General features: G+C 38.7%; 1 protein-coding gene across 2 annotated transcripts; it reads left to right on the top strand.

Annotated features, from left to right (window-relative positions):
* The first annotated feature begins 46,028 nt into the window (after positions 1-46,028).
* On the top strand, positions 46,029-137,180 carry Emcn (endomucin). 2 transcript variants are annotated; one of them, XM_048456944.3, is made up of 12 exons: positions 46,029-46,265; positions 72,903-73,019; positions 79,105-79,179; positions 96,029-96,136; positions 110,422-110,460; positions 116,814-116,903; positions 117,140-117,184; positions 118,695-118,790; positions 122,688-122,712; positions 128,281-128,342; positions 132,622-132,695; positions 136,651-137,180. In XM_048456944.3, exons 1-11 carry the CDS (start codon positions 46,193-46,195, stop codon positions 132,654-132,656), a joined length of 765 nt encoding a protein of 254 aa, XP_048312901.2. In that variant the 5' UTR covers positions 46,029-46,192; the 3' UTR covers positions 132,657-132,695; positions 136,651-137,180. The 2 variants fall into 2 exon arrangements, with proteins under 2 accessions (XP_048312901.2, XP_087753669.1); XM_087897543.1 differs by lacking the exon at positions 46,029-46,265 and adding an exon at positions 56,083-56,270.
* Positions 137,181-144,179: the final 6,999 nt, after the last annotated feature.

Below are 144,179 nucleotides of genomic sequence, written 5' to 3'. Positions count from 1 at the left end.
TTTTGTTGCTGTTGTTGTTGTTGTTGTTGTTTTTGCTTTTTTATATGAAGTTGAATGTTGTTCTTTCAAGGTCTGTGAAGAATTGTGCTGGGATTTTGTATTGAATCTACAGATTGCTTCTGGTATGATTGCCAATTTTACTATGTTTATTCTACCTACCCAAGGGCATGGAAGATCTTTCCATTTTCTGATATCATCTTTAATTTCTTTCTTCAAAGCCTTAAAGTTCTTGTCGAATAGGTCTTTCACTTGTTTGGTTAGAGTTACTCCCAGATATTTTATGTCATTTGTGGCTATTGAGAAGGGTCGTGTTCCTCTGATTTTTTTCTCAGCCCATTTATCATCTGCATAGAGTAAGGATACTAATTTTTTGAGCTAATCTTGCATTCTGCCACATTACTGAAGGTGTTTATTAGTTGCAGGAGTTCCCTGGTAGAATTTTTGGGGTCATTTATATAAACTAGTATATCATCTGAAAATAGTGAAGGTTTGACTTCTTTTCCAATTTGTATCCCCTTGATCTCCTTTTGTTGTCTTGTTGTTCTAGCTAGAACTTGGAGTACTATATTAAATAGATATGGAGAGAGTGGACAGCCTTGTCTTGTTCCTGATTTTAATGTAATCACTTCGAGTTTCTCTCCATTTAGTTTGAGGTTGGTTTTTAACTTGCTGTATATTACCTTTATTATGTTTGGGTATGTTCCTTGTATCTCTAATCTCTCCAAGACATTTATCATGACGAGGCTGGATTTTGTCAAAGGATATTTTTCTGCATCTAATGAGTTGATTACATTGACAGATTTTCATATGTTGAACCATACCTGCATCTATGGCACATAGCCTACTTGATCATAGTGGATGATTTTTCTGATGTGTTTTTTTCTGATATTTTCTGATGTGTTTTTGGATTCAGTTTGCCAGTATTTTATTGAGTATTTTTGCATCAATGTTCATGAGGAAGATCGGTCTGTAATTCTCTTTCTTAGTTGCACCCTTGTGTATTTTGGGTACAAGAGAAACTGTCACCTCATAAAAAGAGTTTGGCAATGTTCCTTCTGTTTCTATTATGTGGAACAATTTGAGGAGTATTGATAATAGCAATTCTTTGAAATTCTGGTAGAATTCTGCACTGAAACCATCTGGCCCTGGGCTTTTGTTGTTGTTAGTAAACTTTGAATGATTATTTCTATTTCCTTAGGGGTTAGAGGCCTATTTAATATGTTTATCTGTTCTTGATTTAATTTTGGTATGTGGTACCTATCCAGAAAATTGTCCATTTTTTTTTACATTTTTCAATTTTTGAGTACAATTTTTTGAAGTATGACCTGATAATTCTCTGGTTTTCCCTCTATGTCTGTTGCTATGTACCTCTTTTCATTTCTGATTTTGTAAATTTTGATGTTATCTGCCTGATTTTTGGTTAGTTTGGATAAAGGTCTGTCTATTTTGTTGATTTTCTCAAAGAATCAGCTCTTCGTCTGATTGATTGATTGCATTGCTTTCTTTGTTTCTGCTTCATTGATGTTAGTACTCAATTTGAATATTTTCTGGTGTACATCCCTCCTGGATAAATTTGATTCTTTTTGTTCTAGAACTTTCAGATGCACTGTTAAGTCACTAGTGTGAGATTTCTCCAGGTTCAGTATGTAAGTACTTAGTGCTATGAACTTTCCTCTTAGCATTGCTTTCAAAGTGTCCCATAAGTTTGAGGATGTTGTATATTCATTTATATTTGAATTCTAGGAAGTCTTAAATTTCTTTCTTTATTTCTTCCTTGACCCAGTGGTGATTCAGTTGAGTATTGTTCAATTTCCATGAGTTTGTGGACTTTCTGCAATTAGTGTTGTTGCTGAATTCTAACTTTGAGCCATGGTGACCTGATAAGATACGGGGGGGGGGGGGCTTCCAATTTTTTTTGTATCTTGTGAGGTTTGTTCTGTTACCAAGTATGTGGTCAATTTTAGAGAAGGTTCCATGAGGTGCTAAGAAGATGGTACATTCTTTTGTGTTTGAGTGGAATGTTCTGTGGATGTCTGTTAAACTCATTGAATTATGACTTCTGTAGTTCCTTTATTCCTTTGTTAAGTTTCTGTCTGGCAATCCTTTCCAGTGGTGACAGTGGGCTGTTGAAGTCTCCCACTATTAGTCTGTGGAATCCGAAGTGTGATTTAAGACTTAGTAATATTTCCTTTACAAATGTGGGTGCCCTTGTATTTGGGGCATAGATGTTCAGAATTGAGAATTCATCTTGATTGATTTTTTTCCTGTGATGAATATGAAATGTACTTCTTCATCTCTTTTGGTTAATTTTTGCATGAAGTTTATTTTGTTAGATATTAGGATAGCTATACCAACTTGTTTCTTAGACCCATGAGATTGGAAAATCTCAACCCTTTGCTCTGAGGTAAAGTCACTCTTTGAAGTTGAGATGTTTTTCTTGTATGCATCAGAAGGATGGATCCTGTTTTTGTATTCATCCTGTTAGCCTGTGTCTTTTTATAGGGAAATTGAGACCATTAATATTTAGAGTTATTAATGACCAGTGATTGTTAGTACCTGCTAGTTTTGGTTTTGTTAGTTTTGGTGGTATTGTATGTGTGTGTTTTCCTTTGTTTTCTTTTTTCTTGTGGGGAATTGATTATCTATGTTTTTGTAGGTATAGCTAGCTTTCTTAGGTTGGAGTTTTCCTCCTAGTACTTTCTGAAAGACTGGATTTGTGGATAGATATTGTTTAAATTTGGTATTGTCATGAAATATCTTGTTTTCTCCATCTATGGTGATTGAAAGCTTTGCTGGGTATAGCAGTCTGAACTTCATGGCCTCTTAATGTCTGCAGAATGTTTATCCAGGATCTTCTGGCTTTCAGAGTTTCCACTGGGAAGTCAGGTGTAATTCTGATAGGTCTGCCTTTATACATTACTTGGCCTTTTTCCTGTGCAGTATTTAATATTCTTTTTTATTCTGTATGTTTAGCATGTTGATTACCATATGGTGAGGTGACTTTTTGGGAGATGCAGTCTATTTGGTGTTCTGTATGCTTCATATACTTTCATAAGCATGTCCTTCTTTATGTTGGAAAAGTTTTCTTCTATGTTTTTGTTGGATGTATTTTCTGTGCCCTTGAACTGGACTTCTCCTTCAATCCCTATTATTATTAGGTTTGTTCTTTTCATGGTATTTCAGATTTCCTGGACATTTTGTGTTAAGACTTTGTGGGGTTTAACATTTTCTTTGACCAATGAATCTATTTCCTCTATCATATCTACGGCACCTGAGATTCTCTATTCCATCTTTTCTCTTCTGTTGGTTATGCTTGTATCTGTAGTTGTTGATCATTTGCCCAGATTTTCCATTTCCAGAATTCCCTTGATTTGTGTTTTCTTTATTGCCTCTATTTCAGCTTTCAGATCTTGAACCATTCCCTTCACCTCTTTGATTGTTTTATCTTGGCTTTCTTTACTTTCTTTAAGGAATTTATTGATTTCTTTCATTTCTTTGTCTGTCCTCCACTTCTTTAAGGGAATTTTTCATATCCTCTTTAAGGGCCTCTATCATCTTCATAAAGTTATTCTTAAGGTCATTTTCTTCTGCTTCATTTGTGTTGGGATGTTCAGGTCTTGCTGATTTAGAACCACTAGTTTCTGTGTTGAATGTGTTCTTACACTGCCGTCTGCCCATCTCTTTCTCCAGTGGATGCAGGTGGGGCCTGTGGTTTAGGTGATCTCGTTTCCTTCAAGTAAATAGGCGGGTCTATGTCTCTGGTGGATGCTGATAAGGCTCTGAAGCTCCTCCAGGTGTAGGAAGGGCCAAAGCTCCATTGGTCACATACACTGTGAAGGATGGTTGGGTGTTTGAGGAGTCTGCTCCTAGGTCTCTGGGGCTTTGCTGGGTAGAGTAGGGGCATGGAATGTTCCTCCAGGGGCTAGGGCCTAGAGTAGGACCCTCAGGCTGGGGACCCAGACACTCATCTCTCCAGGTGTGGGCATGGCCAAGATTCTGGTGTTTGCAGATGCTATGGGGGATACTGGTGATGTGTGGATGCTGTTTCCAGGTCTCTGGGGTTCTTGTCTCTGGGGCTCTGGTGGGTGGGGCTGGGACATGGGGACAATTGTCTAGAGAGTCTCTCTACCTTTTTTTTAATGACATAGAGACTTGTCAGTAATTATGAAAACTTGGCCTTAGCTTAGGCTTTTGCTGTTGTCTCTTATAACTTAAATTAATCCATATCTTTTAATCTACGTTGTTTTACTTGGCTCAGTTACCTTTACTCTTTACTGTCCATCCTGCTGCCTCAGCTTCCCCTTTCTTCCTCCCAGTGTTCTCTCTGCCTGACAGTCCAACCTGTACCTCCTGCCACCTATTGGCCATTTAGATTTTTATTAAACCAATCACAGTGACATATTTTCACACAGTATAAAGGAGTATTTCACCTCCTCCTCAGAACAACTTTAGTGAGAAACTTGCCTCCCTTCCCCGGGGTGGAGATCCTGCCCCCACAGCTCTGCAATCAGGTGTTGTTCTCCCAAATCTCTGCAGGGTGGCCTCCTTGGCACTGACAAAGGCCCCCTGCTGGAAACAAGAAAATGCTTCTCTCCTGTGAAAATAAGAAGGTGGGCAGTGCTTTACATCTCTGAAAGGCCTTAGGAGCCGTTCTCCCTTTGCCACAAATGACAGATTATTCTATGCTATACTGAGTCCTCGTCTATGAAACCCAAAGTGTCAGGCATCCTTCTTACCTCTTCTCCCTGGATTGCCAGTCATTTTCTGCTATGTTGGCTAAGTCATTTCCAGTTTTATTTTATACTGAGAGGGTTACTGGATGAAACATATCAGAGGCTGATGGGCTTGCATACAGCAACAACAAAATATTTCTCATAGTTTAGGAAGCTAAGAAGCCCTAGATAAAGGTGTTAACAGATTTGGTGCCCAATAAGGACTCCTTTCCTGGTCCATAGATACTCATCTTTACATCATGTACCCATGTAGCAGAAGTGGCCAGGAAGTGACTTGGGGGCTCAACAATAAGGAAACTTATTACATCCACGAGAATACACGCTGTTGGAAATTTAGCTTTCAACATGTTGAATTTGGGGGCATAAACATTCATTTGAAAGCATACCTAGTTAAGTTACTAATACTTTGATTTTCCAATTTTATTTTAAAGACTGAAGATTCATGCTCCACAAAAAGCCAACTTCCCTTGCCCGTGAGGCTATGCTGTGCTGATACAATAGGGTTCACTTAGCGACTGTCTTTTTTCCTGCCCTTTGATTCTAGGCGGGAGTACAGAGTGAGTTATAGAGAACTCATGCCCATGAGTGATAGAGAACATTCTGAAAGCTAGGGACTATATGCTCAATGATCTTCTGCCTCTGCACAACAGGAAGTTTAAAACTCCCCTGCACAGGTAGACTGAGAGCAGCCTCAGGCAGGTCTCAGGGAAGCTCTCTATGAATTGTGGTTTCTATTCCATTAATTATCATCTAGGCCACTTGTCACCTATAGATATTTTCCCATATATACATACATATACATATATGTGTGAGTATGTATATATGGAAAAATTCAATACACACATATAATTATATATAAATGTATATTCTATAAATATATAATATAACACACACACACACACACACATATATATATATATATATATATATATTAGGTCTTCCTGCTAATTTAAGAAAGTGGAGGCATTGATTAGGGCAGGGAATTCTGGAACATTTATATTCTGATATATTGGGAACTGACCATAGTACTTATATTGATTTCTGAAATTTTGTTAAACATGTTAAGTTGAATCAAGGTGCCCCTCTTAGCTTCCAAATATTTAAAAGGTAAATATAGACCATAATAGTTTCCAAGTACCATAAAACCTTTTTTATATCAACTTTTTGGCTTAATTTTTTCCTTTGTTCTTTTTATTCTCATTGTGTCTCTCTGTCTTCAGGTTCCTTTTATTTCCCTTCTGGGACAGAGAGCCATTACCCTGCAGTAAGAAGTTCAACCACCGCCTTCCTTTCTTGCCCACAACATAAACACCTATGTCAGTGTCTTCTCATTTCACAGCTTCTGTGAAACTGCTGGATGAGTCTGGCCATGCGGTCCTGTAGCATGAATTCTAATTAGTGTTAATGATAAAAAACTGGAGTCAGATATTAGGGGCGAAAGCTGAAAGATTAGAGAAACAGAGTAGCCAACCATGAGTTACTTACCTCTACAAAATCCTCAGACTGAATGGGGTATCCTGCCTCTACAAATCCCTAGACAGAATCCTGAACTCCTGTCTCTTCCTGATTTATAATCCTCTCTCCAACGGTCTCCACCTCCCTAGTCCTGTGATTAAAGGTGTCAGATGCCACCGCTTGGCTCTGTTTCTCTTTTATACTCGCACGTGTCAGGGTTGCCTTGAACTTACAGAGATCCATCTGCCTCTGTCTCCCAAGTACTGAGATTAAAGGTGTGTACCACCACTACCTGGCCTCTATGGCTAACTAGGGTGGTTAGCTCTGCACTCTGATCTTCAGGCAAGTTTTATTTGTTAGATTACAAACAAAATATCACCACACGGTCCTTTTAGGGAAAGAAAATTAATTAAAAGAAAACAAAATAACAAACAGTTATGGAATCTGAGTTCACTTACCACTCCCTAGTGGCGTGTTGCCTCTGGAGACAATAATCCTTGCAAGACTTCAGACTGCTGATTAACTGAAAGAGAATTTTAAAATGATCTTCCCACCTTTGACCTTTAAAGAGGAAATGCTTTCAAGTAATTGAAATTTTAACAAAGTAAATCTTTGCTAAGCTGTTATTATTGACTCTTTGAAAGGTATGGAAAAAATAAAATGGAATAAAAATTTCGCTTTGAGTACTTCAAGAATTTGAAGGGCAATTTGGAGGAAGGATTATTTTCACTAAGCTTTTTCCCTTAACACCGACTATTACTTCAGAGTTTAGGAACTGGTATTTCCCAACAGGTGAGACTATTTGGGGCAAAAACAGATCCCTCCCTGCCAGCTCAGGTGTGTATCACATGGAGCCAACTCCTGCTTGAAAGTCCCCAGCTACTAGAAAGGAAGCCAGTTTCAGAAGTAAATTCCCCACGAGATGAAGACAAAGATTTCTGATGTTTCCCATGGTACCTGAGGCTGTGACATAGCCACCGGAGATGACTTCGGTTGTTAGTATTCAGGCATCTGCACTGGCCTGACCTTGGGGTATGCATCCTCAGCTGTAGTCACTGAGAAAACCTCCTGTGTGCACTCACTACGTTCCCCTTTTAAAAAGTCCTGCCCACCTCCCATCTCTCTCTGTCTCTCTGTATCTATCTCTGTCCCTCTCTTTATCCCTCTCTTTCTCTCCTCTCTTCTCTTCTGCCACTCCCTGTCCCCAGAGGCCAGCTACCCCCCCTCCTTTCCTATTTCCCCATTCACTTTCTCCTCCCCCCTCAAAAAACCCTCCACCTGAGCTCTGTCATGTGAGGTCTTTCTCTTGCTCGCCGCCTTTTCTACATTACAACACTGGTGAGGGGAGAGGCTGTGACATGGCCAGAGGAGAAGGTATCAGTGAACAGAAAAACGGGAAAAATGTCCCAAGAATTTCCAAATAATGTCTCCAAATAATCTTATGTCATTATTAATATATATATTAGTATTGTGCTTATATATTAGTTATCAGTATTAGTTCTTTGTGAACTTCAAAGAAACAGAACCACCAATAAGCTTTAACTGGTTCCTTTTAATTAATCATAGGCTTATAAAACAAAAACAAAACTATTTTTGTGTTTCTCAAAGTGATTTTTTCCCCCTTCACCACTGAAGAAAATATAGCATCTTCCTCCAGCAAACACACAAAGCACCCTTACAGGCAGCTTTCCATGAACTTCTAACAGAGAGAAAGAGAGAGAGGGAGAGAGAGAGAGGAAGTGAGGAAGAGAGAGAGAGAAACAAATGTCTTTCCCACACGTGCCCTCTGTCTCTCCAGGAAGACTCTGGACATGCCTATCCAGTGCTATGACCCACTGCATTATCATCCCAACAAAAAAAAATTTTCTCCTCTAACCATACATTTCTAAGGTTTCGCTTTAACCGTTATTTCTAGCAGACGTAGAAATGCATGATGGGACTTGACCAGCATAGGCTATTGATCTTTAGATTCTGAATACATCCGCTGTTCCCTCACACTTGCCCTGTTCCTCCTTGTTCCTCAGCACACAGCCCAGAGTGCAGCTGACCAAGTCTCAATAGCAGGATGAATGTGAGGTGCAGATCTGGGCCTGGAACCCCCAGTAACTGGGAAAGCCAGGTATTCTGGGCAGCCTCAGTAAGGTCATAGGATTTTTACTAAAACCACCAGGACACAGAGAACTGCTCTCCACCTGAATTTGGTGAAGATGAAATGTAGGTGGAGGTGCCCAACAAGTCTGGTGCAGAAGCGAAGTGATCCAACCTTTCATTGAACATAAACTCATGTGTATTGGTCGGGGACTATATGGGAACAGAACCAAGAGACTGAACATATAATCACTGGAGATGTTTTAGCTTGGCTTAGGTGATATGGTTGGTCTGTCAATAGCCGCCATCTCATTAGTCAGTGAGACTGGTCGCCTCAGAAGTCTCAGTCTCAAACTGGAGATCTGGAGAATTCCAGGGATGCCTGGCCTTCAGTTTGAGGCGAAAAGCCAGTGAAGATGAATTCAGTCCCAGTGGAGGATGTCTGCATCTGTAGCAGCCACAACAGCAAGGTGGATGTATTCACCGGTGCGCAGTGAAGGAAGCAACAGCTTTCTCTCAGGCATCTTTATATCTAGGCCATCTCTCAAGTTTAACGCCAACACTAATGCTTGTGGTGGGTGTCAGACTTTAAATATTAGAGTCCATCAATAAATCCTATTTCAATTTGGAGTCTGTTTAGAAGGCCAAAAGTGTCCTGGAAAGGAAACTGAAATCTTGCAAGTGAAAATCACACTGGCAGAAAAGGGTTTGGCATTCACTGGAATTCTAGTCAAAATTTCTCCTCTTCTCCGGCAAGCACATTTTTAATTATTGTTGTTGCTCTTTTAATCTCTGCTCAGGCCGTCAATATGACAGCAGCTTACCTTGAAAACACCATTACTTTTTGGTGTAAAGAACGTGTCTGCCATGGCCATCAATTCTGAATACCATCAGTATGATAAAAAAGAAACCAGTCTGTTCATCTCCCTCGTTGGGTTTTCTTTTTTCTTTTTTTTTTTTCTTTCTTTTTTTTCTTTTAGAAAGAAAGAAAGAGTTTTCAGGAAGGGTTTCTGATTAGAACTAACAGAAACCGCTTCCAATTTGAACAATGTCCCCATGAGCTCACAGGAGATGAGGAGAAGGGTAGGGAAGACAAAGAGCTATTCTGCTGCATTGAATTAAAGTGCTTATATAAATCTCTGTCACATTTAGATAGTACGTTCATGCATAAAATCCTTGAACTCAAAGTAATTTTACAGAAAAAAAAATGCATGCACAGAATACTCTTCGCAGTGTGTTCAACAATTCCAGAGACTGTCTTCCTTGCAAGAGTGAAAAATCACTTGGTACAAAATATTGTGTCAGTTATTGCTGAGGACATAGGTCAATCTGTTCTCTCTCTCTCTCTCTCTCTCTCTCTCTCTCTCGCTCTCTCTTTCTCTCTCTCAACAGGGTTTTACTACATCGTCCTGGGTGTCCTATTACTCAAACATAAAACAATTCTCATTACTCCACTTTCCAAGCTCTAGGTCTGTGCCCAACTCTTATTTCTTTAGCATTTGCCTTGATGTCTACTTGAGAAACACCTCAAGTGAGTCAATTCCACAGACTGTTATTGTATAGTCAGTATTTACACATTTGTGATGCTTATTGTTACCAACGCATCCTAAAAGGTGTTTGCTATTCTGCCCCATTAGATTCCTGCAGTGTCTGTCAGCAACAGTTGCTTGAATCAGTGGTTCCATGTCATTCTAGTATAGCAGCTGGTAAATACTTTATTGAATACAATGTTGCTTGGTTCTCTTGGTCCTGTTAGGGACACTGGGCTTAGACTCTGTCTCTGCTCCCCAGGGCTCACAGTTTTGGAAGAGAGGACTCGTGAAATAGTGATAAATGCAGCACTGATGAATCAGAGGACTCTGACTTAGAATATGGGGGATGTGGGAGTTGCTCTGGGAACATTCCTCTAATCTACATGTTCGGGAAGTTGTGACTTCTTTAAAGACAGGGTTTCTCTGTGTAACAGCCATAGCTCTCCTGAAACTAGCTCTTGTAGACCAGGCTGGCCTCGAACTCACGGAGATATGCCTGCCTCTGTGTCCCGAGTACTGGGATTAAAGGCGTGTGCCACCACTGTCCAGCAGTTTTCATTGCTTTTAACTGCCACTTTACAACAACTAATCTGACTCTTTTAGTTGAATTTGAGGGCATTTTTTTTTAAATGAAATTCTTTTTGGTTTCAACGATCAACTGAAAACATAGCCTTTTCTGAACTTAAGATGGTTTAACCAACAAAGCCACTTTTCTTTAGATAAACATTCTAGAGCTACCACTGACATGCTTGTAAGACTTGTGAACTGAGAAAATAATGAGCTTCATACCATAGTAAATAAAGACAACTCAACACTCTCTCATGTAAGATCCAAAGACTGCCCATTGGAAGTGGTTGCAGTAGTCATCTGCCTGCATCTGCCTTCGGTCTGATGACCCCTGTACCGCGCTGAACCACATAGCAGGGCTATCCTGCAGGAAATGTCCCCATTCCACTTTGAGATCATTGTAACCACAGTAAAGATGTCATCCAGATACAAAAGAAGAAATATTATTTCACTTCCTCAGAAATTTCTGGAAAAGAATCTCACTCATTTTCTACCTGTACCCATTTCTTTCATTGACGGCCACTGCTGTTGTCTTGCAAAGCCTTTAACTAGAACTCCCACAGTCTGTTTCTCATTAGTTTAAAGAATATTTGGTCAATGCCAACTTTGTTTCAGACTCACAGATGGGCTGTGAAGATGTGGAAAGGATGAAAATACTGCTGCATCCTTTGAGACATTGCCTTTCCGCATTTTACAACAATGTCACCAATGTCTTATTTCAAATATATTTCCATGTGGTCATCTCATCTCAGCAGAAGGAAATCAGGCAGAGATTACATTCTCTTTGAGAAAAAAAAATCATTTCACACTATACTTTGTAAAATACTTCAAGTAGATTTACAATAGCAAAAATGGAATATTGTTACTGTTACTCTTTCTGCGGTGTGTGTGAGGGGTATATGTGTCCATGTGTGGAGGCACATATGTATGTGTGGATGCACATGGGTGTGTGAGTGTATGTGGAAGCCAGAGATGGAAGCCTGGGGCCTTCTTTGATTGTCCTCTACTTGTTTACTGTAACTGGCTCTCTTGCTGAATCTAGCACTCTCTCACTCAGCGGGTCAAACAAACCAGCTTGTCTCAGGGACCCCGTCTTCACCTTCCTAGAACTAGAATTAGAGGTGTTTCCATGCCCGCCTGGCTTTCATATGGGCACCAGAAAGCTGAGCGCTGATCCTCATACTTAACCAACAATCTCTCACCAACTATGCCATCCTCCTAGGCCTTAGATTATTTTTCTACTTGAAATGTTGAACCACAAGTTCTCCCTTCTCAGCTACCACTCAACTTTTAACACTCTGGACATTTATGTTCATCCTGTTAGATTCCTTTTGTCTATTATCTCTGTCAGATGATGTTTCATTTCTATTTATGAATACAATATATTAAAGTTTCAGCATCTGATATTTTTTCTAAATGGGACTGTATAAACTTATTAAAGACAGAGCTTTAAATAGATGAACCATCAATAGAACTTTATGAAATGCCACTAATTACTTTCTTACAGGGGTCCTGCTAGATAATTTTCAACCATCAGCAACACATACACCTACTGTATGAAGAGACCTTGACAGAAATACTTGACGGAAAATGTTCGCACTTTGTGGTCAAACACTATCTGAGTTATAATCACGTTCATGGATTTCTGAGAATTAGAAGGTTTGCTAGTGATTATCACTCAATTGAAATGTTCTTATTAATAAAAAGCTGTTCTTATTAATAAAATCTATAGACTAGATTTTTCTTATTTGTATAATAGTTTCTGGAACATGTGTATATAAATATTCTCTCTTGAATAGTTTTTGATATTTGGTCTAAAACTTTAAATAGTTCTTAATTTTAAAATGTTAAAAGATACTTCTGAATAGCTACAAATATTTTCATGTCTTAGGTTGCAATCCAAATGAACTTTCTATTTTTAAGAGAACAACAAACTAGAAAAGAGAGAGATGATTGCTTACGAGGTAAAGTCAACTTAGGCTGCAATCACCTAGTGTGGCCTTAACATCCGTTTTTGAGCCTCAATTTCACTTTTTGGAAAAGCAACAGTATGTTGACATTTTTTGGAAGGCCTGAGACTTGTGTATCAAACCTCACTAGTGATGGAAGTTTCCTGAACTCAGCGACTCCTTTAATTTCTTCATGGATATCTCCCCAGAGCCTGGAAGAGTGCAGGCAGTGTGTTTCCGAACAGTTGCTGCTGAGTGGATGCTAGCACATGGTGGATGTGGGTAAGTGGGGTTCTGATGTGTTTCTCATGGCCACCTTGAACCTAATTTCTTTTTGGCAATTTTAATCCTGGACACTTTGAAGATCTGTCTTTCATATGTAAAACGAGAGTTAAGTAAATAGTGACTTACTTCCTTTCTCCCCTTCAGCTCTGAGACATCTGTTCCAAGACTAACCCTTCCTTATGGGCTCTTGGTGTAAAGAGTAGAGAAACAGAAGCATTTTTGTTGCCCTCAGCATATTTTAAACTTCTACAGAGTTTGAGTTTTAGCATTGTGCTATGAATTTTATCATTGGAAGACTTCATATTTTTCTTATTCAGGATGCCTCTTCCTCCATCAACGTTATCTTCTCAGAGTTTCTGGATAGCCACACGGCAGTTCTCTTTTTTTTAAGTATTTATTTATTATTTATTTATTATGTATACAATGTTCTGCCTGTATGTATGCCTTCAGGCACCAGACCTCATTACAAATGGTTGTGAGCCACCATGTGGTTGCTGGGAATTGAACTCAGGATCTTTGGAAGAATAGGTAATGCTCTTAACCGCTAAGCCACCTCTCCAGCCCACTGCAGTTCTTTATATAGTCTATTAGCCCTCTCTCTTGCGATGGCTGCATCGTTCCCTCACCCAGTAGACTGTTTTCTCAGTGGAATGAATGTTTTTTTGTTGTTGTTGTGCAGAAGCTTTTGAATTTCACCTAAACCTATTGCTCAGTTCTTAGCTATTTCCTGTGCTATCGTAGTGCTAACCAAAAAGTTTTTACCTATGCCTGTAGCTTCAAATAGATTCTCTGTTTTCCTTTAATAGTTTCAGCATTTCAGGTTTTATATTAAAGTCTTTGATCCACTTTCGATTGATTTTGTGTGTGTGTGTGTGTGTGTGTGTGTGTGTGTGCAGGGTAAGAGATATGAATTTAATTGCATTTTTCTCCACACAGGAATTCAATTTTTTGCAGCACTGTTTGTTGAAGAGGCTGTTTTATTTTTCAATGAATAATTTGGACATCTATATAAAAACTTAGCTAGCTGGGGCTGCGGCGATGACTCAGTAGGTAAAGGTATTTGGGACCAATACCACTGAGGCTTTGAGGAAGCTTGCAAAGGTTCTTTCCTGAGCCCTGGCAGCTCTTCCGCAAGTGTTCCCAGTCCATGCCTGAGAATATATTCATATCCACTGACTGTGTTCAGGGCAGCTCTTGTCAGTGTTCCAGTGATTGGTGGGGTCTTTAATTGTTTAATCAGACGGGATTTGGGTGTTTGGTAACGCAATTCTACTGAGCTTCGTTCTTTCCGCTAGAATAGTTTGGTGGTAGACTTCTCTCATCAGGATTGTTCCCCCATTATCAGTGTCACCGGTACCAGCACTGGGCATCTTCTAGCTTCTGCTCCCTGCAGCCCCACTACCTGAATTATGTTTTTACTACCTCTGCTTCTGGAAATTAGCCTTTGCTTGTGTTTGTGGACCCTGTCACATGGTTCTGCACTCTAATTTGGGATCTGCTGTGTCTTTTGTAATTCGACTTCTTAATATATTTCTCACTGCTGTTGACTGAATATTTTCCACACATATCTCTGTAATTCTGGATTTGATCATTACTTTCAGGTTCATGGAATGCAAAAGAGAGAGATAATGGGTTTTTAGTCATTTTAAAAAACCTATCATGAGTCGGGTTTGAAGCTTGGTGGTACTTCATATATAAGGTTTGATCCCCAACATCACAAAGATAAAAATAAGAAATAAATTAAAAAGAAAAACCTTTCTCTATTTTCATTAGTATTTATATATCAACTTTTAACTCTTAGTTGCTCTAAAATATATACAACAAATAATTTTAGATTTATAAATATCAATTTGAAATGTGAGAGTTTAATCATTAAAATACCATAACTTCAACATTATATCAATAGCATTTTACACTAACATTTACTTCTCCATTTTCTTTTCAAATGAAAGGTCTATGTTAATTTTGGTTTCCAATGAATATTTTCTTGTATTTGAAGTCACTGTCTTTACTTACAAACCTTAGTTAATATTTTATTATTTTGAACCACTATGACTTATGAAGGAAAAATGCCAGAAAATTTCCATTGTCTCTATGTTTAAGAAGCTCAGAAGAAAGAAAGACTCCAGAGTAATGGGTGCCGTACTTAGGAAAGCATCTTCCCACACTGCCTGGTGCTGTCAGTCAGGCCCAGAAGAGCCGACTACTGTTGAACAACAAGAAAAGAGATGAGAGTTGTGTCTGGGTAGGTTGAGATTTCATTTGTCAGTCTCCTGGAAAATTAAAGCCTGCCTGATCCAAACACACACACACACACACTTCTATTTGTTTCCTTTGCAAGCACAGAATGTGGGATCATAATAATCCCAAGCATACGAGCACCAGAAGCTACAAGACAAACGCATTTTGTGGGCTGAGGACAAGACGCTCAGATGCACGTTTAGGGGGCTTTATGGGAGGCAGAATTCTTTACACAGCAATATGTATCTCCACTTTTAATTCCATTCCAAATTAATTTTATGACTTCTTGGAGAGCCTGCTCAAGTCTCTAAACACATCATGAAATTTTGATTACACACTTAATGAGGTTCTTTGCATGGATCTGCCTTATTTCCCAAGCCCCTACATGCTACTATGTCTATTCAACTCAGCAGGCCATGTCTTAAATAAATCATTGAGGGAAACTCATTCTCCTTTAATAATGATTTATAATAGATTCAGTTTATTTTTTACTTATGTATATGACTATGTGTCTGGGTATGTGTTACTATTGTGTATATGGCCAGGGAGGTCATAAACACCTGATAGTCTTAGAAATGAAATAACAGACATTGGAAAATGCCCAACATGGGTGCTAGGAGCTTAATTCAGGTCCTCTGCAAGAGCAGTAATTGCTCTTAACTGCTGAGACATCTTTACAGTCCTCCCTTTAATAACCTTATAATACTCAGTTTTCTTCTTCATAATAATAAAATTTTAAAATATTCATTTATTAAATTACTTCTGAGAGCCTACTTTATGCTAGTCCCAGTCTCAGATGGATGATGAATAGAAATTCCTCTCAATTTATATTATATTTGGAAATATTAGAATTTATAGTATTAAATAAAATGAAAACAAATAGCCATAAGCAACTGGTGCAATGGTATTTTCTGGTGTGTGATGGAGTTAGAATAATGTGTTTAGAGATTTAGGTTTTTAAAAAGGTCTACATTTGGAAACAATAAAATCAGTCTACATGTGACTTGATACACTGAACCCCTCTGCTGGCAAATACAAAGCCTATCTAATAAATTCACTTTCCCCTCAGTATCTGAGGGCAACTGATTATAGAAGACAGTCCTACTTTTCACAGATACCAAACTGGGATACTCGAGTCTCTTGTTTCTTATAACCTATATGCATCCTCGCCTATGGCTTAACTTTCCTCGGGATTGCTTGTGAAACCTGACACCCTATGAATGCTCTGTAGATGGCTACTACACCACATTACACAGGGGATAACAACAAGGAAAGATGCAGGTACATGTTTGGTATACATAAAATGTTCTTCTGTATTATAGCCTGCTGCGGGAGTACCTTCCGCTCCTTCAGCCAATAGTCGCTGAAATACGAGCCCACAATGCTGTGGGAGCACCTTCCGCTCCTTCAGCCAATAGCTGCTGAAATACCAGCCCACTGGGGCACGGTATATTTCTCTTTTGAAAAGAGCTGCAAGTCTCGACTCAGCCTCTCTTGGTTCCGGCGCTTGTTTCAGGCTCCTGCTCCAGCGACTAGGCTCCTTTCCTGATGGTTTGTGTGTATGTAAGTTTTACCCCCCAAAATAAATACCCCTTTAAAACCTAACTGGTGTGGGATTGATTCGCCATTATCTCGTCCCAGGTTTGTGTGTATGTAAGTTTTACCCCCCAAAATAAATACCCCTTTAAAACCTAACTGGTGTGGGATTGATTCGCCATTATCTGGCTCCCGAACGTGTGGGTTTTCCCCCCTTGTGGCATGGGCCAAACAACCAGAGCTACACACCGCTACTGGCTTCCGACTGGCCCCGACCTTGGGCAGATCGGGGAGGGAACTTTTTGGCTTCTGCTACCCCTATCGGGCACTGTCTTCCCCGCCGTCCGGCTGAGTCCAGCGCTCGACCTGCGCTGGAGCACACGATCGGTGAATTTAACCTCTGGATTTGAGTGTATATATTCTAGAGTTTACTTTCTGGATTGACACCATTGCCACGTGGATTCAGGTGTGCCCCCACCACCTACTGGCAGGCAATGGTTATTACAGGTAAGATTTTTCTTTTCGGTTGAAAATACATACAAACATACATACATACATACATACATACATACAAGTACAATTTCTTTTGATTGAAAATGTCAGAAAAGATTACTATCCAAAAGTTCAATGGTTTTTTTAATTGCGCTATGGAGGATATTCTGAAGGATGTCTCTGATATTCCTCTTACTTGCTTATTTCTGGGATCTGTTGCTTTTCTGGTGTTTGGCTATTTTATAAGGATGATACAGTCCTTACAGATTGAATCCACAATGCTGAGGGCAGAGATTGAAACCTTAAGGACAATTCAGACTGATACCAACCTCCTCAAAAAAGAGTTTGGAGTTCTCAAGGAGGAGACTAGATCAGAGTTTGGAGTTCTCAAGGAGGAGACTAGATCTTTGTCTGATGTGACTCGGTCGACTGACCAAAATATCAAGAAAGTACAATGTGATATTGCTTCTTTAGAAGGGAGCTTCACTGCTCTGGAGGAGGGGACAACCGAAATGACTCGTAACCTCCAGTCCATGACTGTAAGTGCTGAAACATTAGCTGAGAGGATTATAACCATTGAATGTGAAAATCGGACTTTATCAAAAGGGTATGACAGATTAATTGACAGGATTTCCATACAAGAAGGCACAGTACATGCCATGAGGATTATGTTCAAGGAGGATATGGTATCTCTAACGGACAAACTCCACGCCTTAGAATTATCAATGAAGGCGATTGTGTCCAAGGAGGAAATGGTGTCTCTGACGGACAAGCTCCATGCCTTAGAATCGTTAATGAAGGCTTTGGAGCATAATACTGGACAGGAGATTCAGGACTTACAGAAGGCAATGGTGAACAGATTTAATAAGATTGAGGAAATCATAGTCGCTGATGAACAGGAGCAAAAGGTAGAAAGGCAACATTCACATCAAAAGACTCTCAGTCTACATAGAGTTATACCTGCCTTTCCAGTAATAACATCAGAAAAGATAACCCGCTCCAAAAACCCTAAGGCCATTAAAGAACATACATGGGAACCTATACGTATGAGTGATCTGAAAAAATTTAAACAAGCAATTGTGAATTATGGACTACATTCATCCTTTGTTAGGGAAATGTTAAAATCCTGGGCTCTGAGCAGCAGGGCCACCTCTCAAGATTGGAATCAATTAACGTCAGCTGTCCTCGAGAACGGACCTTTATGGCATTTCAAATGCCTATTCAAACAAGAGGCCAGACTTTCACAACAACAAGAATCAGCGAAAGGAATTGAGGTTTCTCTAGATCAAATTCTAGGGGAAGGACTTTACTCTGATCCTCAGGAACAAGCTCTTTATGATGAAAACATTTTATCCATATGTGCTACAGCAGCTCTAAGGACCTGGGAGAGGGTTCAAGACTCAGGTCAGAGAGTAGAATCTTATATCAGGGTCAAACAGGGTCAGAGAGAACCCTTTAGTGACTTTTTACAAAGACTAACTAGGGCTGTACAAATAGGGATACCTGATCCAGAAGCAAGAAATATAGTAATTGAGTCTTTGGCTTATGAGAATGCCAATGTAGAATGCAAAAGGATCCTGGGGCCTTTAAAGATCAGATCAGTGCCTTTGGATGAATGTGTATTACATACAATGAATGTTGATACATTTGATTATGGCAATGAAACATGGGTACAAAAAGCATTTTCCAAAGGTAAAAAAAGACATCAGATTACAAAATGCTTTCATTGTGGCAAAATGGGACACATGAAAAGGGACTGCAGACGATGGAATTCCAGAAATAATGCCTCTTCTAGGAATAACAGGAATAGGAGGAATCAGCCTTCAGGTTTATATAGGAGATGTGGAAAGGGCAGGCATTGGACGAATGAGTGTAGGTCAACAAGAGATAAACAAGGCAACTCGTTGCCATCAGGAAACAAAATGAGGGGCCTCTTGCAGGCACCCATGGTGAATGTCGTCCAGTCATTTCCGGTCACTGCAGAGAACATGCCTCTTCAGGGAAATTAGAATGCCCCACGCCTGCTATTAAAAGCAATAACGGCCTGAAGGATGAGTTAAATATGGTGAATGAATCAAGAAATCTAAGAGAACAAAGTAAACGCATATTCTGGCAGACTTCTATAAATGAACAAAGACCACAGCTAAGAGTGTGTATAATTGGCAAATTTATTACTGGCTTACTGGACACAGGTGTGGATGTAAGTATCATTACTCCAGAATCTTGGCATCTGCATTGGCCTCTTCAGGAGGTAGATATTCAGTTCCTAGGAATTGGAACCCTATCTCGAGTAAGACAAAGCATGAGATGGGTCAATTGTATAGGTCCAGATGGACAAATGGGAAAACTAAGGCCATATGAAGCCAATATTGCAGTGAATTTATGGGGCCGTGACCTATTGCAGCAATGGAATACCCAAATTAACATTCCTGCTGCTTTCAGAGCCTTTATTTCTGAGGACAATATTACAAGATATTACAGATGGCAGAAACCAGCCATTAGAGCTATACAAGAACACAACACAATTGATGGCCCTTCAAAGGTACCAACAGCCATGCCTCTACAATGGTTGACTGAGAAACCAATATGGACTAAACAGTGGCCTTTAGCTGAGGAAAAATTACAGGCTTTAGAACAGCTGGTACAAGAGCAATTAGATGCTGGACATATAGAAGAATCTACCAGCCCTTGGAACTCTCCTGTATTTGTTGTTAAGAAAAAAATCTGGTAAATGGAGAATAGTGACAGATCTTAGAGCTATCAACAAGGTTATTCAACCTATGGGCCCTCTGCAATCTGGAATTCCTCTGCCCTCCCTGTTACCAAAGGGATGGCCTCTTATAGTTATTGATCTGAAAGATTGTTTCTTCATTATACCATTACAAGAAAAAGATAAAGAAAAGTTTGCCTTCACAGTGCCTACCTATAATAATTCTCAGCCTGCAAGGAGGTACCAGTGGACCGTCCTCCCACAGGGAATGTTAAACTCTCCCACCCTGTGCCAATATTTTGTAAGCCAACCATTGAAAATTATACGCAAACAATTTCCTAAGTTCATAATATACCACGATATGGATGATATCCTGATATCTGATCAAAACAAAGATACCTTAGAAAGGCTGTTTGAAGAAGTAAAAATAGTATTACCTAAAAGGGGATTGCAAATTGCTCCTGAAAAAATTCAGAGAGGAGATTCTGTTAATTATTTAGGTTATAAAATAGGTTTACAAAGAATTAAGACTCAAAAGGCACGAATCAGGAGAGACTGGTTGCGAACTCTTAATGACTTTCAAAGATTATTAGGAGACATCTCCAGCCTACAACCGGCTGTTGAGATAACACCTGATCTAATAATTCATTTAAACAAGACCTTGGATGGTGATAAAGACTTAAACAGTCCCAGAGAATTAACAGCCGAAGCAGAAAAAGAACTGACAATGGTTGAGGAAAAATTACAGAAGGCTCATGTGGACAGGGTAAATCCAAAGCTTAGTTATATTCTTGTCATATTGCCTTCCAGAATTTCTCCTACAGGAATCTTGATATAAAGAGATGATATTATCTTGGAATGGATCTTTTTACCACACAAACCAAGTAAAAAAGTCTCTGAATTGATTATAAAGGGAATATTCAGACTTCGTCAATTAGCAGGTATAGACCCAGCAGAAATTATAGTGCCTTTCACTGCTGATGAGATAAAAAAAAGTTGTGGGAAGACAATGAACCATGGCAAAGAGCTTGTGCTAATTTTTTGGGAGAAATCAATAACAATTACCCAAAAAGCAAGAAACTTAACTTTATAAAGAGAACTTCTTGGATCCTTCCTCAAATCGTCCGTGATGCTCCAATAACCAGAGCCCGTACATTTTATACTGATGCTAATAAATCAGGGAAAGCGGGTTACAAATCAGAACAATTGAGTAAAGTGGAACAAAGTCCTAATGATTCTGTCCAGAAGGCAGAATTATATGCCGTCCTTATGGTGCTTAGGGATTTTAAAGAACCTCTTAATATAATTACTGACTCACAATATGCAGAAAGAGTTATTTTGCATATTGAAACTGCTGAATTCATACCTGATGATACAGAACTGACCTCATTGTTTATCCAGGTACAAGACATGATCAGGAACAGGCTCTGCCCTATGTATATAACACATATCCGATCCCATACAGGTCTGCCAGGTCCTCTAGCACAAGGTAAAGCAGATATTGATCAATTATTGATTGGTAGTGTGCTGCAGGCATCTGAATTTCATAAAAAACATCATGTCAATAACAAAGGCTTGAAAAAAGAGTTTTCTATTACATGGCAACAAGCTAAGGAGATTGTAAAGAAATGCCCTACTTGCTCTTTTTATAACCAAACACCATAGCCTGCAGGGACTAATCCAAAGGGTATTAAAAGGAATGAAATTTGGCAGATGGATGTGTTCCACTTTGCAGAATTTGGAAAATTAAAATATGTACATCACACCATTGACACTTATTCAGGCTTTCAGTGGGCAACTGCTTTAAGCTCAGAAAAAGCTGACTCAGTAATCACACATTTATTAGAAGTTATGGCCATTATGGGTATACCTGCACAAATAAAAACAGATAATGGTCCAGCTTATGTATCTAGGAAAATGAAACGGTTTTTTGTTTATTATAATATTAAGCATGTTACAGGTATACCATACAATCCTACAGGTCAAGCAGTCATAGAAAGATCAAATCAAGCTATAAAGGATATGTTAAATAAACAGAAAGGGGTGGAAAATGCCCCCAGAAATAGATTACATAATGCCCTATTAAACTTAAATTTTCTTAACGCTAATGAGAAGGCAACAACAGTGGCAGAAAGACATTGGATAATGGAAAAGTCTGCTGAACTAAATCAACCGGTTTATATCAAGGATGTGCTGACCTCTCAATGGAAGCCAGGAGATGTGCTACGTTGAGGAAGGGGTTTTGCTCTTGTTTCCACAGGAGAAGAAAAATTGTGGATACCATCAAAATTAATAAAGGTTAGATTTGAAGAGAAGAAACCTCTTGAAAAGGAGAAATGACAGCATCTACGATGATGATGACCATACAGGTGGTAAGAAAAACATAGAATGGGGGCAGGGTTCTGTTCTTGTCTCCACAGGAAAGCACTCGTCTTTGAAAAATTCAAGGGACCCTGGATGTTTGAATACTGACAGATGAAAAGATAAAAATACAGGACTCTTTCGAGGCCCTGTAATTGGAATGAGTCCACTTTAAATTCTTCCGCGAGGATCCATTGGAGGGCAAGTCTGGTGCCAGCAGCCACGGTAATTCCAGCTCCAACAGCGTATCTTAAAGTTGCTGCAGTTAAAAAGCTCGCTTTTGGATCTTGGGGGTGGCGACGACCCATTCGAACGTCTACCCAATATGGATTATCAATAAAACTGAATAGGTTCTGTGAGTATGAAGCTCTGGGATATACTAAATCATATTTCTGAATTTATAGAGCTGGTTTTGGAGTTGGACTCTTGGCTCAGTCCCTCTCTAATTCCAAGCCTGTTGTTAGGAGAAAAACACAGAGTTTCTGGAGTTTCTGTCTTATGTCAAGAGCCATGATATGAGACAGAAAGAAATATGAGTTTAGAAAACATCTTTGCCTTTCTTCATATCTATCATACTTTTCATTGAATATGTCTATCATACCTTTCATTGAATATATGTTTGTATATGTCTATATAATTAATGTTTAAGTTTTCCACAATGAAAAATGAGGTTTTCGTGCACTGACTTTTGAAGTTTCCAGGAAGAAGATGGGACCCCCATAACAACAACTCCACTCGGTTGATATGACATCATGATACTGATAGTGCTACTACAAGTCCTGTTTCGGGTATCAGCTGCACAGATGATTCCAACTTCGTTAGCTGAAATGGTGCACATCTTGTACAACATTCTGGCCAGACCTCCACAAAATACTCAGAGACTGTTTGCAATTTTAAAAGACTTTGACCTTGAAATTTAACCATCATTTTACTTTCACAGGATCCTCCAGGAAGAACCTTACCCCCATGACAGCTGAAAGTAATTCTAGAGGACGATGTCCCCTCTCTCAGCAAAGTTTGTCCTCAGGTTTAGGAACAATATTTAGGGATTGATTATAATTAGTATACGGTTGAGAGCTAAGAAAGGAATTTTATAAGCTCAGGGATCTTTTGAAAAAAAAAAGGATAATTGGATAGATAATAATGGTATTTGTGAGTTATTGTTTATAGATAATTACATCGGCATATATTGAATATTGTATGTATGCATGCTTCTACCTGTTTAAAACATTTTTTATGTATTGATATATATTGTATTAATATATGTATACCATATTGCAGTGTACATTTCTACCTCTGATTAAGATACTTATATATTGTTTATGTATTGATATTTATTGTTGACATTTGGAGGTCATTGTCCTCATTTATTTCGCAGTTGTTTATTCTCTTAGTCGTTAAGTTAGATATGTCTTAAGAATTGTAGATCAATAGTCATCTATGTCTGTCATATTTATGGTTAGACTAATCAGGTTCTTTAGATACGTAGAGATTATATTCTGTATAAATAGTCTTCAACCTCTTCGAAGAGCTGTAGAAAATGGCATTTAATTTTATCTTAGAGTTCTGTGTAGTGAGACACAATCATTCCTGGCAACATCAACCTATTCCCAAGAGATTGTTGAGCACCAAAGACACTCCACTTGGAGCTTGTTTTCTTGACAAAACTGGCCTCTGGGCAAGAAAATGCCCATACCTCAACTACTGACAAATACACGGTATCCGGAAATGGATAAGCAGAACTGTCCAATCTTACCAAGACAGGGTAAGATGGTTTTGAAAAATCTCTTGCCTGTTAAAATCCGGAAATGGATAGACAGAACTGTTAAATCTTGCCAAGACAGGGTGAGATGGTTTTGAAAAATCTCTTGCCTATTAAAAATAATCTGTCAGTTATTCTAGGCCTTAGTCAAAGTTGGTTGCTCCAACGCTGCAGACAGGTCTTTGGTGATTGCCCAGGTAGCCAGTTTTTTGGAAGTTCTTTGATTGCACTTCCTAATTACTCAGGTAACATTATTTTCCTTCTCGGATCTTCTATGGGGTTGAAGACTAGATAAATGTAGCTACTTTCCTCTCATGACTTAGCCAAGTTATTTATTATACAAGACTTAAGCTAGTTAGAATAGGATATTTGTACTTATTGTATATAATTTTGTAGGTTTGTACTTACTGTATATAATTTCTTAGTAGGCTTAGAACTCTCTTACTTAAACAAAAAGGGGAATAGGCTAAACCAGCTGGTTCTGCATAAATGCAAATTAACCTAAAGGGCTGACTTTTAAGCTATTTTTATTTTGGTGATATGCTGATTTAAAAAAAAACATTTAAAAGTGTATGACCTGGGCACGGGATAAAAATTCTTAATTTCACCCGCAAATTCAATTCATTGTCAACCAATAATCAAATAATCTTACTCAATTTATTTATTTTGAGAATTTCATCCATGAGTGTATACTTGCATTACTCTCGCCCCTCACTCTCACCCCTTTTCTTCTGCTGTGTCCACCTTACTCACTCTCAAATTTGTGTGTTCTTCCTCCTTAATTATTACCATTACACACACACACACACACACACACACACACACACACACTTAGAGATTTAGAGTATAGACATTGTACTAATGGCTTTTCCAATGATGAGGTTGGTTTTCTTTTAAACTTGTCTTATTCAAATTCATTTCAACTAAATTTAAATTTAAAATTTGAAATTGTAAAAATGTTTGAAAAAACCAAAGGAAAACATGTAAATACAGTTCTCCCTTAATATTATGTCAATGGCCTTTGACATGAACATTTGCTTCTCCAGTTTTTTTAAATAAAAATGTTATAGTAATTGTAGTTTCCAGGGTATGCTTTCTTCTATATGGAGTTGCTGTGTACAGAGCTTAGTTAATATTTCATTACTTAGATCCACTGTTAATAAGGAATGAAAAACACTGAAGAAGTTCATCTCTATCAGTATGGAAAGAGTCAGAAGAGAGAGTGACTGTGGAGCAAATTCTGAGATCCTAGGGACAGCATCTTCCCACACTTCCTGGTGCTGTCAGTCTGGCCTGGAAGAGCAGGATTCTTCTGAACAAAGAGAAAGAAGACATCCATTTAGGACAGACCAAGTGCTCCAAAGTCTGTCACTTTCTGAACATTGTCCAGCTGTGGATCTCTGTTTAAACATCACCTTAATACAAGAAGCTTCTGTGATCAGGGTTAAACAGTGTTCTGTTCTATGGGTACAGCAATATGCTATTAAGAGATATTTTACTGCTATGCTCCTTTAACAAAATTATAGTAGATTTTTCCCTAAGCCCATGACCTGTTAAATCTCATGTTCTTAACCACTTTGGGAGTGCCAGTTATGAATTCCATCTCATGAGGGTAAACTTTAGATCTATTTTTAAAAGGTTGTTGATTGCTTCCATGACATTTGTGCCACTATTATATCAATGTATACTGCAGGCATGTCTCTGTTATGATTCACAAGGCTTGTAGCTGGGTGAAACTGATGGTAGACTGTAAAGACCCTTCTAGCACCATGAACACCAGACAACATGGGTGAAGTTTCTAACTAGGCATCAGCTCAGCTTCTTTGATAGCATAAGTAAATTGTATCTTTAGCAATAGTGCCTTACCATCAGGTAACAGAGAGCGAAATGTAGCCTTGACAATAGCCTGTGATTTTTTTCAGGAGCAGGGATGGTTATGGAATATTGGCCAACAACTCAACAAGATGCAAAACGTTCCTGACATTGAAGATTTTACTTGGGGGTGTAAGATATCTAGTTGGACCATTCTGTCCCCTATTATAAGAGGAGTCAATTTAAATTTCTTAAGGGATGAAGGAATTTTGGATCACTGATTCAGTTTGAAAAATAACCACATTGGAAGCACTTACATGCTGTTCTTTAAGGTTCTGCACAAGCTCATGTTAATCATGTTAATAAAGAACCCACCCATCCCCTCCCACCCCAAAGATCAATGGACAGTGGGATAGAATTACTTGGTTTGAAACAAAGACATCAGGACATTGGAGTTCACAAGCCTTGCTCAGAATGATACAGAGGAAACTATTAAAGAAAAGCATACTACATGAAGTTAGAATTTTCTATTAGGCAACATTACTTGCTAAGAAAAAGAAAATATTAGTCATTGACTGGGAAAATAATTCTCGGCACACGTATGTGACAAGGTCTTCATCTTGAGTTTACTAAAGAACACCTTCAAACCAATTAAAAAGAAAAACAACCGAGCTCATTTTAAATAGCAAAACTCTTCTCTTCAATTGCGTGTCGTTGAGGAATGAAACATCCAAAACTTACTGACAACATAAAAATCATCATTTCTTTTACTAAAATTATACAAAAATGGGAAAGCCTCAAAGGTGACAGTATTCATCTGCCTTAAGTGGCAGCAGCATGGCAGACGTAAAGGTGAAGGCGGGTTTAGTCCCTGGGGGGTGATGTCATCTGAAGGTCTGCTCATTTACATATCTCCCCATCATTTATGGACAGAGTTCCAAACCTCATCAGTCATCATTGTCTATAATAACACAAATGAACCATTCACAGGGTGGCCTGGCCTTGGCAGAGGAGAAGAGTTGAGCTGCAAAAGCAAACATTTCAGGAGAAATTAAATATTAAGGTCTAGTCTCAGAAGCTAGCTTGATTTTTTTTCCTGCCATATTGAATTTAAAGGTTTAAAAAAAATCACAGAGCCAAAATTCAGTGGAAGGGGCTATGTAAAATGTTGTTGAGTGAAAAAACAAAGTATGAAAGGGGCTTTTGGGTGAAAGAATGGACTAGAAGCAGAAGTTGATTCATGTAAGTAAGCCAGTGAGACGGAAGCATCAGAGTAAGAGAAAGGAAAGACTTTACTCCAGAAAGAGATATGAAGAGCTGCAGACATTTCGATGGGTAGTGACGGGATGCCTGAGAACCGATGATGCACCTAAAGAACTAAGTCAAGCCAGTAGCTCTAGCCACATTGCAGCCTGAATTTGGGGAGGAAGCAGAAGTCTCATGCTGACGATAAGTCAAGTGGCCCTGATGAAGAGCCTGGTAGGCCAATCCCAGGACCAGCACAAAGTCCACAAAAGCCTCTAAATGGCTTTCTCTTCCATTTGCTTCCTAATCTGCTAATATTCACTCTAACCCATATTTGGCATTAGTTCAATACCTCTTTGTGAGGTGCCATGTACTTCCTATGAGTCCTCAACACAGAATCCTGAGAACGAGCAAATCTTTCAATAACAGTGGACAGTATGAGGCCGCACTGTGGTGCTGCCCACTGCAGTTCACTGGGATCTGTTTGCTGTGCCCACTGCTGCTCCAGGGATCTGTTCTCTGTGCCCATTGGAACTCCTGGATCTGTTCGCTGTGCCCACTGCAGCTCCTGGGGTCTGTTCTCTGTGCCCATTGGAACTCCTGGATCTGTTCGCTGTGCCCACTGCAGCTCCTGAGACCTCTTTACTGCCCTCTGAAGGGGGTTGGCCTACAGTCAGTCACCCTGTGTCTTTGGAAAGACTTCATGTTTTCCTAATTCCTGACAAACTCGGCTGTTAAATTCCCGCTACTCACCTTTCGCTTGCCTAACTCAGGAGGCTTTACCCTCTCTGCTAACTGCTGTTACAATTTAAATGTAAACACTTAAAATAAACACAATCATTTGTATTATGAGCTGACTTAAAATAAAGGTAAAAAGACTGGGCAATCCACAAACCTTTTGGGAATGTATAAGGGCTTTACTATCTTTCACCATCTTGATAACCTCAAGGCCAATGTCACGGAGAAATTTTCTGAGACACATGGCCCACTTGTCTATGTTTGCTGTGCCAACAATGAACAACAGAATTGGTTGTCAGGCTGATTAAAAACGTAGGATTCTCAGGACTGAGCCTCTGAGACCCTTATACGTTAGCCCCAGGATTAGGCACCGCAGGGCCTTCCCTCGCCAGGCACATCTGAAGAAATAAGAACTCTGGCTGTTCTGCTGCTTAGCTCCTTACCAGCTGACAAGGCAGTGCCTTAATTTAAATTCTCATTAAGATGCAGCCGCTATAATCTGGCTTCACTACTGTGGTGAGGCCTCACGTCCCATGCTAAGGAGACTTATTTGTCTCAATTGGGAGGCCTCTAATCACGATGACTCAAACGCTCCTATTTCTTGGAACTGGAAAATCAGGATGGAAATGTACTCATTCCCATACCAGGATTCCAAGCATGATAACCGCTGGCTGGAGAGGGCCTTGGGGGCTGCCAACCGTTTCACCTGTCTGCCAACAAACACAAACTCTTCCCAAATGAAAAGTAAAGTATAACTTAAAGTCTAAACTTCAACTCACCTTGCTAATGTGAAAATCATGCATCTTTTATTCACACTGTGTAGCGCATATCTAACAATCTGTGCATCCTAGCTGAAGCTTGCGGTCCCCTGAAGCTGGCTTGTCACTCATTCTTGTTGTTCTAACCATTCTTAGAGCGTGAAAGGATGTCCAAGATTTCCTCCATGGTAAAACACAATAAAGAGAAGTGACCTCTGGGACAAACTGTGGTGTAAGAAAGCACCCTACACCCATACCTCTACGATAGGGAACCAGGGAAGAAAAACACGTTTGCGGCCGACACCCTGGATTCTGTGTCTTCTATTGTCTACACCACTCAGGGCATTTTTTTTAAGCACTAGAGCTTGCTAACCCCACGGGGTGTTCTGAAAAATCTCATTTCACTTAACCTTGCAGCAGCGGGTGGGAGTGGGAGGTCATTTCGTTCCTTTCCTTGTTCTCTGTCAAGAAAGTCAATCTCTCTGGAAGTTCATTATGTCTTTGTGAAGTTCTTATCCTTCACTGAACAATTAAATGCTGGGATGACCTCAGGCCCCTTCTCTGTGCACAGTTCCATCCATTGCTGCTAATTAGATAGCAGTGCGCACGGCATAGACCACATTCATCACCCCATCTCGTGGTTTTTCTCACTTGTGGATGGAAAGACGCATGTGCCCACTCGAGTCTCCTCAAAACTCAACATCGGCAAAACCAAGTTTAGAAACGTCCTCCTGAAAACTGTGTTTTTTATTGTTAGCACTGAGGCTGAAACCCTAATTCTTTAAGCTGGGGGAGTTAGGAACTTTCAATAGTTCACCCTCCCTCAACTTCTAATCCAATCCTTCAAGTGCTCCCCAAACCACCTCCTAGACCTTTCAATTACGTACCTTTCTCTTTGTAACTATCATCTCCTCTCTAGTTTCTTTCCTTTTATTTCATGGTTGAGCATCAGTGACCTTCCTATGAGCATATCCACATTGCTACTGGCTTTGATGAGACCTCTGACAAGACCACATTTACTGTGGCATCTACCAGATCCATCGCAATAAAGAGATATGCAAGCTTGTCAAAGTATACATCTGTATGAACACTCTTGGGATAAATGAGCCCATTAACCCCCCCACATCTTTATGTCAATAACCTTTGCAACATTCATGTGTTTGTCATTTTGGTCCTGGTCAGACATGGTAGCCTCCCTCTGTTCTTCTGTGCGTCCTCTTCATGAAAAGTCTTCGAGAGATTTTGTCTAGAGTGATTGATTGTTTCTCCTTTTGACTATTTTACTTTTCCTACTGTTGTAATTTCTTCCAGGAAGTCCTCCCTGTATACATTCTCAAATCACACTGTATAAAGTAGATGTTGAAAGTAACATGTTCTGCATATTTATGAGGTATACTGCTGTAGTACAAGTTCTAATAGATCTTGAGAATAAAAGACCAGAGTCAGATATAGAAGAAAATGCTGAGAGAACAGAGAAACGAAGGAGCCAAATAGCTACCACCTTACCTCTCAACTTCCCAGCCGAAAAAAGAGTGAGTTCCTGTTTCTTCCTGCCTTATCACATCCTCCCTCTGGCCAACCATATCACTTCTGGTCTGTCTGTACAGACCTCCAGACCTCTATGGTTAGGTAGTGGCTAGCTTTGCCCTCTGATCGTCAGGTACACTTTATTTGTATAAACAAGATATCACCACATACTGCTTGATTAGACATTTGCTTCTCATGACAACAACATCCACTAAGTTGTGAGTCTGAGGACTCTGCTAGTGATGACTAGTTTGTCCATAGAGCGTAGAATAATATTGTGCAGACAGACATTCGATGTGTGTTGGGAACTAAGGGACACATATGTCATAGTGCTTAGAGCATCTCTCCTTCCAAATATTTAAATATGACTGAAAACTTGACAATATGAACCACACTGATGGCCTCTTTATCATGGCAATTAAAAGCTGAACTCCATGGCAGTGCTCCTGATATTCAAACTCTGTTTGTCAAAGATTTACTCATTCTTTGAATATAGATTTAATGTAACTTCCTCAGACAATGCTACTGTTAGAATTAAGTTCCTTTACTTCACATTTTCATTCTTCAATGTATTTCTCTTACAAATTCCTTCACATCTGAATAAAACAGTAATTGTTAACATTTAATATTTGATGACATTTCTATATTTTAAAGAAATAAATATCATTAAGTAAATTTTAAATTGAGCCTGGTTTCTCAAATCATGCAGACTGTTAAGTCGGGTATTATATATATCAAGTTCATTCTTTTGTTTTTAGGGTCTAGAACAAGTAGAGGTTTATAATTTGTATTCAGCAGACATCTCCTAAATGAGTGATTTAATCTGCATAGAATCCTGAAGCATTGCTGTGAGTCAATGTTTTCCTTGGGTGTATTCCCCACATACCCAGAAAGTTCAGACTCAGACTTAACTCTGTGACGCTGAAGCTGAATGTACTGGTACAACAGTCCTGCTATTTGTCACACAGGTTGGGGACAGAGGCCGAGGCATTAACCTCAAAGACATACACTCAGGGTTGGGTTCCCAAGAAAGAGCCTGTTAGAGACTTAGCCTTGCTCTTGGGACTTAAATGCGCATGTTGGATTAAATGCGCGTCTTTGTTTCTTTTAATGAAAAGGTGTCCAGCTGAATGACTTCTTTTTGCTTTAATTTGTTGTAAAAACTTGAGTCATTCGTCGTTTTAAAGTTCACTATGTGATCTATTCATCTGACTACGTTGTCTGTTTATTTTGGAGTTTCCCAAGGGGAATTAGATATTTTTTTTCCTCTGTGGTTTTGGGTTGTTTTCCTAGTTAGCATCTGCAGCATAATCAAGGACAAATGCCCAGGGCTCTAGGCAGAGGCTAGGGATGGCTCTCAGCACAGAATGAACTCTCATCAGAGATACAAGCTTCAGACGAATGAGCTTTGCAAGATGATTTGGAGTAAACAGAGGGGAAGTGTTATCTGAGCTTTTGTTCACTATACATTTTTCAGGCTGAGGGTGACTGAGCTCTTAGGCAAATTGCTACATTGAATGTGGAGAAGGTCTGTTTTACTCTCTAAGTATGGAAAATTTAAACAGCCTGTGAGTTATGTGTATGTTGTTTGTGTGTTGTGTTGTGGATGTGTGCATGCATGTGGTGTCTGTGTTGTATGTGTGTTGTTTGTGAGTAGTGTGTGTGTATGTGTATGATGTCTCTCCATGTTCTGTGTGTGGTGTGTGTGTGTGTGTGTGTATGTATGTGTGAGGTGTGTATGTGTCTCTGTGTGTGTGTGTCTGTGTCTGCGTGTGTGTGTGTGTGCAGAGAGAGAAGCAAAGGAGATGAGATACAAACACAGAGAAACAGAGATGGAGAAATGGCGACCAGGTATAATTTCAGGCTTACTACACTGTTCTAGAGTGTTTTCAGAGTCACATTATTTAGTGACATGGTAGACAGTTTAATATAAACCATTTATCTCCTCCAGAAAGGATATAAACAATTCTGAAGCTTATAAAATTTCATGGTCACTTTCAGAAAAAAAAATGTACTAGAGTAATTATTCATTTATAAATGGGAGAAAAATCACAACAAACTATAAATGTCAAAAGAACTAGAAACACTACAATAAATATTCTTCTATAATAATAATAACTTCTATGTAATTGACTTTGTAATATTTGGTCACCATTTTATACGATTAAAAAAAATTATGAAAACCATTTTCTCCAGAAAGAAAAGGAAGTCAACATGAATTGATGAAACTTCTGTTAAGTTACATTCAGTTGTGATATCTAACCATGTCAGTACACACACCCCCCCCACACACACACACACTTTCAGACAGCATGGTAAACTCTATTTGTTACAATTTTTATCAAAACAAAACCCTTACATTGCACGATGGATTGAGAGTATGGAATTTATCAAGCATCCCTCACAGAAGAGAACCCAAGACGACACGCTCTGCTTCTAACCTGGTATGTCTGATAATTATAAGAATTATCCCCAAACTAGCCTGCCACTCCATACATTTCTGACATTGCTTTGCTTCCACAACCCACAAAATTCCAGTACGGAGAGCTATAAAATGCATTCATATAATCATGCTGAGCCGAAAGACAATCAGCGCAGTGAACACCAGGACACAGAAACCTAACTTGATCCCTACACTTGACCACGAGCCCTGGAAATATACCATTAAATCCTACCCAGGCTCTCCACCCCTCTTGCCCTTACCTACATCCCCACGATACCAATTTCCAGTACTATTCGGCAGAGAAAGGGGAAAAAGGAGCAAGCTTGGTCAGGACTGATTTCATCTAAAGAACCAACACTACAGCAGAAACATGGCTGAATGGATTCACCCCTGAGTTCCACTCAGAAGAACTTGGAAGGAACATCTGTAAATAAAAGACTCTAAAAGCTAAATGCCATTAGCTTTGTGGTGATGCTGCCCTGTCCTCAGTTTTGTCCCTGGTGAGGTCTCATCCATCAGCTTGTTGTTTTATTGTGGAATCAGACTGGGAAAGGCCACCAAGTTAGACAGGAAATCTGGCCTCGGGCAGACTGGAGACTTGGTCTAGCCTCTTAAGGCACTGAGATCTGAGCCTTACGTCTTGTCCTTTTTGTCTCTTAGAATGTCAAGGAGAAAATAAATTTATCCTTGGCATAGCAAGTGCTTCGATTTTTCATTATGTTCACAGGCAAAGAATCAACCAAAGGGACAGCCTGCAATGTTCCTATTGGGAGGTTGTGTTTTCTATCTACAAAATGTAGCTGCCACAATGAGAACATATCTGAAATAAGAAATTTACTCATTTGAGTGGGCTGTGAGTTCTTACATCCCAATGGGGGCACCTTGATAGCCTTGTGTTTCTTCTTTGCACATCACCCTTAGCTTCAAAAGTCCCTGATCATTGCGAACACCAGCTGAATAACATTGTCCTGGGACACAACTAGCCATCTAGTGGCAGGATAGCAATGAGCAAATCCCCCAAATCTGTGTTTTACTGCACTATGGCTGTTAGCATAGCCAAGTAGTTAGTGCGGACTTGTAAAACTGAAGAGTCCTCCCTGACTTTCCCACACTTAGCCATGGGCTAGAAAGCACGTAGGAGGGGACAATGCTGACATCTGGGGTACTGGCAGAGCTCCCCGTTTTGAAGCAGATCTACAATGACCTATGTACAGAGATGTTAAAAGACCTTCAGAAAAAATATGTTGCTTTGATCCAGGTGAAAAGGCTTGGTTTTCTTAGTTGCTGATTGACAAGCCTCAAGTTCCACCCAGAGTTCACCTGCAGGAAAACCTTAGGGGAGACAACCACAACAACCTGATGCAGGTGAAACAAACAAAACCACACACACACAAAAAACCTGAGGGGCGCTTCTGAAACTTTCATATGCATAAGATTACATGTGTGAACCTCTCAAGATTATTGCTCAGAATCATAGAGATTTTGCCTTAGAACTCATTTTCCCCCTCCCTCTTCTTCTACTTCTTCTTCATAGACCAAACACGTACAAATCATAGGACAACCTTCTTCTTCTTCTTCTTCTTCTTCTTCTTCTTCTTCTTCTTCTTCTTCTTCTTCTTCTTCTTCTTCTTCTTCATCCCTCCTTCTCTTCCTCCTTTTTCTCCTTTTCTTCCTCTTCCTCCCAACCTCCTCCTTCTTGTTCCAAACAAACACTCCTAGTGATTTTATGGTCATGATTCCTTGCAATACTCAAGAAGTACGACTATAGATTTCCAAGCTCAAGTTAACAAAACTGAACTCTTTTGAGGGCTACATAAAAATCAGGTCAGTCTCCAGCAGAATTTGAGTCAACAGCTAGTCCTAATGTGCTAGCTTATTCCCTTATTCCCTTTTTTGTCTTCCACACCTAAAAACTCTTCCTCCATTTTGTTTCTTTGGACTGGTAATCCACTTAAGTTTCTAAGTGCTGAATTAAGATGCTTTTCAGACAGACACTTTAACTAACTTTGCATCATCATAAACTAATACCTGAGAAGAGCAACTAAATGATGAAAGGTTCAACACAAGAAATCCACCTGGTTTTCTGTCCCTTGGCCACGTTGCATCCCAGTTGGAGCTCAATACAATTTAATTAAATGAATGAATTGTGAGGTCTCCCAAAAGCAAGGAGAAGATCAGTGTACATAATGCACACTACCTATTGTTTTGGTTATTAATTATTAATTACCTTAAGTGAATATTTCAGTATCTCTAGAGATCAATGCAGATTCCTTGCTATTGGCAAAACTGGGGGTTGCTGAAGTTCTCTGTGCAAAACAGTGTCGTATCATCATACACCCTGTCCACATACTTCTAATCACTCCAAGTTACTTACATTATGCAAATGATGCATAAGTAGTTGCTGGTGCTTGTATCGTAGCAAATTTACTTAGAGAGAGAAAGAGAGAGAAAGAAAAGAGAGAGAGAGAGAGAGAGAGAGAGAGAGAGAGAGAGAGAGAGAGAGGTTCACTGCCTGGTCGGATGACCTGCACACTTGCAAAGCTGCAAAGTGGGAAGAACATCCAGGTCACAGGGGCATGTGCCAAGGAGAGCGTCTCTACATTAGCCTGATCAGGAAACAGAAGCAAAGGGTAATTCTCTTTTTCTTCTTTTATTTTCCTGTAACCGCCAGCTCGTAGCCAGTGCCCGTCATATTCTGGAAGGATCTTCTGTCTCACACTCCTCTCTTAAAATGCACTCCCAGATACACCCAGAGATGTGCCTTTCTGGTCTCCTGGGCCATTCTGGATTTAGTCAAATTGACAGTGACAATCATTCATCCCAATCTGACGCTGTGAGCATCACACAACAAAGCACCGTTTTAAACCTTGAGATTTACATTGATGTTGGGGTAAGAAATTAGCGTGGATAAGTCTCTCTGTTTTCACATGTTGTTTTTATAAATCACTCCATTTCTATTATCTTTTTTCCTTGCCCAATACAATAAGAATTTTTCCAGATAAATCATAGTCAGAAGAAAGCAAGAAATCTGGTGAAACAAATTAGCCACTAGGATCAACAAGTTTTTTTCAGTTTCCAAGTGAAATTGGTACAAATTGTAAGAAATCATATGAATTCTTTAAATGCAGAGATACTTATTTCAGGATCAGTATCAGAAATTGAGTTTCTGGACCCTGATCCTAAAGGTTTCAGAAAGGGAGAGCTGGGCAAAGTGGTTTGATTATGAAGTAACCAATGAAGTTCTGCTGCACAGGGCCACAACCACTGTCAGCATATCGGCTTGTTCTTTCTCTTTCTACCAACATGTAACACACTTCCGCTAAACATGTTTTCATATATATATATATATATATATATATATATATATATATATATATGTATACATATATATATATATATATACATAAAGTGAGATTGTTACCAGTGGTTAGGGTCTGGGTCTGGTGCTGCCACGTTTTTGGCATCTTATTCAGAACTGAAATGAGTACACAGATTTAAAAGCTGACAAGAAAACTGTATTCACAGCAACGAAATAATACAGGATGAAAGGAATATACTGTATACTGTCAAGAGTCCCAGTAAACCACATGAGTGAGGATATTAAAGGCCCCTCATAAATGTTTGGGGTTTCCTCTTATGCAGTTCAAGAGAGAAGATGTTTTGTGGCTAAGGATTGTTGTTTGGGGGGGGGCTTCTTTGTTTTGATTGGCAGTCTTGCTGCATCTGATTTTAGGAGTATGCCTACCAAATTATACATAGACTTAAGATAGTAATCAGTGTATTCTCCCTAAGAGTTCATTTGGAAAACATCGTTTTATTTCATATGTACCCAAAACTGAGTCAGGTGGGTACAGCCTCTGCCCTAGTTCACTGGTTGTGTCCCAGTATGTGTTTGAATAGAAACAGGACATGGTCAAGGGGTTGCTAAGGAAAATAACTATTTCCATTGTTTGAAACAGCCCTACAAGTAGCACAATACAGGTAGAGGCCCAAGGTTGTCAGTAGGCTGCTAGGTGCATTGTTGGGAGAAGGCTGTGTGTGTGCACATAGTACAAGTAGATACAGCTTCCAGGATGCCAAGCAGTGAGAAGGATGTGTGTACAACCCGAACGAAGTGTGGTCCAGGTTCCTGAGCTATTTCCTATGCGTGCATGCCTCAAAAACTTTCTGTACTTAGAAATAAAAAGATGTAGCAAATCAGACAATTAATAGATTGGCACTTTAAAAACCCCAAATAAACCTAAAAAATTCATCACTGGGGGATTGTTACTGTTCATAAAAGCAGGAAGACAATTTTCAGAAGATATCCAAACTTTGTCTTTACATTAGGATCCCAGGCTTAGAGTCTCTTGTAGCATAAAGAGTTAGTTTGGTAAAATAAGAAAAGCAGTATAATCACCGCTGTGAAGCAGAGCCGTGTGCTCCATAGCTCAGCACAGCTCAGGCCCGAGAGGAGAATTCTATTGGTATAACCCGAGAAGGCTACTTTGGAGGTATGAAGTAAGACATGGGGTGATTAAAAAATTAGAGCTAGCAGTACTCCAGTGGGATCATACCTCAATCAGCAAGTCTCAAACTTGAGGGACTACAAAGACACATTGGTCAAATAGGAAGAAAAGTCTTCTGAGACCTCCTCTCTACAACTGTTTCTATAAAGCCTAAAGGTTTTGCTTTGTTTTATTCTGTTTTGCTTTGTGTCTTTCCTGTTCTGTAAACAAGCATCCCAATACAGTGTGACCCAGTGGGTGATTCAAGAATGAACAGTGAAGGCGACAGGGAACAATTGGAGCATACCATCTCCAAGTCCTACAGCAGTAACTGTGCCTACCTGGGGGCTCACATCCTTGCTGCTAGAAGAGGGCAAACCAACATCAATCAACTATACCTTTTGCCATATAAAGGGAATTTATACTCTAAGGTGATAAAAACATTACAAAAGTGGATTTTTTAAAAAAAATATTGCTATTGTGGCCTTTAAAATTTGAGTGTTCATGTAAAGAAGTCTTGAGAGGAGCCAATTAAGAGCATTTATTGAATCTAAAAGAGAGGGCTTTCTTGTTGAGTGTGACAACGAGGACCAGGAAATGCAGATGTTTCCTTTCAGTAGCAAGCAAACATTAAAAAAAAAATTCCTAATGACCCATGCCAGTAATTATTAACTCGGAGTTGCAATCAAAATTACCAAGGGACGCTTCCCCCGCATAGATGCTGGATCCTACCTTGTGCTTCCTAAGCTCTGTAGCAAACCCTAAATATAAATGTTCCTGAAAATCTCCGCAGGGTGAATCTAATGCTAAGACTGCAGACAGACGTGGACAAAATTAAACCCAGACAGCAAGTCTGTGCTGTGGCATCAGGCTCCTCCGAGCTATCAACACCGCAGACCTTAGAGGACAGGAAGTTTGTGTTTTATGTTTGGAAACATGCTCAGGTGTGGCTCTGGTCCACTGATGAAAGCAATTGCTGTGTCATTTCCTCGGAGCAGAGGCTACATTTGGAAGGATGGGTCACGGAGTGTCCAGCTTTGTTGTCTGTCCAAGATACTTTAATGTTTAGTTAGATATATGCAGTGCATGTTTAACGAAGTTGAAAGCACCTGTAAATAATTCTAGTTGGGGCTGAAATGGAAATGGTTTATTTTGAGAAGCTCGTTGGGAAAGAAACGGATTTGCATTTTGTTAAAATGTTCCATTCTGATAAGTGTGGGGATTTTACATTGGCCGTGCCCATAATTATTAACACCTGTTGCTAAAACTATTTGTATTAACTTTTAAAAAAAAGACTCAAGTAATTTTGAGAAAATACACAAAGCACTGTCTGGTTTTTACTTAGAAATGAAGAGTGAAATATTTCCGTTCAGATGTTTTAAATAATGGTATTGCTTCTTGGGTTCAGAACCAAGGGCTGTTATTGTGCTGGCAAATCAACCAAGACACGGAGGAAGCATTTTGCTATCTGCTCTTATGTCGTGTGATGGAACAGGGATTTAAAAAGTTGCCCGAAGTAAATGATATGTCTCTCTCATGTTCCTTTCCGACAGTGTTACTACAGTTCATGTGCGTGCTAAGTTTCCATTACACTGCTGTCTTGGTCAGTGTTCTATTGCTGTGAAGACGTCTTCACCAGGGCTACTCTTATAAAGGAAAGTGTTTAATTGGGGCTGGCTTCAGTTCTAACGTTCAGTCCATTATCATCATGGTGGGAAGCACGGCAGTGTGCAGAAAGACATGGTGCCGGAGAGTTCTACATCTGGATCTACAGAGAAAGACAGGGTATGGTTTGAACTTTTGTCTTTCTTTCTTTCTTTCTTCCTTTCTTTCTTTCTTTCTTTCGTTTTTTTTTTTTTTTTTTTTTTGGTTGTTCGAGACAGGGTTTGTTGTCTGTGTAACAGCCTGTCCTGGAACTAACTCTTGTAGACCAGGCTGGAACTCACAGAGATCTCCCTGTATCTGCCTCCCGAGTGCTGGGATTAAAAGGCATGCACCCAGCCCAAATAAGGAAGTATAAGGAAGTACGTCTATCATAGACTAAGCTTTTTGTTTGTTTGTTTGTTTGTTTTTTGTTTTATCAAGATAGTTTCTCTGTGGTAATAGCCCTAGTTGTCCTGGAACTAGCTCTTGTAAACCAGGCTGGATTCCAACTCGCAGAGACCCTCTTGCTTCTGTCTCCTGAGTGTTGGGATTAAAGGTGTGTGCCCCCACCACCAGGAGGCTTAAAACATTTTGAAATCTCAAAACCCACCTCCTGTGGCACATTTCCTTCAACAAGGCCACACCCCCTCTCACAAGGTCACACCTCCTAGTGGCTCTTCCTAAGCATTCAAATATACAAGCATATGTCCATTCCTATTCAAACCACCACAGGTGCCTTGTGACTGGAGGCTTGGGCTGTAGTGTGGTGGTATTTGAAAGTGTTACATACTCTTAAGGGTGAGCCTAGTAGGATTTCTTAGGTCTCTGAGAGCATGAACTAGAAACCATCACAGTTCCTACTTCCTGTAATTCTCAGGAGGTTGTAAGAAAGAGTTAGCTAGCCCCTGCCCCTCTCCCACCCCAGCAGCCCCTCCAGCCCCTGTTGCTCCTCCCTTCGCTCTTTCTCTCTGTCCCTGCCATTGCCATCCACCAGTATATGACACACCAGACACAACTGACTTCAGCACTGTCCCCTTGACTCTTCCAAGCTGTGAACCAAACAGCACGAGCCTGTGCCAGGTATTTCCTTAGAATGGCACTAAACATAAAAGAGAAAAACCGATAAACAAGAATTAGGGCTTTGCCTCCTTCCTGGCTTGATTCCCTTTGAGACTGCGTTCAATGTATCACTATTTCCTGTCAATAAAGCAGATATCCTCTTGACTCATGAAGACCTCTCTGTACTTGACCCTCCCACTTACCTCATGCTGTATGGTAGAACTCAGCATATCTCCTGAAATTCTAAAGAATGTTGCAACAGGAGCAGAACTGGTAGAAACTAAACCGATGGGCAACTTGAGAATCGAGTCCTAGACTGAAACAGAATCAAGGGCCGAAGAACGACAGTGACTCCTCACTTGGGTTCTTGAAATGTCAATAGTATTTTATTGCTGGAGGTAAATAACAAATTGAAGACACCCTCTGAAGGATCAGAGATGAGGAAATAGCCTAATTAACATGAGAAAGTTAGACTACTTTGTAATCAAAACTGCTGAGCCACAGGGACAGGCAAGAGACCCAAAAGTTCTGCCATTGATGAGTTTACCATCTACTGTAGGAGGCGAGTACTATATGAATGGTATAACTGGTTTAGTGTCAACTTCATCAAATTAAGACTTATCTAGAGAAGATAACAGAGTTCTCCACCAGTCAGAGGTTAGCGCAAAAAAAAAAAATCAATTTGAAATACCAGGGGTTGAATAGAACCCAAATGTTTCCATATTGTTCATGCAGATATAAAGTTCTGCTGAGAAAGGAGAATTCTGCTTCACAGAGTCACTAAGGAACCCAGTCTACATGATCAGAGATAGATGACTTCTAAGACCATCAAGACTGAGGGCTGGATAGCGTGAAGAACCCATACCTGTACATCTTTGCACTATATGTAGCTGAAGCATGCTTTTTGATCAGTAACAGGCCAGGAAGTGTAGAACATTATCATCTGGGAAATCTTTTCATAGAACACCGATCTAAGATGTATCACCCCCCCCAAAAAAAATAAAGACCAATCTAAACCATTAGTAGGCATGAACTGATTTAACAGGTCACTATTCTGAGAAAGCAGCTGCATCTTGAATCTTCTCTGAGCATCATCTGAAAAACACATTCTTCATGACTGACCTCTGAGGGTTATAAATGAACAGCACAGTACACTTTACTTCCAACTTTAAATTCATGTTTCTATGAGTACCAAAAATTACGCTTGCAGTTTGCCTTCTTTATTGGGAACAGAAAAAAGGAAAAACTGACACATCTTTGTAGAGCTAACTTCAACCTCAATTGATCTGGAACTTGAAAGAGGAAAAACAAATAAATCACCTCATCATGACTTGAAATAGGCTGAGCTGAACTTTTCCTTCGATTATTACAAAATGGCTAAACAGAAAAAAAAAAATCCAAAGGGGATATTTCAGAATCTGAGAACAGCTAAGATAGGCAGACAAAGGGATGTGTGGAAACAGCCAGAGGTAAACTAGCAAAGCTAGGTGGAAACGGGAATGCCAAGTGTGAAGAGGGATCAGACAAAACTAATTCACGTAAGCCTCACGCTTGAAAAAAGCTTGCTTACATTCATTTTGTGTGTAAGAGTGAGTCTGTGCACCACAGGAACGCGATGCCTCTGGTGACCAGAAGAGGACATCATGTCCCTCTATCCATCCCCCATCCTGGAAACTGGAGGTAGAACTGATTTGAGTGCTGGGGACTGCCCAGCAAAGCAACCAGTGCACTTAATCCCAGAGTCACATTTTCAGTCCTAAATCTCACAGGCACATATGGACACCTTCAACAAGTTTAGTAGATGTTACTTGACATAAAAGAATCTTTCCCCAAAATGCTATTTCTTGCACACCAAAAAACAAGACATATGGGCAGAAATTTAAGACACAGGGTACCATGTTAGTAACAGCTGACCTAAATAGGAAATTAATAAGGTTGTTTTAGAACTTACCCTGTTTGTGATAGCCAGGCTGACTGGAATGAAATAACACATTAATGCGATGTCACTTTTGGGCATTGAGGTAAAGGACTCAGAATCAATTTTGAAAATAGGCGTATACACCAGAAAGTATTATTTATTATGAAAAATATTACGTACTCTATTAGTGTGCTATATATAATCAGTGGGAAATACCGCTGTGGCTCAGTGTTGTGTGGGGAGATTCACCATGTGGCAGTTTTCCTAAGGTCGTAAGAACAGGTAAAGATGCAGGGATGGCTGCTGAACCTTTTGACGTGGGAGATGGGCTTGTCTCACAGAGAAGAGTGTTTCCATCTGTTGACAGATGTCTGGGTGCTTATGTCATAGGATTTATATATTTGCACTGAAATAAGTATATGCCTCAATCCTGAACTATTGTTTTTATGACTCCCCTGTCATATTGATGCCTCTCTGCACCAGGGTAAGCTTGGGGAATTAGTGTGAGCTGAAAGATGATCCCTACGTGTTGCGTATACAACGATGGATGGGTGGTTGGAGAATAGGGCAGAGAACAGTTTGGAAACCCAATGCAGCTTCCCACAATGCCCTGAGTGATAATGAACTTGAGTACTGAGGAACCAGCCTGGTCCACCTGAACCCAATTAACAGAAAATAAATCAGGAGAATGCTTCCGTTGGTGGCAGAGGTTTGGCCAAATGACAGAGAACTTTCACCAACGATGGTTATTTTGGTTCTGAAGAAGGGAGAATTGGTGTCTTTTCTACCATGACTTCTAAATTTTCCTTGTCTTTGTTCTGTTCCCAGGGGCTACAGAATTCTCATCTCCAATAACAAGTGGCAATGACAAGCAGTGAGGTCCCATCTCCCCTGAGAGCACCTAACATTTGAGCATGGATCGAACCTCTGAGAATAAGGGTTGTGGTTCTCTTTATTGTCTCTCCTCAGATCTTCGTGACATGCATTACCTATTTCTTCAGAAATCAGATTATCACTCTGAAATAATGTCTCCCATAGAATCCTACAGCATGAAGACATACCACTGCCCTAAAACAAGTTGCTTTAGCCTAAAGATACTAGAATCCAACATCAGGTTTCTCTTCTTGTTTCATTTTCCATAAGCACTGTTAAATGACATCCTGGAATTTCACATTTTCCTCTATACACTATTGGAGAAGGGCATAACGCTCACCCTCAGTGTTCCATGGGGGAATCTAGACAGTTAGAGGACAAATATTTCAGCCAGTGAGCACAGCACTGAAGGATGGGGTGGGGAGCTGAAATCTGCCAGCTTGTGAGATCATCCCATGGCTTCCCAACCATTTTAGATGATTATTTTATTCAGCAAGACTACCCAGCAGAGAGGAAGGAGACAGGTATGGAGAAGGCTTTAGTTTGTGGCCTTAACAATGGTGCTGCCTAAATAAATCTTCTCAGTGACACACAGGTTGAGAGAAGTCACCATTGTTACAGTCTTGGCTTCCAAATTTCCAGTGTCGATGATGTCACAGGCAGCCCTTGGCGAGTGCCTGGGAAGAACTCTGAGACGGGTCTCGCACAACCTTACTTAAGTAACATCCTTTGATTTGCATTTCTCTGATGGTTAAGGATGTTGAACATTTCCTTAAGTGTCTTTCAGCCATTTTAGTTTCCTCTGTTGAGAGTTCTCTATTTAGGTCTATACACCATTTTTTTAAAAATTGGATTATGTGTTCTTTCAATGACCAATATCTTGGGTTCTTTGTATATTTTAGAGATCAGCCCTCTGTCCGATGTGGGGTTGGTGAAGATCTTTTCCAATTCTGTAGACTGTCATTTTGTCTTGTTGACCGTGTCCTTTGCTTTACGGAAGCTTTTCATTTAGGAGGTCCCATTTATTAATTGTTTCTCTCAGCATATGTGCTACTGGGGTTATATTTAGGAAGTAGTCTCCTGTGATAATGCATAGATTAATAGAAATGAGTGAATTTAAGACATAAGAGCTAGCTAAGAATATGCTTGAGTTATTGGCCAAACAGTGTTGTAATTAAAATAGTTTCTATGTGATTATTTGGGTCTCGGCAGCTGGGAACGAAAAGGCAGTTTCCGTTTACATATGCGACATTTGTTTTGTGTAGACAAGAAGTTATTTAATTTTAGGATATATATGTTTTTCTCAGTTTTCCAGTTTTTCTATTTGGGTTTTTATCCTGTGGATATTAGGCCAAAATGTTTTAATTTTCATGTGCCCTGTCATTGACATCATTTATAAAATATTCTCTTGGCTCAGATCAGTAACATCACCCTTTTTTTTTCTAAAATTTTCTAATTTTGTTTTCCCCATTTAAATCTTTAACATATTTAAAAATATTTGTTGTTTTTGAGGTAAGGTATGTGTTTAAATTGAACTATTTTAAGTGGTCAACAACAGGTTTAAAAAACACTGATTAAATACATACCCTACTCAGATTATTTACTATCTAAGTTCACCTATCTCTAATCCACCTCTGTGCACACACCCATACATCAACTCACACATCTGTGCAAATATTCTCCTTTACTGCTTAGGCAGTTTCCTTTTATGTTAGCTTGCTTTTCCTCTTTTTTTCCAACAAATGGTCCTGTCTTTTAAATAATTGGTGTATAGGGCTAGACTAATATTAGAGGGTAAAGTGTTCGTTTCAAAAGCATGAGGATCCAAGTTTTGATCAGAGACAGATGTAGAAGGGTGACAGTGCAACAATCTGACAGTGTGACAGTGTGACAGTGTGACAGTGTGGCAGTGTGACTGTGTGGCAGTGTAACAGTGTGACAGTGTGACTGTGTGGCAGTGTGACAGTGTAACAGTGTGGCAGTGGGACTGTGTGGCAGTGTGGCAGTGTGGCAGTGTGACAGTGTGACTGTGTGGCAGTGTGACAGTGTGGCAGTGAGAGAGTGTGGCAGTGTGGCAATGTGGCATCTGACTGAAGCAATATGTTCCATGTTTAGTGACAGATGTCAAAAAAAGGTAGAAAACACCAGCCTGTCATCTCACCTTACATTTACACATTCATCTGAATGAACACACCTGCCCAAATGGGTGTACACACACATATATATTCCAGATGCATGTGTGTGCATGTGCGCACACACACACAAACACAAGTAACAAAGTAAATAAAAGTACCTTGAAAATCTCTGAGGAGTATCTCCTTCTGGAATGGAGGTCTCATGCCCTCCATGAAAATTCACAGCAAACACACTGAAAGTTCCAAACACCAAGGACTCATGGGAATTCGGGGGAGTTGCATTGGTGATTATGCCTCAGCCTCGAGAAATCTCCCAAAAAGGACGACTTCCCAAGAAGAGCAACGGCAAGCAGGACGTGAGGTAGTGTGTCTCACCCTGCTCTCACAGGGCCATGTTCCAGTTTATTCCTGGGAAATGCGTGTGTCGTGAGCCTCATGCTCTGCGTCTTTGTACCCTCTAGGCTATGCCTAATAAAGGAGACGCCCAAAGGCATTCTGTTTTGGAAAAGTCAATCAAGAGGCTAAAATTACTCTTACTTATGTACAAAATTAAAAATTAAAAGCCAGCTCTTCTGAGACTGGACCGTGGTCAGGATGAAATAAGCCATCTTTTCAAGGGGTCTGAGCCAGTGATCTGCTTTTATATGGAGACCTTTCTTCCCTGGATGGTGTAACAAGGAATGGATGGAGTAAAGTATCATTGTGTAGCTTAGTCTGTAAGAATCCATCAGCACTCTTCTCTAGGAAGCTTGCACCTCATGGTGTATTAAAGAGCCAGCAGCTGAGCCGCGATGTGAAGTCTGTGGCTAGAGCCTCTTATTCTCCTGTTCACGCTGGTGCTTTGTGCAGGGGTCTATGTGACTACCATGTATCAATTGGTCATCACTGAGAGCAAAGGGACTGCTGGTTGGTATTTGGGTCTTTCAGAACACGTAATTCACAGCATCCCTGACTTGCCGCAATGCCTCATTCCGCCCAAGCCGACTGAGGCAGATTCCTTACACCTGCAATGTCGTAATTTTTTCTTGTTGTTCATAAAAGAACTCACTAATAAAATCCAGAAATCTAGGCTAGGGATGTAGCTTAGTGGTGGTGCACTAGCCTCGTGTGTGTTCAATCTGGTGCAAAGTAAGGGGGAAAATATCAAATCCCAAATGAGCAGGGGGTTAGACCTTTGCTTAATTCTGTTAGACATGTCTTGAAAACAATTTTTTTTCTGGATGTTCACAAAAGGCCAGCTTACTTTCTCAAGAGTGGAGTACAATCTAATCAATAATTGCCTTTGCCTCTAGAAGGTGGTATTATTCACTGATTTGGCTTTCGAGTAGAAAAGCGAGATGAAAAGCTTTTCCCTGTGGGTTTTGTACTCAAATCCAGCCCTTGGGAAGGTACAGCCTTCCTAGGCAGGCTGAGTAGCTGCTTGACGAAGCGTCCTCACAGCTATTCCAAAACGTGCTTTCAAAACAAAAGTTAGAAAGCTCCCTGGCCCTTTCTTGAGAAGGGTCCCTTCCTGTTCCAATCCCATCCTGACCTTTTTGTTGAAGAAGAGCAAAATAGTGCAGTAACAAAAACACAAGTGGCTGCCAAAGGAAGAGAGAGGGGGGGAAAAAGAGTTCCTGTAAGGGACTGAAACAATAAATCTCCGCTCTGCTGACCTCCCAAAGGGAGTGTGTGTGTTTCCTCTAGTTCTTTATCAGAGTCCCCAAAATAAGTAGGAATGGGCAGCGTCTGGCCACATGCGGCACACCTTTTCCATTTGCTAACTCGGCCCGGACAGGCTGGGAGGAATCCTTCGCGCCTTTTACCCAGGGAGAGAAGCCACTGAGACCCTCCTAAGGCACCATGCAGCTGCTTCAGGTGACGGCACTTCTTCTCCTCCTGTGCAACCGTGTCTGCCGCAGTGAGACCAGCGAAGGTACCGTTTCTTTGATCCTTCTGATGGTGTGGATGAGAAATCGGAGCTGGCGAGCTTCTAGTCTCGGTTGACCTTCAGGAGGCTTCCTCCTGCTGTTCTCCTGTGTCGATTGATTTGCTCGATGGAGTACAGGGAGCCAGGAGGGGAAGAGGCCGAGAAGGCATGCCACAGATGAGAGCTTGTTTCTGCTAAAAGGAAATGCTTGCTGGCCTGCTGGCCTGAAAGGGTGTTTAATGGATTCATAAAACAACTGGGGAAATGTGTTACCTTTTTGGAGACTAAGATAGAATTTTGGCTAAAAAATATGTTAATTCAAAAAGACATATTTTTTTTCTATCATCGGCCCAGAATGATAAGAGAATTCTGTATGAGGGAAAGGTTGTCATTGGAAACTGTGTTGCCAAGGGCGCCTATGGCAATCCCAGCTCTCTTTCAGCTTTGGTTGGGTAAAGTTAGCTGGAAAAGTGCATGGTGATTCACTATTAGGAGGATATTAGCATCTTAGGTGACTGGGCAAGCAGGGAATTAAATGTATAGACATTTGTTACAGAAGTTTATGCAGATGTGAACACAGTCTGGCAATACTTTGTGTGCCTTTCAAGAATTTTAAAGATAGACGTGTATAAACCCACCACCGACTGCCCTGAAAGACCCGCAGGTGCGTGCTGCACTGCCCTAGTGAGCAGCCACAAGCACCACAGGTTTTGTTTCGAACCACTCTTAAGTAACACAAAATAAACAGTTAAGATAAAGCACTAATTTATCAGGCTTTTGTCCTGTGCTTGGCGGTGCAAGGAACAGCAAAATGAGCAAGTTACTTCCCTCTCCCACAGCGGTAGATGTGCTATTGAGAGAAATATGCCAGCGATTCTAGCATTAGGCAGCTTTAATAAGCATGGAAGCTAAAATGTAAGAGAAGATATAACTGGGAGAGACTGGTTCTGACTCTGAGGTTGTGTGTGAAGGGTATGTGTGTAGTTGGGGGGGTGTAATCCAGAAAACACTCAATTCTAAGTTTGCTTGTACCTGTTCCCAAAGTTTACTGCCTACAAAATTTTAATTTATAAAAGCAATGTAAAGTTAAAAAAAAAAGAATGAAAACACAACCAACGGTCCAACTTGAGCTACATCTTGTCAGTAATTTTTTTAAAAAAGAAATCTTTTTTATAAGTTTAGAATAAATCTGGAACTCTTTCCTCATCACACACTTGCTTATCTTGCATCTGGCTAGAAAGTTAGAAGGAGCTCCTGAAAATCTGGCTTTTGTACGAAAGTGTTCATGGAGTATCTGAGTTCAATGGCTTGCTCCTGAGTGTCTCTTCAGGATGTGTTAGAACAGCTGATGAGAATGTCTACCCTACAACACTCTGCTCAACACCCGTGTGCCTGGCTGATAAAAGTTCTGCAAGCTTGGGCTAGGCTCTCCACCCCTTCAAGTCTGCAGGTCTTCGAGTGTGCAGCACACCGCCAGTATGTTTTAATGCTGAATGGACTGTGCTTCTTGGGAACAAAGAGGAAGGGAGTCAGAGGAACTGGCCTCCACGCTGACTGTAAGAGAGGGAACCAGCATGGAGAGAACACAGAAGGGCCCACAGACTTTTCCATTGTGGCCATTTAGGGAAAACAGCAGCCTCCTTCAGCTCACTGGTCAGGCGTCCAGCCTTGCTTTAGCAGGGTCAACATTCTAACAAGTTATTAGCCCACACTAAATAGTTCCTCACTGTGGCAGGGAAAATATTTAGACAGTATTTCCTTCACATATGCCAACAAACCTACTTGATAACTTAAGACCTGTATCTGGAATGAGGAAAACAGAGAGGGGCGGGAAGGGAGAGAGGGGAGGGGGAGAGGAGCAGAAGGAAGAAGGGGAGGAGGAGGAGGAGGGATAGGAGGAGGAGGCAGAGAAAAAGAAGGAAGAGGAGAGAGAGAGAGAGAGAGAGAGAGAGAGAGAGAGAGAGAGAGAAAGACTGATCTTTTAAAAACAAAATCTGTATCTTGGCACCACAGACTGACCCTTGACAGTGGCCTGGGTAGGGCTGACCGAGTTTTTCCAGGCTACACAGATGACTTGGATGCACCTGGCTCTGCCAGTTTATGTTTCCTTAGCAGAATGGACACAGGAAATGAAGCATTTCCTACGTTCATCTCATCAGTTCTTTCCTAACTCCGTGTACCCAGAGTACATTGAGTTCCGAGCTTCATTGGCTCCTCACACTTAGAATGATCAACAAATTCATCAGCAGAATCAATTATTGGAGTCTGGGAGGGAGCCATTTCAGCTCTAACGCTCAGATTGTCAAGCAAATGCATGCTTTTTGGCTCTGAAATTGACTGCTAAATATGATTTCTTTTCTGAGAAACTGAGTACTTTTCTTTCTGGTGTTTTTTGTCAATCTCCGATTTAAATAAATACAATCTGGTGGTGGAACTTTTGTCGAGACCCAGAGAATTATCTGGATGGCAGCAAGAAGCTGTTGTTGATAGGATGCTGGCCTAAAAATTTCTAGTGTCCAACTTGGAAGGCTGCTCTTTAGAAATATGTCCCAAAAGTTCCTAAAGGAGATGGTCAGTCTTTCCTGAAGTCTTCTGTGTTGTACTTAAAACTGAACAGACACGTCAGTGACTCTGAGGTCTAGAAGGGTGAGCTTTGGACTGCTGAGACTCAGCGATGTTAAAAGACAGTTCCAGGAAAATGGAAGCCTGGAAGCTGTATGCATTTACTCTCTCTACCATTTTATTTTTAAACATTGCATCAGTCTAGGAGAGATTAAAATATTTGGGGTAGGCATAAAAAGACCCCAGGATATGGATAGCAGATGGGTTTAGTTGCTTGGAGGAATTCATTTGTTAGTGATCGAGCATCTAATTTTATAAAGCAAAAAATTGATTGAATATACTATTAGAAGATGCTATGCTAAATCCTGTAGCTTTACCAAAGCCAATAGGAGACATTTCTTGTATTAGATATAATGGGAAGAGGAAGAGCCAAGTAACACAAATTTTATCAAGGGTCTTGAGGAATAAGGAAATAATGTCATAGAGAAATCACAAGTTTCTAGTTTGGTGTGTTGGGAAATCTCACAACTTCTCATAAAAAAAAAATGTGCCGAACTTTGCAATTTGAAAATCGGGAGGCTCAAGGTAGATGTAAAATTTCCTGAACAGGGACACTGTTGAAACAGCAGTGTTTCACGCTAGTGTGTATTCTAGTCTATAAATATAGATAAGCTGTAGTTTGAGTCTGGGTACATACTAAGAAACACTGGGCAAAGTGTGGTATCAGGAGATGTTGAGTAGAGGATGGGAAATACAGATTAGTATCCATCCTGGGAGCTCTAGCTCAGGGTAAAGCAGATTCTTAATTTATTGGAGGCGCTGGGTTAGAGTCCCACACCTCCAAACAAATACAAAAGCAGTATTGACATACATTTAACAATTGGTAACTGTAAAAGTGCTTGAGCATGGGGCTTACCATTGCAGCTATCAACTAAGAGGATCTGTCTGTCAGCAGAATATAGATTAGACTGCCGGGGACAGGAGAGAGAATGGACAAAGAAACCATTGCACTAGACACTGTCAATCAGAAAGTCTACCACTGAAGTGTAAAGAAGGGTCTGTGAGAAGCATCAAGGAAATAGAGCATGTGTTGCTTGTCCCTATCATTTTTACTGCCGATGAGAGACAAGCCAAGACAAGGCTGTGTGGACACAGAATTGGGCAAATGGTTTAGCGCAGACGAGGAAACATGTGAAGAGACAGTTTTGGAGAAACACTGATGCTAAAATGATGAGGTTTTAATCCTGGTGAGACATGTAAGCTGAGCTGTGCAATGGGAATCAAATGTTCTGGGAGCTGGAGGTGATGTGTTTCTCTGTAGCTTTGGAGCCTGGCCTGGAACGAGGTATTGTAGACCAGGCTGGCCTCAAACTCACAGAGATCTGCCTGCCTCTGCCTCCGAAGTGCTGGGATTAAAGGTGGTGTGCCACCACCACCCAGCATCTAGTTCTTTCTTTTTCACAGATTGTCCGTAGTTTGTTTATTTTTCCTTTTTTTATTGATTTTATTGAGCAATACATGACAAGATGTCATTATTTTTTTCTGCTGTGTAGTACTCCATTGTGTAAATGTACCACATTTTCCTTATCTATTCTTTAGTCAAAGAGCATTTAGGTTGTTTCCAGGTTCTGGCTATGATAAACAATGCTGCTATAACCATAGTTGAGCACATTTCCTTGTGGTACAATTGAGCATCCTTTGGCTATATACCCAAAAGTGGTATTGCTGGGTATGGAGGAAGGTTGTTTCCTAAGTTTCTGAGTAACCCCAGTAGCACGGACACTGAGAGACACAATTAATAAATGGGACTTCCTGAGACCGAGAAGCTTCTGTAGACGTCTAGTTCCTGATTCAAAGCCTAACCCTCCTCACTGTGACAGCAACATGAATACTCAGTTTTCTTGTCTTCCAGGCGTCTATGTGTTACACGCTGTATCAAGCTTAATTTCCTGATAGCCATTCCCTGCAACGTCTTAGCTCTTCCTCCACGCTGCAAGTGCCTTACAGCTTGTCAGTAATTATGGCAACTAAATAATATAATAAATAATATAAACAAATACAGTATATAATAATTACAATATCGTAAAAAAATATAAAAATAAAAACTAAAAGTGATCCTATGTTATCAAAATATGGAGTATTTTTTGGACATCCAGAAGATCTTCCTGAACAAACTCTCCTTCAATTTCATTTCGTAGGTCAGAATCATTCAGAAAATTGAAAAAGTGTTCATACTTGATGGTTTCAGAAATTAATTTGTTAGGTAGTGGTCATTTCCTTTCCTAGCTTAAGCTTCAGGTAACTATTGAACTTATGGATCGTTGCATGATTCCAGTTACTAAGGTTCTTTTTCAGTAGCAATCAATTTCCAATGGTCTCTGCAACTCTAGGAATAATTTGAGACGCCACATTGCTAAGCCATTAATTTCAAGGTGAGAATTTATTGTGACATCTGATTCCTGTGTCCTACCGCCTTTTCTGCTTCTGAACTCCTCGGGTCACTGGGCTTTTTTTGAATCAGGCAGTAATATCTCCATGGTGTGACAAGGTCTCTCGGAAGAGACCCTTAGAGTTCAGCTGGCAGGCGGGAGCCCTTATGTAGCCCAGCATGTGACCGAGGACTAGACACGGGAAGCATTAGTGGAGCCAGTGACCCTCACAAAGGCCAATGGGAAGCTGACATTCTGAAGTTGAGCAGGGGTTTTGTTTCCTACGCACAGATACATCAGGAGCGATGACAGCTGCTCCCCAAATTAGAAGCGCCACCGTGGGAGAATTAGACTCCCACTTTGCTACTCTGTGTAGCCTTCCTGACCACAAGAACTCCAGCCATTACTGTGTACATCTGTACACAGGTGTATCCAGACAGGGTTTTAGCTTCATTTTGGTGGCGATATTTTGCTTTCTGTCTGATGCTATTCTGATACTAACCTTCGTTTCAGAATCCTACTTGATTTTTTTTTTTAAATTCTTTGTGATTTAGCACAGTAGCATTAGCATTCCACAAGATAGCATTTGATGAAAAGGAAGGAAGTCGGGGAGAATACTTTCCATTTTCCCGTTGTTTTATTTACATGTGTGAGAGTGTGAGAGAGTATGTGTGCATGTCATATATGGCAGGATATTGGTGTCTCTGTGCTTGTGCAGGAGAAAGGTCAATGTCAGTTATCTTCCTTAATGCCTTTTCACCGAATTTTTGGAGACGAGGTTTCACTAAACCTAATGCTCAGTGACTCTGTCAGTGAGTTCCAGAGATGCTTTTGTCTCAGCATCCCTCATGCTGGTGTAACAGGTGCACGTGCCTCATTTGTTTGGGGGTAGAGGGTGGATCTGAACTCAGGTCCTCAAGCCCTTCATCTACTGAGTCATCTCCTCAGCCCAGGACTTTCCTTTTCTTCCTGAAGTTCAGATCTGCTGCTCTGGCCCCGCCCCCTTTCCCTTGCCACTCAGCCCTTCCTAAACCAAGGCATGCTCACTCTGATTTCGCACTCTACTTCCCAGGGAACCCACTTTTCTTAGTGGAAACGTTTGGATGTGGGTGTTGGTGTAGGCCATGATGTGGATTAGTTACAGCTTCTCCTTACTTAAATAGCTATAAAGTGTTGATCCATCTCTTGTTGGTAAGCTAAGCAATACCCTAAAGAGGACCAGCTCTAAGGAAAGCAGTTGGGTGCGTGCAGACTCAGTAATGAGTTCTATGTCTAAAAACATCAATATCGTTGATTTTACTGAAATGTGCACCGCTTAGTAATCTCTTCAATCCGTCACTTTCTGCCTGAAACCTTTCCGAAGTGTGCAGTATCTGCGCAGCCTCTGCAGCCTCTGCTTTGGTGCTGCTGAGAATCTCTCTCATTTCTCCCATTTCAAGGCTATCGGTATTGCATCTGTTTTACTGTCCCAGAAGTTGAGGCTTCGAAACCATGTGAGGGTATAGTAGGGTCATGTGTCATGAAATCACACAAGAAGTGACACTCTTTGGGACTTTCTTGTGTAGCTTGCTACCTTCTAGTGTGGTGATACTTCTGTAAGTTGAGTTTTCTGATTAAAAAAAAAGAGAACATAGTTAGAGACATCCCCACCCCCTCATCAGTTGAGAAACCATTGCCACCTCTCATGACATCAGAACTTCTGCTTGAACATAGCGATTTTTAGTATCTTGATTCAAATGATCCTCATGAATCTCAAAGAAGAAGCTGTAGTGCCTTTTGCCACCCTGGCTAGAATAAAAGGGACTTGCCTCTAAACATCAGTGGAACAGATATACGGTTTATAGGAGATGGAAGTTACATAATTAGTCACTTAATGTCAAATTGTAATAGTTCTAGACTTAGACTATGTGATTCAGATTCTGTCTTTTGGATGCATTGCTTAACTTCTGGCATTCCAAGTTATTAGATGGAGTAAGTGCCATTCTCACCTCATGGGGACATTGATGGTGAGGTGATGCACACAGAATGTATAGAGTGGGCAGTACGTACCATACAACTTTGGAACTTAATGCTCCACCATTTATCAAATTCCACCATTTAGATGAAATGCTTTTATTCCAAGTTGATTCCAGTCAGAATCAACTAATAAGTATATTGTTAGCTCTCCCCTGATAAAATATAAATTCCTGAAATAATTTCACAAGATATAGTATTCTAGAGAATGGATGCTGAGCTACGTTATGGTCACAATATATGCAAGCAAAAAGTATGTGTGCGAATTTGCATAATTTCTGGAGTGTTTTTCAAAGTTATAGCACTTGTTTCACTAATCCATCCCTCGGGTCAATAGACACAAATGGAGAGGGAGATTTATTGAATGGTGTGACTCCATTAATGATAGGCTGACCTATCCCCAAGACTATTCATGAAACACAAATTGAACTCTACGAAGAAAGAGAACATGAAGCTGAATGGGCAGGAAAGTGGGGGGGGTGGAGATCTTGGAGGTAGAGGAGGTGGGAGTGAATGGTATCAAAAGAAAGATTAATATAAGAACATTTTGAAAGTTTATATTTGATGAAACATCTTTTTGTTTGAAAATAGTCAATATCTACTTTTTAATTCTTTTGAAGGCATGGTCTAACTAGGTAGTGTTGATTAGCCTGAAACTTGCTTTGTAGACCAGGTTGAGACTTGTTATGTGTACCAGGCAAGAATCATAAACCTAAAGAAATCTGCCTCTGCCTACTGAGTGCTGAGGTAAAACACGTGCCATTGTGTGCAGCAGACCCACAAACAGTTTTAATCTTTCATAAAAATTAACTATTAGTAGGTTTGAAAGTTCAGACATTTTAGTGATGGAGATTCAGCCATGGCATGTGGCAATGAAGTTTAGTCTTGCTTCTGTGTGTGACAGAACTGGTCACCACACTGAACCTATGCCAGCATCAGTTTCTCTATTAGACAATAATAGAAAGTCTGTGTATTGACAAGCAGTCATTCTACATGGCAATAAGAGATCTATTTTAAATGTAATACAAACTACAAATTCCCATTGGGTTGTCTCTGATTGTGGCAACTAATATTGAAATTATAGAGTCAATAAGTAGATTTTTGGACTTCAGAATTCTGTTAGACTTCTTTCTTAATAACTAGGACTCTGTTGTTCCATTACTTCTTCTTTATACATATCTCTTTATATTATTCTTTGTGGCTGTTCACATTGCAATGGCCATGTTTCAAAATAAGGCTTGAGTTATAAAAAAAATCACATACACACACAACAGAGAAAACCATTTGTATAACACATTGACTTTATTTTTAACTGAAGTGGGAAAAGAAATTTGTTTTTGTGGTAAGAAGTGTGAAATTGCCCTCCTAGAGTGTTGAGCTAGTGTGGGGACACAGACAAGTAGCGCCTGGATCCTCTCCCCAGGGCGGAGAGGCCGCTGCTGCATGCCTGGACTCCCAACTCCTCTGTCCGACTCAGGCATAGCTCCTGATTATGCTCTGTGCAAATCTGACTCTAAAAGATGTGAGTTGCCTTTTAAATCCATAGAATTAGCTTATTAGAATTTATTTATAGCAATTGCAGGATCGAGGTTGCACTAATGATTAAATCACGTGACTCGTTGAGCTTTTTGTGATTCTCTGTTTCTTTTAGTTTTGACAGCTTTGTTTATGTGACCTAATTTTATGTAGTATTCTAAAACTTGGAAGAATTAAAAAAATTAAAAAATAAACAGAATTAAAAGACAATGCTTTCAGTCACTTGTTACCCAGGTAACATCAGGTTACCAGAACTGGTAGAATCATTCCACCATCTAATGGTGCATGAATCTTCAGGCATTGAGGATAATGTCTCGATGCTTTTTCCTCTTCCCGTGATCTGTCTTTGGGTTAATTTGTGGCCGTGCTTTAATGTGGAAAACTGTATTTCATTGCAAGTCATCAGAGTAAAAAAGATACAGGGCATCCAAGTTGTGTTCTGCTGCTCGAGGCATATCTACTTTTATCCTTGGCGTTCTAGTTGGTTTTTGGTGCTGTATTTGGCTTACAGGTCACAGTCCATCACTGGGAGAAACTGAGACAGGAACTGGAGCAGGGGACTGGTGAGTTACATTTGCTTGCCAAGCCCCATGAAGCTGGTCGGCCATCTTAGTTTGTGTAATGGAAATTGCGCCGACCGTTGGATCATAGCATCTGCCCAAATCACATTAAAGTGACCAGCAACTGTTGACTCAGATTTCCTTACATAGCAACCCCCTCCCCCCAAAAAGGTCCCATAATCCTCTACACCATCTATCAGGTCATTCTGAACTATTATTCTTCAAATAAAAGTAAATTTATTACATTGTTGACATCCACAATTTCTCAAGTTAGCTTCAGTCTAATCCTGAAAAAGTAGGAACATCAGATCATTTAGTCATTCTGAAGTTTTACAATTTTCATATGTCAGTAGTCATTCCAAATGGCATATATGTGGTTGACGCGAGTGTTAACAGACCCAATCCATCCCTCACAACACATTTATCTGAGTATAGTTCTAGAAAGAAATTTTATCTAAAAATGATTGAACGTATTTGGTAATGGAACAGAGGTCTTATATTTTTCCCGGTTGAGCCCTGGGTGGTATCACAGCCAGGACCGAACCATGTAGAGAAGACACTGCTCTCTGAGCCAAGAGCGTTTAGTCTCCGTTGCCAGTGGCATCCATTTCTCTTGTGACTGAGGCAAGCAGGTTCCATGTTCTCCAGGCAGGGTCTTCCACATCTATGAAGGGCTGGATGGCGATGCGGCTCCTTCCAGAGCTCCAGCATTGATGCGGGAGAATTGTCTGTATTCTGTCAGTCATATTTTAATAAAATGCTGATTGGCCAGGCAGGCAGTATAGGCGGGAAAGCCAGACAGGAAGTAGGAGTGGAGCAAAGAGACTGGGAGTATTCTGGAAGCAGAGCTCCCTCAGCACTCCTGCGCAGATCACTGAAGAGGCAGCATGTAACTTGCCCAGCTGAGAAAGGTACGGAGCCATTATGGCTAACATAGATGAGAATAATGGGTTAATATAAGTTATAAGAGTTAACAAGAAGCCTGACCTAATGGGCCAATCAGTTTATAACCTTATGGAGTCCTGTGTGTAATTTCTCTTTGGGATTTGCTGGCTGTTGGGGTACCGGGCGGGACGGAAACCCCAACAAGCCGGCCCTCACACTACACAGCATTATGTTCTTACTCTAACAACTTCTGTATGTTTTGCCCCAAATTGCCTTGCCTCTCCCTCATCCTGACACCTCCAGGAGCAGAGCAGGGCTCAGCTCCGGGGATTCTCACTTGTGCTGCTTGGCCGAGGGGCTTGGCACATGAAAGGCGTGTTCTGTTTGGCCTGAGATCACATCAGCAGGACGCCCTCCCAGTTTCTTCTTTTATTGGCACTATTCATGTGGCACTCATTAGCGACCAGGAAGAGTTGCCCAGAGGAAAAACGGGCCTATAAAAGACCTGAGGAACTGCTGAGGCTCAGGGAGGGAGAGGCCCTGTGTGAGAGAGCTTGGATGGGGCATATGGAGGCAATGGGAGGAGACGCCCTAACAGTTCAACTGATTGGAAAGAGAGTGCACGCCGGCCTCTGGCCGTTCCTCTGGCAGCCAGTGCGTTTCTCTGCCATGGCCCATCCAACTGTCTTGATCCTTACAGGGATCCATTCACCAAGCCACTTCACAGCAGGCCTTAGGAAGTTTACTTTTCAAGGAAAATGGCATACTCTCCTGCTTTCAGGGAAATTTTTGCTGTGAATTCATTGTCTTTTTTTTTTTTCTTGTACTAGTTTAGGATAAGAGGAAAGCAGATACGGCCAAGAAAAATATTATTTGAACTCCTGAATTCCCCTAGGCACTGCAGCTTAAATTCCTACTTTGTCTGGCCCTCCCCTTCAGCACTTACTCATGGGATGTTGTCATTCACTCTCAATTTTGCTCTTTCTTTCCACCCTATTAACCTGGGAACACCCTGTAGGCTACTCAGGAAAATTATCCACTTTTATTAATAAGTTAATTAAGGAAGAAAATGCTACATTCTCTTCAGAGTCTCATGTGGAGTGGGCATGTGGCTGATAATCCAGACACAAAGCCAGTTCCCAGTAAATTGTTAAGATACAAAAAAAAAAATAAATAAAAAATGTTTGAGGATGCATGGAGTATTAAATGACTGGATTAACATAGAGACTGTGACTGCAGAGAGGAGCTGAGATTCTGTGTTATAACAATCCGGGCTAGATGTGCACAAAAATGTCTAATATTGGAAGATGGCACACAGTGACGCTGGTCAGCTGGATCGTTACCCTGATGGCACTCAATTAAGACCAGTCACCGAAACGACTTAGGAACTGTCGCCCAGAGGTCCTAAACTAGACATCTTTGACATGATATGAGAAGGTGTGTTGCTTGTCCACACAGTATTTTATAATTGCAGGAGTATTTCTTCAAAGAAAAATTGATAAAACACCATAGCCACAAAGAAAAAAAAAAAAAGAAAAGAAAAAACGGAAAGAGGGGAGGCTTTTCCCACATTTTCTTAGTAACCCTGGGGCTTGTATTTACTCGACATTTATACTGAGTTACACGTGCCCTGTGGACAGGCTCTCTTTCTTAAATGTGTGTGCACATCTACCCTGCTCACTGCACACACGATCTGACTTCCTGTGTCCTCCCGGTTTAATCCCATCAGCTATGGTGTAATGCCTGTGTTGCAGCCAGCAGATGATGCGGGAGAATTGTCTGTATTCTGTCAATCATATTTTAATGAAACGCTGATTGGCCCAGTAGGTCAGGCTTCTTGTTAACTCTTATAACTTATGTTACCCCATTATTCTTATCTACGTTAGCCACATGGGCTCACCTGACCTAATGGGCCAATCAGCTTCATAACGTATAGAGATCTCTGTGTGATTGGTTTTCTTTGGGGTTTGCCGACTTGTTGGGGTGCCGGGCGGGATAGATACCCCAACAAGCTGGCCCTCATGTTACAAGCAGATAGTATGCAAAACATCATTCATGTTTTTGATGTTTTGGTACAGAATGAAGGACAATTGTAATGGTATTATTTTGTACAACTAGCTAGGCTTCCTGGTCAATCTTTTTCTGTTTATCAAGATGAAGAATATTTGTCTTAAAATATTGCTGTAAATTATTAGTATCATCAGTTCATGGCATTATTTCATAGCCTTAAGAAATTGGAGACCCGAGAGAACGATTTAAATTATGGCGAACACACATCACAGCATGAAAGTAAAGCTGGTCTGTTTCCTCTCATCTCCTCTTACTGACTGCTGACCATAAACTTCCTGACCTTGATGGAACTCTTGGAGGCCAATCCTTTCCCACTCAGTCTTGTAAATGGACAGTTGTATGGAAATTTGAAGAACATATGAATCTAAAGTTAGAACGTAATTGAAAAGAACAATTGAAATTTCAATTCTATAGGTCATGGCAGCCTGTGCTAAGTGTCTACAGCATAACTTCTTCTGCAATTTCTGTTTTACGTTTCATATTCTGCAAGTGTGGAAATGTGAGTGCATCCCCACAATGGTATTCATTTAGAGGTTAGAGGACAACCCAAGTTGTTTTTCTTCTTCCTCGATTTGGGTTCAGGGGATTGAACTCAAAGACTATCAAGCTTGAAGGCTTATATCTTTACCCAGTAAGCCACCTTGCCAGCCTCAACACACATCTTTGTTTGTTTGGTTGGTTTGTTTTGTTTGTTTGTTTTTTGAGACAGGGTTTCTCTGTAGCTTTTTTGGAGCCTGTCCTGGAACTAGCTCTTGTAGACCAGGCTGGCCTCGAACTGATTGAGTTCCGCCTGCTTCTGCCTCCCGAGTGCTAGGATTAAAGGCGTGTGCCACCACCGCCCGGCCCAACACACATCTTTATAGGGACTCTGTTTCTGCTGCCCTGTCCCTGTTAAGGTTCCTTACTGCCCATTCCATGTCAAGAGCAGAGTTAGGCAGGAGTCACAAAGATAAAAGAAAAGCATTACTTGATGTGGTCATTTCAGTGAGAAATGTCCTCCTCCCTAGTGCCATGTATTCGAACACCTTGTCCCAGTCAGTGGCATTGTTTGAGAAAAGTTATGGAACTTTTAGAAGTTGGAGTCCTGATAGAGGACTCACAACCCTGGAGATAAAACCTGATGGTGTGTAGCCTTGACTGTGTGTGTGGATAAAATGTGATTGGCCAGCTTCAAGTTCCTACCTTCTGCTGCCACACCGCCTCTGTCCTAGACTCAGACTCTGGAGCCAAACACCAGATCAATCCTTTCTCTTTAAGTTGTTGCTGTTCACCATGTTTTTTATCACAGTAACAGACACAAAAGAAGTGAGATACTATTCACCCATTTGCTAGATTGCTTGCAGAGATACAATAAATGTGCGTTAGCCATCACTCCCAAGATGAAAAATCTTACACCAATCAAAGCACAGAAACACAGATGCATGATTCCAATTTCATGAACTGAAAAGTGTGAAGTTTAAACCCTGTTACACTTAAGTGAATATAGAGTCTGCAAAATTATTGCAGGGTCAGATAAAGGTTATTTGTGCATAGGTGGGAGGTATGCCATTCATAAAAGCACACTCCCAAAGAGCTTCCAGATCACTGTTAGCCCGGGTTTGAGTCAAGATTTTATTTGATATATTCGCATTCACCTTTTTACACTTCTATCTCTTACCTTTTATAATACAAATAAACAGTTTGAAAACATTAGAAATTCCTGAAAATGTAGCTAATACACTCCCACTACATAGCTGGCACTTAGCAACTGGCCGAGTGAAAAAGAGGGGGTGATCACTTGTGAGGCTTAAGCTTTGTAATATAGGAAAGCTGAGGACTCTGGATGGGATTAACAAATGAGGCTTCATGCAGGTAGGACAACCTGAGTTCATTCTGCAAGATGCAACTGCCTCCAATTATTTTAGGAAAGGCATTCATTGTCCTTAATAAGCTGATGAATCTGGTGATGATAGCAGCTTAGGTGTGTCATCTCACTCAGCTGAAGACGGATGCTGCAGAGTGAAGGCCAGCTGAACCACTTAAGTTTCCTAGTCTCCCAGAAGTGCTGAGAAAGAGGCATATTCAGGTTTATTTGCTGTGTTTCTTTTTATTTTATTTTTATTTGTTTGCTGTGTTTCTTGGTGCAGAAGACAAGAAATCATTATCTGGAACAACATTTTCAACCATCTCACAGACTTTTAATTCTCTTTAAATTTTAACTTTCCTAGAATCTCCATCTAAATCAAGATAGAAATACTTTAAAAAGTATTTGCAAAGTGATGAAACATTTATCAAAAGCATGCTTCAGCAAATCAGTGTGCCTTGTTTCCCAGTGGAGTTCTTCAGTACCAAAGCATTTCTTGCTTGGATCTGAGTAACAATAGTGCAGCACTTGAGTATCCATTGGGAAATGCAAAAAAATTATGTACGTTATCTCTACGAATCCCTAAAAGCCAGCCAATGAAGTACATGTTGTTTTAAACTTGTAATAAACTTGTAAATTCTCTTTTTTAAATTTGTTTTTAATCTATGCATATATGCGCGTCCCTATGAGCGTAGGTGGCAAGGGGTTCAGAAGAGGGCGTCAGATCTCCTGGAGGTTATAGGTGGCTGTGAGCCAATCAGCGTAGGTGCCTGGGACTGAACTCGGGTCATCTGCAAGGTCAGTATGTGCTTTTAGCCATTGTGTTGTCTCTGCAGCACAGAATGTAAGACAACGTGAATGAGACTACAAGTACCTTAAAAGTGATGCTAAATGTTGTATATTGATAAAGAGAAAAATAGCACAGGTAAATTAAATTTAGAAGCTTTAGCCAGGAAGTAGTTGTATTTTTCTGTGACTTAAAAAAGTTGAATATTGACATGTGAAAACTAACTAACCTATGAAAATAATTCATGCACACATGATGTGTACTCAAAGACATTCTTAAAAATCTTGAGCAGTTCACCTACAAAATGCACAAAATGTGAGCATTGTGATTATAAGAGACAAACATAAATCATCTTAGTTGATAAGTAACTACGTAAATGGAGACTGTGCTTTTATTTCCCAGCTTCCCAGTCCCAAATAATCACCCAGAACTATATTAATTATAGCACTGTAATTATAGTGTTATATAATATAGTAACTATATAACTATACTATAGTTACTATTATATTTTTATATAATATAGTAACTATATTAATTACAACACTGTTTGGCCAGTGGCTCAGGCAATTTCTAGCTAGCTCTTACAACTTAAATTAACCCATTTTTATTCATCTGTGTATTGCTACGAGCCTGTGGCTTACTGGTAATGTTCTGACTTCTTTCTCCTTCAGCAGCTACACGGCATTTCTTTGACTCTGCCTACTCTCTCTATATCTTTGTTTGGATTTCCCACCTGGCTTTAATCTGCTAAGTCATTGGCCTAAACAGCTTTATTTATCAATCAATAAAAAGCAACACATATACAGAAGGACATTCCACATCATAACTATCATTTCTATCATTACATAACACAGTCCCCAAACATAGTGGACACTGAGAAACTATGATGGGTGAAAACGACTATTAAGTGTCCCACTGTGGGCTCTAGGAAATGTCTGTACAAGAGTGCTGGGAAAAAGACTACAGAGAGTGCAACTGGACTTTAGTGGAAGAAAAACCATTTGCATTCTAGAGGGGCTTTATTAAATAAAAAGAGGGAGATAAAACACCTGTACAACTTACAAGTAGAAATAAAAATGCCTTAATTAAGAGATAGCCTGGAATTCAGCTTTTCCAGTGGAAAGCCATAGGAATCAGGGTAAGTAGGTCCTAAAAAATAAATAAATAAATAGATAACTAACTAACTAACTAAATAGATAGATAGATAGATAGATAGATAGATAGATAGATAAATAAAAATGAGAAAAACAAAAACTGCACAGATTCCTCTAGGATGCAGAAATTCATGTTTTAAAATCTGATCATCTTTGTCCTTGACAGTGATTTGTTGGAGCCAATCTCAGCACGCACACTGGTCTATGTCTGGTGGTATTCTTGAATATGAGTAAGTCATTTCTACAGTGTATTGGAACTGAGTTGTACAACTAGCAAAGTGCAATGAAGGTCCATAGTAACAAGCTGTTTTCTACCTTGGTTTCTTGGATTGCTTTATCTGGGAGAAGAATCAAGGAACTTCATGGTGATCACCAATAGAGAAAGATCAGCATCTACTTAATCAGCCATTGTCTTCTGTGTGGACTCTTCTAGTTCTCCCTACCTTTGGTCTTGCCAATCCTGGTCAACACCTGGCAGGGGTCAGAGAGTGATGCAAACAAAACCACAATAGTTCAAACCGTTTGTCAAACTGCCACTGCACAGAGGAACACTAGGTGGCTGCTTAGGGATCAATTACAATGCAATATGAGTGGCTTAATACAGCTGCTGCCAATGAAAACTTGCTCTATATTTAAATTTTTGAGACAAATTTATTTCAATGTTATGAAATATCATTTCACCTCCTCCCTTGGTCTCCTCCCAGAATTCAATTTACACTTTTACCAACGTTAGTTTTTCTTTGATGACTTTACTCTTGCTTAAAATTAAAAAAGTAAAAATGAAATTCACACTTTTGTAAGAATCAAATCATTGTTGAAGACATATCAGTGGTAACGTCCTAGTTTTTATATAGTATATTTTTATTGCAGTTTGAACATAAAATGTCACCTGTATTCCCAAACTTAGGTTTTCTTTTGTATTTTGATCATTTACTGCTTTCTTTTTTTTTTTTATTTCTTGTACCATTCTGCCTTTTTCTAATTTTACCTTTATATTTTGGGTTTTCCTTCACATTTATTCCTTCTAAACTTCATCCTACAAATATACAGTAATTTCTTTAATTCTCTTTTTGCCTATTGTCTCTTTCACTATTATTCCAGATATTTTAATATGTTTAATTTACTGCTCTTTGGAAGCTTAATTCCAATTACTCTTTTTAAGGTAAAGATCAGATTTCTTTGAAGACTGGTTGATAGCTGTTGCCCTAGATAAAGTATTTAGTGGTTTATGGGTTAATCTGTTCTGTTGCTAGATAGCTATGTCGTGTGAAATGAGAAATCAAGTCTTGCTCGAGTCTGTCAAGATTGTTGTAGGTCTTTTGACTCCTTTTTAGTGTAAAATATTTCCTCTGTATTGGTATATGAGACATTAGTGACTGTCAATTAACTGCTCAGCCCTTATTTTCTACTTCTTATCAGGGTTTAAAATCACACTGATCTTTGGGACCATGTGCCTTTAGATCTCAAAGGAAGTAGATACAATCCATGCTAGAATTCGAGAAAGAGAAACTCATTTTTCCCTCAGACAGAGAAGCTATCTGATTTGGTGATTTGTTGCGTTACAACATCCATGCCTGCCTGGCAGTGGGAAGATTTTCTCAGGAGTACCATTTCCAGTTTAAAATGGTGCAATTAATGTCACTAGATGGTCTAAATGAGCATAGAATTAGAATAATAATGATCAAATATCTATATGATTCTGGTTTCTAAGGTACATCATGTGTGATTGGTATTCTCATGTTTTTACTATGTTCTAACATTCACTGATTTCTCTTTTAAGGTTGAGAGAGCATGAAACAAATTGAAGACATCATAACTAAATTTTATATCAAAAATTCAATGATCCCAATTTAGTGAGGTATACCTATAATCCCAGAAGTCAGGAGACAAAGACAGGAAGAAAGTGAGTTTGAAGTTGATATGCTTACAGAGCAAATTGAAGCCTAGCCCAAATTACATAATGAGAATATATCTCAAAATAATAATTAGCAATAATAATAATGCCTGCTCTGTAATGATGACTGGAGAAATAGTTAAGTGGTAAAACATTTGCCTCCAGGCACACACACTCACTCACTCACACACACACACACACACACACACACACACACACACACACCTCCAGTGACTCTTACAGCATTTATTTTTGTGATTACTTCTATCAAGATATGTAATGTCATTTTACATTGTATGTCATAGTATTACATATTATAAAGTGAACTGATTTTTATTTAAAGATGAACTGACATTAAGAAAAAAGAGTAAGGAAGTAGGACATAAAGAAAAAGCTATGAAAAGCCATGCGGTAGCAAGAATCCAAGTGGGACATGGGTAGCTGGAATTTGTCACCCAAATTCCTAAGAACTCAAACCTTAGTAGGCTGCTGCAGGCAGACTTGCCATTTCTTTCTGCCAGCCCTGTTCCTCTCACTGGGGCCTGTGGCAGTAGATGAGGGTTTGCTAATGCATTGATGTAAACAACTCCTCTGAATGTACAAAGTGCATTTCACTTCAGCCTTTATCGCAGAAGGAGAAGAAGAATGATACCGTCTAACATTGCAGTCTCACTAGAGACAGGAAAATGCAGCCAACACACGAAATGCTCCATAAGTTATCCCCAGATTTTAAAATGGCTCTCTCCTCAAAGAACCATAAATCCAAACTTATAATGTATTCCATACTATTCAGGTCACAAAGAGCTGAGGTCTCCTTACAAATAGTAACAAATAATGAAATAATGCTTTAAAAATAAGCATAAATCCAGAGTTTCTTTTAGTAGTTCACGTGTTCATTGTAAATTCAATGCAGTTCTTTATTCTTCCGATTTTATCGATGCAAATTCTACCTTAAAGGTTAGAATAATTATTGCAGCATCATACATAATCAATCCAATTCAAACAAAGCTTAATTATGTCTATCATTTTATAAACATTAAGGACCTAGTGACAAACACCTCACTGGTAGCTGAAGACTCACAGATACCTGCAAATGCCATTAAGATTGTCTGAAAATTAATAATTCTCACATTTTTTCATAACTCTAAATTTTTAAAATATTTAATTATATCAAACTTATTCCAGAGGGCTAAATTCATGGTATATTGATAAGATGATATTACACATATTTTGATTTTCTCTTATGTATGTCTCTGTTACTATATCAGGAAAATAAATTTAATAGCTATGTAAAGTGAGTTTGTCTTCAAAATTAACAAAATCAACTCATAAATGTTTCCTATAATGCACTTCTGGCTTCAGACATAGCAAACCTTATAAAACACATCCCTCAGTGCTGGTGCTGCCCAGATTGGGTAGCCAATCCCACAGCTCCAGAGTCCGTTTCTTTGGATGATCCTCTCTTAGATGTAAAGCATCATTTACAGCGTGCAGGACAGCTACAGAGGCAATTTACAATTGTCCTCTGCCTCCCAAATACAAAGCTATGACACAGAAGGCATGTGCTTCTGAATTTGGTAGATGATACTTAATTGAATAAGAAAAGGATTTTAGATACCGTCAATGGTGCCTATGCTTCTTCATTATTTGAAACACTACCATGAGGCAGAAAATGTACACTGAGCCCTTGGGAAATGTCAGAATGTGTGACACGCGATGGGAAGTGTTCTCACACTTGCCTTTCTTGCCAGCTTTCTGCATCCATCAAGCTGTGTGTGTCTCTTTGTTCTCTAGGGCAAGTCCTTTAGCTTTGCTTTAGCAGGAACTAAAATGTGCTTTCCCTTCCCTCCATGCATATCAGATTAAAAAAAAAAAAAAGACTTAACTAAAGCCCTGGTGCATATTTCCAATTGTTAGTGAAGGCAAGCAGGTGGCCACCAGAGAGAGGTAGAGTGAAGGTCACATTTTAGATGCCTCTGCGACTGACTTGCAGTAACGTTCCATCTCAACCCTGGAAATTTTTTTTCTCTCCTGCATTTTCAAGAATAAAAACTAGCTTCCAGTTTTCAGTGAACTCAGTTCTTTAGTTCTTTCTTCTACCTCTGGTTCTGGGCATCATTTTAAATGTGCAAGATCTTCTACTATAAGGATTTTGACCAAGTCTTTGTCTTGGGATTTAGAGAGAGACCTTCAGGGGGCTTTGTTTTTCTAGTGAAAGCTGGAAGGCAATATCATAGAATGAATCCCCATAGATGAGTATTGAGGTCTGTTTGAGTCAATTAGAAAGGAAACCATGCAGTTCACGTCTTATTTTCCTTGCCAGTGAGCGTAGGCCTCCAGCCCCATATTCTCAGCAGACTCTCAGGATGTGTGCTTGCCAGCCTGGTGTTGAGACCTTATCCTGGAAACATGTCAATCGCCTACTATTAAGTTAAAAAAAAAAAAATCTGGTAATGAGGGTGGCATCTGTCCCACACCATGCAGAGTTATTTTTAAAAACATGAGATGCAATTAACCCACAAGTGGCTTCTTCCGTGGCATCTTTAGGGAATTTTTCAGAACATTTATCCCTTAAAAATAATATACTCTTACAAAGCCAATCTCTAAAATCATAAAGAAGAAAAAACACAAAACCATCTCTGTTCCTAGTATACTAAGTATACGTACCTGAGTACCTGATGCTCTCCCGCTGAGAATGTGGTCAGACTGGTTTTCTACCTGCACTGTGAGCAGGAGAACACACACAGAGAAAGAAAAGGCAGACTTCTGTGCTGGACTGGTGTGTGCTGCAGCCAAAGGGCTGTAACTCCCTAGCCCAGGACATCTGCTGCTTTAACTGTAAATTACGTCACAACCACTTAAAGTGATTCTCCATTTGAGGGGAATGACTCAGAAAAGGTAATATTTCTGACTCAGTTCTGGGGTACGCTATTTAAGGCCCAGAGAAGTCAGATCAACATCATTGCTGAAGATCTATGGCAACATCTCTCTCAACTTTGGGAAAAGAAGCACCCCATTTCCATACAAAAATACCCAAGACCTCTAGGGACCTCATAGTAAAACCCACTGAACGAGTTAAGAGAAATTAAACACCACTAATTGCTTAACGATTTGTTCTTTCCTTTTTTTTATTGCTTTTATTGAGCTATATATTTTTCTCAGCTCTGCTCCTTTCCCCTTTCACCCTCTCCATGATCCCCACTCTCCCAATTTACTCAGAAAATCTTGTCTTTTTCTACTTCCCATGTAGACTAGATTCATGTATGTCTTTCTTAGAGTCCACTTTGTTGTCTAGGTTCTCGGGGATTGTAAACCGTAGGCTGGTTTTTCTTTGCTTTTTGTCTAAAAGCCACTCATGAGCGAATACATATTACATTTGTCTTTCTGGATTAGGATTACCTCACTTTGGATTTGATGCCACGACTGGGTGTATGAACAAAGAAATTAGTATGTCAAAGAGATACACATATCTATTCCAAAACTTCACAGTCTAGGTTAGGGAACCGGGCTAAGTGTCCATCAATAGAGAAACAAAGCAATAATGTGTTATGAACACATGGGAACATTGTTTAATTCTACAAATAGGAGAGATTACATCATCTTATGTCTGGGACTGGAGCTTCTTTTGCTGAATAACGTCATCTAGACTGCTAAGACCCGTGCTGCGTCACCCCACGTCCATGGACACAGTCCTACTGAAAGAAGCCAAGGGAAGCACAGTGGACACAGAAGCTTGGGGTGGAGATAAAGTGGCTGCTATGGAACTGGACAAGCTCTCAATTAGACTGGAAGATTATCTTTGAGATTTTTGAGAGATTGATATTAGAAAATATGTATTACACACTTTAAAATTACTGTGAGTAAATTTTAAAGATTAATCCACCAAACATTAAGTATTTGAGGTGGTTATTATGTTCATTAACCTTATTTAACTGTTCCACACTGTACTTAGGAGTTGTAACATCGTTTTTTGCACCCTGTAAATGCATCCAGCTGTAGTTTGTCTTTGTACAATCGGGACAAGAAAAGATTATCTTTAATTTTTTCAGAAAATGAGGAAAAATCCTTCTTTTTCAAATTTACCCTTTTTTCACCAGAAGTAGACTTTTGGCTGCCAAAAGGAGCATATTAATTCAACTAGGACTTGAAGAAAATGGGAACAAGAGCAGGTGATTCACAAGATACCCCCAACTCAGCCAAATACCGCGCCCAAGCTTCAAAAGTGTGCCCTTGCCATTTTGTGTGTGAAAGTCACTGCTCCTGACTCCTCTGGTGGTCTGTGAGTCAAAAGTCTTGGGTGGGATTTTCTGTGTTCGTTGAGAATTTGGGAAGAGGGTTGATGGACACAGGAGCTCAATGAGAGTTATGCTGAAGGTGTGGATTGATAAAAGCAGGCATAGCACTTGGCTAGCCACGGCCTCTGGGTTCCCGGGCAGGCATAAGGCCGAGCTCTCATAGGACAGGCAGACACCAGGACTGATCCTGAGATGACCTAAGGGCCCTGCCTATAACATTTGACAGAGCTAATAAGATACTGAGCCCTAGCATCTTGTGGCCAGGCAGATGCCAACTCAGAATCAGTTCTTTTCCAACTCAGAATCAGTTCTTTTCCAGACACATAAGCACTTGGTTGGAGGAAAAAATCCTAGTGCAGTCCTGTCTGAAAGTCCAAGAGTACATGAGGGTCGTTCCTTGTCCCTCCCACTCAGACTTATGAATATTAAACATAACCACCATTGCCAATGTGTGTGCCTAAGGGGTGGATAGTCATCAATTAAACTCGGCACAAAATATAAAAAGTTTTGTAATAAATCTCCAAGTCTAAACTATCTCATTATTAAACATGAACTTCAAAGAACCACATTTGCAAATGGAAAGTCTCTGGCATCGTCCCCTAGAATTGAGTGGGATACTGGGTGGGTGGGGAGAACTGGCCCTGTAACACCTCTGACCTGCCAAGCCCCTCCACTAGTCAGCCGAACGCCTCAGAGCCTCAGGTCCGTTTGCAGATAATGTTTTGTGTTTAACAAACTCGCCAATGTAGCGCTGAGCCCTGTTCTCCCCAGAGGGGCCAGGTGGTTGAGACACCTGTCCCTGCCTGCAGCCTGCCAGGCTTGGCACTTCCTCCCCACTGCACAGATGGCTGGAGACCCGAGGAGATGGCTCTTTCAGGTGCAGAATTTCTCCACTTATCTAAGAATTTTCCAGAGAGGGATAAGATTTTCCTGTTAGCTATCTTTCCACCCCATTCATTTCAAGTAAGAAGTCTAAGCACTCATAACTTCAGGAGTATATTTTTAGCTTAATTGAGAATATAAATCAAAAGCCTGTTTTTCAAGTTTTCAATAGCTTTGAAGTTCCATTTTAAAACGGGATTTTCCTGTCTTTATTTCCCAAAGATTTAAGAGTGCCAAACACAATCAAGGGCCCCTTCGAGGCACCCCTATGGCCTCAAATTTACTTGTCACTTTTGATTTCCCCTCCCGTTTGCATATGAAATATATATTTCCATGTTGAGCTTAATGTTCCAGTTTCTCTCAAAATCTCTCCTTCAAACATTTATTGATTATTGTAGGTATGCTATGTCACTACACTGTATAAACCACGTCTGCACAGTATGATTATACAGCATCAATTTATGTGGTGGAACTAAATTTATATGGTGGCTTCCTCTAGATAGAACTCAAACATTTTAGCCCTGATCGAAATAGGTGTTTATCAAGTTAAATGGCTCTTTAGCTAGCAAATATCTTATTAATTTCTTATGAGAAATGAAATTTAAGAACGATGTAAAGATACCATTTAATTGCAGCATTGGTAGCATTGTACATTAAGTTTTTTTGTTGGCAGAAGGCCTGTTTGTTCGTCCTAGATGCCCAGAACTGAAATACAGAAATTGTATTAATTTCTCTCTCACACTCTTTCTCTCTCTCTCTCTCTCTCTCTCTCTCTCTCTCTCTCTGTCTCTGTCTCTCTTTCTCTGTGTCTCTCTCTGTCTCTCTGTCTCTGTCTGTCTGTCTCTGTGTCTCTCTCTGTCTCTCTCTCTCCAGCTAGGCTGTTCAGTGGCCTCTTCCAGCAGTTCACTCCTTGAGAATCTCACTTCCCCAGACATGCGAGTATGTGACATTTTGTTTCCCTCTGAGGTCAGGACCACCACCACTCCTGCCCCTGATCCTAGAGGGAATGTTTCAATTCAGAGGAAATGGCTATACAAACCTTAACATCATACAATAAAGATTGCAGAAATGTTAACAAGCTGAATTTTTTTAACCAGTTATCACCATGATCTTTGGAAACAGCCTTTAAAAAAATGTGTTTTCTAAGCAAGAAAATTCAAAAGTCAGCTACCTCAGGATGCAAAGAAGACTCCATCCTGAATTTTGACCAAGGTTGTCACTTAAGATGCTTTTTACAATTCAGTTTCTTTTCTTTTCTTTCTTTCTTTCTTTCTTTCTTTCTTTCTTCTTTCTTTTTTTTGACAAATATTCTACAAAGATCTTTTTAAAGAATTAACACTACTAGGTAACTGTTTTTCAATAAGCAAACAAACAAATTCTTACTTTTTCTTTATCACCACCAGCATTCGCAGATCACAGCCCTATAGCCCACAGTGATTTCCTGTGTCATTTGCTGTGCGCTGCTGTTATGATCCCTACCAGACTCAAAGGTATTTGAGGCTGGTGCGAGGAGGAATGCAGCAGAGCCTTTTATTGTATCAAAACATGATTTTCATATAAATAGTCGTTCTACGCTTGTTGAGTAAGGAAGGGAGCAAGAAATACCTCTGGAGATGGTGATGGTGTTTGGAAAGCAAGATTGTTCTCGTTTAGAAAGTCTGCATACAGGGCTCATCCAAGTTATTTACTAGTAAATTTAGTAGTCTAAATGGTTTGCTTATTTGTCTTTTAGTAATTTATACACTTCATCTAGATTTAGAAGTCGTGTTAGATGATGAAATGAAAGACTAAAAGGAAGATAGATAGCTACAAGATGTGGGGGTGGGGGGCGGGTCTGGTTAAGACCGGTCTGGTCCGGTCTGGTCCTGTCTGGTCCCGCCTGGTCCTATCTAGTCCGGTATGGTCGGGTCGAGACCAGTAGTCCCACATGGATGTGTTCCAGCTCCCTCCTGAATCCTGCTGCTGGAAAGGCCAAACAAAAGGTGTGAGATTTACTTCCAGAGAAGAAAAAGCTTTAGACTTGATTTCCACAGAGCCTGTGGAAACGCAGCTCTTTTCTGTATGTGCTAAACACATCCCTGTTACGTCAAGCAGTGTCATTTACTGTGTCCATAAACAGAGTTGGTGCTAAGAGTTAACCCTTCCGAGCATCAGGGCTGTGAAACGAACAGCAAATGCATCTGCCTCGGGACATCAGAGACTCTGCAACTGTCTGACTACTTTGTCTCTGACTCAAAGAAAGTTTTAAATACAAAGTAAATTTGAGATTCCATTCTGATACACACTTACTGCTTGGACATTTCTAGTTCAGGATATGAACCAAAGTCCTCATGGCTCTAGGTCTACCAGTTGTACATAATCTACTCTACACACTGTACAAACCGAGGCAAGACAGAGAGTAATGCCTTCCTCCCGTGACTGATTTTTCTACACCCTGATGACATTTATTTACTGCATTTATGCCATGGACCCACAGTCTCACTTCTGTGGAGAGCCTGTGCGCCTGTAGTTGTTCTGGGTGAAGAACATTCCCACTTCTGGTGGAAGACACATATGTGCGCGCACATGCACACACACACACACACACACACACACACACACACACACACACTGTGGGGGGAGATTCAAAGAATAGGCCTACAAAATAGAGAGTCAAAACCTTATATATGTGTTAGTAAATTATAATAGTGTTAGGAACTAATCTCTCTTGAACTATTAAGTCTCGTGATTCCCTTTGGAAACATGATGATGCCATGTTGATTTCCCCAGTTCTGCCTGTTACAGACTGGTTCCTTCATCTGTGTTAAAGGATTGTCATTACAAAAAAGTATCTATTGAAAATATGGGTTTATGATAGCCCCAAATATAAACTATTGTAATTGTTTAATTTCTTTAAAGTTTATTGTTTTTCTTGCTTAAGGTCTCACTCTCTCTCACAGATTTGCATACATATATGACAAAGTAAATATTTTTTAAAAAACATAAAGCATAAACACTAACAAATATAAAATTTATGTATATAATATATAAAATGCATGTATATAACAAGCACATATAAATTATAAAATACATGTATATAAATATATTTTATATAAATGACAAATAATAGATTATATATAAAACATTGATTTATGCTTTACATATGGACAGTATAAAATAGAAAATATTTTGTAAGAGAGAAAAAGAAAAAGTAATCAAAGATGTATAAACAAATACTGACATTTTAGTAATGATTGACTTTAGTGTGCTATGAAAATATATTGCAAACTATCCATTGCCAGAGAATGCACATTTAGTTATATTCTCTGGTGGAATTAGTTACAGTAAAAATAGTATCGAATTTCAAATGTAACGTGCGTTCCTCATTTGTCATCTTAGATATTACGTAGTTCTAGACCTACAGACAACTCTGGCCATCGTCTAGAATATCCACCATTGTGAGAAGCAGGTGGGCCTGGGGGACAAGTACTGAACTATGATCAGTTGATTTCAACTGGAAATCGATCATGAATCTATTCTCTACTAACTGGGCTAAGAGAATATATGATATCATATATATCATATCGCAATAAATATCACAGATATGTGACGGATACATAAGTGATAGAGATAGATAGATTATAGATATAGAATACATTCATACTAAATTATGCTTATTTACTAAGTTAACTATATTAGTCTGTTGATTGAAAAAATAAATATTAATGAAATTACTTAAACATGTCTCTTTCAGATGTTCAAAATAAATCTACTTCATCACCGACAGAATCTCCTACAACAAAATCATCTGTCACAACCTCAGGCAGCATGTCAGTAACTGTTACGGCAAAGGATGGAACACCTCCTACAGGTAGGACCTTCCTATGAGGATGTAGTTTTCCTTTTAAAAGCAAAATTAGTAGATCCTATATATGTACTCTGGAGAAATATTGTTATAAAGTTAAATAATACTTTACTATTTACAAATTCCTGTGTAGTTTGGAGGCCTTGCTGAGTTTCCTTAATGATATTCTTTTAGATCACTTCTTGTTTGGGAAAGGTTCTATTGTGATTATTACATAAACAAAGTTTATTTTTAGAGAAGAAAACAATTATCATACATAAGACATAAAAATATCCTTGCAAACATCTCAGTTCTCCACTTCCATAGCACAGCCAACAATTGGAAGCTGTACAAACTGACAGACTTTGTTGGTCATCGGTGCTAATAATAGATTTAGTTTGAAGATTCCTACAACGCTTTAATCACAATCGTTACTGGATGGAGCAGCAACTATGTCAAAAAGTTTGGTTAAGTATTAAAGGAGAGTACTTAATCATCTTAGTTAGGGTTTCCATGCTGTGAAGAGACACCATGTCCACAGCAACTCTTATAAAGCAAAATGTGTAATTGAGGCTGACTTACTGTTTCAGAGGTTCAATCAATTGTCATCATGGCGAGAAGTGCGGCAGCCTGCAGGCAGACATGGTGCTGGAGAAGGAGCTGAAAGTTCTATACCTTGGCCCACACGCAACAGGAAGTGAACTGTCTATCACACTAGGTATAGCTTAAGCATGTTTGAGACCTAAGAGCCCAGCCTGCCATCATAGTGACACACTTCCTCCAACAAGGCCACACCTCCTCCAGCAAGGCCACGTCTCCTCAGTGTGTCACTCTCTATAGGCCAAGCATTCAAACACCTGAGTCCATGGCGGCCATCCTATTCAAGCCACAGTAACCATCTTTGAAAATTTGAAATGTCCCTGGGACTGGTGGCACATGCCTTTAATCCCATCACTTGGGAGGCAGATCCCAATGGGTGTGAGCCTAACCTATTTTGCATATCAAATTCCAGGGCAGCCAGGGCTGTACAGAGAAACCCTGTCTCAAAAAATAAATAAAATGGGAGAAAAAGAAAAGCCATTATAATCACTCGACTAAAAACTCAAACGCTTTTCAAGTTAATGTTTGCTACGTTGTTTACCCTTGTAACATAGGGGAAAATATATATAAATAGGGTATCTCATTCAGGCTCAGTATACAAAAGGACAAAAAGTAAATTTGCTAGTGTGAGGGATTTTAGTCCTGGTATACTGAAGAATGTTAGCTCTACCGAAGACAAGTTCTAAACGGAGATGTCACAGCCTAGAAAGCCTCCAGTCATATCTCAAACGCTGTGATTCATTTTAAAAAATTGTCTCATTTCTGTGTTCCCAGGTTTCAAATAGAATTTTTACAGTTTGTCTACCTACTCTCTTCCCTATGCTTCAGCTGACTCTTCAGTATGAATTTGACTCTAAGTTGGCAAGAGCGTTTTATGTTTGCAATCAGTGATGTTTGTACAAGAGCCAAGACAGAGACTATGGGTGCTATGTCACATCCAGCCCCATCTAAGATTCTATGGCCAAAAGTAGTATCCCAATAACAACACAAACCCTGGAACAATGCTTCTTTACATGAACTGTAGAGACAGGAGTTCAGTGAAGAAAACTGGACAGGATTGTAATGTAATTTGTGATGCCAGGAATGCACCTTGTTTTTGTTGAATTAGGATGATATTTCAAGCCTGTTCATATTGCGGAAGAGAAATTTGATGTTTTCATCATTTTTTTGTAGTGGATGTGTCCTATAGTTGGGCATAAATATAGTTGCTTCTCTGAAGCAACAGTGTGTCACACTTGAACGTAACGTAGCACACACAAATGTACACACATATTTCTTCATGTTTCTTTTCTTATACATTGCTGATAATTTATAATCCCCCCCTTAATAAATATTACACTCTGGTGTGTGTTCTTGAAAGTTCTCCTAGTGAATTTACATTCCCACTTTCAAAAGTAAAATTGTAATAAAAGATATGAATTTTGTCTTTTATTAATTTGTATTACAAAAATATTCAGACTAATTAAATAAGGAATATTTTCATTATTTTTGCAATATCCACCTCCCCAATCAGTTTGTACAGATGTACAAACTTTCCTTTTTCATATTCTTCTTTCTTCTCACTTCAATCTCTCTGTTTATTTGGTAATTAAGGTTTTATGGAATCCACACTAAAAACATGTGTCAAATTTTGAGACAGTTTCTCGCAAAGCCACAATGCCATTATCAAACCTACTTTCTAAATGATTGTGACTTTAGGATCACCTAGTATAGAGTAGTTCTATGTGGTATAATCTTGTAGCCATGAATACAGTACTGAGATAGGGACCGGAGATAGGGACCAGCATGAAGCAAGCCCCTTCTGGGGTCTCTGGTGAGACCAAGTGACCATGCCTATGGAGTGAGGAAGGCAGCTCACTGCGCTGTGAGAAACAGTCCGGTAGAGATGGAGCAGAGCTGGGGGAAGCGAGCAGGCAGCTGGAGGAGGATGGGTTGAGGTACCAATCTCTGGAGGAAGAGCACTAGAGGAGAGAGACATGAACAGCTTCGGCCTAGTCTGTTGAACACCATTCTGCATTAAGGCAAATTGGAGTATGCGCACTGGCTGAGCCCGTCCTCCTAAAGGCAATACAGTTACACACAGTAGTGAACAGGAGGGGAAAAATGTGCCTCCATTCCTTATGTTCTAAGTAGAGAGTCAGCGTGTAAACAACTTCAATGTCAGGCAGGTTTACAAGCTGGCCCACCCCCACAAACATCCATGACATAGTTAAACCAAACTACTTCTTTTCCACACACACACACACACACAGCCACTCCTAATTCTTCCTTTCTTATGGCTAATACATTGATTCTAGGCACAGTAAAGGCTTTTATAAACTAAACAAAAAATAGAGAAACCTGTTTCTTTTCATTTTCGGCTTCCAAGTCAGATTTCCTTTGTTACATTCCAAAGTAGAGTTGGTCCCGTAAACCTTCTAAGTGCCTTCGTCCTGCTGATAGCATTGATTCTATCACAGCAAAAGTGTAGGGGGGGGGAGGTACACAACCAAGAAGAGAATTCTCCTCCTAGCAGCCTAACTGTAGTGGCAGAACTGATTGACAGCTTGGCCTGGAGCAGGTCTTGCTTCCAGAGATTTTCCCAATTAGGGGCAAGACTTAACCTCTTCCATCACGCCCATCAAGTGACCTTTGCATTTTGTGGAAAGGTCAAACAGTGAGAGTTGAAAGATAACATCCAGCAGGCAAAGCGTGTCATCATCAGAAAATGAACTTGAAGCACGCAAAAACAGATTTGAAATTTTGTTTTCAATGCTGATTGTTATTTAGCTTAATTTAGAAGCATTTGATAGTCAATGTCTTTACTTTGGAGTTCTGGTAGAGTATTACTAACATGATATAACTGGTTAAAAAAGTTAAACAAAAGCCCTGTGTAGGTTCTCAGTTATATACAAAACAACTTTCAAAATATTCTATTAGAAATTAATATTAAAGAATGCAAATGAGCTCATTTGAATGTGATTTTCTCCTCTCAGGTCACCACTGGACAATGTTAGATGTCTACCAAAGACAGCGTCTATATCTTTCTGTTTAGAAAGGTGGTGGAAAGAGAGGTCCAACGAAGCAGATGTACCTTCTTTTATTTTTATTTTAAAACTGCTATTACGCTATACGCATTCATTATGGCACACACAAGCTTTCCTGCCCCCCTGTGTGGTTTTCGGGTATTGAACTCAGGTCAGCAGGCTTGGCAACAGGTGTCCTTACCGGCTGAGCTACCACTCCTGTAGTAAGAGTTCTAATCGTTCTTAACAATAAAAACTCGGAGTCAGCTATCAGGGTTTGAAAGCTGAAGCAACAGAGAAGTACAGCAGCCAGACACTTTCTTATCTCTACCAAGGCTGAGACTGCTGCCTCAGATTCCACTGAGCTCCTGTCTCCTCTCAGTTTATTTCCTCGCTCCGCCCAGCCATATCACTCCTGTCTCCACCTCCCTAGTGCTGGGATTAAAGGCATGGGATCCCAAATGCTGGGATCACCTTTGTGTGATCTTTGTTTCTTTTTGAGACTAGATTAATTTCATGTAGCCCAGAATGGCCTTGAACTCACAGAGATCTGTCTGTCTCTGTCTCCTCGATCCTGAGATTAAAAATGTGGGACACCACTGCCTGGCCTCTAGTGTATTAGCTCTGCATTTTGATCTTCAGGCAAGCTTTGCTTGTTAAAACTCAAACAAAATTCTCCAACTCTGCACTTCCTTTTTTTTTTAAAAAAAAAACAAAACAGAAAGAGGGTGGTTGATAGTGTTAGATGTGATAAATTAACTGATAGAATGACAAGCTTTCAGAATTAATATTAAAATCTCATGTACAAAACAGACATTAAATTTTAACTACAGCCAGAGGTATTTCTGGTCAGCTATCTCATATGTGGCTTTGCTAAAGTGGTGTTTAATTTGTGCATCTTCTGTGCAGGAAATGAATACATAAAACTGCAAAGAAGAGATTATTTTTTAAAAACTAGTCTCATAAATGTTCTTGTATGATTAGATATAACTATGATAGGATTGTGTGCCTTGCCTTTCTTTTCTCAATTATCTTCCTACCTCTAACTTTGAGTTGAAAATAAACACTCTATGGAAAATATAAATACAAAAAATATAGCAATTTGTGATATAATATCATGTATGTACATATGTATATATATATATATATATGCACTGGATCCACTTATGTTTATGACAACTTCAGTCTGTTTCTCTAAACAGTTGTTAGAAATTGTTGAATTGTTTATGAACTTTAAATTAACACAAATCCCAGTTGCTATTAGTTACCAGCAGTTCCTCATAATAATGGTATATTTTTTCTTCAGAATTTTAATATATTCATTCAGCACACAAAGAGAAATTCACCATACCATATGCAGTGTGCTGCACATATTTGAAAGTGGTTACTGATAAATTAGCAACAATCCCAAAGTGTTACTCTTTTTACCACAAGGACATATGCATATGCATATGTGTACACACACACAAGCATGCCCACTCACACATTTACACAGATACCCTGTAAGGTATTAGATTTATACAAAGAGGGTTTCCTCCATGACTTAGTGGATAATACCCATCCTCAGCATCTTTTTGCTCCAAGTAATTTCAAGAATAGTTCCTGGCATTTAATATTCTTTTAAATAAGGGAACACAAAAGCTTGCAGATTAGCAAAGGACAGTGGTGTGTCAACGTGCGGTGCACACAGCTCCTGATTTTGACAGTTACTTGCCAGTAGCATTGGCTTCTTTCTTAACATATTTTCTATTGTTCTGTAGTATTCAGGAATAAGGTGCCATGTTTACTGGGAAATGCATTATAATCTTGCTTCATATATGCATGACATACCAGGAGTTAGAACTATTTGGGTCTCTGAAGTTTATATAGCAAGAATTCAAAGACCATCTAATGAATGAGGAGAACAATTTCAGAAGTTTTAAGTCTCAGTGTCTGGATTTTATACAAATTTCATTACCGTGAATGACTAAGTTAAGGAAATGAAATATAACTCTAAAATAAATGTTACATTTCGTGATCCTACTTGACAAGGGTATTTTCCCTCCACAGGAAAAATAATTTTTGAAACAGTAAACTTTACTTTTAAATTAAAAATAATCCTTTTTGCATTTTTGATAATATCCAAGTAATAATCTGCAATAAAAACTTGCTATTTGGCTGTTTGGATCACACATACTGAATGTGTGTGTGTGGTGTGTGTGTTTGGGTGTGGGTATGAGTGTGTGTATGTGAGGTGTGTGTGTGGTGGTGTATATGTGGGGTGTGGGGGACTGGAAGTGTATGGGGGGTGAGGAGGTGTGGGGTGTGAGTATCGGTGTGGCTGTGTATGTGCGTGTGTGTTTAAATACTTCATTACTTGCATTCCTCTTTAGATAGAATGAGCTGGAAAACAGTAAGGGTTACTTAGCACATCTGTCGATTGGTTGCAGATCATTTCTAAATGTCATTCCTTGGCAGATGAGATGAGACTGTGGTTAATAACAACATCATCTATCTTATCAAACTAGGAATGACCAATGGTGAATTGGCTAAGACTCCTTTGACTCCAGCACCTAACTCACCAACAACAGTAAAACATGAAGGTGAGTACTGGTTCATTTTCTTGTTTTGGGGTGTGTGTGTGTGTGTGTGTGTGTGTGTGTGTGTGTGTGTGTGTGTGAAACCGTTGGGATGTTCTATAGATAGCATGATGTAATCTAGGCCATCATTTCCGAAGTCGATGCCTTTCATCTGCTTAGGTTTATTGTTAGTTGTGTCTCTTTGATAAAAATGCTGGGAATGATGCTGAACGTGGTGAGAAATGACGTTACCCCGCTTTCTTCCTAACTACCAGAGATTTAACTACAGGATCTCACCATTTAGTGTGATATTAAACTCCTGTGATTAGCTTTTAGAGATGCTCTTATTATGCAAGAATTTTAAGTTTTCAAAAATGCTTTTTCTCTATTGATTGCAGTTGTCCTGTTATCATTCTTTATTTTATCAGCATGGCATGTACCTTTGATTGCTGCACGCTGACCTAACCCTCCTCACTTTTCAAAAATTCCCCTTGGTCACACTATGGAATACTTTTCTTATGAGGCCAGGTTTCACTTACATTATTTTGCTAAGAATTTTCATAAGCGATATATAAGCTTGTAGTTTTTTTTTAAAAAAATTGAGGTGTATGATTTTTTTCCTTTTTTTCCTTATTTATTTATTTAAAGAAATTCCACTTCCTCCCCTCCTCCCAATACCCTCCCGCTCCCCTCCCCCACTCCCTCTCTTCCTCCCTCTCCATCCCCAAGAGCAGTCAGGGTTTCCTGCTCTGTGGGAAATCCAAGTTCCTCCCCCCTCCCTCCAGGTCCAGAAAGGTGAGCATCTAAACAGACCAGGATCCCAAAAACCCAGTTCATGCAGACGAAACAAGACCCAGTGCCATTGTCAATGGCTTCTTAGTCAGCCCCCATGTCAGCCACATTCAGGGAATCCGGTTTGATCACATGCTCGTTCAGTCCCAGTCCAGCTGGCCTTGGTGAGCTCTCATTCGATCAGTCCCCTTGTATCAGTGGGTGAATGCACCCTTCGCGGTCCTGACTTCCTTCTTCATGTTCTCACTTATGAGTGAGTACATACCATATTCCTCTTTTTGGGTCTGGGTTACCTCATTCAGTAAAGCATTTTCTATTTCCATCCATTTGCATGCAAAATTCAAGATGTCATTGTTTTTTACCGCTGAGTAGAACTCTAATGTGTATATGTTCCACACCTTTTTTAACCATTCTTCTACTGAGGGGCACCTAGGTTGTTTCCAGGTTCTGGCTATTACAAATAGTGCAGCTATGAACATAGTTGAACAAATACTTTTGTAGTATGGTAGGGCATCTCTTGGGTATATTCCCAAGAGTGGAATTGCTGGGTCCTGAGGGAGGTTGACTCCCAGTTTCCTGAGAAACCACCACACTGATTTCCACAGTGGCTGCACAAGTTTGCATAACCACCAACAATGGATGAGTGTTCCCCTCACTCCACATCCTCTCCAGCATAGGTTATCATTGGTGTTTTTGAGTTTAGCTATTCTGACAGGTGTGAGATGGTACCTCAAAGTGGTTTTGATTTGCATTTCCCTGATCGCTAATGAGGTTGAGCATGACCTTAAGTATCTTTTGGCTATTCGAAGTTCTTCTGTTGCGAATTCTCTGTTCAGTTCAGTACCCCATTTTTTAATTGGGTTAATTAGAGTTTTAGTGTCTAGTTTCTTGAGTTCTTTGTATATTTTGGAGATCAGACCTTTGTCTGATGAGGGGTTGGTGAAGATCTCCCAGTCAGAAGGTAGCCTTTTTGTCCTACTGACAGTGTCCTTTGCTTTACAGAAGCTTTTCAGTTTCAGTAGGTCCCATTTATTCATTGATTCTCTTATTGTCTGTGCTACTGGGGTTCTACTTAGGAAGTGGTCTCCTGTGCCTATATCTTGTAGACTACTTCCCACTTTCTCTTCTATCAGGTTCAAAGTAGACAGATTAATGTTGATGTCTTTAATCCATTTGGACTTGAGTTTTGTGCATGGTGATAGATATGAATCTACTTTCATTCTTCTACAGGTTGACATCCAGTTATGCCAGCACCATTTGTTAAAGATGCTTTCCTTCTCCCATTGCATACCTTTAGCTCCCTTGTCGAAAATTAGGTGTTCATAAGTTTGTGGGTTAATATCTGGGTCTTCTATTCTATTCCATAAGTCAACTTCTCTGTTGTTATGCCAATACCAAGCTGTTTTCAATACTGTAGCTCTGTAATAGAGTTTGAAGTCAGGGATGGTAATGCCTCCAGAAGTTCCTTTGTTGTATAAGATTGTTTTGGCTATCCTGAGTTTTTTGTTTTTCCATATAAACTTGATTATTGTTCCCTCAAGATCTGTGAAGAAGTTTGATGGGATTTTGATGGGAATTGCATTGAATCTATAGATTGCTTTTGGTAGAATTGCCATTTTTACTATGTTGATTCTCCCAATCCAAGAGCAGGGGAGGTCTTTCCATTTTCTTGTGTCCTCCTCAATTTCTTTCTTCAAAGACTTAAAGTTCTTGTCAGATAGGTCTTTCACTTCGTTGGTTAGAGTTACCCCAAGATATTTTATGGTATTTGTGGCTGTTGTGAAAGGTGATGTTTCTCTGATTTCCCTCTATGCTTCTTTATCCTTTGTGTATGGGAGAGCAACCGATTTTTTGGAGTTGATCTTGTATCCTGCCACATTACTAAAGGTGTTTATCAGCTGTAGGAGTTCTTTGATAGAGTTTTTGGGGTCGCTTATGTACACTATCATATCGTCTGCAAATAACGAAAGTTTAACTTCATCCTTTCCAATTCGAATCCCCTTGATCCCCTTATGCTGTCTTATTGCTATTGCTAGAACTTCAAGCACTATTTTGAAGAGGTATGGAGAGAGTGGACAGCCTTGTCGTGTTCCTGATTTTAGTGGAAAGGCTTTGAGTTTCTCTCCATTCAATTTAATGTTAGCCGTTGGCTTACTATATATTGCTTTTATTATATTTAGGTATGATCTTTGTATCCCCAGTCTCTCCAACACTTTTATCATAAATGGGTGTTGAATTTTGTCAAATGTTTTTTCAGCATCCAATGAAATGATCATATGGTTTTTTTTCAATTTATTTATATGATGGATTACATTGATAGATTTGCGTATGTTAAACCAGCCCTGCATCTCTGGGATGAAGCCTACTTGATCATAATGGATAATTTTTCTAATGTGTTCTTGGATTCGGTTTGCCAATATTTTATTGAGAATTTTCGTGTCGATGTTCATGAGTGAGATTGGCCTGTAATTCTCTTTCTTGGTTGTGTCTTTGTTTGGTTTTGGTATCAGAGTAACTGTAGCTTCATAAAAGGAGTTTGGCAATGACTCTTCTGTTTCTATATTGTGGAATACATTAAGAAATATAGGTATTAGCTCTTCCTGGAAGTTCTGGTAGAATTCTGCATTGAAACCATCTGGTCCTGGGCTTTTTTTGGTAGGGAGATTTTTGATAACAGCTTCTAATTCTTTGCTACTAACAGGTCTATTTAGATTGTTCACCTGTTCTTGGTTCAACTTTGGTATATGGTACTTATCTAAAAAAAATGTCCATTTCTTTTACATTTTCCAACTTTGTGGCATATAAACTTTCGTAGTAAGATCTAATGATTCTCTGAATTTCCTCTGTGTCTGTGGTTATGTCCCCCTTTTCATTTCTGATCTTATTAATTTGCATGTTCTCTCTCTGCCGTTTGATTAGTTTGGATGGGGTTTGTCAATCTTGTTGATTTTCTCCAAGAACCAGCTTTTTGTTTCATTGATTCTTTGGATTGTTTTCTGTGTTTCTATTTTGTTGATTTCAGCCCTCAGTTTGATTATTTCCAGTCTTCTACTCCTCCTGGGTGAATCAGCTTCTTTTTTTTTCTAGAGCTTTCAAGTGTGCTGTTAAGTTTCCAATGTGTGTTTTCTCCGTTTTTTTTAAATTGGGCACTTAGTGCTATGAACTTTCCTCTTAGCACTGCTTTCATAGTGTCCCATAGGTTTGAGTATGTTGTGTCTTTATTTTCATTAAATTCAAGGAAGACTTTAATTTCTTTCTTTATTTCTTCCGTGACTCAGGGATGATTTAGTAGTTGACTGTTCAACTTCCATGAGTTTGTTGGCTTCCTGGGGGTAGCATTGTTGTTGAATTCTAACTTTAATCCATGGTGATCTGACAAGACACAGGTGGTTGCTAATATTTTTTTGTATTTGTGGAAGTTTGCTCTGTTACCGAGTATGTGGTCAATTTTCAAGAAGGTTCCATGAGCTGCAAAGAAGAAGGTATATTCTTTCCTATTTGGGTTGAGTGTTCTATAGATGTCAGTTAAGTCCATTTGATTCAATACCTCCAATAATTCTCTTATTTCTCTGTTAGGTTTCTGTCTGATTGACCTGTCCATTGGTGAGAGAGGTGTGTTGAAGTCTCCTACTATTAGTGTGTGTGGTTTGATGACTGTCTTGAGTTCTAGAAGTGTTTCTTTTACATAAGTGGGTGCCTTTATATTAGGGGAATAGATATTCAGGATTGAGACTTCCTCCTGATGAATTGTTCCTGTTATGAATATGAAATGTCCATCTCCATCTCTTCTGATTGATTTTAGTTTGAAGTCAATTTTGTTAGATATTAGAATGGCCACATCCACTTGTTTCTTAGGTCCGTTTGCTTGGAAAACCTTTTCCCAACCCTTTACTCTGAGTAGGTATCTGTCTTTGTGGTTGAGGTGTGTTTCTTGTAAACAGCAGAATGTTGGATCCTGTTTTCGTATCCAGTCTCTAAGTCTGAGCCTTTTTATAGGTGAATTGAGTCCATTGATATTAAGTGATATTAATGACCAGTGGTTGTTGACTCCGGTCATTTTTTTGTGGGGGGGGGGTAGTAGAGTGTATGTGTTTTCCTTCTTTGAGTTGTGCTTGTGAAGGGTCACTAGATGTCTGAGTTTTTGTAGGCAGTGTAGGAAATGTTGGATTCCGTGGGTTGTGATTTTCCTTCTAATATTCTCTGTAAGGCTGGATTTGTAGCTACGTATTGTTTAAATTTATTTTTATCCTGGAATATTTTGTTTTCTCTGTTGATAGTGAACAATAGCGTGGCTGGATATAGTAGTCTGGGCTTGCATCCATGGTCTCTTAGTTTCTGCAGTACCTCTATCCAGGACCTTCTGGCTTTCAAGGTTTCCATAGAGAAGCCTGGTGTAAGTCTGATAGGTTTACCTTTATAAGTTACTTGACCTTTTTCCTTTGCAGCTCTTAATATCCTTTCTTTAATCTGAATGCTTTGTGTTTTGATTATTATATGGTGAGGGGATGCTTTTTTTCTGATCCAGTCTATTCGGCATTCTGTATGCTTCTTGAACCTTCATAGGAATATTGTTCTTTAGGTTGGGAAAGTTTTCTTCTATAATTTTGTTGAATGTATTTTCTGGACCTTTGATCTGCAATTCTTCTCCTTCTTCTACACCTATTATTCTTAGATTTGGTTTTTTTATTATGTCCCATATTTCCTGAATGTTTTGTGATGAGAATTTGTTGGATTTGCTGTTTTCTTTGGTCAGAGAGTTTATTTTCTCTATAGTGTCTTCATAATCTGAGATCTGTTCTTCTATCTCTTGAATTCTATTGGTTATGCTTGTTCCTGAAGTCTCTGTTTGTTTATCTAGATTTTCCATATCCAGCTGGCCCTCGGTTTGTGTTTTCTTCATTGCCTCCATTTCAGTTTTCAATTCTTGAACTGATTCCATACCTGTTTGATTGTTTTTTTCTTGGTTTCCCTGGGTATCGTTTATGAATTTACTCATTTCTTCAAACTTTTTGTTATATTTCTCTTCCATTTCTTTACTCATTTCTTCAATCTTTTTGTTATGTTTCTCTTCTATTTCTTTAAGTGAGTTATTCATACCCTGTTTAAGAGACTCTATTGCTTTCATAATGACACTGTTTTCCACTTCTTCCGGAATAGGGTGTTCAAGACCTTCTGTCGTAAGATCGCTGGGATCTGGTGTTTTCATGTTGTTTTTCAGATTGTTGGAGGAATTCTTGTCTTGGCACCTGCCCATCTCTTCCTTCAGATACTCTCCAAGGGCTCTTCCCCCCGCTGGGTCTTCTGCTACAGGATCAGTGCCCCTTGCTGGCCAGGAGTCACTTTGCCTGCAGTCCTACCTTGCTGCAGGCAGACTATTAAAACAAAGGAACTCCCTCCCATTTGCACTCATTGCCCTGTCCCGGCGGTGCCCACAGGGGCTGAGTTGGAGGATTTCATGCCCCGAAAAAGGGAGAGATGAAGGGAAGGGGTTCCTGGCCCTCCATTGTATCTTCTGCTACAGGATCAGTGTCACTTGCTGGTCAGAATTCTCCCTTGTAGTTTTTCTTCAACCTTTATCTTCTAATATCACAGTAACAGTGGCATCATCAGGTTGAGTTGGGATGTATTCCCTTCTCTGCAATTTTTTGAAAGGTTTTGTGATTTCTTCATGTTACAAAGGCAAATTTCCATTTTAGGAAACTCAACATTAGATTAGTCTACCCTTATCTTTCTTCTTTTTTATTTGAAGAAAATATTCTCTTAAAACTAACTTATGAAGAACCCCAATGTCACCAATTCACACACGTGGGAGTGGAGTCACTACATGTAAAGCAGGATGATAAGTGTGGGATGAGAAAGTGGATTTAGGGACATTCTTTGAGACTTCTGTACAGAGTCTAGTACGATCAGGGAAATAAGAAAAATAGAGAAAAGAAAAAAAGTGACTAACATTTTCTGTCCAAAATCATGATGGACAAAGCTGTAGCGAAGGAAAATTCAAAACTCAACATGATGCTGGAGTTTCTAAGGAACAACGGGGCTTTATTATTTATTTTCTTTGTTGTATTTTATGTGTATGAGTATTTTGTCTGCATATATGTCTGTGTACTGTACATATACATATATGTCTGTGTGCTCCATATATGCTTATATGTCTGTACATTGTATTTGTGCATATGTCTGTATACTATAAGTTTGCATATATGTCTGTGCACTATATATGTGCATATATGTTTGTGTACTGTATGTGTGCATATATGTCTGTGCACTGTATACGTGCATACACATCTGTGTACTACATGTATATGTCCCAGGTGCCACAGAGGCCAGAAGACAGTGACTGATGCCCAGCCAGGAGTTTCAAATAGTTGTAAGCCATAATATGGGTGCTGGGAAACAAACCTGGATCCTATGTAAGAGAAGCCAGTACTCTTAATTTCTGAGGCATCTCTCCAGCCTGGAAGAAGTAAATTTTAAATTCTGAATTCTGACTCCCTTTGGTGGTATCAAACGACCTCAACTTATTTGATTTCTGGAATTTTTATTATACAAAGGTCACTCTAAGTAGAGCTCAAATGGACTTTTCTTTAAAATAAAGTGATATTTTATTCATGGCCTAGATTCACCCCAATTCCTACAGGATCCTTTCTTAGTAACTGGGATTTGAAAATAAAGAGATTTGGGAATCCAGCCATCCTGTTAACAATGGCCTAAGGAGCAATGTGCTCTCAGTCCTCAACCACAACTCATTTTAGGTCCTTTTACACACTCAAGAGTGAGAACATTGCAATGTGTACAACCCCAATGAACCTATTTTGTCCAACAGCACATGAAACTCTTTCCCATTTTTCACTTGTTAAAAGTTGAAGTCCAGAGTCTGGAGATATTGCTCAGTGGCTAGGATTACATACTTCTCTTGCAAAGAAAGGATTCAGGTTTAGTTACCAGCACTCACATAGGGCAACTCACAGCTGCCACATCTCCGACCTAAGTGGGTACCTGTATCCAGTGTGCATGTGTGTGCGCTCGCACAAACACACACACACACACACACACACACACACACACACACTTTAGAAGAAATGTTTTTTAAATGTTCAAATACTGCTCACATTTGGCAGGTATTCTCTTCTCTTTATCATACCCATGTATCTTGGCTCCAGTGTCTCGAGCTCTTGTTCCTAGTAATGAAGACTGCAGAGGTTCAAGTCTCAGTCTGACCTGTGTTCCTTCACATGTGGTTTCCTCCCTTCTAGTGCAACACTTAAACTAACTGACAAAGTACACTACTTCGGTACTCTTTTTCATCCCAAATAAAGAGGCCAAAAGAGTCTTCAATAAGTTTCTGCTGCTCCAGTCTCTGCCAAGGCTTTGAACTATCTTCCTAGGACGTTTAGTGTAGACATCCAGACAACCTACAATCTTACTGTAAGTTCTTTGACATTATCCCAGAGCACTGAGGGAATGCAGACATTAATTAAATCTGTCCCTGACTATCATCTTGTTACAAAGACAGAATTTCTATAAAGTACAGACTTCAATTCATCTTTAAATGTGAGTCTCTGTCAGTTGTTAATTTTTTTAAAAAAGCTATTCTCCTAGAAGTTAGTAAGCACAGTAGCACACATTAAAATAATGATTGTCCTAACCAAAAAAAATCTGTGGATGTCTTAAATCTATATAGTTCTGAATTAAACTTATTATTCAGCATTTAAAAAATAAACATTTTATAAATCTTTTTTGCCAGTGTTTCGTTGAGAATAGTTACATGCATGTTCATTAGTGTGAGTTTCCTGAGACTTTGTTGTTCTTTTGTCTGGCATTGGTATTTGGGCAATACCAGCTTCATAAAGTGAATCAGATAACATTCCTCCCCTTTCCAACTTAAGGAAGAGTCTGGGAAACATGGTATTGTTCTTATTCAACAATTTGCTAAAATTTGACAATAAATTTACCCAATTCTGGGCTTTTCTTTGTTGAGACACTATCTATTACTTCAATCTCATTGTTACACAGAGTCCAAAATAGTTTATATCTTCTTGATTATGTTTTGATAGGTCATATGTGTCTAGGAAATTATCCACTTCACATATGTTTTGAGTTCGTTGGAGTATGCGCTTTCTAAGTATGTCCTTACTTAGGACATACTTTCTAAGTATGTCCTTACAAGTATGTTCTTGTGAATTTCAATGATATCTGTTGTGATGTCTCCCTTTTCATCTCTAATGTAGCAATTTTAACCTTCATTTTCTTTCTTCTGGTTAGTTCAGCTAAGTTTTTGCCAATTTCTTTTCAAAGAGTCAACTATCTCTTTGAGATTGTGTACTGTTCTCTCCGTTTCTGCTTTGTTTAATTCCCAGAATCTTTCTTATTTATTTTTATCTACCGATTTGGGACTTGGCTTCCTGTTTTTCTATAACCTTCAGATGTATCTTCTTTTTATTTGTATTCTCTCTAAGTTTTTTTTAAATGCAAGCATCTACAGCTATAAATTTCCCTTTTAAGGAAATTTAAGACTGCTATTGTATCCCACAGGTTCTGGTAAGGTGTGTTTTCATTATCACTCAATTCTAGTATTTTAAACTCCCCTCCTAGTTTCTTTGATGTCTCTCCATAGTTCAGTAGTGTGTGCTCAGTCTTTACATTTCAGGTCCTGCAGTTTATCCTGATGATGATTTTTAGTTCCTATCCACTGTAATCATGTAAAACAAAAATCAAAATCAACTTCCTTGTATTTGTTGTTACTTGCATTGTATTCTACAATAAGGTATTTTATAGAATCTCTGGAATATTCTCTCATAGAATTTTTATGATTTCATAACACATTTGGACCTTTTATCAATTTTGAGTTTATTTTTGTTGGTAGTATCACATAAAGATCTAGTTTCATTCTTTGGTTACAACAATATGATTTCTCATCAACATTTATTGAAGATACTATTCTTTCTCCACTGTGACGTCTAGATGTCATGTCAATTATTAGTTATGCATATTTGACTTTGTTTTCTGATTCTCTATTTTTTGCTTGTTTCACTCTTATATATGTGATTTATGCCAGTACCATGCAATTTTGATTACTGTTGCTTTGCAATATGGCATAAAATCATGCAGTATGGTGCTTTCAACTTTTTATTCTTTCTCAAAATCGCTTTGGTTTATTGGCCTTCCATTGTCCTATATATATTTTGGAATTTGTTTCTATAAAGAATGTAAATGGGATTGTGCTTCAAATCTGCACCTTGTTCTGGGTACAATGGAGATTTTAACTAATTCTTCTAAGCCATGGAGCATGATGTAACTGTTTTTGTTCTATTCTATTTCTTCTATCATTGTCTTATAATTCTTTATGTTAAGAACCATCACCTGTTAGATTAAATTTATTCATAAGTAGGTTTGAACCACCTATTAAAAATAAAACTAAGCCAAATGTCATTTCTCAACTGTAACATTCACCAGTATATGCCTTAGTCAATGTTAAAATTGTCAATGTTAAAAACTAGAATTTGTCAGAATTCATTCTCCCGTGCCAAATTTATTCAAAAAAGGTGACTTTACTGTGGATATCAGATAAAAAAGTACTTTTCATCACATAGAACCAAATGTATAAAGCAGGCTATCATCCTTTCTCTAACATTAAAATAATAAGCTTTTCCCCTAAAGTCAATTAGTAATAACCACACAGTAAGTCACTAATAAAATTCATTATTTCTCAAAATGAATTCAGTTTCTAAAATGTATAAAACTAATTTCATATTGTTAATTCTAGAATAATGGAGTTAACGTTAACTTTGCACTTGCTTTCTGTTCAACCCTAAGCAATAGCTGACTTTAAGGGGATGGGTAAACTGTCAATCTGGTGCTGATACGACTCCTTCAAACATGTTTCATACTAAATTCACTTTATTCTAACCTCTATACAGGTAAAAATACTCAAAATACTAAAAATGTCAGAAAACATAAACTCAAAGCCAAAGGTTCTAACACTGAAATCAGAATTATTTTGATGTTACAATTCTATGAGTTAAAATGTAAGACAAAATACAATGAGATACTACTTTACCCCCACTAAGAAAGGCTGTTTTCAGAAGGCAATAAATACTATGTTGGTAAGAGATGTAATTAATATAGACATTATAGTCTGAAATCGTATAAACATTCCTCAGAATAATGAACATGTAAATAATTTTGTGATGCAGCAACCAGGGTGCTGGGTAGACATTCAGGGGAAATGAAATCACCATCTCAAAGAGACCTCTGTATGCCCATTGTTCATCTTAGCACCATTTGCAATGGTCAAGAATAGAATCCGCCCAAAGCACTACAACTGATAATGAACTTCTAAAATTGTAGTCAGGTACAGAGTGGAATAATGTTCAACCATAAATATTATGTAATCCTGACTAAATTGATAGAGATGAGCACCATACTAAGTTTAATAAGTCAGGAATAGAAAGACAAATAACACCAATCTTAATTGCATGTAGAATCTAAAATAAATGTCAAAGAAGCTGAGATTAGAAGGTAGGTAGCAGAGCCTAAGGAGAATTAGAGAAAAGTTTAGTGAGGTAGAGTAAAAATTTGTGGTACAATACAGTGAATATAGTTTCAAAACACTGCATTAAAAACAAGGATCTGAAAGCTTCTAATCATAAAGAAATGACAGTATTTGAAGAAATATGTTTACCTTGATTTCAATATTGTACAATATAGATTTGTATCAAAAGAGTATGTGATCCAATTAAAATGCATGGTATTTATGGTTTGTAATTTCAAATTAATTTAATTCAAATACTAGATTTTACTTATTGAACTTAAAGTACGCCGCAATCTCTGAAGTTACAGTACAGGTTATAGTCAGTCCGACAGGGGTTCACACTGTAATCGGAGGAAAGCAGTCAGAAAAACTGAATGAAATCAATATGCAAGTTTAAAAGCCTGCCTCCTTATTCTGGATCATTGGTGCTCTTTAGCTGGAGTCTGGAACATACTGTGTGTGAATCACAAGATCCCATCAGTGTGTCACTGTTACAGAGCTTGTATGGTAATAATCCTTTCTCATCTATGTGTGGATCTTTCTGTCCTCAAGCCAAGATTCTGAGCATATCTGCACATGGTGCCAGATGCCAAACCTTTACATCTTTGCTAACATTATGCTCCACACCCTAACTCCATGTACCCCAGGCCCACTTACATACATTTTAAAATACATTATCTTCACAGTATCCAAAATTCCCTTCATTCCCCCTCTTCATGGGATAACTGAGCATCAGTCCTGAACTGAGTATGGCCTCTCATTTGTGAAGTTCCACCTTAAACAGATGATTCTCTAAGCCAAGTCTTAGGGCTTGCGTTCCTGATTCTTTGTTATTTCACCCTTGTTTTTAGTTTTTAATCTAGAAATGTTCTATATATATCTTTGCTGTGTATCATCTCTTTGAACACAAATAATTGGCAAATGATATCATCTCACTTGTCAGTTTCTGCCTCTCTTCCTGTTCTTTGGGTCCTATCCAGACAATCACTGCCTGGAACCATGTTTGAAGTGTAAAACTCCCAGTTTTCTTCCTGCAAGTTTAAGAATTTCAAATCCTACATTTAATTGTCTGGTGCATTTTAAGTTACTTTTTGAACAGAGTATAAAGTAAGGTTCATTTCAGCCTTTCACCTAAGAATAACTAGTTTTCCAACGTTATTTATTGAAGAGGTTGTTCTTTATCCAGCAAATATTTTTGGTACCATTGTTGAGAATCCGTGAGTTGTAGATGTGGTGAGTCTTCTCAAGCTCCTCTGTCCTGTTCTCCGTCTATGTGTTTGTTTTTATGCCCATATTCTGTTGTGTAACTACTCTAGCTTTGTAGTGTATTTCAAAGTCACCTTGAGGTGTCCCACGTTGATTCTTCTGTCCATGATTTCCTTTCACTCCTCATGATCTCTTGCACAGACACATGAGTTTTTAAGAAATTATATAGTTTCCTAAAAAATGTCATTGGTACTTTGTTAGATAGTCATTAACTGTAACTTGCTTTGGGTAATATGGCTGTTCTTGCAATAATAATTCTTCCAGTCCATGAAATCAAAAGGTCTTTTCATTTTGTGTATGTCATGTGGATTTTTCAATTTTTAGCAGTGTTTTTCAACGTTTACTGAAAAGTCTTTTGGTTCCTCAGTTAGGCATATTCTTAAGTATTGTCTTGAGTAATTATTATTCTTTCATGAGTTCTCTATAAATTCACCATTGGTATATAGAGATATTACTGATCTTTATGCTGATTTTATATACTATAGTTTTGATTTTTCTTCATAAGTTATAATATTTATTGGATAAAATCTTAATTATTTTTTAAAATTAGATTTCTTTTCTTGTGTGTATGTTTTACTGGTATCTATATATTTATGCCTTACGCATGCCAGGTGCCAACAGAGGTCAAAAGAGAGGAACTGTAATACAGATGATTGTGAGCCATCATGTGGGTGCTAGGAACCAACCCCAGATCCTCTGCAAAGACACTGCTCCCACCGAGCCACTTTTCCATCCCCCTTCAGGCTTCTATTTATTGAATCAACTGGAAAAAAAATAATTTGACTTCATTCCTTCTAATCTTGTATAGCTTCTACTTCCCTTTTTCCTTTTATAATTGTGACTAAAATATCAGTTCTATATTTAGTAAGAGCTATGAGAGTGAGTGCATCTTAACCTTGATTAATCTTGATCCTAGAAGTAATGTCAGTTTTATCAATTTAATGTGATGTTGACCATTAGTTTGTCACTTAAAGTCCATATTATTGAGTTATTATCATTGTGTCTCTAATTTGTTGAGGGATTTTATCATGAGATGTCATTGTTTCTCATCTATTGAGATGATCATATGATTTTTATACTTCAATCTGCTGACTAGGTGTATTGCATTAGTGTATTTACGTACTCCATCATCCTTGTACCCCTAGGCTAAATATAACTTGATAATTGTAATTGATTTTATTAACAAATTAAACTTTCTAGTACTTTTACTTTTCTGGATCAAATTATTCTTTAATAATTTCATACATGTTTATATCACATTCTAATTCCTCTCCACCCTTTTCTGATATAAGTCCTTTCCTACATTCATGTTATTTTGTTTTGTTTTTTATTCATTGATTTTAACAAGAGTCAGGGGGCAAACAGTTTGGAATCATCCATTAGAGCCTGATTGACTCACCGGTTTATATAAAATTGGAGAAAATTACTGTCCATCCCCAAGAATCAATGAGTAGCCAATAGTTCAGAAAAGGGAGGTAGGGCCCCATGAGCCCCTCTCTGCTCCATAGATAGATACAGCTACAATAGAAATTGTAGTAAGGAGGTGGCTTGTTTGGTTCCCGACCTCCTGGCTAGTTTAGATCTGAAATAATCACACAGAAACTGTGTTAATTAAATCACTGCTTGGCCCATTAGCTCTAGTTTCTTATTGACTAACTCTTACATATTAATTTAATCCATTTCTATTGATTTGTGTATTGCCACATGGCAGTGGCTTACTGGCAAAGTTTCAGCATGTCTGACTCTGGCAGCTCCATGGCTTCTCTCTGATACTGCCTTCCTCCTCCCACACTATAGGCTTAGACAGTTTCTTTATTCATTAACCAGTAAAAGCAACAAATAGACAGAAGGACCTCCCGCACCAGGAAATGAGTTGGGAGGCAACCCGAAAAGACAGAAATGGAACTACCATATAACCCAATTTGAACAGTCATTTGGAGTATATCCAAAGGTCTTTCTATCCTACTAAAGAAATACTTGTTCTTCCAAGTTTGTTGTCACAATAGCTAGGAAAAGGAAGTAGCTATCCATCAACTGATGAATGGATGATAAAAATGTGATACAAATATACAATGTAATTTTATTCAGGTGTAAAGAATAACACATGCAAATGCATAGAATTTAAAAAATCATGATGACCGAGGTAGTGAGCCAGGTTCAGAAAGACAAATGGCACCAGCTTCTTGCTCTTTCATGGGTCCTACCTTCAAACTTTTACAATTGTGCATTTAATTTGGAGCACCTCTAGAAACCAAGGGACTAGAAACAGATCTTTGACTGGGTCAATGCCCTAAGGAAAGAGAGCTATTAGAACACACATTTCTATGAAGATTTTTTCTTTCTGTCTATGTGGGTCTTTACTAGCTAAGTGAGTTGCTGGGATATTACTGGGTATTTTTATAGTTTTAATAAATTCTGATGATCCAAATCTTCTACTTGAAGGATTTAGTTCAATTACATTCAAAATTATTATTGAGACTTTTGCTAGTCATTTGGCTTGTTTTTTACTGGTTACTTTTAACATTCTTCTTTTCTTATGTTATTCATTTTGTGTTTCAAGGGTTTGTTGAACGAATAGCACTAGATTTCTTTCTATGCCCCCTCTGTGAATCTACTTTCCTAGTGGAATGTGCACTGACATGTGCTTTGTGAAAGTGACAGTCTTCCTTTCACTCTATAACAGCATCTCATTGAGCATCTTCTGTGATGCTGATTTGATAGACATGAGCATCTTTGGTGTTGCTGATTTGATGGACACGAATTCCCTTGGGTTTTGCTTGCTTTGGGATATTGTCACTTCCTTTTCGTTTCTTAACCTCACAGATAATAGTAATGCTGGTTGGCAGTTTATTTCATTTAGGCCTTAGAATATTTTTTTCTTCCCTCCTAGTTTGCAGGAATGTTGTTGAGCAATCTGCTGGTGGTGTGAAGATGAGACTATGACACGTTTTCCCCCTCAGATTTTAAAACATTTTTAAAATCTTAAACTCTTAATATGAAGTTATAGTGAAGGATTTTTTTGTTTGCTTTTGGTTTTTCGAGACAAGGTTTCTCTGTAGCTTTGGAGCCTGTCCTGAAACTAGCTCTTGTAGACTAGGCTGGCCTCGAATTCACAGAGATCCACCTGCCACTGCCTCCCAAGTGCTGGGATTAAAGGCACATGCCACCACTGTCAGGCACCTCCTCCTCAGGGATTGTTAATAGCAATCCAGGCACTAGCAAGGGCCTCTGGTGTGATAGTGGCCCAGAGTGATAATGATCCCAAAGTACTTGCCATCTGTCCATTCAACAGTGCAAGTAGATGTTCCATAGGGCAAAACAGCACCATCACTAACACTTACACATCTCTGTCTGAGAATGTATTTGTCACTATTTATTATATTGGTTTCTCTAACACAAATGCCTTAGGAGCACTAAGAATTTTCTTCATAGATTCTTGCTTATTGTCATAATTCCAAGACCTCCTGCACTAGAGGGCGTCAGAAATCTCTGCTCCATCCCATTCTGTAATAGGAATCCTCTAAACTGCTTTCCTGAATAGTGTCAGTTAATTTCACATCTAGGCAGCACAAATTGTACACTGACCAACATGTATGTATTTTATTTACTAGTTTGATGTCCCTATACTGAACTTTGAAAATACTGAAGAACACTGATCATTTCAAACATAATTATATGAATATAGGTTGTTTCAAGTCAATTTATTCTGGTATCACTTGGCTTAACATTGCTTTTAGTTTTTATTTTAAAATTAACTAAAGATAATATAAAATAGATTCTCTTGTCTTACTGGTGTCCCCACTTCTCTGGCTCATCTGCATGCATGAAATTCTCTTGTGGGCAGCAAGAGACCGCAGTGTCCTCTCTAACTGCTGCCATTTCCAGATCCTCTTCTTTCTGATAGTGCTCAACTGATTTTTTAATGGAACGTGGGTGGATCTCAGGCATGACTCTCTTCACATGGAAGTTATATGACTGGAAAAATTACCGGACTCTTACACATACAATGATTTTCATTAATTATGTACTTAGTAGTATCACATAAGGGAACAGCTGTAACAAACACACAAGAAACTCCAGTATCACTCCACTGTCTTAAGCAATTATCTAGTTCATTCTAATGCTGACCATTAGAATGTGAGATTTCTAAATCTCAGTCCAAATATTTTCCGTAACAATTTCAAAGTTATAAATGGACATGGGCATGAATGTTAATGAAACTAGCTAGTGCATACTATATTCCTGATGAATATTCTTTTTGTTTTTTTTTTCACATAAAAGAAATAACAACTCCTGGTGTCATAAAGAACCAAGTTCTCACTACAAACACAACAGTGCCAAATCTTCTTTCAAATGCTACTTCAACACTACCGAGTTCCCAGCACAAAAGTAAGTATGGTGATTGCACTGTGTTAATGTATCAGGTAGAACTACCTTCAAAATGTTTGCCAGTCCACAGTTACAGAAGGTGCATGCTCCACCTAAGCATTCTTCTGCTCCCCATCAAACAAGGCTAATCTGGTTACCTTGATTGGGTTTCCAAGTTATGGCCTGTCCACAGACACAATGATATGGGCTCCAATGGGATCATGATAAAGCTGAGTCATCATTTACTAAATCATTTGTCTTCAAGAATACAGCAAAATACACAACTCTGATAAAACTAGAACATTCTCTCAAAAAAGGAATCCACTAAGATATAATATGAAAATGTATAATATTGAAAGAAATTGAAAGGCAATTTGGGAATATTCACATGAAGAAAATCCCAACAGAGATTGTCTTCAATATATTAAGGATGTAAATTATATCAATTTTTCCAAGCTCAGGAAAGACTGAAAGATTTAACATTTCCTCTTGAATATAGATTGGCCAAAGTGCTTTTGACAATGAACAAAGTTCAAGAATACACAGGGTTTAATTTCTAAGTTTATTCCATAGCTTTAATAATCAAGTTTGAACATGAGGACTATTTTGGTTAATAATTGAATCATACATACAATATGACAGAGTTTTATCTGTCCTGTCCCCTGGATGCTGGCTAGCAGAGCCCTGATGATTCCTCTTCAACCTTAATTTAATGGCTGATAGTTCCTTAGGTCAAGTTTATAAGACAAAAGTATTTGTATCTAAAGCAATCCTAAAATCTAGAGCAAAAGCACATTGCTTTAGGAGAAAAGATTGAATGAGACTTGTTCCTTAATTCCCTCTTCAAAAAAAATAGAATGAAAATAAAAAATATTCCTATAACTTTTAGTATTCTTTTTCAATCACATTTATTTCTCTCGCGTTATTCTTTCGCTCTGTCTGTAGAAGATAAGCTCCTAAAGTTATGGAATTTTGCAAAGAGAAATTATTAATTCATTCTTTTGAAATTATAAAGAAATATGGGGTTATTGCATGAATTTTTTGACTAACTTCTGTTTCATTCTATATTACCTACCATTACTCTCGCTGTGGGCTATCGTTGTATAGTAGACAATGCTAGCAATAGAATTAGCCTAGCGGTGGATGACAAAGACAGTTTAGAGGGTATTTTATTAACCCGATAATAACAAATGGGTGTGCTCATAATAATAAAACAAAGTAAGACACAAACAAGAGATGGCAATGTTGCAAATTTCTCCAGAGTCAAGAATGCCCTTTCAAACAATGGCATTTAGCATGGAGGACAGAATAAAGAGGAAGTAAACATAAGATGTCTGCAAAAAGAAGCTGAAGAACGGATGTGGAGCTTAGGTTAACTAACAAAGAGGAGGCCTGGTGGTTGAAATGAATAGGACTTAGGTAGTATTGCAGTTGGAATCAAGCTCTTGACTGTACAAGACAAAACAAGCTACAGAGAGTTCTAATAAATAGTACAAGGTAAATAACAAAGCAACAGCACAAACTTGATCATATCTTCAAAAGCCATGGACTCAACAAGAAGAACTCACAGTGCTAAAGTACATGATATTCGTCTGGGCAACGATTCCTGGATATGACCATAAAATCACAGATGATAACAACAGAAAAGGACAAAGGTGTGACATTTTATCAGACTAAAAATAAACCTTGAAATGGCCATACATTTAATAAGTTATGATACTAAGTATATAAGAAACGCACTCAACAGCAAGAAACACAAAGAAAATTGACAAAATACTTACATATTTCTCAATAAAACATAAAGATGGCAAAAACTATACTCACTCAAAATCATAATGAGATATAACCTCATATGATTTCGAATGAATTTTATTATATGGATGAGATTCTGGAAGAAAAGAAACCTTGGTAGATTTTTTTGGTGGGAATATAAATTAGGACAAACATTGAAGAAAACCATATGGATGTTTCTCAGAAAATTAAAAGCAGAACTACCATATGATCTGGTAATTCCATATATACAGACAGTCTACATATATATGTGAAATAAATATTTGGAATATATATTTGTGTGTGGAATACATATATATTATATATATATGTATATATATATATTAAATCTATATCTGGGAGACATACACTTATTTCTATGTTTATTGCAACCACACTAAAAATAGCCAAGATAGAGAGCAATCATGAATGCCTTTCAACAGATGAAAGATTTAAAAAAGAAAAAGTAGTGAAATGTCCATAAAATTAGAGAGAACTAAGACTGTACAAAGAAGAGAAACATACCTTGTGTAATGGTGCAATGGTGTGGGTGAACTTGAAGGTTGTCACGCTAAGGGAAATGAGCCTGGAATAGAAATACAAACATTTCATGAGCTTGCTTACCTGTGAAATCTTAAAACGTTTAACACTTCTGATTTGGGCAGTGCAGGCCTGAAATTCTAGCTTTTTAGAAGGGGGGGCAAGAAGAACTCAAGGTCAAAGCTGCCAGGGGAATAGTGAATCCAAGGCCATCCTGAGAAACTTAACAAGACTTGGTCTCGGGTTTTGTTCTCTTTTTAAAAAACTCACAGAGGCAAAAGAACAATAGTTATAAGGAACTAGAGATACGGAACAGCTTGGGGTAGGCACGATAATATTCTGGTTAGGCAGTGAGAATCAGTTCTAGGGCTTGATCTTACAGTACATAATCCCTTTTAAAAATAATAGAATATAGGATTGAAAACTGATAACAGACTAGATTTTATGAATTCTCATCACAAAGCAATGATATGATAAATATATGATATAATCTTTATATAATATATTTATGTAAATATATCATACAGTACCCTTAAATAAATATATGTCAAATATATTTCTACAGTGAATACATATGTCAGCATCACTGGATGACACCATACTTAACAGTGTGTGTTACTCTTAGGCTTCTTAGATCCTATATTATTCTTCCTACTACTGTACTGTGACCAGAACAACTTAAGAGAAAGGGGTGTCTTGCTCAGTGTCGAAGGGTCTAACCCACAGATACTTGACTCTGTGTATTTGGTGGGAATATGTGGACAATGGGACTCCTCATCCCATTGCAGAAAGGAATGAAATGAGAAGTTGACATGTCCTCAGTGTCCAACTCTCATTTCTACCATGTCCCCCCAAAGTGCCAGCTGGTCACCTAGTGTTTAACATATGAGTTCATAAGGAATATTTCTTGTTCAGAGTATACATGTTCAGAGTATAGCATTTTGTTCATGGGTCCCAAAGACTGATGGACAACTTACAATGGCAAAATGACTTTAGTTCATCTCCAAGATTTTTCCAGAGTCTTAACACATCCATCATTGTTCAGAAGTCTAAAATCTAGAGTCTACTGTTATTCGAAGCAATCTCTTAGTTGTGATGCATTTTAAAATCAAAATGAAAGTTCCATGTGCCCAAGATACAAGAATACAGCATGAACATCTTCAATCCAAAAGGGAGAAACTGAGGTAAAGGAAGGATACTATAGGCACATCAAGCTGGAAACTCAGCAGAGCAAACATTAAACCCTGCAGATCAATGTGCTGTAAACCATGGTAAAGTGAGTTCCAAAAGACACTCAAAGGGTGCTGTTGCGGTTCCTATGGCCTTTGCTTTAAAGACCATGGGGCTTTCTTAGGCAGACTTTACTCATCGTCTGCAGCTTTCGTCAGTATATGCCTGGCATTTCTAAGACCCTGGGGTGTTCCACTGGAGCTTACGATTAATTCTCATCCTCACATACTCCTCACCTATTACCCTTGAGCTCCTTACAAGGACTCTAAATGTCTCACATGTTGCTTTGACTCTAAAGCCTTCATTTGATATCTGAGTGAAAGCCACCATGACTCCATAAACCTTGTCCTCCAAAGGTCTACAACACCGACATCACTTGAATAACACTAGGGTGTCAGTTGTGTGACTAGGGAAGCCATGTTGGACTTCAGCCTCCATGGTCTCAGAGTGTCTGACACCCATGGCCCTGTACATGTGTGGCAACTTATAGCTCTCTTCTCAGACACAGGCTTCCAAATGAGTTGGAAAATCTTTACCTCTTGGTCCTACGGTAGGTGACACCTGGATAATTCTTGTGATAACCTCAAAACATCATATTCATTTTACTGGTGCTAACCACCTTCGCAGCCACATGCCTCATCCACACTGACCAAACTCCTTTTATAGTCAAACGGCATACTTTTTCAAGCTTTTCTACTCTGTTTTTGCTTCTAGCTCTCATTGTAAACGTATCTAAAATTAGCGAAATATGTATGTTACAGCCCACTGTGGGCAATACCGCCACTGGAAAGGTGGGTCTGGGCTACATAAAGAAGTTAGATGAGAAAGTCAAGGGAAGCATGCCAGTGAGCACCAAGCTTTCTGCTTCGGTTCTCCAGGTTCCTGCCCCAAGCTCTTACCCTGTGATGTAGGTGGGTCTTCTGTCTATGTGTTACTTTCATTGATCAAATAAAGAGACTACAACTCTGTTTTCTATCAATGATGAACCTGTAAGCCAAAAAGAACCCCTTATCTGCCAAGCATGTTTTAGTCAGTGTTTGTGACCGCAACAGCAAAGCAAACTAAAACCACACACTACAAGATCTACCAGTCCATTTTATTGAATGGCTTCATTCGTTTGAAACTAATAGTCTGGTGTTTCACGTTTCTATAACATGTGATCCTAAGTGGGCTTTATTCATGAAACAGAAATTGATTCAAGTTGAAAAAAAATAGCTGGAATGTGAGACAAAATATAAATGAAATGTACTCATCTCACTTGACGCAGAAAGAAGGGACATCACAAAATCCATCACTTTTTCTTAAAAGCAGTGATCAGCAAGATGGAAATAGAGGAGAATTCCATCAATGTAATAGATTTAACTCACACTTTGTAGAGAAAAACATTAGGTTTTCACTCTAAGATCAGGAATGAAGGATACCCAGTCTCTCTACTTCTACCCACACAGAGCACTCAGCATCCAGATCAATCAGACAGGGAAAGAAAGATGTGCAAATAGGAAAGAAGAGGAAAATGAGCCCCAGTCTGGGAGGATGGTGTCTATATATTATCCTAAAAGTCCACAAAAAGAACAGATCAAAACTTTAGATCTGTTTAATTTCACTGAATGACTTTTTTTATTTGCAAGTTCTTTATAATAAATCTTTGATTGAAGCCATGTTTGACATCTGATGTTCCAGCCTATAAATGCTGTTGAAATCAATTAATCTAATGGATACACAAGGAATACCACATCTCAACTACAGGAAGCAAATGATTTTCTTATGGATAAGGACTCTTTATTATAATAGATCATGGCCTGGGTCAAAAAAGTCTCAACATTTTTGTGTGAAATTCATTAATTAAAATCAAAGAATAATAAAATATAAAATTATGGCTTTAAACATAATACAGCAATAGAAGAAAGGGAGAAAATAAAGAAGATAAATATTATAAAGAAAGCCTAGGAAACAAGCAATAACTTAAAAAGTTATGGGCCCCAGTGATCTAAATGCAAATAATTGAACTCCTGGAAAAAAGAATGAGAAAGGTGAACAGAAAAGTATTTCCCAAATATGATTTAAAAATTACAGACCAGTAGATTCAGAAAGCATGATAAGCCCAAAATAGAAAAAGAAACAGAAAAGTTACCACACCAAAGATAAAGAGAAAATCTTGAAATAAGTTATTAGGGAAAAGACGACATGTTAAGTGAAAGAACACAGGAAAAAGACAGCAAGGCTCCTTCAGGAACAATGCCTGCCAGAAAACAGCAAAGAACATCTTCCCTCCTGGAGGGAAAACTGTCACCCTGGTGTTCTGTGGGGACGTTTACAGACGTGCAGAGCTGAGAAATTTCATGATGATTAAAGACATTCAGCTAGAGAGAAATATCACCAGACGGAAATTTAGATCTAAATAAAGGAAAAGAGAGTTCGGAGTGACAAACTCACGAGTAGATACAAAAGCTTCTGCCTCCTTTTAATCTTCTCAAAACAGAGAACTAACTGTTTGATTAAAATAAAACAAGTGCATTTGAGGCTTGAACTATATTTTAAGAAAATATAAAACAATATATATAAATATATGTAAACTATATATGACAATATAAATATATGTAGGCAGTGGCATGCATTTTAAGATGAGAGATGGAACTATACTGTTGCAAGATCAATAATGGAAAAAATCAAAATCCTAAAAGAATGCTTAATACAGGGACTGGGGAGATGGCTCAGTACTGTGTCCCAAGGACCCAAGATCCATCCCCAGCACTCACATTAGGCAGTTCTTAACTCTAACTCCAGCCTCAGGGGTGTCTGGTGCCTTCCTCTGGCTTCTTGCAGCATGTGCACACATGTGCACCTACCCATACACAGATTCATGTGCGTGTATATAATTAAAAATAATAATAATCTTTTAATTAAATGTTCAATACAAAAGAAGTCAATAAAAGAGAAAAAATAGACAAGAAGTTAAATGCAAATATCAGAATCTTAAACTTTAAATCAAGTATAATGATGACAGAAACTATATTACCTGAAATAAAATGTCTTAAATGCTTCCATTATAAAAAGTAAAGGTTTTTAAATGAACCAAAATATGGCCCAACAACACGCAGAATTTTTATATAAACTTTAAATACTAATTGACTGGTAGTTTAAAAATGAAGAATGATACCCCAACATTGATTGGGCTGTGCTAACATCAGATGAAAATGATTTCAGAATAAATAACTTAACAAGCTGAAATAGTGTCATTTCAGCCCAAACCAGTACAGCAGGCTGAACATTTCATCAGTACTTTGTACAAAAATAATCTAAACTTTGACATCTTTGATGATGGATTACTTGGACAGGACTCTCTGAGAAGCTTCATGTTAATCTAAGGCTCTTGCTAAGTAAAGGGATCATGGGTATACATGTCTTTAGTAGGGCAAAGACGTCCTAAAGAGCGTATGCCCTAAGAGTGTATGCCCTTTACTAGTCCTGCAAAACACAAACTACTTTCCATTTATAATTGTCCACATTTTAGATGGCCGTTTATCAACCAAAGAAGAATTCTTGGTGGTGAAATAAAAATAGAATTAAGCATTCCATTTGAAAACAGACAGTGCAAGTTGAGAGGGAAAATGAGCTTATTATTTGGAGTGCTGAAATTTAGAAAACTTAGTTCTGAGGAAGCTTGATGAAAACTGCCAAACGTTTTCAATAAAACAAAACTGAAAAGTTATCTAAAAAAGAAAAATCAAACACTCAGTATGGAAGCCAAAACATTTGAATGAATGACTATGCCAACTTTGAAAAGTTACCATTACTTAATTTATATTCAGAGAGGTTTTAACAGGTGGGTAGTGACACTAAATATGCCGTACTATGCAAATGAAAAAACTTTACTAGCTAGTGGGCAATTAATGAATACCATGTAATACGTACTTCGTGAAGTCCAGATGAACTCCAGTGTGCTCAGCAGGTTGCCACTTCTTCCCTCTGAAGAATAAGTCCATCCACCATGGCAACGTCTGTTTGTGACCTGTCTGTGTTCACTGGGTTAATTGAATGAAGGTGAGTAACTTCAGGTTTCCTTCATTCACGAGGCTTGGAAGCACTTCTAGCCTTCATGGCCTACTGAAGAAAGCTTTTATTAAGTCCCAGTGAAAGTACATTTTGTACTTCCTGCACAGTACCTTGGATAGGATGAACCATTAGAAACCCTAGTTTGGTTAGTTTGGCAGGGACTGCCGTGACTGTGTTAATACTGTATATACAAGGTTCTCATAGAATCATAATGGTCTATTTATGAGGAAAAGACTTAATATTGGCCTTCCATCATTTCACAGCATACAAATATCAAACTGCTATCTCTTTAGATTGTGTTACGATGTTTCTAAAGTCTCTCTTTGAGCTACTGACGTGAGTTAATTTTTAAAGTTATTAAATGAATTTTAGCTTGAGATTAGGACAGAATTTTTAGCAATTTCTGAAGTTGCCTTGTGCATAATTCTTCCATTTTGTACTACATTCTTACGGGAGATGGCAGGTTTAGCACTGACGATTATCAGACCAAGCCACCAGTCCGCTGTAGACTATTGAAGAAATTCTTTGTCTTGCAGTACCAAAGACTTAATTCTTTAGAAAAATAAACAAGCACACCCATCTCAATCGTATAAAAATGTCTTCATATTTAATAACTGGTAAAATTATACAGATACTACAAGGATAAATAAAACCACTTTATTGTGATTTATCAACAATAAACGATTTGTTTGTCTATTTTAGATAGCGATGTACATGCAAGCTGTATAAAAATGTCTCAGCCATAAAAGGGTCTAAAAATGGAAGAAGTTTATGCCACAGAGATGCATCACCTCATAAGTCTAGTGTCAGAAAGTCTATAATCCTGTTTGCGTCAGGGTTCCATCTAGAGGCCGGGAATGGGATCTCACTTCCTTTCTGGGGACTGCTGCCTTTCTTAGATAACTTGCTTGTGGTATCACAGATACTCTGTCCCTTTAGGACATCATTTGTCTGCGTGTCCACACGTGAGTTTCTCCTCATGCTCTCCTACCCATGGAGTCTAAGACATTTGTTATGGGATCTAAAGCTTGTCTTAATCTACAAGAATCCCATCAAAAGAGCTTTGATACATTATATTTCATAGATCCCTTTTCCACAGATCCCAGATCCACAAGACTTTTAGATTGTGTCATCATGAAACTCATCTCAGACCAGTGACCTGTGTTAGCCTTCAGTGCACCTAGCTCTGCTGCTACACATTCACCATCTCTGTGTAGTTCTGACTTCCTGGGCACTGGTATAAGCCTCAAAAGAAAGGCCAGTAACAGTGATTCTTGTGAGCCAGCACATGAAGTGCACAGGTATTACATGGAAACTTACTAATCTTCTCACTCTGCGCTTCCAGTTTAAGACTAAGGTGTTAAAAAGATGACATTCTCTCTTTTCATTGCCTGTGCTATTGTGGTTTGGGTCCCACAGGGGTCACCCAAAACACTTACCTTGAAGGCTTGGTCCTCGCGAGGCAGTATGCAGAGGTTGGAATTTTGGGTGGTGATTGACTCGTGAAGGCTCTGGCCTCATGATGGTGTGTTACATTTATGGATGGTTTTGCTTTAAATGGCTTCTGCTGGCTTGCTCTGCTGTGTCCCGTCATGGCACACCACTTCACCACAGTCCAAAGCAACATGGCCAAGTAACTGTGGACTGGTGCCTGTGGAAATCGAAGTGCATAACAATTATGTATAGATTGTTAATGACAACACTTATATATGTGTTGATAAATAGATTAACAAGTAAATTTCCTTATCGCATAATTATTTGCAATGGATCATCAATCCATAAACTTGTTCTGTATTCTTTCCTCAGTCATGTCAGACTTCATATGAGGGAGAGGGAATGATGGTCTTCCTTACTTGCTAAGTTCTGGACATTTATAAGATGTCTTTTTCCAATCTTATTATAAATCCCAATTCCCTTCTCCTACCACAGTATCTCTTGACATTGTGACATGAAATTATGGTCTACACTTGAACCTTTCTTTGCTCATTACAGATTAAAAAGTCTCAGAAATGTGCCCTAATGTTTTCAGTAAGTTTACAACTAAGTGTCCAGCTGTATTCTCAGATATAGGTATGACCCACAGGCCCTGTGTTGGACTTGTCTAGGGCTCCTGACCTTCCCATCCTCCGCTGCTTCCTCTTTCCTTATCACATAAGTATTCACGTTTTAGTGTGGAGTTTACTGTTATACAAAAAAAAAAAGAGTTGATTTCACAATAGCTGGTAGACCTTCAGAGGTGCTACTATCTGACCATGTGAATGAACCATACCCAGGAGTTTTTCCTTCAAAGCACCACACCTGTCTTAAAATAAAACCATGGTGTCTCTGATCATGCCAAGAGAAAGTTTGGTTAGTGGTTATGAGTAAAGATTTTCAATTTAAAATGCTTAGTTAAGAAAAAATTAAGTACAAACATTCATTTGTGTTGTGGTCTTTGACCATCTCTGAAGCTCCTTGGGGCCTCAGGATATTCATTCAGAGCAGTGGTTCTCAACCTCTGAGTCAGGACCCCTTTGGAAGACTTCTAACTCCAAAAGTATTTACATTACTATTCATAGCAGTAGCCAAATTACAGTTATGAAGTAGCAACAAAAATAATTTTCTGGTCTGGTGGGGGTCACCACAACAAGAGGAACTGTAGTAAAGGGTCAAGCATTAGGAAGGTTGAGAAGAACTGATTAGAGAACTGTTATAAGATAAAATCTGGAATGAGGAGATGGCTCAGTACGTAAACAGTCTGCTGCTGTGTCAGCATGCACACCTGTGGGCAGATGCCCAGCGCCACCGTGAAAAGCCAGGCATGGTTGTGTGCATCTCAAACCTAGGGCTGGAAGGCAAAGACAGGAGGCTCCCTGTGCTTGCTGCACAGTCAATCTAGCCATCGGTGAGTGCCAGGTCAACCAGTGAGAGGCCCTGTCTCAAAAGTTCAAGTGAAGGACAATTGACAAAGACACTCAGTATCAACCTCTGGACTCTGCAGACATATACGTGGGCCAGCACACCTTCCCATGCTGGAACACACACACACATAGGCATGCATGCACACACATATTGCATCCTCATAGTATCCCCACAGACCTTAAACTGACAGAAAATAACATCTTCATTGAATGTTCCCTTCCGACCGTTGGAGAGACTCTGTCTCATGTAATGCAATCCTCTATCATCCTATAATTTAGAAATCATTAATTTGTTTGATTGCCAACTCTGCCAAAGCTACTTTATAAACTGAGCCATTTCCCCATGACATCATAGGCAAGGATTTTACCATAGCTTTCTCCCTTTGCTGGCTAGCTATTTGATATCATATGCTGTGGGCACAAACAGGATGCATCTGCAGAATAATAGTCTTAGTCGCGTGGGCTAGCATAGGAAAACCAAAAATAATCTCATGTCCATGTCCACTGCCTTAGTGTCAGATGACAGAGTTAATATAATGGAAATTGCTCATAGCTTATTTTTCAATAGAAGTGGATAATCATATATAAAAAATAGACCAATATATTCTTTCTCCTGCCTTTAACATCACATTTTGTGTGCCACTATAGTGCATTATTTGAAAACACAGGCTCCCCTGTGAAATAAGCAAAGTTAGATATTGTATTGTTAGTAAAGCTTTCTGTTCTAAATAATAATGTTTAAGTTTAGCTTTGGAAATATATTTTCAGTTGTTAAGAGCACAGTTTCATATTACAGGCTACAACTCAGCAACAGACGCCAACAGTTCTGTCTTTTACCGATCATCCAACTGTGTGAGAATATTAGCAAAAGCGTCCCATATGCATCTGCGATTTGACTTCTGTTGCTTCCTCTACAGATCCGAGTGTGGCCTTCTGACAGCGCATATGTGTCCTTACAGTTATAAATAAAAACCAGAGATACCCACATTTAGCCATATGCCAGAGCATTTGTTTTTGATGAGATTTTTGTACCCTCTAAACTGAGTCTATGTTAAATGTTGTATTCATTTAAAAAACAGTTTGTTATCTTCAAACTATTTCCTGTAGTTCAAGAGGGAAGAGCACATTCCTTTTTGTTTCAAAAGTACTGGAGGTCCGATCCAGGCACTGAGCATACTAGGCAAGCACTCTTTCACTGAGCTATTCCTAAATTCCTGATTTATTAAGAGACAGTCTTATTGTGGAGCTCTGACTTGGGATCTCAAACTTGTGATCCTCCTGCCTCAGTTTTCAATGTGATGGAAATATAGGTTTGCGGCCATTATGCCCAGTCATATTGATTAAGTATTTGACAACTGTAGAATTTTTTCCTCAGCATTTGTTTTCCATATACAAATATATGTATAGACTTTGATCTTGGACTCTTCAGTATAAAGAGATGAACTGAAATGTTTCTTTACACTCCAGCAAAGTTTCAGAACACAGTTATACTTCCTATTTATTATTCATATAAAATTATCATGCATTTTGGAGGCTAAAAGAAATTCAAATAAAAGAGAGCCAGAAGGTCTTATTTGATCCAAGCTTAGAATTATTCATTCCCAGACAAGTCTATCAGCAGAAAAGGTTGTGACCTGATATTAACAAAAGGAAGAAAGGGTTTTGATTTTCTTTGTATTCTAATCCTAGCTGCTAATAAATATTTTAACTGCATCTCCCAAATGCAGCATTTTGCCACTTTCAAAAGTATTTTAATTAGTTATCAAAGGAGAAATTAATTATATAAGCTTTATACTTAGAATATTTAGGAGGAGAAAAACTGTCTCTTTTAGTGAGAGTAGATAGGTTTGGAAGCAAAGTTCTGAGTTGTCATTGTGGTTCCACTTTGAAGACGGTAATTTGAAGGCCAGGCAGTGGTAGTGCATACCTTTAAGTCCAGCACTCAGGAGGCAAAGGCGGACAGATCTCTGTGAGTTCAAGTTCTAAAGAGCAAATTCCAGGACTGACTCCATAACTACTAGGAAACTCTGTCTCAAAATAACCCCCCCCCCAAAAAAAGACAGTGATTTGATTTTTCTCAGCCAATATTTGAAGATCTACAAACTGAGAACACTATCTCTCATAAACATTAAATTTAAAATGCATTCTTTTCCATATACTAGCGACTTACAGCAGCATATTCTAGGGATAGGTACTAGAATCACAGCTCTACATAAGACAGAAAATCTATCCTCAGAGAGATACAATACAGCAACAACAAGCAATTTTTCAAGAAGAAAGTAAACGTTAGTATAACAATAAAATTGCAGGGCTGCAAATAAAGTCAGGTGACAGATAGGCTGGTGTGAAGGGTATGCAGACACAGCTTAGTGAGGTGGCTTGAGAGAACCCCGAGACACAGGAAAGAACACAAGAAGCCCAGGTCTGGAAGAACTCTGTATCTTTGAACCTTTGGTCTATCAGCACCAAGTACAATGTGGAGCAGAGTTAAAGAGGACTGAGGAGTGAGGAAGGGGCTCCCCAGATCCTATGAAGACAGGCCAGCCACACCGAGGAACAGGGAGGTGCTGAATCAAGGTTAACTTTCAAGACATTGTCCTAGGAGTTCTTGGGAACTAGATAAACAAACATTAATCTAGAGCTTCAGAAAATATAGAGGCAAACAGAAAGGAGATTCCAGAAGGAATTTTCTGGCCACAAGCAACTAGAAGAAATGGTCCCTTGCCCTGATCCAAGAAGGCAGAGGAAGAGGTAGATTGGAGGATACCACTCAAGGGTGCTCTGTGAGGTGGTTGAATTTGAGATGCTAATGTTGGCCACCGAGTTGAATACACACAAGACGCACATTATTTGTAAATGTTTTTAGGCCTCTACTTGGTTTCTGAAGTGTTTTCTATAATTTTCACAAGGCAAGTTCTCTTCATGGTCCACATCATCAAGATTACTGAAAAGGGTTTTTGTTTGTTTATTTGTTTGTTTTTGAAGGTTCTCTAAAGTGACTTTTCATGTTGACATCTCTCTTGGGCTGTAGCTATCACCCAGGAATCCCTAAAGTTTCCAGTATAGCTCTCTGACTCTTGCCTGCTTCCCAGATGATAAGATGCATCGGGTCTTAATAGGACAATAGCACAGTTTAGCCCCTTCCACACAGGAATAGAAGTACCTGTGACTTACTGTGTTATATTTAGGTATTTTATTTGTAAGATCATGTAAAAGTGAACTGGACCAAGATTTAGTAAGTCAGAGAAGCAAAATAGGTACCCCTGTTTATTTTTCTAAATAAAGTTTTATAAATATAGAATTACATGCTCTCATTAGGTATTGTATTTGACTGAGTTTATGATATATTTTCTTTAGGTGTTTTGTATGTGTGACAGTTCACACTAAAAGACAGGGCAGAGACATTGCAACAGACACTTCATAGCACACTAAGCCTTAAAGAGGAAGTTACAAGGCAGATGGGTATCTGTGAGTTCAAGGCCAGCCTGGTCAACAGAGCACTGGACAACTAAGACTCACATAGAAACACTGTCTTGCAAAAAAAGGAGGAAGCTACAAGTATATTTGTACCTATGATGATACCATGAAAAAATTATTATTTAAAATTAAGAAAAGGGGAGAGACAAAAAAGTTAGTTGATTCTTGCTCTGGGGTTTCTTGGAGTTGTAAAGCTCCATGATTGTATAGTTTGAGGGACACACGTATCATATCTAAAATAAACTGATGTCTATAAAACTTACATTTGAAACAACCATAAAACCAGGTATTATAATCAACAATTAATTTTAATGTTTCTATTTTTTTCCTTAAAAGCTGAGAATCAGAGTTCAATCAAAACACCAGAAGTACCAGGTAAGTTCATTTTTTCTTCTCTGAATATTCATTGGAAAATCCCAAGAATGAGACCATATAGGTATATGTGTATATACATATACATATATATATATATGTACACATAAGCAAGCTTGAAAGCAGAGTGAAATAGAGAACAATACAGGACAACTAAATGTTAGGAGGCTTCAAGTTTTGAAGCTAAATCTAGAAATACCAAGGGTAAGCCTGAGTACTCTGGTGGGGGAAGGTAGAGCCAGTCCTGGGGACAGAACTACACCTACGAAGGTTGCTGCCCAGTTTGGTACTGGTCAGTGTGCCCACACAAAAGAGTACAGTCTCTTCACCTACTTTTACAGAAAATCCGGCTCTGGAATCCAAAAGGATGCTGTAAACAACAGTTAAAAGCTAAAATGTTAACACCAAAAAGTTCCCATGTCTGGCCACCTGAATTTTTACTCTGAATTAATGTTCAATAGTGTCCCTAACAAGATGGAAATTGTGGATCTACACTGAAGATTGTCTTCTGACCTCTATATATGCCATGAACTCATACTCACACACACAAACATATACATACACACACATATACACATCATATATAAACAAATACAAAACTTAAAAATAAGTAATTTTTAAAAGACAAAAAAAATTGGTATTTCTAAAGCAAGAAAAGTCATTGTCACCATTCAAGGCCATGAGGAAGCAGGATTTTTCTCCTTACCCTTCTCAGGTCTTCAACTGATTACACAAGACCCACTCACACTGAGGAAGGCAATCTTCCTCACTTTGTCTACCAAGTCAAATGTTAACCTCAACCAAATCACTCCATAGTAAGACTCAGCCCAATGTCTGGGCACATATGGATAACCATCATGGTTACCATCATGAGATACCATCATGGTGGTATCTCAGATCTCCTGTAATGGCCAGCACAATTAAGATTCCAAGATACCTTCATTCTTCAAATTTGTGCTTCAGAACTGTCATTACAATGTGGACATAAAACTTGGTAGAAAAGCAGAAGCAAGAACAGACAATATAAGATCAACCTACCAAACCATTAGAAAGGAGGAGGGGTCATGCTGTGTGAGCATGTTCAGTGTACTCCCCACCTCCAGTTGCAAGTAAAAGTGAGGCATGCATCACTCTGTGCAAACTATTGTCCAGTGAGTTCTCTATCTTTCAGTGACAGAATCTTGACATTTCTACTCAGCAATAACCCACTCATACTAGGAATACACCTATCATAAGCTGTCTGGAGTGTGTAGCTTAAGGTTTTATAATATCAAAACAATTCATTGACTCTAGAGCTTGCAATGAAATATTTGCTCTACAGCCTACTCATGATGTGATCTTGGGAGGATATTTAATCTCTCTGAGCTTCAGTTTTTGCTTTGAAAAACATGAGCAATAACTCAATAATAATTGAGAGACTTATTCCTTGCAAAGTATTTAGAATAATATCTGATATATACTGTCCCATACAGATTTGAAGTAAAATCCTTAATATTTTTTAGAGATTATTGATACTGGTGGAGAAAGAACATTTTAAACCTTTCAGAATTCAAAGAACAAATTTCATTAACCTTATGAATGATTGTATATAAGCAAATAGAATAGTCTTCTTTAAAAATCTGTTGATCCTATGGAAGAATAGAAAGGAACTAGAAATGGTTTCAGAATATATTTAACTTACATTTTCTCTTACTTACACTCAGACATGTTTACTTCATCTCCCTGAGCCATGGTATCTCTCATCCTTAAAATACAACATTAAGCATACTTTCTTAAAGATGAAATTACCTGGTGCATATAGAAGTAATGGTATCCTGCTTCGTTTCTTCCTGGATCTCATGCATAAATTCCTGGCATTTAGTATCTATTTAAACCAAATAAGAAAGGGGAAATCATCCTCCCTCAGTATCAACTTCAACAGTTATCTAAACTAAGTAGATCTCAGCTCACAATTATTTCCTGATAAGAATATGTTATATCTCAGGTTTATTACATTGATGACTCAAAGCAAAATGATGGACATTTGAGATAAAACTTTGACTTTGCTGCAGTAGAATCCCAGTTCAGTAACATAAGCTAAGGGGACTCAAACTCAGTCTCAGCCACTCAAAGGCAGAAAAACTCTCCTCTGGTGTTCTACCTATTAACTGACCAGAGAGCTCCATCATGAATATATCTATAAAATCTATGACAAAGAATCTAAGTTCTTAAAGCTGGAAGAGCATTCAATGCTCCTACAGTCACAGTCCCCTCCGCAAACACAGCTCTACCAACTGTATGCATAGCATCCATTAGCTGAACTATATATGTTCTAGTTGCTTTTAATCAGAATCCATTTTGTTTCTGATAATGGAAGTCCAGCATAGTCTCCATCCTTTCCCTAGGTGTCAGGATACTCAGCACCCATCCTTGTGACTAATGTCAGCATCTGCACTTACGCATATTCTTGTAGCATGATTACTTCCTCCGTTTGCCTTGACTCTCATTTCCTGGTGCTGGTTTCCTCACCTACGCTATACATCAATACTAAAGCTTCTCAAATCTTTCTTTTGTTTCATCAGAGGTGGCATAGGCTCACTCATCATGACACTTGGAATACTTTGATGCTTGCTCTTTATCCCTAGTTTCACCTAGATCATTTGAAATACCTTACCTTCATCTTAGACTGTACTGTGCTTTCTTCAATCAATTACTGTTAGATACAAAGTGTGCCTCTATTTGTGGTTATTACTGAATGAATAAAAATAAATACAATGCAACATGTCAGCGTGAATGAGGATCTCACAAACCCCCCTATAACGAATCTCTAGATAAAGAGCTGCCAGAAATTAACAGATGCTTAGAGGGAGAGAATCCGTTTTCCCCAGGGACAAGATCGCTAATTTGTTATCTAATGCCAAGTGGGGACCACTAAAATCATGCAGTCAACACTAAAGAGACTCAACAAGTTGTATTTATGTATTTAAACACATGCATAAATATAAAAAAAAATAAAGGGGTAAAAACCCAATGGAGATAATACATGAAAGTAAAGTGGAGAGCAATGCTGGAGAAGTTATCAGACAGGAAGGTAAGTCTGATGTGGAGAGAGGGCAGGAGAGTGCTGTGGATCAATCCTCTTCTACACTGTGAGTATGTATTGCTCTCATTTGCTAATAAAAAGTTGATTGGGACAGGAAACATACATTTACAGGAGAAGACAGTTCAGTGAAAGCCTTCTAGCTTGACATTCATGTTTAGGAAGTTTTAGGAAGGTCATCAAGGAGTATTCCAGCCAAAGGGCATCTTAGGAGACGTTCATGACTCTTAAGAAGTGGTGGGCATGATTGTCCCTGCCAGCCTAACACTTGGCTTTCATCAGTCTTGGGGCAGTACAGCCTCAGATCAGCACAAAATGGAGTTGAGAGAACAAGGGGGAAATCTCAGCCACCTACATTTCTATAGCTTCAAGCCTTTGAAGACCACTCCCTAGTCAAGCTGAGATTCCTTAAGACAACAGTAAAGTATGCTGTTAGGAAGTTAACAGCAAAAGCATGTATGTGGTGACGCACACCTTTATCCCAGCACTCTGGAGGCAGAGGAAAGCAGAGCTCGGCGAGTTTGAAGCCAGCCTCCTCTACATGTGTCCAAAACAGCCATAGTGAACCCTGCCTAAAAAAACAAAAAGTGCCTCTGTCAGAATCTATGAACAAAATGTGAATAAATTTCAAAAGAATAGGCTTGGCTCTAAGAGAATTTGCTTCACATAGCTTGCTCTGAGTTTTGACCTGAAGTTTGGAAGCTGCGTTTAAATTGTGACACAATGCCTCTAGAGTTTAATAGCCATCACAGTCATGATAATCGGGACCCAGATGCAAACTGGGGGATCTAAGAGGGCCTTGTTTTCCAGCTTCTTCCACTCTTGACTGGAGAAAAGAAACACCTGAAAGCATGGAAATGTCTGAAAAGCCAATTTCACACAGCTATACTCTGAATCTTTGAGGAACTAGACAGACTCTCTTTAGCTGGGAAGCCCAACTTTCTGAAAGGCATAATCCTACAATTAGCAATATCATACAGCATATGTTTTATGACACTATATAATTTAAAATAACCAGACTAGGACCAGTGGCTCTCCTAGACAATTTAAATTTATTCTTACTTAATCTTTACCGCAACAATATAATAGAAAACTATTTTAAAGCCCTTTACATATCAGAAAATCAAACAAAAGGAGCTGAAATAATGTGACAAGCCTCTACAGGAAGTCAGCTTTAGAGCCAGAGTTTTGTTCTGGCCCTGGCTTTCAGCATCGTGCCCCTAACTACCACATTATTCTTCCCGTGAGCCCTTTCCGGCAGGGTTATTTTGGTAGAAATTTATGGTAGCACATTTTCAACACAATAAATGGAGATTATCAGACTACACTGAATCCCTCTGTTATAGTTATAGAAAGAATAACGTTAGGCTCACAATTAGTAGGTTTATCCAAGTACCATTCAGCCATATGATCCTGCTAGAGGCAGGGTTTCTCAAATTGAGGTGCACTAATATAAAATAAATGACATAACAGGTATTTTTAATTAAATAGAAAAATAAAACAAATGCAAACACCAAATAGTCTTAACACACAATACAGGTAAGCACACGTGTGTGCATTCGTGCATGTGTGTATGCGTGTTTCTGTGTGTATGTGTGTGTGTTAAATTCAGAAAAGATTTCTTAAGTAAGAAATCCAGTTAGAAGAAAAAACAAAATAGGAACCTGGAAGTTTCTGTCTCGGAAGCGCTGAGCGTTCACGTGGGGTTAACAAGGCAATCTTCTGGGCGGTGGTTAATGGAGCAGTACCGGCCCTGGGCGATCAACACATTTTAACACAGAAAGCTGGGGACGGTGTTGTTTACATCAGAAATAATCACTCTGAGAGCAACTTTTGGCCTGAACATAAGGAGGAAATGAGGTGGGATGCGGAGTCTTGGTAACTAGCTGTTGGTAAATCCCCAGCCCATTGGTTACTCAGCCAGCCATCTCGTCCTCTCCTGAAACGCCTAAAAGATAATCCATCCCCACAGCAAAGCACAACTAACAGCAGCGAGCTTTCAGCGAGCTCCCACTCTTTCAGTTAATATTCCTTTTTTTCTTTTTTTTTCTTTTTTTTTCTTTTTTTTTTTTTTTGCCTGCTTTGTGCACTAGCCTGACATTTCTCTTTGTTCTTATGGGCATGTATCTAGCTCCCTCCCACAGATCTCTTGCCTGGCAGCACAGGGCAGACTCCCAACATGATTCTTCCCCCACAGAGCACGCAGTGTGTGCTGTGCCGTGGGCGGCAAAGGAGGAAAGAGCCGCCGTGGCAGCCCTAGAAATATCAATCTCCCCGGAGCAATTATCCAGGGCCTCAGAACTCAGAGCGAGTCTTAAGCAACGTAGGGACATGGCCAGCCTGGCCTTACTGCACACAGGCTGAGGCAGGAGCTCTGTGGGAGGGTTAGCGAGAGTTAGGCCTTTTGCCCTCTGAGAGTTTATGGAAAGATGAGCCAGCAGCTATGACACAAAAGAGAACTTTCTGCCACATGAGACAAAGAATTCATTTTCAAAAGTTCTAAACCACAGTTTTACTTTCATTTCACAGTGAGTGTGATCAAATTATAAAGCGTTTCGTGTTTGTATTTCCTTTCATTTCTTGATATGTCATGCATTCTGTTATGTCTCCTAAGGCATGGTGTCTTATATTTTAAACTTTTAATAATGTCTGTTCATAATGATAATGATTGAATATGGCAAAGACATCTTCCTTGAAGGAAAAAAGGTCAGGGTAAATGGAGAAGAAACAATCAAGCATCCATTTTTCTAGGGAAGGAGTTCATAAACCTAAGAGTCTCCATTGGTTCTCCCCTACTTCTCATTAAAGCCACTGCAGTGATCGTCTATCTCCGACCATTGGGAAATATAATAAAACCTGAAGTTTTCTGCATTTTTAATCTGTTTTAAGCATGTGTAATGAACAATAGACAGTTTTCCATAGTTGAAAGTATCTGAAAAGCGGTTCGTGTTTATTGTAGATTTACACCTGTCGAGAACCTCATGCCTTCATTTCTGTGCACTGTGAACTGGAGCGTGAAACTTCCTCACATGTTCTTGGCCAATTCTGCTCTGTGCAATGGAATACTGATATTCAGTTTCTGTGATGCCAAAGTCCATCATTTTTCCAGAAGAAATACGTGAAGTCAAGTTGTGCCTTTACCATTTTATGTAACCAATTATACCAAAATCAAGTGCTTTCCCAGGTCTTTGAAAATGCAGACTGTTTAAATCTGCAAAGAAATCCAATCTGAAGACTTAATACCGTAACTCAGCCTGGGTTTGTGATTTTCCTATAGGTACCACTCAACTGCCAGATGCCTCATCTAAAACCACCGCATCACCCTCGGCATCACTAACAACTCCAAAAAGCATCTCGCATCTTCAGGGTATGATTTTTGTATATCTGAATGGAAACGTATTCTACTTCGCTGTTCTTTATGACATAAACACCATCTATCTTGATTTTCAAAACATAGCTCTTGCCGAGTGAGGGAAAATTTTGCATTTATAACATCATAACTATAAATCACGGTTATTTCCTTAAATGGGGAAAGAGGGAAGGTTGTATAGATTGACATATTTATCAAAGGTGACTTGTTTGTTTTCTCTCTCAAAATAACAGACACTGAGGATGGGAAGATCACAACCACTTCATCAACCCTCTCCAGTGAGTAGCATATGTATCTCCATTCATGGGAACAGGCATGCAGAATATACAAGTGAGAACCATGAAGGAACAGGGTTATGGATAGTCTTTTCTCAACTTTACTTAGCCTGTAGTTCCATTATAATTCAAGCTGCAGTCTGCTTTAAAAATTCCCCATAAATCTGATCTTAATTACTATACCCTGGCCATTTTTTTTCTTTTGTTTTTCTTCTTTTTCTTTTTCTTTTTCACTCTTGTCCTAGTGGTAAGCAATTACCAGAAAGAACAAATAACGACTTGGTGGAACTGTATTCAGCTAAGACAAAATCACCACACGTAAATTTTCTCCAGATCATCTTGCCATATGCCTTCAACATATCCATCTTCATTTGCCAATTAAATATTCTTAAGGCAATTAATTTACATAACCATTTTTTCACCTTGATGGAATTTTATTATATTGATGGTAGTTAATTTTATTTTAACTTGAACAAACATAGGCAATATAACACCTTAGAGGTGTGCTAAGTATGAATAAGAGTATTTCGATTGTTCCCTTAGTAATTAACATTAAGATGAATGTATGCGAAGCTGAAATGGCAAATGGTTATCTTTGGTTTCAGTAAAACCATTTCGTTAAATAAGGTGTCTCAGAAAGAACTGACCCATTGATTTGTGAAATTTTCATTTTGAGAAGGAAATAACGTCATTCAAGATCTATTTTCAAGTATGCTTTCACATTGACTTGATAGTGAAATGTAAGCTACCCTACTGAAGAATTATAATATTATTGCCCCTTAATAAATAGGTAAGAAGAACAGGAGTAGATAGGAAGACCTGACTAATTTTCCCATTCCCTGCTCCTTTGCTTTAACCGCTAAACTTTTACCCTTGCACACGACTATCACTGAAAACTCAAAAACTCCCTTGTTAACCAAAACAGGAAAGCCTTCCATGAATTCACAACAGCAAACAAACCCCTTGCAAACATATGCACGGGTGCACATACCCAACTCTTTCTACCGACATTGTTAGACTTTCTAAAATGCTATCCAATACCTCTACTGTTCTTTCACCCATTTCCTAGCTTTAAGGCAGCATGTTGCACAGAAGCATGCAAGTTTCGGCCTTAGGATTAGAACCACCCAAGTCAGTTGAATCTTTTTTTAAAAAAGTAACATCATTATAGAAGACAAAAGAACATAATGAATGAGGGCGGTTTAACTCTAATCTAGAGAACTGTTGCCTCTGGTCGTCCCCTCTCTCCTTAGGCCCCCAGCCTCCAGGAAGATACGCCATCTCCTTGAGGTTTGGAAGTTTGGTTAAGAAAGGCTACAAGAGTGACATCAAGTGGATATGTCAGAAATGACAAGCAGAGCAAATCTGTGGATCAGACTAACTATTGCCTGAAATAGACCAGTATTATGACAGGATGTTGTTTAAAGAAGGAAGCATGCATGTTTTGTCCGGCATGGTCTGTTTGTGTGGAATCAGCATCACTCCAGCTGACGGTGTCTCCAATACTTTTCAGGTGTTATTTTGCCTGTGGTCATCGCGCTGGTTGTCATAACACTCCTGGTATTTACTCTGGTGGGTTTGTATCGGATCTGCTGGAAGAGAGACCCAGGCAAGTGATGACCTTTTCTTTTGCTTCATTTTGTTTTCCCAGAAGTAAAATGGGTGTTTGCTTAGTGCAACCTTGAACTTAAAACTGTCAAAAGGAGAAGAGTTTTAGTGACAATACCATGTCGCCCGATCACAAAGAATGGGGAGAAATTCTCTGTATACTGCTCAAAGTAAGAAGTGAAGATTAAGATCTGGTAGTAGACGATAGATCAATTCAAGCTAATGAAATGGCCTCAACTGTGTGGACAGTGACAGGTGTGTGCTCTGAAGATGATGTGCAATAGAATGTGTCTGGGTCAGAGAGTAAGCAGAGGTGTATGGAAGTTTAGTTTGGAAGGACATAATCTCAAGAATTATACTTTGGAACCTATTTCCCTCCTTGAAGGCTCAACTTCTTTCCAACATAGATTTCTTCTGTGGTGGTGTTATGTGGCTTATCATTTCTTTACATAAACCTTCTATTGTAGTGTATATTAAATTAATATTTTAGGGTAGATGGTTTATAAAGGTAAGACATTCCCTCATGGTCCTCATCGAGAGTCCACCATTATCAATTCTCTGTCATCATAATCATCTTAGCTTGATGGGGTTTCCCCTCTGTATACTCTGAATATGTTTTATTACCATTGGTTAATAAAGAAGCTGTTTGACCATTGGCTTAGCAGACTGATTATACTTCAACAAGCGCATAATAAAAGTCTACTTCTATATATCAGGCATAATGCAAGAGGAGCTGTATGTGCCCCATGGTAGGACAGTTATTGCTGGGTTCACAGGCAAAACAGGCACAGAGCAAAGTAAAATTTCGATAATACCACGAAACTGTTAATCCAGTTGGCAGAGTAAAAATTAAAGGTATAATCTGTTCTGTTTAAGGAAGTGGTATGTTATCCAAAGGCAGAGTTGCTGGCTGAATCCTAGGGGGTAAGTTGTAAGTGTGTTCTAAAAGCCAAATGGTGGGCAGGCTTGACGTTCCAGGAAAATAACAAGAATGGATGACCGTATGTAAACCCGAATTTCAGAACCCATTCAGGGCAGGTGTCTGGAACTGGCTGATGGATTGGAGTTTGGTCAATGGTTTAGCAGAGAGCAAGGCCAGGTGGGAAATCTGAACAGAGATATATAGAGAGTAGGTGGAGTCAACGAGACACCATGTAGCTGCTGAAGAAGAAAGACACCAAACTTACTGGTAGGCCATAACCTTGTGGTGATACACAGATTAATAGAAATGGGTTGGTTTAAGATGTAAGAATTAGTTAATAAGAAGCCTGAGCTAACGGGCCAAATAGTGTTGTAATTAATATAGTTTCCGTGATATTACTCGGGTCTGGGCGGCCAGGAAACAAATGAGCAGTCTCCACTTACATTAGTTTAGAACAGTACAGTTGTCTCATCCAATGAGCCGATGCTAATGAATTATTCTGAACAAAACTGTCTACTCATGGTCCTTCCTTTTATCTTTAGTTATTCTCCTAGTCCCAGGATGGTGCTGTCTTCTGAGTGGACGCTTTGCCGGCACCTCCCTCTACTTGCTTACTTAGCTCGGCTATTCCCTCTACCACATGAACTCCAGTCCATCAGCCAATTCCAGACATCTGCCCTGAATGGGTTATGAAATTCAGGTTTTCATACAGTTAGCCATTCTTGTCATTTTCCTGAAATGTCCAACCTGCCCACCACTTGGCTTTTAGAACACACTTGCAGCTTAACCCCTAGGATTCAGCCAGCACCTCTACCTTTGGATAACATAACACTTCATTAAACAGAACAGATAATACCTTTAATTTTTACTCTACAAATCAGATTAACAGTTTTGTGGTATTATCGAAATTTTACTTTGCTCTGTGCCTGTATTGCCTGTGAGCCCAACAATAACTGTCCTACTGTAGGCCGCGTACAGCTCCTCTTGCATTATGCCTGATATATAGCAGTAGACTTTTATTCTATGCTTGTTGAGTTAAAATTTTAAAATGGCCAGTGAAGAAAATCTTCCCTTTAATTGCATTCTATTTCACTAACACAATGCTACGTAAGCCTCTTAAGATCTTAAGAAGGTAAAAGGTACTTATTTTTATATGGCTTATAAGCTACAAGGTTACCTTCTTACCCTAGGATGCTAATGAATGCGGTTTAGGCCAGCCACTGACTGTGCATCTCACAGACGCTTGGGGCAGATCATGACAGCCAAAGGAGAAGTTAGCAGACCAAAACAGAGGCATTCATTTGCTCTCTGGGTGGGAAATGAAAAAAGAGAAAAGGAAAAGAAAACAATGCTCTTTCCTGTAGGAGTGAGAGAGTGAATCTACAATGTCTGAAAAACACTTTCTTCTCCAGTTTCCAAAGAGGAAATAGGACTTGCATAAACCAGCTCCCCCCACACACCCGTTGTTAAGCCATCAACCCTATTTCAATGGGAATACAGACCTCACAGTGTCACAGTTGAAGCCTGTGGGTGGTCAGTCTATGAGACGGATAAAGACTAATCTATTAAATCCACTTATAAAAATACTGTGTACTGAAAAAGAATTATTTAACTGGAAAACTTTGAAAATGTGTGAGGCTAAAAGTGATATTTTCTATTAAAACTGACGCTAAAGGAATAAAGTGTGGAAGTTATATAACCAGCCAGATCTATTTGCTTACTGTTAGCTTTGTTTCCACACAGAATGTCCAGCATTGTTGTCTTTAAATTAGCACCATTAAAGACCTGCAATTAATCACCAAGTACGTGGGGGGAGACATCATTACATTCACAGTATTAATAAGCCCACTCTGCCCTCTGGAAGACAACATGAAGCAGAAGTTGGAAATGAAGCTTCTCTGAGCAATGTTTGCCATAGATTGAACTGTCATAGATGAACAGGCATGGGATATATGCAGAAAGTTTGGCAGGCATCTATCAGTTAATTAACCCATTGCTATCATATTCTAAGCAAAAGTGCTAAAAACATGCATTCATATATGATCAGCTCACTTTGAATGGGAGGCCTATGAACATCACAGGCAATATTTCATTTAGTACTTATGGTAATAAGAACATACTGCTGGATGCTACTGATAAAGAAATGGTTATATATCAGTGTGATGCATGGGGTACAATGGGTTAATCTTAGGTAACTAGAGATAGAGTTGGATGTCTTGGGTTGGGCAACAGAAATAGAAGCAGCCTAAATGTTAATGTTATCTAAGGTCTTCATAAAAATAATAATACTCAAAGACAGACGAGACATACTCAAGAGGCCCATCCCCAAAGATGGACCTAGATTAGAAATGAAGAGAAATTGCCATGGGAGCCAAATGGAACGGAATATAATCAGGGCAAAACAAATGAGTGGAACAGATTAACATTTGCTTCCAGGAGGCCATGATCCTACAATAGGAAACATACTCACAGTGAACCCAAGGAGTGTCTATCAGACACTTGGGAAGCTAGCTGCCTCAGTGGCACTTCGAAGGCTTGTCTTGAGAGTGACATTGTACTACAACCCAAGAGAAAGGATATCTCCACTCTCACTTGCCACAACTCTAGTGATTTGTCTCCCAAGAAAGAGCAGTGCATAAGGGAAGTAGAAAAGTTTATTCTCTGGTTGAAAAGGGCAACCGATCCTTTGAGAAGTTTCTGAGAGAGAGCAAATATATGGAAGTTTCTAGTGTCCACATCATAGACAATCCTAGATGGTGCATTCTCAAAGTAATGTGATGTTATATGGTAAAAATTAAACCAGAGCAAAGTTCCTTGTAGCTTATTTAACAAGGACAGCTCCACGCCAGGTTGAGTGTTAACTATGCCTGAGTAAATGTCTATGGGTAGATAGTAAAAGTAAAACAGGTTTTAGAAAGAGTTTCATCAGAAAACGGCCCTGATGTCACATTTAACAACAACCATCTTCTCTTGTAGGTGCTCCAGAAAACGGAAATGATCAGTAAGTTGGCCTGCGTCGCTGTTCCACAAAACATTCAATCCTGTCATTTACATATAGAAGAATTTTTAACTTATACTCACATTTTATGTATTGTTTTCTTTTTAAATTGTTTTTATTGAGCTATATATTTTTATCTGCTTCCCTCCCTTCCTCTTCCCGCCCCTTCCACCTGTTTCCATGGTACCCATGCTCCCTATTTACTCAGGAGATCTTGTCTATTTCTACTTCCCATGTAGATTTGATCCATCTATGTCTCTCTTAGGGTCATCTTTGTTGTCTAGGTTCTCTGGGATTGTGAAGTGTAGACTGATTTTTCTTTGCTTTATGTCTAAAAGCCACGTATGAGTGAGTACATATGATGTTTGTCCTTCTGGTTCTGGGTTATCTCACTCACCCGATATGATGATGAATATGTTGTGTTCTAGACCCATCCATTTGTCCACAAATTTCAAAATGTCATATTTTTCTACTATACAGTACTCCATTGTGCAAATATACCACATTTTCCTTATCCATTCAGTAGGGGGCTTTTAGGTTGTTTCCAGGTTATGGTTATAACAAATAATACTGCTATATATAATTGAGCATTTGTCCTTCTGGTAATACTGAGCATCATTTGGGTAATAATGAAAAGTGGTATTGTTTGGTCTTAAGGTAGGTTGTTTCCTAATTTTCTAAGAAATCTCCATACTGATATCCAAAGCAGCTGTACCAGTTTGCACTCCCACAAGAAAGTGTTCCCTTTACCCCACATTCTCTTAAGCATAAATTGTCATGAGTGTTTTTGATTTTGGCCATTCTGACAGGTATAAGATGGAATCTCAGAGTTGTTTTGATTCGCATTTCTCTGATGACTAAGGATGTTGAGCTTTTCCTTAAGTGTCTTTTAGCCATTTTAGATTCCTCTGTTGAGAGTTCTCTGTTTAGGTCTGTAGCCCATTTTTTATTGGATTATTTGTTCTTTTGCTGACCAATTTCTTGAGTTTTTTGTATATTTTAGAGATCAGCCCTCTGTCCGATGTGGGGTTGTTGAAGCACCATTCTGTAGGCTGCCATTTTGTCTTGTTGATCATGTCCTTTGCTTTACAAAAGCTTCTCAGTGTCAGGTCCTGTTTATTAATTGTTCTGTCAGTGTCCGTGCTACTGGGGTTATATTTAGGAAGTTGTCTCCTGTGCTGATGTGTTCAAAGTGTACTTCCCACTTTCTAGTTTATGAGGTTCAGTGTGGTTTGTTTTATGTTGAGGTCTTTGATTCATTTGGATTTGAGTTTTGTGCATGGTGATCGATATGGATCTATTTTCATTCTTCTATATATTGATATCTAGTTATGCTAGCACCATTTGTTGAATATGCTCTTTTTCCATTTTATTTTATTATTATTATTATTATTATTATTTGCTTCTTTGCCAAAAACCAGGTGTTCGTAGGAGTATGGATTGATATCTGGGTCTTTGATTCGGTTCCATTAGTCCTTCTGTCTGTTTTTATGCCAATACCAGTCTGTTTTCGGTACTGTAGCTCTGTAGTAGAATTTGAAGTCAGATTGTGAAGCCTCCAGAAGTTCCTTTATTGTACAGGATTGTTTTGGCTATTCTGGGATTTTTGTTTTTCCATATGATTTTGAGTATTGTTCTTTTGAGGTCTGTGAAGAATTTTGCTGGAATTTTGATGGGCATTGCATTGAATCTGTAGATTGATTTTTTTTTTTGCTAATTTTACTAGATTAATTCTACCTACCTAAGAGTATGGGAGATCTTTCCATTTTCTGGTGTCTTCTTCAATTTCTTTCTTCAAAGATTTAATGTTCTTATCATACAGGTCTTCCACTTGTTTGGTTAAAGTTACTCCAAGATATTTTATGTTATTTATGACTATTGCAAAGGGTGATGTATCTCAGCTCGTTTATCATCTGTGTACAGGAGGAATACTGATTTTTTTTTTTTAGCTAATCTTGTATCTTGCTACATTGCTGAAGGTGTTTATGAGTTGTAGACATTCCTTTGTAGAATTTTTAGGGCCACTTATGTAAACTCTCATATCATCAGCAAATAGTGAGAGTTTTACTTCTGCTTTTCCAATTTGTATTCCCTTGATCTCCTTTTGTTTTCTTATTGCTCTGGCTAGAAGCTCAAGTACTATATTGAATAGATACAGTGAGAGTGGACAACCCTGTCTTGTTCCTGATTTCAGTAAGATTGCTTTTAATTTCTCTCCATTTAGTTTGATGTTGGTGGCTGTTGGCTTGTTGTAAATTGCCTTCATTATGTTTAGGTATATTCCTTGTATCCCTACTCTCTAAAACCTTTATCATGAAGGGTGTTGTATTTTGTCGATGATATACCTTTTGCAGCTTCTATCAGCATCTAATGAGATAATCATGTGTTGTTTTTCAGTTTGTTTATTTGGTGGATTACACTGACAAATTTTCATATGTTGAACCATTCCCTTGCATCTCTTGGATAAAGTCTATTTGATCATAATGAATGATTATTCTGATGTGTTATTGAATTTGGTTTGCCAGTATTTTATTGAGTATTTTTGCATCAATGTTCATGAGTGAGATTGGTCTATAATTCTCTTTCTTAGTAATGTCTTTGTGTGGTTTGGGTACCAGGGTAATTGTAGCTTCATAAAAAGAGTTTGGCGGTGTTCCTTCTGTTTCTATTGTGTGGAGCAATTTGAGGAGCATGGTATTAGTTCTTTTTTAAAAATCTTGTAGAATTCTATGCTGAAACCATCTGGTCCTGGGCTTTTTTTTTGGTTGAAAGACTTTTGGTGACTGTTTCTATTTCTTTAGCAGTTATATGTTTTTTTTTATTTGTTTATCTAGTCTTGATTTATTTTGTAAGTAATATTTATCCAGATAATTGTCCATTTCCTTTAAAATTTCCAATTTTGTAGAGTACAGATTTTTAAAATATGACCTAATAATTCTCTGAATTTCCTACATCTGTTGTTATGTGCCCCTTTTCATTTCTGGTGTTGTTAATTTGAATATTCTCTCTCTGTCTTTTGGTTAATTTGGATAAAGGTTTCTTTATTTTGTTGGGGTTTTTGTTTGTTTGTTTGTTTGTTTTGAAAAACCAACTCTCTGTCTCATTGATTATTTGTGTTGTCTTCTTTGTTTCTATTTTGTTGATTCAGCTTTCAATTTGTTTATTTCCTACCACCTAGTCTTCGTGGGTGAGTTTGCTTTTTTTTGTTCTAGAGTATTCAGGTGTTGTGTTAACTTACTAGTATGAGATTTTTCCAGCTTCTTTATGTAGGCATATAGTGCTATGAACTTTCCTCTTAACATACTTTCAGTGTGTCCCATAAATTTGGGTATGTTGTGTGGTCATTGAATTTTAAACAGTCTTTACTTTCTTCCTTTATTTCTTTCTTGAGCCATTGATGATTCAGGTGAGCATTGTTTCATTTCCATGTGTTTGTGGGCTTTCTGGAATTAGTGTTGCTGTTGAGTTCTAATTTTAAGCCATTTTGATATGATAAGATAACATAGAGTTATTTCACTTTTTTGTATCTGTTGAGGTTTGCTTTGTTACCTAGTATGTGGTCAATTTTTTAAGAAGGTTCCATGAGGTACTGGGAAGAAAGTATATTCTTTTATGTTTAGATGGAATATTCTATATAGTCCATTTGATTTATAACATCATTTAGTTCCCTTATTTCTCTGTTAATCTTCTGTCTGACAGACCTGTCCCATAGAGAGATTGGGGTGTCGAAATCTCTTACTATTAGTGTGTGGGTTTTAATGTGTGATTTAAGTTTTAGTAGTGTTTCTTTTACATATGAGGATACCCTTGTATTTGGAGCATAGACGTTCAGTATTGAGATTTCCTCTTGGGTTTTCCCTGTAACTAATATGAATTGTCCTTCTTTTTCTCTTTTGATTGATTTTAGTTTGAAGTTTATTTTGTTAGATATTAGGATAGCTATATCAGCTTTTTTATTATGTCCATTTGAATGGAAAATTTTTCCCAACCCTTTACTCTGAGGTGATGTGTCTTTGAGGTTGAGGTGTGTTTCTTGTATGCAGCAGAAAGATGGATTCTTTTTTTGTGAGCCTGTGTCTTTTTATAGGTGAGTTGAGGCCATTAAATTAAGGGATACTAATGACCAGTGATTGCTAGTCCCTGTCATTTTAGTTTTCATCGTTGGTGATGTTCTTTTGTTTGTTTTTCCCTTCTTTGGGATTTACTGCTGTGAGATCATCGATTGTCTGTGTTTTTGTGGATGTAGCCAACTTCCTTGGTTTGGAGTTTTCCTTCTGGTACTTTGTGTATGACTGGGTTTGTGGCTAGGCATTGGTTAAAACTGGTTCTGTCATGGAATATTTCGTTTTGTTCATCTATGATCATTGAAAGTTTTGCTGGGTATAGTAGTCTGGGCTGTCATCCATGGTATCTTAGTGTCTACATAACGCTTGACCAGGACCTCTGGCTTTCATTGTTTCCATGGAGAAGTCGGGTATAATTATGATAGATCTGCCTTTCTATGTTACTTGACCTTTTTCCTTTGCAGTTCTTAAAAGTATGTTTTCTTTTTAAAAAAATGTAGGGAAGCTACCATACATGGGATTTGGTTGTTTGTCAGAGTTATTTAAAGACAAATAAAAGAGAAGTTTGCTTTTAGGTACAGACAAGGTATAAGAAAGAGGAAAAAAGATGAAGAAAAGATGCAGTGAAGGATGTAAATAACAAAAAAAAACATGCAAACCACACATCATTTTAAGATAGTTTTCCTGATGAAATGTTCAACATGTTCACCACAGCTAAGGAAAGCAGTGCCTCTTCTTCAAACTTTCTGAGAAGCTTTGCCTGGGCACAATGTTATTCTACTTTGATTGGCAAAGCAAGCAGAATGGCTGGTAGCAACATAGGCAGCTATTTCAAGCAATGCTTTGGTAAGCCAGGAGGCACTGTCTTTGTGCTGAAAACCAAGAAAGTCATTACATTCTCTTTATTTACCTGAATGTGTACCCTTCCTTCATAGTATTATTTTTATTTCACTAAATTGTTACTGTGATAGAAATAATGACTCTTGATTGCTATCCATCTTACTTCCAAATGGAGGCTCTCAGGATATCTAAGGGAAGCAGCTAGGTTTTGGAACTGGAATCTGGGAAAGAATATGGAAAGGTCTCTTTAAAAGAGTTGGTTCAGATACTACGATCTTGTGATCTAATAAAAGAGAATGTCCCTGGGTCTCACTATTCAAACAGAAAGTTCACAAATGTTTCTGTGTCTTCTACCTCATGACTCAGAACTGGAGACACAGGACATTTAGGCATTCCTCTCCGCGATCCAGGTGATGTTTATCTAAACTTATAACTGATGCTGGCCACTGTGACAGTGATGGTATCTGCCATCATGCTTCAAAAACTACCAGAAGGGCTGCACAGTACGCTTGTATTTCTAGTGAAGGAACGGGGAGTTTGTCATAGAGTCCTATAAAAACGTAGTCTTTGCCTGTGCCTTTTCTTCACCCTGGGCCACATCTACTTCCTTGTTTAGATACACTGCACTTGGCCTTGGTGCTAACTCAAGTGTCTCTGTCTCAAACAGGCCTCAGTCCGATAAAGAGAGTGTGACCCTGCTCACTGTTAAGACAATCTCGCACGAGTCTGGTAAGTTTCCATTTGGTGAGAACACAAGTGGTTAGCTGGCAATCTGACTCCGGCATTGGGCTTTAGTCCATGAAACACAGCCCCAAGCAGAACTTCTTGAGAAACAGTTCTGCTGTAGATCTTAGTAAATGCAAATTTCTGCTATGTAGAGGCTATGATCTTTAAAATGTCATTTTCATAAACTGGAGTCTTGAGCCTTGCATTACTGGGGTTGCTTTTGGTGGATGTAGAGACATGATCTAATGAATGAGAGGGGAGTAGTGTTAGACTCTCACTGTTCTGCAGAAATGATCGAAAGACCAGAAAGTTTAACAGGGTTTTCAAAAGTTCTATTGATGTGTTGTTTCATTTTGGGTAAGGAGTGTGCGTGTGTGTGTGTGTGTGTGTGTGTGTGTGTGTGTGTGTGTGTGTGTGCATGCGTGTGTGTTTGTCTATGTGGTCATATGTAGTTATAATTTTTTAGTTAAACAATGGTCTACATTATTTCACACAATCTCAACTAACTTTCCCAAGAAACATAAAATAAATCTTTCTGTGGATATAATTTTCATTCGTGCTTTTAATTCCCTATCCATATTTGACTCAGTTTGAAATGTAAAATTCTCACACAGTGCAGATGTGATTTGTTTTAGATGTGTTTTTGTCCAGATCAATAACAAGTAATATGCAAGCTTGCTTTGAAAAATTAATAGTTATTTTCCCTTGTTTCAAATAGACTGGTAGCAAAAGCATTGATATCACCAAACAGATAAATTAAAAACAACTTCTAAGTTTTACAAAGTAATTCATATAGCTCTAATTTAAATATCAAATTACATGGTTCCAGAATGCATGTGTTATGTCCAGTGAACACTAGAGTTAAGAACTAGGTAATAAACATTTACAGTAGTTAGAAAAATTCACAAAACACCAGGCTCTAAGTATTGTCCAAAACAAAAAGAAAGGTTTCAGAAGTTTGATGTTGTTTGAGTTTCAGGCAGGATACACCAAGCAAAATAAAGAATCATAGAAAAGCATAGGACTAGAAAAGCCAGAGCCCCCAACACAGCACAGATAGACCTTAATCTTCTCTCTTCTCTCCCTTTTCCTCCTCACTGGAGATGGAACCAAGAGCTATACTAAGCAAGTTCTCTCCCTTTGATAATATTCTCAGTCCACCATTTTTCTTCTAAGGGAATGCTGGTTTTTGTTCTTGCATCTCTAATATTCTTTAGTGTGTTTCTTTTATGATCACTCTATTTTCTCTCTCAGGAGTAACCCCATCTAATGAAGCAAAACAACAAACTCATCCAGAGAGTAATATAAATCCATGTCTAGGATTTTCTTGGCTACTCACCAGTGATGACTATGTAACCAAGTTTATTCTACTGCATAAAAGAAGGGAGTGAGAAATCAAGAAAGCACCCTGACTATGCGTTAGTGAGCACGTGAGAGAGCCCGAATACAATAACACCACTGATGATGAGAAATTCTCAAGAATCTGCCTGTGTCTGGCCAGGAAACATCACGAAGATTCTTTGTGCTGTCCTGCCCTTCTTTAGGAGTATGGACAAGTGCAATACGGTCTCCTTGGCTCTGGAGATGTGGGCTGAGGTATTGTGCGGGATGTCCAAGTGATAGCTGTGAGGAACTGGGTATAATAAAAACTACTTGATGTTAGGATCATAGGTTTCTCACGAGAATTCCCCCACTCAAAAAACAAACAAACAAACAACAACAAACCCTGAATGAAACCTTCTTGAGTTCTGTTTTGCAAACTGCACAGCAGATTTGACTCTCTCAGAATAGTACTTGAAAAAAGGGAAGCTGACCATGTAGATAGATGATTCTCAACCTTACACATTTCCCTTTCCTTTCTACAGGAGTTGATAAGATCCATGTTTAAAGAAGAAATATTATCTTAGGCCTGTTAAGAGGTTGTCTCTGATACTTTCCTTCCTTCCCAGTTCGATTTGGGAACCATACTGCTTTCAAAATTACCCCAAAGGCCAATCCGGCTGATTACCACTGGAAAACGTCTCAATGAGATAGAAACCGGTGGTTCAGAATCGATTTTAATAACCTAGAACTAAGAAACTAAGCATAATGACCTTCAAATGGTCCTTAGACTACAGTATTTTGATTAAAGTCTATTGTTAACAAGACTTGGTGACTTCATTATTCCAATCAAATGTCTTCTCAGTGCCCTTCAAACTTATTCAAATATATCTCCTTTATAAAATCTTTCTCACCACACTTGTAAGAAATTTAATTTTTAAAATTATTTTGCATTTCTCTCAAGACCAATGCTAAAACCATTCCTAAAATATAACTAGAATAGATCCTGAAAGGATAGAGTTTATCTTTCACAAGTAATAACCTCAAAATACTTAAATGAAGAAATGCATCTGATATAGGAGACATCAACATGCCCATAAATCATAATTGAAGAATGCTACAGCTGACATTACTTACTTCAAAGTCTAAGTCACACAGTGTTAATTAATATGCATAAATGGGAGTACAGTGAAATTAGAATCTCAGCAGCCATACATGGTTTTGAGATACAGTCATGTCTCATTATAGAATCTCAGGACTTTTATCTCAAAATGAATTATGTCATGAAAGAAAACAATAAACAAATATTTATTTGAATAAGAAATAAACAATAAAGAAAGGAAAAGAGAAAAAATAAACATTAAAACCTCATACTTTCAAGAAAAATTCCAGTGCACGCTAAAATTATTTTTTGCTCTTTTGTTTTGTTTACAGACAGTACAGGGGCTGTGATTAAATGTCTTGTCATTTTCCCAATGTTAACAGTTTCCTCTCCCCAAATCCTCTTACTCCAGTTGGGTCACCACATTAGCCTGTGGTTCCAGGGGCAGAGAGCCCTTCTGGTAGGAAAGGTAGAGCATAGGAGCAGGGGCAGGAAGATGACCACATTTTCATGCACAGACAGAAAACAATGATGGAGAAAAGATAGTATGGAAAAGTTCTAAACTCTCAAAGCACATCTCCAGTGCTATACCCCCCCACAACGCTCCCCCTCACTGAAGTCCCAAAACAGTGAACCAGGTGGAGACCAAGTGTTCAAATACAGCCTGTGGGGGACATTTCTGATTCAAAACATTACACACGAATATCATTATTATAACTGTTACCAAAACCATGAGGGTGCCGAGTTTTTCTCATGTTGTCTATTTCTGATTGGACCGAACTCAAGGTCAACTGTTAGTAATTGTAATGAATTCTCAATATAATGTCCTTTATGTGATTTCTGTCACATAGAAGGAGTTAAATAAAAAATGTATTTTGTTTATTTCTTATTCTTCTACTTCATAGTCACAGGCTCCAGGTAAGTGGTGTGCCTTTGGCAAATTAAAGAGATGCAAGTAGAAGCTTGTAGTATGGTTGGTGCTGCAAGGAATGTCACCCTGTGCTCAGCAGTTCCTCCAGCACAGGACCTAAGAAGCACAACTGCAGAGTCCCGAGTCTGTCTCCTAGCTCTCTGATAGATACTATTTATTACTTCCACACCTGAGAAAGTAACTGGTGACACATACATTGGCACCAGAAGACAGTTGTGTTAAGCACCGACAGATAAACGCTAGAGTAAAATGATGACATGTATCCTAACATCTGGAGCATCTTACCCACAGTGCTTCTATAGATAATGATGGGCACTGATACTTGGTACTCCCTGAAGGATGAAGGATGCAAATCACAAATTTAGTACCATGTAAAAAGTGCTTGGGGACTCTCATCTTCCCACCATCCAGGTTTATCCTTTAACCCTTCTATCCAATAGCAGACTATCACTGACATTTTGAGGAATGTCACCTATATGCTTCCCTTACTGTCACTAAAGCATTCCCATTGGCTAATAAAACATTTCCCCAAAGCTCCCGCTGAATTATTTAAATAGAAGGACCCTGGAATACCTTCTTGATAAAATGGTACTTTAAAGATGTAGTGTGGGTTTGCCTAGGAAAAGCCATAATAAGAGCATCTATAATGACCCACCTGGCATCTCCCCTGTGATGTCTCCTAGTCTACACTCTCACCTCCAGGGAGTGAGTTAGCACAGATCCTTTAGGGTGAAAATATAAGATGGCCAATGAAAGCTCATAAATCTTGGTAAATAATTTCCAGACAATACCAAGAGGCAAACTGTGACTTTAATAACAATCTTGAGAAAAAAATTGAACTTTCCTTGAAAAAAATGAAAATCCAGGAAACTTTATTTTCATCTTTCATCTCTCTGAGCACATAGATCAAATCTCTCTTCTGTTCTCAGGTGAGCGCTCCGCACAGGGGAAAACCAAGAACTGACAGCGTGATGGATCCTCCCTATACCTGGGCAATAAATATGTGAGTTCCCTAATTCCATTCACAGAAACACCCATTAATATCTGTTTCCTTAGCCTTCTATACCTCAGATTATTTTATAGACTTTTATACTCTGAGCTTTTAATGGTTGCTGTCAATGAAAACATCATTGACTATTTGTCTAAAAACAGACTGTAAGAAAAGCTATCAGAAAAACAACTGCTGTCTTGACTCTAGAACATTCTTCCAGTGGCCCTCCCCACTGCCTAAAGAATGACACAGCTCCCATGTTTCCTTGTGAGTAGAATCCTCCTGCACCTGGGGTAGGCAACGTTCATAGGGTAATGATAACTCACAGGACACGGGGACAATACGTACAGACTTGTAGCTTATTGTATGTAGTTTATTGCAAGGAGGGACAGCATACAGAAGCAACATGGGGTTAAAGATGTACCTTTCTGCCATAGGCTTGCTCAGAGCTGGTAGTTCAGCTCCACTGGAAACCCAACCACTTTCCTGCCCTAGGGACATATTCAGAGGCACTTCCTCTCAAGAGTCACAAAACATGGCTATGGGCACCAAACTGTTCAAACCAAGTGATCCGAAATGCAGTCTTAGCTAAAGTCCTTCATGTTGGCATTGCACTATGGAAGCTTGCCTAACCCAAGTGTAGGAAGCCTGTATTCACAAGGGAGCATCATCCAAATGAAGGAAGAGGAAATTGTAACAATTCTTAGGCACATGGGGAAGGCTGAAGGCAGGGAGAGATGCAGGGTGGGGGGTTTATCCAATTCCCATTTAGCTGTAGGCTGCACCCTACACAAAGAGCTATAGGCGACTAAGGAATACTGAGAGCCAGAGAAAGTCTTCTCCAGGGAAGAGCACATCCATCGGTTATCCAATACCAAGCAGTCATCCCTGGAGGCATAAATATAAGAAACACTGTACAGACTAAGTCAATTGTATTTACATCTTCAGTGATACATACATACATATATTCATTTAATAACAATTAATGAAAAAAGAAGTCATGGGTTTGAAATAGAGATAGGAAGGGTTTATATGGAAGATTTGGGAGAAAAATGAAGAGGGCAATGATGCAATTATTTGATAATATTTAGAAATGGAAGAAATATTTTTTTAAAAAATCCAGTCTGGAGAGATGGCTCGGTGTGTAAAGTGCTTCCTGAACTAGTAGTGTCAGGATGTCACTGTGGATTCCCAAGACCTATGTAAATGTGTGATGAATGTGGCAATCCCCTTATAATCTTAGCTCTCAGAAGTGGAAACAGACTGCCCCAGAAGCAAGCAAGCTAACTAGCCCCACTAGACAAATAGGTAAATTGAGTTCAAGTGAGAAACCCTCCCTCAATATACTAGAGTGATCAATACAGACACCATCAACCTTTGGCCTCCACATGTTCTCGTGTGCATGCCTACATGCCTGGACAGATACAGCCACACAAAACATAACACATACCTATCATACACGTGAAGAATATATATATATATTCCTGAGCTATGATTTCTTGTCTTTGGATTTGCAAAGCTACACAACTCATGTTGCTCTTCTGAATAATTTTGGGATTGCATAACCATATTCAGAAGACTAAAGATCAGAAAGGCGTGGGAAGAAACAAGTTTGACATCTGCCAATTGTACCGTCTATTTGTGTTACTTTTTCTTCAACATACATATTTCTGTCACTGCACTTAGAATGTAATAACCAGTGAGTAATTTCTGGGTTGTCAACTCAAAATCAGATATCAACGCAGAGATTCAGAATGAATTGGAATGAGTTCATCAGAATTAAGGAAGGAGCAAAGAAGTTGGAATCTGTACGCAACAGAAAACACTGTGCAAACAATCATTCACATTCAAATTTGTCACCTCAAATGAACATTCTAGATACATTTAATGCTTCCTGTTTCATTTAGTGATCATCCATTTTTTCAGGTAATTATAGTTAATGTGAATTAGCAGGGCACACAGGAAGTAAAAAAGACTTTTGAGCTGTGATCTTTGACTTCTGCAAAGCATTATCGACTGGAAGAATAAAATCGTACATGAGAAATAAAAAAACAATTACAGAAAGATGCTGGCTCATCCATTCAAATCTATTCTAACACCTGCTACGTATATAACAATAGGAGGGTTACTAGGGGTCCAGAAAATAGTTCCCTTACTCTGCAGATTTAGTGTTATATTGAGGAATGCTCTAGAGGAACAGAATCTATAGAACAAATATATATAAGGCTAGTTCAACAAGGGCTGCCGTCATGTTGGAGAGACTGAGAACCCAGTAGTAGCTCAACCCCTGAGGATGAAGGTCTCTGCAGTCCTACTCTGGCCTGGAGGGTTCCTGGAGAGCCACTGATCTTCAATCCACATTTGATGCCTGAAGAAGCAGGACTCTGAAATCAATGAAGGGGTGCATCTGTGGTGGCAGCAGCATGAGTAAGGCAATCAGGCCAAAAGCATGTCTTTCTTTCTTAGCCTTCCTTTTATTTGTAGTGCCGCTAGAAGGTGGGACCCTAATTTGGAGTGACTCTTTCCATTTCAAAGAAGAGAAAAATCTTCATGAGTATCCCTATTAGATTATCTCTTAGTTACTTGATTCCAGATCCCGTTGAGCTGATAACCAAGATAACCAGCACACCGAGCCTTCATACTTATTTTGGCTTCAACTTTTCCTCTGTAGTTCAATTTGATAACAGTTGTGAGAACAAAGATGATTTTATTCTCAAAATAGTTGGCACCATACTTAAAAATAGCTATTTGAATTTTTGTAATTGATTTTAAAATCTTGTGCTTAGCCAGGCAGTGGTAGCTCACACCTTTAACCCTAGCACTAAGAGACAGTGACATGGATCTTTGTGAGTTCAAGCCCAGTCTGGTCTACAGGATGAATTCCAGGACAATCAGGGCTACAGAGAGAAAACCTGTCTTGAAAAACCAAAGAAAACGAAGTCTTGTGTTTGCATCTGAATGCCACTATAATCAAAGAACCAGAGCTGTGTGAAGCACCATCCTGAGCATTTTTCTTTACAAGGTGGTCCTCCTTGGCAAGTGTAAATGTATCCTGTTATTGTTCACTGAGTCCGTTCTCTTATAAGGAGAGGTAAAGTTGGAATGACTACAGGACATAATTTATTGTCACACGGAACTTCTGCTAAGGCCAGAATTTTTACTGGTGTATTGGTTTCATAGCCATTTTTATTCAAGTAGGTCATGTGCTTTGACCATACACATCCCCTGTATCTATCCCTTTCTCTTCCTCCTTCTCTCCTCTTCCTCCCTTCCCCGAAACAGCCTCGTTTTTGCTTTTAATGTTATCTATATAAAATCTAAGGACCACAAAACAGGAACAGGTGTACACATTGCCTTTCTGATTCTGGCTTATTTCACTTAATATGTTGGTCCCCATTTGCACCCATCTTCTCGTTCCCTAACCAGTACATTTCATCTCCCTTCTTCTCTCACATGTGCTCAACCATCTGGGGTGTTCTGGAGAGACATCAAGGAGGTCCTCAACTACAGCTCCTTCTACATCGTAAAGCTAAGCATACGCTCTGGATACCACTCCCAGGACATGGAAGCCATGGTCCTGGGGATTTTGGGGTGGAGTACTTGTCTAGCTTGTGCAAGGCTCAGGGTTTGGTGCCTAGCACTGTTTAAGAGTAAAACAAGATGTGCCAATTGATTGGCTGTGGACAAGGAAAAAATAGAAACAGTACTGCTGATGCCACCCACACCTCCAGCTTGTGTGCTTGGATAAATCAAGAAAATAACAGCAGAGATGGAGATTATGGAAGGAGGGCCAGTGTGGGGAAGCTAACCATTCTCTACTCAGAATGTTCATATTGAATATTCATGTGACCGCTCTGTATGGCAAAAATGTAAGGAAGTCTAACACTTCTTGCCTAGACCAGTCTTCCTCCACCACCTCCGAGTTCTCTACTTCCTTAGAGCTGAGCTTTTGTTGTTCTTTTCACAGGTTTAATCTTCAGCTTCCAAGATCCAAGGATGGAGAGGAGAGAGTCCTAAGGAACCAAGACAGCTCACAGTCTCCTCACCAGTCTGCGCCAGCTGCCTGTCTCAGCAAAGGATGGACATATACAACCCGGCAGAAACATAAAGCCTTCTAGACAGCTCCTGTCTGAAACATAGAAAATCAGATGACTAGTTTTCAGGGACGTTTCTAGGAGGAACTTCTGTGAGCAGTGACCCCTCAGCCCAGGCAGGTGGGCTCCCGGGAGACCAGTCATAGCTGAGTTTAGCATTTCCAGGGCTTACAGCCTTGATCTATGGAGACCTGTCTGTATTCTTTGTGTTCTCATATTAGTTAGTGTTAGTATTTATTGTTTCCCACTATGTTAATGAAGGGAGATTTTGCAAGTGTGATGTCAAATGTTAAGTAGAAATCATACCATGTTCCTCTGTACAGACAGGTATGTTATTCATGTTTTCATGTGTTACTTTTAATAAGTAATGGCTGTACTCAGCACATTAAACATTACATCATGACTATGGTGTGGCACTGGCATTGTATTACCATAATTTTGACTGTTAGATTGATTTCTAGATTATGATTTTGAATTAGAGTATGAGAAAAAACATCTGTAAAAATCTGTTGTAAAAATTTAAAAAAAAAAAAATCAGAGGACCAAAGTATCAGCCAACAGTTGAGGGAAAGACATTGTCATTTCTTTGGTTTTCTCATTTGTAATTCATATCATGTGACAAGAATACCAAGAAGGTAGCAGGGTTAGATGTCTTTAATGGATCCATTTGACCGATACTATCTCTGTGGTATTTTTATTTATTTATTTATTTTTAGAATAGCCCACGTTGAGCAAGCAATCATTACTAAAACTCCAATGTTTAGAAAATCAACAATCCATCAATACTTAATTGGGATGTTATTTTTCAACATGGCAGCTTCCTAAAAAGCCCTTAAAAATATAGAGCCACCCCCATTAAGAGCAGACTTTGTTGCTGGAACCAAACGAATCAACCTTCACCACTTTTTTTTTTTTTTAAACAAAAGGGATCAAAATATCAAGTTAACTGAAGTTCTGAGCAAAGTTCCAGAACTAACAAGCTGCAACTGGTAGCTCCTTTGAACAGCTGTGATTTCTTTAGCTGAACTCAATGAAAATTTGATCCGAGGGAAGGGTTGGTGAAGACGGAAAGACATATTTGACAGCACCTTAATGATTTTCTTTTACTGAAATATACATGAAATCTTTCAGCTTTAGGGTCTTAGAACTATTTTGATTTTGTATTCCTGATATTTGAGCTGTTCTAATCAAAGATATCAAGCAAGCATAAATGCAAGTCTCATGGGTGTCTCTTTACTTTTCTGTGAGAAGGGAAGAGAAATGAGCAGGGATTAAGGGCGGAGGATAAGTCTCTGCGCTACGTGTGTTTTCACATTGGGCCTACTTTCTAGGTTCAAAAAGTCTAAAGCATGAGACAGTGATGGCAGCACACCCAGCAGGGGCCACATATCTTTATTCTAGATTGTTCCAACGAACTCCTCCGCTAAAACCTTGGGAAATAGATGCATTGAAAAGAAACAAACTCTTCTACTTCCGCATTAATGTCTTTGTTCTACCTTTCATAACATTATTAATATAACTTGACCATTCTAGATAAATAACTGATCATAACGGAATGGCTCTAACCTAACAACTAAAGTGTCAAATCTTTATTAAAGGTCAAACTGATAACAGAGAATTTTTGGACATACTCAGGAAATCGTGTAGCAACAGCCTCCAAAGTAAACTCAACTCTGTCTTTTTATAAACCAACCTCAGTGTCAGAAAGGATAAGATATTTGGTTTCAAGTCAATAATATCATCACTGAATTTTTTTTAGAAATAGATAATATATTGATCTATTTTAATGCCCAACATTATTATGAGGTTTTAATAAGGTCATACAGTCCAGATGTCATTTAAATCAAAAGCAAGGCCTTTCGTGTATTTGTGCTCCCTGATAATATGAATATGAGTCTATCAACAAGCCAAACACCAACAAGAGGTAAATAACTGCTGTTGTTACCTGAGAACACGTGGGTGCTACCGAATAACACACTAGCTATTATTGTTGTTGGCAAGGCAAGACTTCTATATCCTCCCCTGGTTCAGCTAAAATATGACGTTACATATGGCTGGCACATATCTTACCTTTCTATCACATATATTTAAGTCTGTGAGAATCAGCGTATGACATCATCTAATCTTCAGTGATGGACATGTTCATTTTTTCTGACGCTGTTCTGATAAGCTCTACTTGTCATGAGATTTTATAGCTGACTAGCAATGAGTACAGCTTAATGGTAGAACACTTGCCTAGCATGCATGAAGCCCTGGGTTTGATGCCCAGAATAAATACAGATAGATGAATAGATAGGTGATAGAGAGATAGATGTAGATAGATAGATAGATGATCGATAGGTAGGTAGATAGATAGATAGATAGATAGATAGATAGATAGATAGATAGATAAAGAGAGAGATGATAGGTGATAAATAAATGATATATTATAAAGATGATAGAAGATAGATTTTTAAAAATTGTATTTTGAATGCCAAGCATGATTGTGCATAATAATGCCAGAGCTTGGGAGGATGATGTCCCAGGCTATGACAAAATACTGGAGACATACACCCACATATACACATACAAAGTTGTATTTTGAGTGGTCATACAGTTTTCTATATCACCAGCTCCCATTCTCTACAAATCTCAGGTTGAAAAGGATAGGAATGTGCCTACAATGAACATGTCTAGACTATTTTATGTTGTCTTTGTTTACTGAATACACAGCGTGGCATCTATTTACCCATTTATATTACTTTAAGTATTGTAGTATTATTATCTGAGAATGATTTAAAGTACATGGGAAATATGCATCTTATATGCAAATATGTCATCATTTTATACAAGAAAGCTGAGTATTCACAGTTTTTTTTTTCCTGGGATACCCTCAGGGATTATAAATCAATTATCTGTAAATATGATATCAAGAGTCTGTTATGGTCTGAGTCAGTGATTTGCTGTCTTTATAACCAATACCCTAGATGAGTCAACTTCTAAAGAGAAAATGTGACATTTGAGGAGGTTCCAGTTCATGATGGAGTGGTAGATACCAGAGCTTTCATGGTTGGGAGACAAAAGAGAAAGAACCCAGAATTACCCTCAAGGGTACGGACCCAATGTCTATAGTGCCTCCCATTAGGCCCTATCTACTAAAGATACCACCGCCTCCCAAAGCTACAAATTGGGGACCATGCCTATAATTGGTGGGGGATTGTGGAATACTGACAATACAAATTGTATCTGGGCTAATATAGAAGATATTCAAAACATGAGAAATTAGCCCTCTGATATGTACCCTGAACTAAGAATCTGGAATGGTGTATCCACAAAATTATTCCTTAAAACTTCCCCACCAGCAAGATGTGGTGACTCTTGTCTGTGATCTTCTTGAAGCAAGAAGATCCCTGAAGATTCTAGGTTAATGTCAGCTACACAGTGAGTCCCAGGACAGCCTGGGATACAGAGTGAAAACTTGGCAAAGAAGAAGAGGAGGAAGAGGAAGAAAACAGGGAAGGGGAGGGGAAGAGAGAGGACTATAAATGAGAAGGGAAAAGAAAAACTTCCCCTAGAAATACTTCCCAGTCCATATAAGAAGATATTTTGGGTCCTGGGGGCTTGAGAACACTTATTTTCTGTTCTGTCATACATTTTTAAAGGAAAAAATTATTTTTGATAGTCCACAGAAAGATATTCAATAGTACATTCCTGGACTTGTAATAAAAAAAATTCTACTAAAGCAAAGGTCACCAACAATAATTTGAAAGTTTCCAAGGGCTGTTTAACTTTTAAAAATGAGTAAGAAGCCATAGATATTTTAAATCATAGTTTGCTTATTTTTAAAGAAATAAAATTCTACCAAAGTAATAATGAGAAGTATTGATAGCTATCACCAAGTCCAGTGCTATGAGCCAAGCTTGTGCTAAAAATATCATGGCTGATATCATGTTAGAAGTATCTTCATCAAAAGACGCACAAGTCAACTCAGAAATTTAAGGAACCACCCAGAAGATTGGGCAACCAATAAACAAAAAGCATGCCCCAGCCTGTGGCCAATGCGCTATTGGCCACAACAATACTCTACTATATGGCTAAAGGCTTCGGTTTTCCTAATCACACAAAGCAGGGAAGAGATGATGCTCTTGGTCGGGATTTTTAAAAATGGGAAGTAGACCTACCATTCCACTACTAACACTTAAAAACCTAAACAATCATCTCAGAAGACACACTCTGAGTAGCACTGAGCTAACATATGTAGGCTCAGGAGAAACCAAGAAGGTGCACCTTGAGGACCTGCTATTAGTTCAGTCCAAACTGGCCACACACAAAAGAATCCTTAACCAGAGTGTGCTCATCGTTCCGAGTTGAAGAGAAATTCATGCAAGGAAGGGAGCTAACATGGCTAGAATTGGTGGAATGCAGAAGCAGATAAGAACTCACACAGAAAAGAGCCTTCCAAAATCTACATGCAGGAAATAATATCTGTTAACCTCTCAACACAAGGAAAACACCATGAGGTCAGGAGAAAAAGTACTAAGGAAAAAGTGGGAGACACATAGCGTGTGTTCATTGGTGTCACATACAGTCCAGATATGATCAGGGTTAATAAACGATGCCTGAGAATCTTTGTGCACCACCTCAGTTAATGACCCTGATATTCACAGCTAGCAGAGGTGCTAGAACACTGCAAAGTGAGAATGTCTCCAGATAACCCCTAACACAGCTTACAAGCAGTATGCCAATCCTCTGAACATTTAGCAGACTTCTTGGATTCTGACAATCTTTATAAAGGCAACAAAAATAAAACACAAAAATGCAACAATATAAATTTCAGGACTCTTCATGCCCAATTTCAGACATCATCAGATTATGGAAAAAATACTCAATAGTACATTTCTGGACATGAAATAAAATACTCTACCAAAACAAAGGTCATCAACGATAATTTGAAAGCTGCTAAGGACTGTTTAACATTTAGAAATAAGTTAAGTAGACATAAATATTTAAAATTGTTTTTTAATACAATGAAATTCTGTCAAAGTAATAATAAGAAATATTGACAGTTATCATTATGCCCAGAGGTATGAGCCAAGCTTGCACTGTGCTAAAAATTCTACAACTAATGTCATGTTAGAAGCATCATACATATGTGTGTGTGTGCCCAAGAAAATAAATGAACTGCAATTGTTATTAAAATTAGTCAATAAAGTAGATTCACAGTTTAAAAAAAAAAAAAGGATGAACATTTTACAGCTAATTAGATAAGGTCAGTGTAAACAACCAGCCAGGGAAAGGTGCTTGAAAAGAGAAAAGAAAAAAGGAACAAATAAATAATCCTCATGAACATAAATGGCAATGCTTTTAACTAAATATTAGTAAACCAAATACAGCACATTTTAAAAGTTTCTGGCAATGATATTAATCCCAGAGATCCAAGTATTTACTCTTCGAAAATCAATCATTATAATTTAGCCTATTAAGAAAGTAAAGGAGAAAGTGTGTTTTTTCTCAGTAGACCAAAAGGAGCACCTGAAAAATTTCAATGCTCATTTATGATACAGTATTTTATCAAACCACATTGTTAAAAAATCATCATAAAAGGAAAAGCTCATTTACAAGAAACCTAACTCTTACAGAAATGTTTAAATGTCTCAATTATTTTCCCTCAAATTAGAAGAATAAAAGAATGCTCACTTCTATCTCTTCTTTCAAATATTTTTGTTGGGAGGGTGAGGAGTCAAAAAGACTTAAAGTATATTATGGAGAAATAACTTGGTATGTATGACCTACTAAAATTAAATCAAGAATTTATAAGCAACTTAGATCCATAAAAAGAAAGGAGACTGAAACAGCAATAAACACTCTTCCCATGGAGAAAACCCCAGGACAAGACATATTTACTGAGGGAGTCTACCGTTATTTAAAATCACTTTATTTTCAATAACTTGTAAATTTATTTTTAAAAAAGCATCATGCAGTCAGGATTGTATGACCAGTCTGACAATACTGTCCAGACCCAAAGTCTGTACAGCTTAATCCACTTCTATACATTTAGGACAGACATAATGAAGTCAATGGGCTTCACTTTGGATTTTGAGCCTACACCATCAATTTTCAATTTTATTATTAAGCATTTATCAACCACAAAAATGAATAACCCATGACAGAATTTAAACTCAAAAAAGCAACTAGCTTTATATGTTCTCTTATGAGTCCCACGCCCTTTACCCATATTCCATCCTTCTTTGTAACCTAATAGTAGCCTTTCTTTTTCTCCTCATCACATTGCATAATGTACCCACACTTACACCCATTTGCAAATATGCATATATACACTGTAGGCTAAGATCTGATTGTAAGAGAAAACATGTGATTTATTTTTCTTTCTGAGACTGGGTGACTTCAATATTATACACTCTTTTGAAAATTTTGTGATTTTGTTCTTCTTTAGAACTCAATAACACCCTGTTTTATATATGTCCCAGATTTTCACTATTTATTCACCTGGTGATGGACAATTAGACAGGTTACATTTCCTTGTAATATGGTAAATATGGCAGCAGTAAGTAAACTTAGAGGATGAAAATTTTTCTGCATCTACTAAACTTTTAAGGAAGAGATAACATCAATATTCTTCAAACTGTTCTGCAAATAGAAAGGGAAGGAACATTATCAAACTCATTCTGTAAAGCTGGTGTTAATCTGATACCCAAAGCAGAGAAATGACCTTCCCAACACACACACACACACACACACACACACCCCACAAACACAAAAAGAAAACTACAGACTATTTTCATTGATTAAAATAGATACCAAAAATATTTGTAAAACAAGTTGAAGGATGCATAAATAAGATTATCCACTTTCACCAACTAATTTCAACTCGGGGATGTAAGGTTTGTTCAATATCTGTAAATCAATAAATAATACAGGTCATAGTCTAAAGGACAGAAATTTCATAATCTTCCCCTTGACAAAGTTTAACATGACTTCATATAAAGTCCTTGCAGAAACTATAAATAGAAGACACATACATCAGCAATAAACTAAAGATCAACATTACAATAAATAGGGAATAACTAAGAAAAGAAACTCCTCTAAGTTAAGGATCTAATTAAGGGTGTCCACTGTGACCTGTTTATCCACAATATAATACTTGAAGTCCTAGCTAAAGCATTAAGACAAGACAAAACAATCACAAAGGATGTAAATAGGAAATTATATGGTTTACATAAAAAAGAAATGCTTCATGAAAATTCTCTTAGATGTTAAAAGTACTTTCAGCAAAGCAACACTATATAAAATCAACTATGAAAAATAAATAGCTTTTCTATATATGCCAATAAAAATCTGAAAATGAAGTCATGAAAAAATACCCATTCACAATAGCTTCAAATCTATAAGACACCTAGCACAC

The sequence above is a fragment of the Myodes glareolus genome, chromosome 17 (genome assembly GCF_982192425.1).
Source record: "Myodes glareolus chromosome 17, mMyoGla1.1, whole genome shotgun sequence".
Taxonomy (NCBI): Eukaryota; Metazoa; Chordata; class Mammalia; order Rodentia; family Cricetidae; genus Myodes; species Myodes glareolus.
The sequence above is the reverse complement of the archived record's forward strand: the minus strand, read 5'-3'. Positions and strand labels throughout refer to the sequence as shown.

Excerpts from the sequence above, each read along its gene's own strand:
- Emcn (XM_087897543.1), top strand. The coding sequence starts at position 56,117 with ATGCTGATTGGCCAGGCAGGCAGTATAGGCGGGAAAGCCAGACAGGAA. Across the intron at positions 79,180-96,028 it reads AACAACAGTAAAACATGAAG|AAATAACAACTCCTGGTGTC; the intron begins GTGAGTACTGGT and ends TTCACATAAAAG. Across the intron at positions 116,904-117,139 it reads AAGCATCTCGCATCTTCAGG|ACACTGAGGATGGGAAGATC; the intron begins GTATGATTTTTG and ends TCAAAATAACAG.